This window comes from Gossypium arboreum, chromosome 7 (assembly GCF_025698485.1).
Source record: "Gossypium arboreum isolate Shixiya-1 chromosome 7, ASM2569848v2, whole genome shotgun sequence".
NCBI classification, from domain to species: domain Eukaryota; kingdom Viridiplantae; phylum Streptophyta; class Magnoliopsida; order Malvales; family Malvaceae; genus Gossypium; species Gossypium arboreum.
This window is the reverse complement of record NC_069076.1, coordinates 64,291,488-64,435,666: the sequence shown is the minus strand read 5'-3', so window position 1 is coordinate 64,435,666 and position 144,179 is coordinate 64,291,488. Positions and strand designations below refer to the sequence as shown.

At 36.7% G+C, this 144,179-nt stretch overlaps 1 long non-coding RNA gene and 2 other non-coding genes across 4 annotated transcripts; 1 reads left to right on the top strand and 2 right to left on the bottom strand.

Moving 5' to 3' along the window:
- Window positions 1-31,699: 31,699 nt before the first annotated feature.
- LOC128295094 (uncharacterized) lies at window positions 31,700-117,759 on the bottom strand. 2 transcript variants are annotated; one of them, XR_008285405.1, is made up of 3 exons: window positions 117,675-117,759; window positions 33,117-33,160; window positions 31,700-31,851 (listed from the first exon to the last, which is right to left on the bottom strand). It is a non-coding gene; the product is annotated as an uncharacterized LOC128295094 (long non-coding RNA). The 2 variants fall into 2 exon arrangements; XR_008285404.1 differs by lacking the exon at window positions 117,675-117,759 and adding an exon at window positions 112,472-112,527.
- Window positions 66,923-67,029, bottom strand: LOC128296044 (small nucleolar RNA R71). Its single transcript, XR_008286592.1, has one exon. It is a non-coding gene; the product is annotated as a small nucleolar RNA R71 (small nucleolar RNA).
- On the top strand, window positions 76,451-76,556 carry LOC128295968 (small nucleolar RNA R71). Its single transcript, XR_008286515.1, has one exon. It is a non-coding gene; the product is annotated as a small nucleolar RNA R71 (small nucleolar RNA).
- Window positions 117,760-144,179: the final 26,420 nt, after the last annotated feature.

Sequence of the window (144,179 nt, the reverse complement as noted above, 5' to 3'; positions counted from 1 at the left end):
GCAGAGGTATGCATGCGGATGCCCAACTCAGAATACCAGTTCCAGACATTTAATCAGAATAACCATTCACATTCAGTCAGTCAATACAGAATCAAACATGTGCACACACTCATAACTCGAATTAAGTATCTAGCTTGTCACACAACCAATCACATATGACATACATATGAAGTCCAGATCAGAGTCATAATTACCCTCAGTAAAGCTGAGTCGAGGGTTGACACTTACAGAGTCACAATTACACTTAAATCAACATAATACAATAATTCTGCAAGTTAGAACCACATGGCCGTGTGTCTTTACCGTGTGGTATTGCTCAGGCTAAGTGGGGGTTTACACGCCCATGTGGAGGCCTCAACCGCCCATATAAAGGCCCCACACGCCTGTGTGGAGGGGGCACAAGCCCGTGTGGACAACCCGTGTAACTCACTGTCCAAAAATGCTAAAAATTAAGAACAGAAAAGACGCAGCCGTGTGGAGTTCTCACATGCCCGTGTGGGACACAGGCCCGTATGGTCCGGCCGTGTGGCCCCAAAATTCACCCAAAACCCTAATTCCAAAACCCACACACCCGTGTACCCAAGGGACACCGCCATGTAATGGAAATTCGACAAAAATCCCCAAATCGCACCTAAATTTTGCCCGGAACCCTAATTTCCAAATCCACACGACCGTGTGCCAAGGCACACGTCTGTGTGGCCATTAGAGAGGTCACGAAACCAACCCAAAACAGCCCCGAAACCACTATTTTAGCCACCAAACTTGTCCCTAACCTTTTCCCTATCAACAACCACCAAAAAGTGAAGATTTCTCATCACTTCCATCGACTAAAAACCCAAAATCAATAGGTTAGTAGTTAATCAAGAAAAGCCGAAAATAAATGTTCGCAAACAAAATAAACAGAAAAGGAAACTGTAAACAAGGTTCAAATCCCACACCTGATATGTGATCAAAGATGACGACAGAGGAGCGAAATTCCACAATTAGTCAACAACCGATTTCATAGAAAACAAAGAGAGCCAAAAAGAGAAAACCGAAGAAGAAGAACAAAAAAGAAAAGAACGTGAAAAAAATAGAAAAAAACCAAATAAAAATAAAAACATATAATAATAATAAACCCATAACAAAATAATCATTTAACCTAAAAACAAAAGGAAATAAATAAAATGTTTTTCCAAAATGCCCATACAAAGACTCGAACTCAGAACCTTGAGGTATGCTAGCACTCACTCAACCCCAGACCCGCAGGCCTATTCTACCACTTAAATGCGCAGCCAAACTCATACGTGCAGCCTCCTCATTGTCCCTATGCTCAAATCCCAAAACTTTTAGGCCTAAAATTTGGGGCGTTACAATTTCAGAGAGACCACAAGGGAGCTTGCCTAGTAACACCGAAGCCAACCCAAAAGAGCATGTGAAAGCAGTTACACTAAGGAGTGGGGAAGTGTTAACTGAATCTAAAAGGAAGCTGCTACAAGAAGCTGATAGGAAAGAGGATGAGGAGGTAAAACCTAAAAACAATGAAAAATTGGTGTTGAGGGAATATAAACCACCAATCTCGTATCCAGCAAAGTTGAAGAAAGACCGCATAGACACACAATTTGATAAATTTCTTGAACTTTTTAAATAGTTGCATATCAACTTACCCTTTGTTGAAGCTATCTTGCAGATGCCTATATATGTAAAATTTTTGAAGGAGCTTCTAAAAAATAAAAAGAAGTTTGAAGAGTTGTCTACAGTGAGTTCTCAGCCATACTCCAAAATAAACTACCAACCAAACTGAAAGATCCAGGAAGTTTTACTATTTCCTGCTTAATTGGTAGTTTAAATGTTGAAAAGGCACTAGCTGATTTAGGCGCTAGCATAAATTTGATGCCTTACAAAATGTTCAGGGAACTTGGCCTTGGGGAACCAAAACCTACTAGGATAAGTATTCAACTAGCTGACAGATATTAAATATCCTAGGGGTATTATTGAAGATGTATTAGTAAAAGTAGATAAATTTATATTTCCTGTTGATTTTGTTGTGCTTGACATGGATAAGGATGTTGAGGTGCCTTTAATTTTAGGTTGCCCATTTTTAGCCACTGCTAGGGCTATTATTGATGTGGGTGACAGTACTTGTACTTAGGGTAGGTGACAAAAAGATTATTTTCAAAAATTATAATGCCATGAGATTTTCTAGAGAACAAGATGACTCTTGCTATTTTATTGATTCTATTGATCATGCTATTCAAGATTTATTACAGAAAATCGCTCATAAGCACACATAGGAACTATGTCTTGCACAAGGAGAGGAGGTAAATGACGATGATTCTATGTTAGGTAAGACAAAAGCTGAATTAAATTCTAATGAGTCTTCACTGGGACAGAAGAATTATAAGGGTATTGAGGTAAACAATGAATTTAAATTAAAACCCTCTGTTGAAGAACCTCCTAAATTGGAATTAAAGCAACTACCAAATCAGCTAGAATATGTGTCTCTTGGAAATAATTCCACATTACCAGTTATTATTGCTTCAGATTTACAGCCAATCGAAAAGGACGAGTTATTTCAAGTATTGAAGGAGCATAAAAGAGCTATAGCTTGGAAGATTTCTGACATAAGAGGTATCAGTCCTTCTTTTTGCACACATAAAATTTTAATGGAAGATAAATATAAACCTTGTGTGCAAGCTCAAAGATGACTGAATCCTAACATGAAAGAAGTCGTAAAAGCTGAGGTAATTAAACTTTTAGATGCTAAAGTTATTTATCCTATTTCTGACAGTTCTTAGGTGAGTCCTGTGCAGGTTGTCCCTAAGGAAGGAGGCATGACTGTTGTGGCTAATGAGAAGAATGGATTGATCCCAACACGCACAGTCACGGGATGGAGAGTCTGCATTGACTATAGGAAGTTGAACGATGCCATGAGAAAAGATCACTTTCCCTTACCATTCATTGATTAGATGTTGGAAAGATTATCTGGGCATATGTATTATTGTCGTTTACATGTCCATACGGTATGTTTGCTTATCGACGAATGCCTTCTAGATTATGTAATGCCCCTCCTACTTTTCAGCGATGCATGTTGGTTATTTTTGATGAACTCGTGGAAGACATTATAGAGGTATTTATGGATGATTCTCGGTATTCAGTAACTCTTTCCATCTTTGCCTTAAAAATTTAAAACGAGTTCTAATAAGATGTGAGGAAATGAACCTTGTACTGGATTGGGAAAAATTTCACTTCATGGTTCGTGAACCGATTGTGTTAGACCATAAAATTTCTAGCAAGAGGATCGAGGTTGACAAAGTAAAAGTTAAAACTATTGAGAAACTCCTCCCCCTAGTTCAGTTAAGGCTATTCGAAGCTTTTTAGGTCATGCTGGATTTTATAGAAGATTTATCAAGGATTTTTCTAAACTAGCTAAGCCTTTAACGAATTTACTGGAAAAAGATGTTCCTTTCAATTTCAATCATGAATGTTTAGAAGCATTTAATACTCTTAAGGATAAATTAATTAATGCTCCAATTGTAGTTGCTCCTGATTGGTATTTACCCTTTGAACTAATGTGTGATGCGAGTGATTTTGCAGTAGGTGCGATTCTTGGACAGCAAAAAGACAAGCATTTTTAATCGATCTATTATGCTAGCAAGACATTGAAAGCTGCACAAGAAAATTATACAATGACTGAGAAAGAATTGCTAGCTGTGGTTTTTTGCATTTGATAAATTTAGACCATATTTAATATTATCTAAAGTTGTCGTTTACACTGACCATTCAACTCTTCGATACCTCATTACTAAAACAGATGTAAAACCTCGACTAATAAGATGGATATTATTGTTGCAGGAATTCGATTTAGAAATTCAAGATAAGAAGGGAGCAGAAAATCTTGCAGCAGATCATCTATCCATATTAGAAAACCCACATCTTAAGGAGCTTGAGATAAATGACTCGTTCCCCGAAGAACAACTCTTTGCTAAATCTGACTCCAAGGAACCTTGGTTTGCAGACATTGCGAATTATTTAGCTGCTAATGTTACGCCAAAAGGGCTGACACATCAGTAAAAGAAACGATTCTTTACTAATGTAAAAAAAACTATTTTTGGGAAGATCCTTTTCTTTTCCGTATGTGTGCAAATCAAGTCATTAGAATATGCGTTACAAAGTCAAAAGCAATTAAAATCTTAGAAAATTACCACTCAGGACCGACTGGAGGACATTACAGTGGGCCTAAGACCGTACATAAAGCGCTCGAATCAGGTTTTTATTTGCCTACACCATTCAAAGACGCCAACAGGTATGTTCTTGTGATAAATTCCAACGAACAGGTAATATCTCCAAACATGAAATGCCTCAAACGTATATAGTTTCATGTGAAATATTTGATGTATGAGGTATTGATTTTATGGGTCCATTCCCTAGCTCATTTGGGAATAAATACATCTTAGTAGTCATTGATTATATGTCCAAATGGGTGGAAGCCCAAGCTTTACCTACTAATGATGCTAGAGTGGCGGTGAGGTTCCTCAAGAAACTTTTTTCTCGATTTGGAACACCTAGAGCAATTATCAGTGATAAGGGTACTCATTTTTGTAATGCTCAATTTGATAAAACCCTTAAGAAATATGGAGTTTACCACAGAATAGCCACCCCTTTCTATCCTCAGACTAGTGGTCAAGTCGAAGTAACAAACCGAGAGCTTAAACGTATCCTAGAAAAGACTGTAAAGTCAAATAGGAAGGATTGGGTAATGAAAGTAGATGATGCTTTATGGGCCTATAGAACTTCTTTTAAGACCCCCATAGGAACATCTCCTTACAGACTTGTTTATGGGAAAAGTTGTCATTTACCGTTTGAACTAAAACATAAAGCATTCTGGGCTATAAAGTTTCTAAACTTTGATCTCAAACTTGCAAGTAAGAAAAGGTTGATGCAGTTGAACAAGCTAAATGAATGGCGAGCTAATGCATATGAGAATTCATGATTTTACAAGGAAGCAACGAAGCGCCACCATGATGCTCGTTTAAAGCAACACAAGCAATTTGAAGCTAGAGACCTTCTCTTGCTATACAATTCAAAGCTTAAATTATTTCCTGGGAAGTTAAAATCACGATGGTCAGGTCCATTCGTAGTCCAAACCGTTTTTCCATATGGCACAGTAGAGGTAAGTCATCCAACCCACGTCACTTTCAAGGTAAACTGACATCGTCTTAAACTTTATAACGGCGAGGATTTTAAAGATTATAGAGAAGAGCTACGGCTCCAAAAACTTGCCTAAATATACCACAAGGTAAAGTCGAGCTTAGAATTTAAATAAGCACTCCTCGGGAGGCAGCCCAAGCACTAACCCCACTAAATAAGTTTATTTTTCTTTCATTCAATTTTCATAGTTTAAATGCAGGTATTTTTGACACACACAGCTTGACACACGAGCGTGTCCTAGGCCACGTGCTCACCACGGGTTGGAGACACGGGCATGCTTTGACTCGTGTAAACTATTACAACCTTAGTATTGGCATTCGACAGTGGCAAACACCTAGACACACGGGCGTGTCCATGGCCTTGTTAAAACAGGACAAACATTTTCCCAAGACAGGATGACACAATGGCTACGATAACTAGCCACGGCAGTGCGAACCACATTGCTATGGGACACGAGCGTGTCTCAGACTGTGGTGAAATTGCACTTCAATTTCCCAAATATTGGCAGAGGGACGAAATGCTATAAATCAGCACGGCCGTGTGATACGGTTGTGTAACCCACACGGTCATGAAATATGGGTGTGCCTGAGGCCGTGTCGAACCTGAGCACATACTTTGAAATTTTTAAGTTAAAATGGAAAATGGGCATATCCCACGGTCGTGCTCAAAAGCCGTCGACAAGCCTGACTACAGAACACGGGCATGGTGGAAGACACACAAGCGTAGGAGAAGCGAACGAGAGAGCACACAGTCGTGCGATGCGGCCATGTGTGCCACACGGCCTGGACATACGGACGTGTCCACAGGCTATGGATGATACTAACTTAAAATTTCACGAAAAATACAGCTAGGAGCGGGATACACGGGCGTTCCTAGATTTGTTCGAATGAACCCTGATAACCACTTACTCATCATCTGGAAGAAGGCTTGCTTAGCTTCTCCCCCTTGACTACTATTTACAAGTCTAGAATTAGATTGCACTGCCTCCTGAGTGGGAGCGAGTGCGTTACTTTCAACATCTTCAGCTATAGCTCAATCGGGATCCATTTGCTATATAAAAACACATTTTAACTGTTAGGAATCATCACCCTATTGCAATTTACATATATGGTGTGTACAGCTAGACTCTCGCTCACTATGTTAGTCCTAGAATTTACAAAACTGTAGCTCTGATACCAATTAAATGTAACACCCCTAGCCCGTATCCGTCACCGAAATAGGGTTACGAGGTATTACCAGATAACACACCTCATTCACATACATTTATATATTCATACTCAAAACATGCTTAAAAGTGGTTCAGGACTAAACTGATAACATTTTCAAACTTTAGGAAACTTAAAAATTATCAAACATATAAGGGTCACACGCCCATGTGAACAGGCAGTGTACCTCACACGGTCATCAAACATGCCCATGTCATAGGCCGTGTAAAAATAGGGCATACATACTGACTTGTACCATAAGGCCGAGAACACGCTCATGTGCCATGGCCGTGGGAAAATTGGAGAGGTTATTGACTTGGATCACACGGCTGACCACATGACCATGTCCCAGCCCATGTACCACACACGACCAGTAGACACGCCCCTGTGTCTAGGCCGTGCCAAACCTGTGGGGTATACTGACTTTAATTCGAAGGGTTACCCTAGAGGACAAACCACTGTGTAGCATGACCATGTGTCACACACGGCTGAGAGACACGCTCGTATCTCTACCCGTGTGGACAAAAATAAGCCATTTGTAAAGCAAAATTGCTACCCTTCTTTCATGCACACAAAGCAACCCATATGGTACCATTTCAATACATATTTTAGCAACGAAAACATGCTATTCCATTCACATATCATGCTATCTATTCGCAACCATCCTAACTACTCAATTCCTTATTCAAAAACATACCAAATTAATATGCCAAAATCATTAAGACTTACTTAAGTTCTAAATGCATTTCCTCATCAAATTATCATCTATATCATGACACAAATTGCACCATATCATCATCTCAAAATCAAACCACAATATGCCAATCTTCCAAGCATTAATACATCATCTAATAATTAACCAAATGAACAACCATTAAGCTATATCAACAATCATGACAAACATACCAAAACAAGCCAACATATAAGGCATTATATACATCACATATATCGCTTATCAAACGTATAATTCAAGCCAACTTAAATGGCCATACACACCAACATTTACAAGCCAAAACTCATGGCTAATATCATAACTCAAAACATACCAAGATGACACTAGCCTATATATGCCATATACCATATATACAACGCTCTTAGAAGAACCAACGAGATGATCGATAGTGTGATGACGTTTCCCGATGATCCCCAAGTCTGAGTTAGCTTTTATAATCTATAAAATAGTGGAAAATAAACACAATAAGCTTTAAAAGCTTACTAAGCCATATACAAATAAAGTCATCATATGAACATTTGCAAATCAATTCAAATATGCTAAGCATAGCTAACACATACAAATTTACAAACCTTTTCACATTGAACATATATTCAATATCTTAATCGAGTTCATCAAATACTTCCTCTTTTCAATACTCGTATGAATCTCGTACTTACCTGAGTCATTTAGCTCATTCACATATTCTTTATCAACTTAACTTTGCTCGCTGAACCGTTCGAAATCGTTAAGGATACTCGAAAATCATATAAGCTCATACAATGCCATATCCCAGATTTGGTCTTACATGTTATCACATATCGATGCCACTGTCCCAGACAAGGTCTTACACGTAACTGATTAACGATGCCAATGTCCTAGACATGATCTTACATGTAATCACAATACAATGCCAATGTCCCAGACATAGTCTTATATGTAATCTCATCTCGGTAACCTAATGTCATGACATTCGTATCCTATACTATTCCTAAGGTTCGTACAGGACTTTTGGATGTCGTAACTCTGTCAATTCTTGCTTGTAATTGCTCATTAATATTTATAACAATTCAATGCTGAATAAACACATATAATTAAATTTAAAGACATTTATTTGCATATGAACTTACCTCATATTAGGGATTGACGTATCAGGTCGACTATTCGACAACTTTCAATTTCCCCGATCTAAACCTATTTTCTTTAGTTCTTGATCTAAAAACATTCAAAATTAACTCATTTATTCACCAAACTATTCAATTTAGTCCAAAAACACATATTTGGGTTTTTTTGCACTTTAGCCCCTAAAGTTTCACATTTATTCAATTTAGTCCCCATTACACAAATACACAAAATTCAGAAAATTTCATTTCACCCAAGCCTACCCGAATTTCATGTAAGTCCCTAGAGCCCAAAACTTTCATTTATTTCACAATTTAACCCCTCAATTTACACTTTTCACAAATTAATCCTATTTAGCCATTTTCACTCAAAATCATTTTACAAAACTTAGATATCTATCACTAAGCTTTCATAATTCATCATCAAACATCCAAAAACACATGAATTCATTAATGGAAACTTTCAAAATCATCAAGACTTTCAAAAATTACAACATGGACTAGCTAGTACTTAAAGCAACGATCACAAAAATGTAGAAATCATCAAAAATTGAGCTAAAACCGTACCTTAATCAAATTTATCCATGGTCGAATGGATGAAAGCTCAAATCCCTCTTTTCTTTGTCTAATATTCGGCTAAGGATGATGATGATTTAGGCTTAAAATTATTTTTCTTTTATTTATTATAACGTAATACCTATTTTACCATTTTACCCTTGATTATTAAACATTTAAAACATCAAATATAAGGCCATTAATGTCCATCTCCACTATCAATGGTATAATTACAACATAAGGACCTTTCATTTAATAAGCCATAGCAATTAAGCACTTTTAACTTATAGCATGCTACTTTTGCATTTTACGCGATTAAGTCCTTTTCCCAAATTAATCACTTAAATGATAAAATTAGCTCACGAAATTTTCAATAATACATATTCACATGCTATAAACACCAAAAATAATATTAAAATAAATTTTTGACCTCGAATTTTTGGTTCTGAAGCCATTATTTTGATTTAGCTACAATCCGGCTGTTACACAATTAGACAAGTAGTCTGCTGCTACCAATAAGTACTTGTGACCAAAAGACGTAGGGAAAGGACCGAGAAAGTCAATACCCCAAACATCGAATAATTCTACCTTAATGATGTTTTTTCGAGGCATCTCATTTCTATTTGTGACATTTCCAACCCTTTGACATCAATCACAGCTCCTTCGTAAGCATACGCATCTTTAAATAGTGTTGGCCAAAAGAATCCAGCTTACAAACTTTGGCCACAATATGTGTACCTCCGAAGTGTCCCCCATTTGGAGTTGAGTGGAAATGATATAGAATCTTATGTATTTTATCTTTTACCACACATCTCCTAATCATTTGATCTGCACACTTTTTAAACAAGTATGATTCTTCCTAGAAATAGTACTTCACATCATGAAGAAACTTTTTCTTTTGATGATACGTCTTATCATTCGACATCAAACCACAAGCAATATCAGCAAACCAAGGGGTATTATGGACATGATTTACCTTCAGTATGAGTTCATCTGAAAATGTCTTTTGAATGGGTATAAGTAGAGAATTCCCTTCTTGCGGCTCCAATTTGGACAAGTGGTCTGCTACTTAGTTTTCTACTCCCTTTCAATCTTGAATTTCTAGATCAAACTCTTGAAATAGAAGTACCCATCAGATCAGTCTCGGCTTAGTGTCTTTTATGGCAAGTAAATACTTAATTGCCAAGTGGTTTGTATAGACAGTCACTTTGGTACCTACAAGATAAGATTGAAACTTGTCAAAAGCAAACACAATAGCGAGTAACTCTTTTTCTGATACCGTATAATTTAGTTGAGCTGCTGTCAGAGTCTGACTTGCGTAGTAGATGGAATGAAAAACTTTGTTCCTTTGCTTGCCCATGACAACTCCTATCTCGAAGTCACTTGCATCACACATCAATTCAAATGGAAAATCCCAGTCTGGTGTGACGATTATGGGTCCCGAAACTAACTGACTCTTAAAATCTTTGAAAGCTCTTAAGCACTTATCATCAAATTTGAACATCATGTCCTTCTTCAATAATTTGCATAAGGGTTTAGCAATTTTGGAAAAGTCCTTGATAAATTTTCGATAGAAATCGGCGTGGCCCAAAAGGCTCCTAACACTCTTTACAGATGTTAGAGGTAAGAGTTTCTAAATAATGTCTACCTTTGCTTTATCTACCTTGATTCCATGTCTCAATATCCGATACCCTAGAATAATACCTTCTCTTACCATGAAATGGCACTTTTCTTAGTTGAGTACGAGGTTTGTTTCTTCGCATCACCTTAGTACCTTGGCTAGATTGGCTAGACAATCATCATATGTATCTTTGAATACTGAAAAATCATCCATAAAGACTTCCAAGTATTTCTCAACCATATCAGTAAAAATAGATATCATACATCTTTGAAATGTAGCAGGTGCATTACATAAACCAAATGGCATACATCTAAATGCGAATGTACCGAATGGACAGGTGAATGTTGTCTTGTTTTGATCTTCTGGTGATACTGTAATCTGATTATACCCTGAGTATCCATCAAGAAAATAGTAATAGTCTCACCCAGCGAGTCTATCCAGATCTGGTCCAAAACAACAAAGGAAAGTGAGCTTTCCTAGTCGCCTTGTTCAGCTTCTGGTAATCGATGCAAATTCTCCATCTCGTAACCGTTCTAGTCGATATCAACTAATTATTCTCATTTTAGTTACCATAATACCTCTTTTTTACCTATGAACTATCTAAGATGGGGTAAATTATACCTGAATATAACCACTTGATGATTTCTTTCTTTACTATGCCCTTCATGATGGGGTTCAGTCTTCGTTGTCCATCAATCATCCCTTTCTCACCACCTTCTAGGATGATCTTGTGCATGCATACAAACGGACTATGCCGCGAATATCAGCTATGGTCCATCCAATAGCCTTCTTGAACTATTTCAATTCTAAGATGAGTTTCTCTTCTTGCTCAACGGTTAATTACGCTGAAACAATGACAGGCAAAGTAGAAGAGTTACCTAAATAAACATATTTTAAATGTGAGGGAAGTACCTCAGTTCTAATTTAGGTGGCTCCTCGATTGACACTTTTGGTTGGATAATCCATATTCTCTAACTCCAAAGATTCAAAACAGGATTGTGGATTAAATGCCCTTTAATTAGCTTCTAGCAAAGCTAAGTATTCTTCATCCTCTTAATCATTTGGAGGGTCTGATGTCAAAATTTGTTTCAATGTGTCCTCAACATAGTTGAGCTCCTTTTCCAGGATTAATTCCTCTAAATCAGACACTACATAACAATCACCAATTGTTTCAGTAAATTGCATAGACTTAAAAACATTAAATGTTACCTGATCGTCCTAAACACGCATAGTAAGCTGGCCTTTCTGCACATCAATAAGGGTCCTTCTAGTTGCTAGGAAAGGCCTTCCTAGGATGATTGGCACTTCTTTGTCTGCTTCAAAGTCTAGAATTAAAAAGTCAGAGGAAAAATAAATTTGTCTACATGTACCAATACATCTTCGATTTTTCCTTCTAGATGTGCTAAAGATCGATCTATTAATTGAAGTGTAACCGTAGTAGGTCTAACTTCACCTATCCCCAACTTCCTAAATATTGACATAGGTATCAGGTTCATACTTGCACCTAGATCACTTGGTGCCTTACCAAAATATGTTTCTCCAATGTTGCAAGGTATGGTAAAACATCTAGGAACCTTCAACTTTGGGGGTAGTTTGTCTTGAAGATTTCAAACATGCTATTTTAAGGTAGGGGCATGTAACACCCCCGTACCCGAGACCATCGCCGGAGTCAAGCACGAAATGTTACAAAACTTAATTCATCAATTAAACAACTTAAACAACTTATTACCAACCATGCATGACAACCAAGCATATGCACATCACCATTATCAAACATAACATAAATAGCTAGATTTATAAGTCAGAATCATTAGCTCACTAAAGACCAATATATTTGGCCAAATAATAATAACACATGTTATAAAATTAGGTTCCTATACATGCCACTCACTTGATAAATCTAGCATATGTGTTTATATTGTCAAGGTGTTGGCTTGATAGTGTGATGCTGCCTCTGACGGTCTCCAACCCTGAGCTAACCTGACAACACTAAAAGAAATGGAAAGGAGGGGGGTAAGTTTTAGGCTTAGTAAGCTCACATGAAATAATAATAAGCAATTTACTAACATGCTTCCCACAATAAAACTAACTCATTTGTACATTTACACGTGTTCCAGTTAAGCTGTTTTCTTGAGTAATAGTTACTAAATCATTTATATTTAGAGTTACGGAACTCCAAATTAAGATCCATAAATTTTTACAAAAACTAGACTCATATATCTTTCCACCATAAAATTTTCAGAATTTTTAGTCCAACCAATAAGTACATTTTATTATTCAAAATCTCCCCTGTTTTGCTATTTAACAGCTTTGACCTTTCTTCACTAAAATTTATTTATCTCATAGTACAAAACTCGGATGATGTTCTCGTTTGTTTTTATTAAAAGTAGACTCATCCAATATTCTAGAAATATAAATTATACCAAAAAATTATTTTTCTATAATTTTTAAAATTTTTCCAAGTCAAAACAGAGGATCTCGAATTCATTCAGACACTGTCTCACAAGAATTCAAATATCACATAATATGGAATTCTTTTGCTTCCCCTGTTTCTTTTATGTGAAAATAGACTCAATAAAATTTAATTACAAATTTTATTTGAAATTTAATTCAACTTACACAATTTTTGGTAAATTTTCAAATTCATGCACTGTTGCTGTCCAACACTGTTTTACTACTAAAGTTCACTTTTGCACAATTTCACTTAATCCCTTCCATTTTACCGAGGTTCCCTCAAATATCGAGCATATTGCTCATAAATTCAAATAAACATATACTTGCACTTGTTCATCACATAATCACTTTCATATTTATTTTCACTTAATCGATTTCCCGTTGAACTCATCGAATAATAATGAGATACACAATTGCTCGCACATTTTCTCATTTCCACACTTGTAACCGAAGCTATCTGGTACGCATAGTAGCATGCACTTAGTACTACACATGCGACCAATTATCCGGTACACGTAGTAGCCTGCACTTAGTACTACACACATGACCTAACCATCTGATACACGTAGTAGCCTGCACTTAGTACTACACACGTGATCGAAGTTATCAGGTACACATAGTAGCTTGCACTTAGTACTACACATGCAACCAATTATTTGATACACGTAGTAGCCTACACTTAGTACTACACACGTGACCTCACAATAGCTCATTGGTATCGTTTCTATTCCGAAGGTTCAACCAGGAATGTAACGCTCCGTACCCGAGACTGTCGCCTGAGTCGAACACGAGGTGTTAACAGACTTAATTCATTACTTAAACAGCTCAAACAATTTATTTTTTTTAAATTTCCAGTCAAGCTAGCAATCTGCGTCATAGTCGCTTAAAAATTCATATCTTGAGTTTCAAAACTCAAAATCCAATTCCTTAAAATTTTCCTGAAACTAGACTCATATATCTATTTAATAATTTTTTTCTAGAATTTTTGGTGAAGCACATTAGTACAGTTTATTAGTTAAATTCTCCCCTATTTCAGGGTTCGACTACTCTGACCTCTGTATATTACGAATCAGATATCTCTCTGTATAGAATTTCAATGACTATGACGTTTGTTTCTATTAAAACTAAACTCAATAAGGAATCTGTACATATAAATCATGACTTCTAATTATTTTTTTATAATTTATGATGAATTTTTAAAGTCAGAACAAGAGGATCCAGAAATCACTCTGACCCTATTTCACAAAAATTCAAATATCTCATAAAATATAATTTATATACCTGTTTTGTTCAATCCATATAAAAATAGACTAATTAAGCTTCAATTTCATAACTTACTCATCATTTAATTCTATTTCTACTATTTTTAGTGATTTTTCAAATTTACATCACTGCTGCTGTCAAATTCTGTTTTATGGCAAATTTCACTTTACTAAGGATTTTCATGGACTAAATAGCATTTTAAACATACATAACATCAAATATGACTTAGATTGGCCATTCCAATGGCTAATCATTTACAAACCCTTTTCTTACCAAACCATAGCCATATCATAAGATCAATTACACAAAGTGAGTGTTTTGCCATACATGCCACATTCAAAATACACAAGCTATTTTACCAATTTAAGCCTTCGGATAGTGTGAACGAGTCTTCGACCTATCCCGATTCTCAAGCCGGCTTGTCAAAACTACAATGAAAGAAAATGAGGGAGTAAGCACAAATGCTTAGTAAGTTCACATGCAAATAGCAAGTAACATAATCACACAATCTCACATAAAACATCATTTGCATAAACAACACCAAGACATTCATGTTTCATTTACATTTAATATCTTTTTACGATTTCATCATACCAAGTTTTCAACCTGAGGGTTTAAGCACATACCTGTCAAATTTTCTCGTTTACCACACTTACCAACATGTTCCCTTCGTTTTAGGCCTTCTTCTTATTCACTTAAGATTCACCCGTTGAACATATCGGAATATAATTCGAATACACGGATTTCATGAACGTAAGTGTCATACCCGCAACTAGACAAACTCAATAGCCTACGGAACTTATGTAGCCAAGCTACCATGTAATCCGCCCATAAGTGAACTCGGACTCAACTCAACGAGCTCGGATGCCTAGTTACATCTCACGAACTCGGACTCAACTCAACGAGTTCGGAACTCAAATATCCTAATGACATGTCACTTGTATTCTAATCTATTCCTAAGGTTCAAACGGGCGTTTTCCTCGATCACACATCTTTGCCGTCTTCCACGGAATATTGAAATCGATACTTCGGTGATAGTTCATACTCATCAAGTAATTCACATAATTACATATTATTCAACAATAACCACAAAGCATAATATTTCATGATAATAATCAGCATCATATCATATAAACAACATTAAATTGCTTAAAATGACAATTATGTTACTACATTTACACATGAACTTACCTCGGTATAAAATTATTAGCAACCGAGCCTATTCTTCGTAAACTTTGTTTTTCCCTTGATCGCAACTTGAATCTCGTTTCTCTTGATCTATAATGCCAAATTAATCTTATTTAATACATACATTCATCAAAACAGCATTTAATACAAACTTTGGAAAAATTACATTTTTGCCCCTAAACTTTTGCATAATTACATTTTTGCCCCTAGGCTCGAGAATTACACTTCATCCCTTATTCTTAGGTTTTATGACATGCTGATCATTTTTCCCTTCTATGGCAACATCAAATTCACACTCTAACATGTACTTATGACTATTAGGTATTTTTACTGATTAAGCCCTTTTACTCGTTTTCGCTTAAAATCGAGTAGTACAAGTTGTCTAACATAATTTAAAACCTCATATTCTATAATAAAACACCAAAATACATAAATTTCACCTATGGGTATTTTTCCAAATATGAACCCTAGGTTGAATTATTGTTAGCATAAGCTTAATCGAGCTACCGGGATTTCAAAAACGTGAAGAACATTAAAAACGGGGCTTGGAATCACTTACTATGGAGCTTGAAAGGTTTAAACAAACCCTAACCATGGAGAACCCTTGAAATTTCAGCGTAATGAAGAAGATGGACAAAAATTGGCTTTTAATTTTGTTTTTAATTCATTTTAATAACTAAATGACCAAAATACCCTTACTATTAAACTTTCCAAAAATTCCATCCATGTCCAATTTTTGTCCATAGACTTAGAAATTGGTCAAATTTCTATTTAAGACCTCCTCATTAATATTCCAAAACAATTTCATACTAAAAACTCCTAGAATGGAAGTTTTGCAAATTATTCGATTTAGTCCCGAATTTCAATTTAAGCACTTTAGGCATAGGATTTCATCACGAAATTTTCACACAATCATGAAATCATATCATAAACATCAAAATAATTATAAAATAATTATTTCTATCTTAGATTTGTGGTCACGAAACCACTATTCCGATTAGGCCCTAATTCGGGATATTACAGGGAAATTCCTCACTTTTCAACATTTTACTAAATTGTCCGTAATCAATTTAAATTCATAATTTACATCAAATAATCATTTGATAGGAAGCCACATTTCATATGATATCAAAATATATTAACATAAAAAGAACCGATAGATTATTTATATACGAACTTACTCGAAGTGTTGATCTCACTATACATAGTACCAATTGTCCATTCATAGTATAATAAGACACAACTCAAATAGAAAATCAGCTTTTAAGAATTTACGTAACATAAATCACATATTTCATATATCACTTGTCATGTATCATCATTTTCTTGCACTTCATGTAACATTCTTTCATGTCATATTTTCACATCATAAACACCATTCCATCAACTTTTCCAATATATTAAATCATACAATATATGCAATAATAGTAAGAAATATAATTCAAACATAGCATTGCATTATTATTATCATACGAACTTACCTCGATACAAAATATTAGCAATCGGGCCTACCTTGTAAACTTTGTTTTTCCCTCGATCACGACTTGAATCTCGTTTCTCTTGATCTATAATACCAAATTAATTTATTTAATATATAAATTCATCAAAACAGCCTTTAATACGAACTTTGACAAAATTACCATTTTGCCCCTAAACTTTTGCATAATTACACTTTTCCCCTAGGCTCGGGAATTAAACTTCATCCCTTATTCTTATGTTTTATGACATGTTGATAATTTTTTCCTTCTATGACAACATCAAATTCTCACTCTAACATGCACTTATGACTATTAGGTATTTTTACCGATTAAGCCCTTTTACTCGTTTTCACTTAAAACCGAGTAGCACAAGTTGTCTAACATAATTTAAAACCTCACATTCTATCATAAAACACCAAAATACACAAATTTCACCAATGGGTATTTTTCCAAATACGAACCCTAGGTTGAATTATTGCTAGCATAAGCTTAATCAAGTTACCGGGATTCTAAAAACATAAAGAACTTGAAAAACGGGGCTAGAACGGACTTACTATTGAGCTTGGAAAGCTTGAAAACCCTAGCCATGGCTTCCCCCATGCTAATTTCGGCCTCCATATGGAGAAGATGACCAATTTGTGTTATTTTCCCATTTTATTTCATTTAATATACAAATGACCAAAATGCCCTTACTACTAAACTTTCAAAAAAATTCCATCCATGTCCAATTTTTGTCCACAAACTTCAAAATGGTCTAATTACCATTTAAGGACCTTTTATTTAAAAACTCATAACAATTAAACACTTCTAACATGTAAAACTCAACTTTTGCACTTTTTACAATTTAGTCCTTTTGACCAAATTGAGTGCCCAAACGTCGAAATTTTTTAACGCAATTTTCACGGAATCATTCCGTGAAATCGTAGACCATAAAAATATAATAAAAATAAAATTTTCCTCGTCAAATTTGTGGTCCTGAAACCACTGTTCCGACTAAGCCTAAAATTAGGATGTTACACGGCAACTCTAGAAAGGCATAAATAGTGGAGGGGTTTGAATGCAATTTGAAGGATTCTTCAAGGGTCATTTTTCATTCCAAATAATCAGCCAAGAAAGTTGATTGGGTCAGCATGTGGGACGGTTTTGGGCTGCCCAGTGCTCGGTTGCATCGATTTTCTTAGTTTAGCTCAACTGGACCCCTTTTCATAATTAATTAACAATAATTTATTTAACCAAAATTAAATTAGATTAAAATTAAAATTAATTATATTATGAATTAATACACATAATTTGGACCATATTAGGATAAAAAATTAAGTCGCCTTGATGCTTCAAAATTGCTTATTGATTTTGCGCTTCTAGCAGTGTCTGTCGAGCCATTTTTCGGCCTTTGCGTAAACCTGTCAAAAATAAACAAAATTAATAAAATTTTGATATAAAATTAATTAAAATTAAATGTTTTCATTATTTTAGTGTAATTTAATTATTTTATAATAATTTTATATTTTTCGACAAGAATTTTATCAAACCTGCATGAATTTGAGTTAAAAAGGGCATGAAAAAGTGTGTATATTTTCGTGTTTCCACACGGCCTGGCCACACGGCCATGCGACCCCCATTTCTAGATTTTTGTGAACTTTTCTTAGACTATCCAAATGTTCTCAATTCAGTTTCGAGTTGTTTCTAAGTTATTTCTAGGGCCTCAAAGGCTCGATTTAGGGATGATATGTATGTGTATGATTGGTTTGTAATATGTTTATGTTATTAATTGAAATTGAGTTTAAATGGTCTGATTGCACAATAATGCTCCATAACCCTAATTCAACGACAAATACAGGTTAGGGGTGTTACACTTAGTGGTATCAAAGCTACGATTTAGTTAGCTCTTTAGTCAGTTCTTGGACTGAACGTAGCATGTATGGAGTCTAGAAATACATGCTATAATATAACCTGTGATAGTGTGATAACTCTTGACTCAAATTGAACTATATTTTCATATAGATAAGATGTCATCCAACTGAGCCAATTCTGATTAAGTAGAAAGTAATGCGCAAGCCTCCATTCACGGGGCAGCTTTTAGTGGTAGTAAGCTTGTATCTGAGGGTCGAGGATGAAGGGCTAAAGAAGCCTTCTTCCAAATGATGTCTGAATTGTTTTCAGAGTTCGTGCGAATGAACCCAATGGCTCAATAACCTCCACCCCATATGTACCTCATTCAGTCCCCATAATTCCTCATGGTTTGGAACCACTATGAATAAACAAGCCTCTAGTTTATAAAATCCAAAAGTATGGGGCTAAGGAGCTTCGTGGTATAGCTGAAGACAATCCAGAGAGAGTTGAGTTCTGGTTAGAGAATATGGTGAGAGTTTTTGATGAATTATCGTGTACACCAGTTGAATGTTTGAAATGTGATGTGTTTTGTTGAAAAAACTCGGCTTATTAGTGGTGGAATACATTGATTTTGATCGTACTGAGGGATCAAGTAAATTGGGAGTTCATCCAGATAGAATTTAGAAAAGAAATATGTTAGTCAGCGATTTCTCGATAAGAAGCACAAGGAATTTTTGGAATTGAACAGGGCCATATGACAGTAGCCAAGAATGAAAGAGAATTTGTACGACTTAGTAAGTATGCCTGAGAATATGTACCAACTGAAGTTGCTATGTGCACTCGATTTGAAGACAGTTTAAACGAATATATTAAGTTGCTAGTTAGGGTTCTTGACCTGAAAGAATTTGTAATTTTGGTTGATAGAGCACACAAGGCCGAGGAACTTAGCAAAGCAAAAAGGACAGCTGAATCTGAAGCTCATGATTCAGGAAAATGACCTATGGGAAAATCATTCTCATCTCCATTGAAGAAGTCAAAAGAATTTTATAGTCGTTCATTAGCTTTGGTGGGTTATTCTAGGAGAGATAAATGAAAACAACATTTAAGCTCGAAACCTCTGGCTACATCTATAGTGAGTGTGGGCAGTATCATGAACAATAAGCCTAAATGTCAGTAATATAATAAACACTTTGGTGAATGCAGATTGAAAGGTGGATCGTGTTTTAAATGTGGTTCTTACAATCATTATCTTAGAGACTGTCCTAAAAGGTTTGATAAATAAAACGCTTAGACTAGAAATGCGGGTAATAGTCAAAGTGGAATGAAAGATCCTGTTGTTAGATCTGAGACATGGGCACCAGCCAGGGCTTACACGATCCATACTCGAGAGGAATCTTCAGAACCTGATCTGACCACCGGTACATTTTCTATCTTTGATACTAATGTTAATGCTTTGATCGACCCAGGGTCAATGCACTCATATGTATGCACAACTTTACTGTCAGATAAGAAAATACCTTTTGAGTCTACAGTATTTATGGTTAAAGTAACAAGCCCTTTAGATCGGTATGTATTAGTTGATAAAGTCTGTAAAAACTATCCTTTAATGATTCAGGGTTGCAACTTTATAGTTGACTTGATGTTATTACCCTTTGATGAATTTGATGTGAATCCAGGTATTGACTGGTTAACTCTGCATGATGCTATTGTAAACTATAGACAAAAGCATATCGTGTTAAAATGTTAGAATAATGAAAGGATCCTAATTGAATCAGATAGACTAGATGGTACATCTAATGTTATTACAGCTATGACGGCACATAAATATGTTAGAAAGTGCTGTGAAGCATATATTGCTTATATATTTGATTCTAGAGTTTCAAAATTAAAGTTAGAATTGGTTTTGATTGTGTGTGAGTTCACAAATGTATTTCCAGAAGAATTGCTAGGGTTACTGCTAATCAGAGAGGTTAAGTTTGCTATTGAATTAATGTCAGGAACATCTCCGATATTAATAGCTCCATCTAAAATGACACCTACAGAATTAAAAGAGTTTAAAGCACAGTTGCAAGAGTTGAAAAATAGGGCTTTGTTTGGCCCTGCTTTTCTCCTTGGGGTGCTCTTGTGTTATTTGTGAAGAAAAAGGATGGGTCAATGCGATTGTGTATTGACTATTGACAACTCAACAAAGTTACGATAAAAAAAAACCTTTCCTATGTATAGATAATTTGTTTGATTAGTTGAAAGGCGTGATAGTATTATCACAGATTGATCTTCGTTCTAGTTATTATAAGTTACTAGTTAAATACTCAGATGTGTAATAAAAATGGTTTCAAAACTAGGTACAAACATTATTAGTTTCTTGTTATGCCATTTGGTTTGACTATTGCACCTTTTGTGTTTATAGACTTGAGGAATTAAATATTTAGATCGTGTTTAGATAGATTTGTTGTTGTATTCATTAATGACATCCTGATCTATTAATGAGATGAGACAGAGCATGCCCAGCATTTGAGAATTGTTTTGCAAACTTTACATGAAAAAAATTGTTCACTAAGTTTAGCAAATGTGAGTTCTAACTCCAAGAAGTTGGATTTCTAGGACATGTAGTGTCTGCAGATGGTATTTGAGTTGATCCGTCTAAAATCTCAACTGTGGTAGACTGGAAACCTTCGAGAAATGTGTAGGAAGTCAGAAGTTTTCTAGGATTAGCCGGATATTATAGAAGATTTTTCAAAGGATTTTTGATGATTGCTACACCGTTGATGAAACTACTTTAGAAAGATTTCATGTGACAGCCCTAAATTGACCCTAGTCGGAAAGTGGTTTCGGGACCACGAAACCAAGTCTTATAAATAATTAAAAGTTATATTCTGTGTTTATGATGTGAGTAAATGCATGTGTGAAAGTTTCATGCATTAATTTGATCATTTTTATGTGAATTTATTAAAATGGACTTATATGAAACATTGTTGGAAAGTGAAAGGTTAATCTTACAATGGTCTAATAGTACATGCATTGAAAAGAGTGGTTTTGCATGTCAATTAGACCATTTTTGAATGTAAATGGCCGGCCAACACATGCATGTAACAATGTGTTCTCTTGTCTCCATTTTTAATTGGTGGGAATTATGTATAATAATAAATTTATAGTAGTGGTGGTGATAAAACAAAGTCCCATCATCTTTTTTTTCATCTTTTGAAACCATAAGGAAAGGAAAAGAAAAATGGAAGGAAGAACACCTAAGGCATTCGGCCATCTTGTATTGGGAATTAAGGTATGATTTCATATGTTTTTCTTTGGATTTTGAGAAATTTAAATTGGTTTTAAAGCTCCTAAAATGACCCATGTATGTGATTTTGTGTTTGGGATGCATGAAGCATTCGATCATGAGCTCAATGGGTTACATTGTGTATGTTTTGATAATTTGTGAGGAGAAATGTTTCTAATTGAGTATAAACAAACTAAATTACTATATGTGGCTCAAATGAGCTTGAGTAGTCGGCTAATGAAGTTAGTTGAGTTATAATACTTGCTTAATAATGAAAAGAACATGAGCTTAATGCTCAAATAGCATTCGGCTTTGGACTAAGTTAAATTAGTTAAGAAATGAGTTCCAAGATAGTGAATTATGTGTTAAAAGAGGGGTTTAGGTTGTATATACGTGTTTAGATTGAAAACAAGAGGCTATGTTAGCTAATTGAGGGATTCGGCCATGGTATTATAGTGAATAATAATTTGAACAAGGGTTTTAATTGTATGATAGGTTTTCAGATATGGTTGATTGGATAATAAATTGGTGTGGGTGTTTTGAATGAGATATGTACAATTATAAGTTAAATTTAAGGTTTGTTAAATTTATCCTTATCATTGCCGAATGAGTTCAATGGCTAAAGAAAATTGTTAAGTGCTTAGTTAATGTGCATTCGGTCATTTAGGATGAGTATACATTTGATAATGTTTTGATACTTTGAAATGGAATTTAATTATTAATGAGTTATAAGCTTGTTGAATTTTGAGATGTAATTGGGAGTAAATTTGATATGAGCATATTTTGTTAATGACATATTGATAAATGTTGAGTTACGATACGATGATATTAAGCTTAAAGGCATTCGATCATGAGATGGATTAAGGTGAACTAAATGATATTCGGCAATGGTACTTTTTACATGAGAAATTTGGTGTTAATTGTATTAAATGAGGTTGAGGTAGTTGCTGAATGTGTTTATAATTAAGTAAGGTTAATAATAGAGCAATGAGTGGCTAGTAGAATCTAGTTAGTCCTCTTGTTGTATTCGGCCATGAGTTTGTATAATTGGTTTGTAATAGATTAAATTTGTTTATTCAAGCTCAAGAGCTGAGGGAGTCTAATTCGGATAAGAGAGAAAGCCACCTAACCGAATAGTCGATCTGTAATCGTTCGACAACTTCCGAGGTAAGTTCTTAAGTAATTGAGTTTGACTCCTTTGTAAGTTTAAGTTTTAAACAGGATGAATATGAATTATGTATATACGTTAAGGTCAATGACCTTTCTAAATGACGACATATATGATATTATGTTTTAAATATGTGAATGAGAACTTTACGGGGTAAATCGTATAAATCTGCTAGGGACAGCAGCAGTAGCGTGTTTTGGAAAAATTACCATAAATTGTGGGAGTTGAGTTAAAAGCTGGATAAATTATGTAATTAAAGCTTGACACGTCTAGTTTCGTATAAAAGAAATCGTGTAAGTAAAGGGGTTGCCGATAATGAGATTTTCAAAGTTGGGTGAGACAGAGTCAGAATGGCTCCGAAATCCTCTGTTCAGTATTTGGAAAATCATTATAAATATTACAAAAATGATTATAAGATAAAATTTTATGCTTAGACTCCTTAATGAGTCTAGTTTCAAACAAAATAAACGAAAACATATTTTGAATTCTGTACAATGAGAAATTAAATTCTTAGTGAAGAGTAGTCAGAGTAGTCAAGCAGTAAAATAGGGGAAATTTTAAGAAAAATCTGGTATTGATTGGCCAAACCAAAAATTCTGAAAATTTTTTGGATAGAGGATATACGAGTCTATTTTCAGGGAAAATTAACGGCACATAATTTGGAATTTCGTAGCCCTAGTTACAAATAATTTGACGACTGTTACTCAGGAAAACAGCTTGTCGAGAAATTGTGGTCATGTTGTAAACATGGATAAAACTTGTTTTAGTTGCTCATAAGCTATTGATTAAACTCATACGTGAATTCTAAATTGTGATGTTATAAAATGATATATGAGTGTTAGATGGATCTTTGATATTAAAATTTGTGAAATTGTAAGTTTATAAGTATTCGAATATGAAATGATAGTATGGCTTGAAATTGAATTACTCATCTGAAAATGATAGATGTAGATTCAGCCAAGACAAAGTGTATACATGAAAGTATATGTGGTATGTGAAGTATATTTGGATAATTGTGATGTGAATACATGAAAATTTATATTTTGATTTAGGATTTTAATGTGATGAATGTGAATGTGCATATATGAGATAAGGCCGAATGGCAAATGTGATGAATGTGAACCTGTATATATATGCGTGATAAGGCTGAATGGCCAATTTGATGAATGTGAACACGCGTATGTGTGATAAGGCCGAATGGCCAATGTGATGAATGTGAACATGCGTATGTGTGATAAGGCCGAATGGCCAATGTGATGAATGTGAACATGCGTATGTGTGATAAGGCCGAATGGCTAATGCGAAATGTGTATGAGATAGATATGAGGTAAAGCCGAATGGCTAATGCGAAACGTGTATGAGATGGATATGTGGTAAAGCCAAATGGCTAATGTGAGATATGTATGAGATGTGTATATATATATATATATATATTGTGGCCAAATGACAAACGGTGGAGGGTGTGTTTTATTAGATATTTGATAAGGTAAATGAATTACAAATATGATAGTCAATGTGAATGTTGTAACATGTGAATAAATATGCATGAAACTCTATAATGTAAACCTGGGATTAAAGACCAGATGACCATATGTGGTGACTATGTCCAGGTAAGACCCGATGACTACGTGTGGAGATTTTGTCCAGGTAAGACCCGATGACTACGTGTGGAGATTTTGTCCGGGTAAGACCCGATAACTTCGTGTGGAAATTTCATCTGAGCTAAAGGTTTCGCCGATAAACCGAGTAGAGGTTAAAGCTATAAGACTTCGTAATAAGAATTGCTTATAAATATATTCAATGCGAAAGGTTAAACAGGTATGTACTCCAAGTTTATATGTGAGCTTTATTTGAACTAAATCATAAGGTAGCCATGTGATGCATACGTGAGCAATCTATGAGACTATTCCTATGTTTATGTGACATCGGATTAGTGTGAGAGGTTATGTGAAATTATACAATATATCTATGTCACATGAGCTCACTTTTATGTGAAAGTTTATCTGCCTATTGTATATGATGAGATGTGCATATTCGGTAAAAGGGATGGTATGCCCGAAGGAAGAGTGAAATAAAAAAAATACGAACAACTATGTTATAATTTGATTGTTATCTGTTGACACTGCTTAAAACTTACTAAGCATTGTAATGCTTACTCCGTTTACTTTGTTTCCTCTGTTTCATAGATCTTATTTCGAAGCTATAGGCTCGGGGATCGTCAGCAACTAGTCACACTATCACTATCCACTGTTTGGTATCGCTATGTTTTGGATTATCTTATGGCATGTATAGAATAGACTAGTAGTGGGAGGATATTTTGGTTAATGTATATAAGCCATGCGAAAATGGCATCTTTTGAATGTGTACTTATAGAAGTTTAAATTGTATCCCTGACTGTCTTTAGTATTTACCCAAAGGAATGCTCCTTATTTAAAAAAAAAAAATTTACTGTTCTAATATGAGTTTCAAGTCTGGTAATGCCCCTTTACCTATTCCGGCGACGGATACGGGATTGGGGTGTTACATTTCAAGTTTGGATGGTTTGAGAAATGTCAGCAAAGTTTTAGCTAGTTAAAAGTGATGTTAACCGAGGCCCCTATGTTGAATCGAATAAAGTCTGGTAAAGAATTTGTGATTTATAGTGATACTTCATTGAATGGTTTAGGTTGCGTTTTGATGCAAGAAGCCAAAGTGATAATGCTTCTCGATAGTTGAAATAGCACAAAAAGAATTATGTGACTCACAATTTAGAGCTTGCAGCTATTGTATTTGCTTTAAAGATTTGGCGACACTATTTGTACGAGGAAAAATGTCATATCTTCACGGATCATAAAAGCCTAAAGTACTTGATGTCACAGAAAGATTTAAACTTGAGATAGCATAGATGGCTTGAATTGTTGAAAGACTATGGTTTGATCATCGACTATCATCTGAGAAAGGCTAATGTTATTGTTGGTGCACTGAGTAGAAAATCTCTATTATCTTTGCTAGCTTTGAACACACAGCTAGCATTGATTGATGATAGTTCAATTTTAGCTAAATTAAAAGCTAGATCGATGTTTTTGCAACTGATTAGTAAAGCTTAGGAAAGTGATGATGATTTGATTGCTAAACGAAAACAGATTGAGTTGACATCTGATACAGATTTTCATATTGGTTCAGACGACATGTAACACCCCAAACCCGGCCCAGACGTTATGGCCGAATCTGACGTGCCACATTGGAGTTGAAAACCCACGTTCCATTTTTAGTGTTTTAAAACTATATATTTTGTTGAGTTAACAAAGTGTATGGAAGCTGGGCACCAGGTAGGTATCCGAGATAGAAGAGGTGAGCCATGAAGGCTGCTTAAGTACCAAGTTCTTTAATTGGATCCAATCCTAGACATGCCTACAACCATAGCCACACTTTGTCATATTGAGTTTAAATTTGTTTAAGTGGACATCTTTGATAAATCGATTAATCGTGGTGTTGAGATATTTTGAAAACAAGTATCATTTTGAAAACACGTCCTAAGTCTAGCCCATTTGAATAATTATCAACCAGGTTTAAAGTTATTAAAATTAAAGTAATCCCAAAAGAAATAAAAGGAATGTTAAAATGGCCTTATTACAACCCAAAAATAAATAATATTTAAAGGAAATTTAAAGAAAACCTACGCTATTTAAAAGTCCAAAGACAATCACCGTGGCCACTCTGAATCCCTCCGCCCAAGTCCCCACATCAAGGCTCACTGCAAGGTTAAGGAAAGGGGTGAGTTTGGAAACTCAGTGTGCAACAAGCCCTTTCGAGCCCAAAACAATAACAACTGTTGGGTCTAAGCCCAAATCCAATCTCAAACATGTCTTGGGCCATAGCCCTTTTCATATTTCATATTTCATAACATTGGGTCAAGCCTTTTCAAATTTCATATTCTTGGGCGAAGCCTTTACTGAAACAGTATGGCCCATAGGCCCATTTCAATATCACATATAATGTCAATGAAAGAATGCAAACCCATCTGGGAGACTACTCAACCCACCATCCGCTACTCTCCACCCCGTACCAACCAACACACCATGTGGGATTAACTCGACCCACCCCGCCATAACTCTCCTTTGGCGGCTTTAGCTTTATCATATAACCGAGGCCTAGCCTCTTTTAATAAATGGGGCAAAAGCCCTTTTTATAATCGGGGCATAAGCCCTTTGATAACTGGGGCGTAAGCCCTTTTGATAACTGGGGCATAAGCCCTTTTGATAACTGGGGCATAAGCCCTTTTGATAACTGGGGCATAAGCCCTTTTGATAACTTCCTCCATTCATATAAAAAACCCAACCCAATGCATTTATGAACATCTCGTGTGCATATCATACATATCATGTGCATATCATACATGTCATGTGCATATCATACATATCATGTTTATCAAAATCCCATGCATTAAGTTCATATATAAACCCTAGGGGTATAATGGTTATTTTACCTAGGGGCAAAATGGTCATTTTCATATTATAAGGGTAATCTTGTAATTTTACCAAAAATTAGGGTTTCCATGTTCATTAATGTTACAAACAATTCATGGGTGCATACGGTGATTCGGCCCACATTTAGCTTAAAACGAGTTATTGGGCCAAAAACCCTTGATGGGCCCTACTCATTTGATTTTGTCATCTAGGCCCATTTAGCCTATATCCATAATAGTATTAATGGTCTTAACATGCAATTTAACATATTTTCGTTTTCTACCAATTTTACCCAAATGGGCCCGAAAGCCCAATGGGCCCCACTTCGACCCCTCGAGGTCCAACTTACCAAGAACGCCAAAAATCACATTCTTACCGTTTCCATCGTTCTCGATCATCGCCTCATCGATTCTAACTAACTAGTGAGTGTTCGCTGCTCACAAGTCCTCGAAATGCCGAATTTGACATTTCGACTTTTCGCATTTTATCGCTTTAAGCTATGAAAAAGGGTTCGTTACACACCTGATTTGCGATATTCCTTGATGAGATCTCCTATGCGATTTCTCCTATAATCAACCACTTATAAATTAGACCATGTTAATATTAAACCAAATCGAAAACTACCTATTATCATCACTTACACATTCGCCACCATCCACAATGGCCCTTGGGTTCATACCTTTGCCAAGTTGATGACTAGATTTAGTCACTCCGATGATCCAAGCTTTTCACACACTTCTCGATCGGTAGCCTTTAATCCTCACTAGCACCAACAAACCAAATAACACCAAAAACCCTTTTAGCCTTAGTCGTGAGAGGGTTTTCACTTTTCTTAAACCACAAGATACAAATGGAAAGAAGGTTGAATACTTACCAAGAGATCTACTCGTTGAAGAACGTTCCAAATACCTTCCTACCCCATATCCGCTGTGAATCCAACTTAAACGTGCGTAGAAAATAGATCTAAATATTAATTCCCGAATCACTAAAATATGAAGCTTTCGGCTTTTCATCAAATATTAATCTAAGCTATTACGAGGGTTAGTACACACCTGTTACGGGTTGAAGTTGAAACGTTTCCAAAATCAATCGCCTACGATAACCACCACTTGTCACTCAAACTTAACTAATCCAATATCAATATATGTAAATCCTAAGTACATCAGTCATACGAAACATAAGGCATATTTGTCATTTTACCATACAGGGGCATTACGGTCACTTTACCCAACAGGGGCTTTACGGTCTTTTTACCTAATAGGGGTATTTTAGTCATTTCATCCTACAAGGGTGTTTTGGTAAATCTACAAACCAAGGGTATTTCAGTAATTTTGTAAATCGAGGGTAAAACAGTAATTCTGTAAATCAAGGGTGAAACAGTAATTCTATAAATCGAGGGTAAAATGGCAATTCAGTAAATTGAGGTAAAGCAGTAATTTCAGAATCGAGGGTAAAACGATAATTATGTAAATCGGGGGTAAAACGATAATTATGTAAATTAGGGGTAAAACGGTAATTCTGTAAATCGAGGGTAAAATAGTAATTCTATAAACTGAGGGTAAAACGGTAATTCTGTAAATCGAGGGTAAAACGGTAATTTTACAAATCGAGGGTAAAACGGTAATTCTATAACCTGAGGGTAAAACGGTAATTCTGTAAATCGGGAGTACTTTGGTAATTTTACAAGTCGAGGGCATTTCAGTAATTGGTAAACTAAAGTATTCTAAACATGGATAACAATACGAATGGGCCTAAAGCCTATTCTCGGCCCAAATAGGCCCACACGCTCGTGTGGCCCTTTTAGCCCAAACCTAGCCACAGATATGCGATTCACCTAGCCTAGTCCAATATTTACTACACAATCAAACAACTTATCCAATTGGGCCCGTAGGCCCATTGGGCCCACATGGCCCCTTTCGGCCCGAAGTAGCCATCCAACAACAAGAGTAGTGATAAATACACACCTGATAGGAGACTGGAGTTAATCCACGCTCCGAGCACTCTTAGCCGACGCCCAACCCAAACGAGCACGCCATACAATGAAAGGGATCGACCAAGAAAGGTACATTTACTCTCTTCATGGTTCCTCTATTTAAAGCCGACTTCACAACCACTCTTATATTAGCTTCGATGTGGGATCCTCCAACATTAGAGTTTAAATTCAACACCAACTCTTTCCCCCTGTTAGCAAAATAAATACTCCTTGCTTGCCATGGGATTCGAACACATGCCTCCCCTTAAATGCTCCACAAGCTACTTGCCACTAAGCCACAAGGCTTTTTGTGTCATATTTTATCCCCAATTAATTATAAGGTCTAAAGGCCAAAGTCCAGGTTCCCTTTAAAAAACCCAAAATAAATTGCAAGAGCCAAGGCTTGAACCCAGGCTCCCATACAACCTTAATGACACCACAACCACTAGACTACAAGCTTCCTTGTGTCATTTATTTAACACAATAATTTAAAAACCCTCATCCAAGCATCCAGGTTTTTTTTTCACTTAATACCAAAATTTTTGCTAAAGCCCAAGTTTGAACCCAAGATTTCTCCAACACTTCTCAAAGCCATTAACCACTAATAGCAAACATTTAATTGTTTCATTTCATTGCACAATTAAATACCTATATACAACCTCCTTACGGACCCCCACTCAAGGCTCAATACTTCTAGGCCCAAATTTGGGGTGTTACAATTCTACTCCCCTTAAAGAAATTTCGTCCTCGAAATTTCCAACTATCAACTAACCGTATTACTCAAGTCAAACCTCTATGCTTCCGCTTACGCACTCTAATTAAAAATAATTCTTAGTACGACCCAGAACATCTTATTACCAAAGTAAAGAAACATTTATCAAGCACGCATACAATTCATAACACATATTTAAATAAAATAAACTTGGCGATCCCGAGCTCGATGCTCCTTGGACCCACATCTAAGACATGCTCCTGTCTTCCTATGGCATTCACCCGGATGACGTCCGTTGTAGTCTTTGCAGATTGGACAGTTTGTTCGTGCCTTAACATGTTTCACAGAACGAGGCTTGGTTTTCTAAGAACTAGAATCCTTCCTTTTCTTACACTCCAAGCACCCTACTTGAAGCGTTTCCCTAATTTCCTTAATTTTGGTATCCAATACTTCCTCTACCACTTTCCTTACTAACTCGGCTAGTGCCTCAGCACCAAGTTCCAAGTTACCGCAACCTGAAGTTGGTAGACTTTTCTTACCCTCAGAATCCATATCAATACTCTACATTACCAGTACACATATCAATTAACTACAAAGATCTCAAAAATTTTACTATTTATTCATATGTCTTATGCAGAGATAGTATTTTAAAGTTTCTATTTTCACAGAATCATAGCCTAGCTACAGTCTCGGATTCTAGAGTTTTTAGGGTTGCCCTAGTCATAATGTCATGATATGGTCTCAGTTCTATCTACAGTAATATCTTAATATAGTGTAATATGAGGAACAGAAATACTTACAGACTTGGTGCCGGGGATTCAGTGCGCCACTTCTTTCTCAATCCATTTAAAACTCGAAAACCATGTTTTTGACCACCGAAAAAAAAAATTTGATTTGAAAACACCCTTTATTTTGAAACTCTTGATTTAAAACAGAAAAACTTGGACCATTTTAACATATATACTCCGCAAAACATCTTTAAAATGAACTTTTCAAAAACCATTTCCAAAAATACCCTTCTTAGGCCTAAATTTTCGAAAAATTTATGGACCCGATCCACAGCCGAGTTGTTGCAACTTAGCTCTGATACCACTAAATGTAACACCCCAAACCCGGCCCAGACGTTATGGCCGAATCTGACGTGCCACATTGGAGTTGAAAACCCACGTTCCATTTTTAGTGTTTTAAAACCATATATTTTGTTGAGTTAACAAAGTGTATGGAAGCTGGGCACCAGGTAGATATCCGAGATAGAGGAGGTGAGCCATGAAGGCTACTTAAGTACCAAGCTCTTTAATTGGATCCAATCCTAGACATGCCCACAACCATAGCCACACTTTGTCATATCGAGTTTAAATTTGTTTAAGTGGACGTTTTTGATAAATCGATTAATCGTGGTGTTGAGATATTTTGAAAACAAGTATCATTTTGAAAACACATCCTAAGTCTAGCCCATTTGAATAATTATCAACCGGGTTTAAAGTTATTAAAATTAAAGTAATCCGAAAAGAAATAAAAGGAAAGTTAAAATGGCCTTATTACAACCCAAAAATAAATAATATTTAAAGGAAATTTAAAGAAAACCTACGCTTATTTAAAAGTCCAAAGACAATCACCGTGGCCACTCTGAATCCCCTCCGGCCCAAGTCCCCACATCAAGGCTCACCTGCAAGGTTAAGGAAAGGGGGTGAGTTTGGAAACTCAGTGTGCAACAAGCCCTTTCAGAGCCCAAAACAATAACTGCCTGTTGGGTCTAAGCCCAAATCCAATCTCAAACATGTACTGGGCCATAGCCCTTTTCATATTCCATATTTCATAACACTTTGGTCAAGCCTTTTCAAATTTCATATTCTTGGTCAAGCCTTTACGGTGGCGGTATGGCCCATAGGCCCATTTCAATATCACATATAATGTCAATGAAAGAATGCAAACCCATCTGGGAGACTACTAACCCACCATCCGCTACTCTCCACCGTACCAACCAACACACCATGTGGGATTAACTCACCCACCCCGCCATAACTCTCCTTTGGCGACTTAGTGCTTTATCATATAACCTGAGGCCTAGCCTCTTTTAATAATCGGGCAAAAGCCCTTTTTATAAGCGGGGCATAAGCCCTTTGATAACTTGGGCGTAAGCCCTTTTGATAACTGGGGCATAAGCCCTTTTGATAACTGGGGCATAAGCCCTTTTGATAACTGGGGCATAAGCCCTTTTAATAACTGGGGCATAAGCCCTTTTGATAACTTCCTCCATTCATATAAAAAACCCAACCCAATGCATTTATGAACATCTCGTGTGCATATCATACATATCATGTGCATATCATACATGTCATGTGCATATCATACATATCATGTTTATAAAAATCCCATGCATTAAGTTCATATATAAACCCTAGGGGTATAATGGTTATTTTTACCTAGGGGCAAAACGGTCATTTTCATATTATAATGGTAATCTTGTAATTTTACCAAAATTAGGGTTTCCATGTTCATTAATGATTACAAACAATTCATGGGTGCATACTGGTGATTACGCCTACTTTTAGCTTAAAACGAGTTATTGGGCCAAAAACCCTTGATGGGCCTTATTCAATTTGATTTTGTCATCTAGGCCCATTTAGCCTATATCCGTAATAGTATTAACAGTCTTAACATGCAATTTAACATATTTCTGTTTTCTACCAATTTTACCCAAATGGGCCCGAAAGCCCAATGGGCCCCACTTCGGCCCCTCGAGGCCCAACTTACCAAGAACGCCAAAAATCACATTCTTACCGTTTCCATCGTTCTCGATCATCGCCTCATCGATTCTAACTAACTAGTGAGCGTTCGCTTGCTCACAAGTCCTTGAAATGCTAGAATTTCGGCATTTTGGCTTTTCGGCATTTTATCGCTTTAAGCTATGAAAAAGGGTTCGTTACACACCTGATTTGCGATATTCCTTGACGAGATCTCCTATGCGATTTCTCCTATAATCAACCACTTATAGATTAGACCATGTTAATATTAAACCAAATCGAAAACTACCTATTATCATCACTTACACATTCGGCCACCATCCACAATGGCCCTTGGGTTCATACCTTTGCCGAAGTTGATGACTAGATTTGTCACTCCGATGATCCAAGCTTTTCACACACTTCTCGATCGGTAGCCTTTAATCCTCACTAGCACCAACAAACCAAATAACACCAAAAACCCTTTTAGCCTTAGTCGACGGAGGGTTTTCGACTTTTCTTAAACCACAAGATACAAATGGAAAGAAGGTTCGAATACTTACCAAGAGATCTACTCGTTGAAGAACGTTCCAAATACCTTCCTACCCCATATCCATTGTGAATCCAACTTAAACGTGCGTAGAAAATAGATCTAAATATTAATTCCCGAATCACTAAAATATGAACCTTTCGGCTTTTCATCAAATATTAATCTAAGCTATTACGAGGGTTAGTACACACCTGTTACGGGTTGAAGTTGAAACGTTTCCAAAATCAATCGCCTACGATAACCACCACTTGTCACTCAAACTTAACTAATCCAATATCAATATATGTAAATCCTAAGCACATCAGTCATACGGAACATAAGGCATATTCGTCATTTTACCATACAGGGGTATCACGGTCACTTTACCCAACAGGGGCTTTACGGTCTTTTTACCTAATAGGGGTATTTTAGTCATTTCATCCTACAAGGGTGTTTTGGTAAATCTACAAACCAAGGGTATTTCAGTAATTTTGTAAATCGAGGGTAAAACAGTAATTCTGTAAATCAAGGGTGAAACAGTAATTCTATAAATCGAGGGTAAAATGGCAATTCTGTAAATTAAGGGTAAAATGGTAATTTTGTAAATCGAGGGTAAAACGATAATTATGTAAATCGGGGGTAAAACGGTAATTATGTAAATTGGGGGTAAAGCGGTAATTACAGTAAATCGAGGGTAAAATAGTAATTCTATAAACCGAGGTAAAAGCAGTAATTACAGAATCGAGGGTAAAAGCGGTAATTTTACAAATTGAGGGTAAAGCAGTAATTCTATAACCCGAGGGTAAAAGCGGTAATTCGTAAATCGGGAGTACTTTGGCAATTTTACAAGTCGAGGCATTTCAAGAATTGGTAAACTAAAGTATTCTAAACATGGATAACAATACGAATGGGCCTAAAGCCTATTCTCAGCCCAAATGGGCCCCACGCTCGTGTGGCCCTTTTAGCCCAAACCTAGCCACAGATATGCGATTCACCTAGCCTAGTCCAATATTTACTACACAATCAAACAACTTATCCAATTGGGCAGTAGGCCCATTGGGCCCACATGGCCCCTTTCTACCAAGTAGCCATCCAACAACAAGAGTAGTGATAAATACACACGATAGGAGACTGGAGTTAATCCACGCCCGAGCACTCTTAGCCGACGCCCAACCCAAACGAGCACGCCATACAAATGAAAGGGATCACCAAGAAAGGTACATTTACTCTCTTCATGGTTCCTCTATTTAAAGCCGACTTCACAACCACTCTTATATTAGCTTCCTGATGTGGGATCCCTCCAACATTAGAGTTTAAATTCAACACCAACTCTTGCCGCCCCCTGTTAGCAAAATAAATGCTCCTTGCTTGCCATGGGATTCAAACACATGCCTCCCCTTAAATGCTCCACAAGCTACTTGCCACTAAGCCACAAGGCTTTTTGTGTCATATTTTATCCCCAATTAATTATAAGGTCTAAAGGCCAAAGTCCAGGTTCCCTTTAAAAAACCCAAAATAAATTGCAAGAGCCAAGGCTTGAACCCAGGCTCCCATACAACCTTAATGACACCACAACCACTAGACTACAAGCTTCCTTGTGTCATTTATTTAACACAATAATTTAAAAACCCTCATCCAAGCATCCAGGTTTTTTTCACTTAATACCAAAATTTTTGCTAAAGCCCAAGTTTGAACCCAAGATTTCTCCAACACTTCTCAAAGCCATTAACCACTAATAGCAAACATTTAATTGTTTCATTTCATTGCACAATTAAATACCTATATACAACCTCCTTACGGACCCCCACTCAAGGCCCAATACTTCTAGGCCCAAATTCGGGGTGTTACACGACAGTTTATATTTCAGAAATCACATATATGTTCCAAAGAATTCTAATCTCATTCGGAAAATTTTACGGGAAGCTCATAATAGTGCCTTATTGATACATCTTGGTAGCAATAAAATGTACAGTGATTTGTAACTGAGGTACTGGTGGCCTAGAATGAAATGAGAAATTTCAGAATTTATATCAAAATGCTTAATCTATCAATAAGTTAAAGCCGAACCTTAGGTACCTTCTAGTTTATTACAACCTGGGATGATTCTAAAGTGGAAATGAGAACGTGTCATGATAGATTTTGTATTGGGATTGCCTCTATCCCTAAGAAAGAAAGTGTAACACCCTTAACCCGTATTTGTCGCCAGAATAGGGTTACAGAGCATCAACAGAGTTAAAATTTCAAAACTATCAAAAATTTAAATCATTTACTTCACAAAATCAATCATATCAAATTCCATCAATAGCATACATATTTTCCCTTATAAGAGCCCTCGAGGCCCTAAAAACACATTAGAAACAAATCGAGATTAAATTGGAAACATATAATTTTTTAGGAAAAATATGAAAAATTTCAAACTGCAAAGGTCACATGGCCAAGTGCCCAGCCGTCTGACTCACACAGTTGAGACACATGCTAGTGTTTCAGGCCATGTGGGCACTTAAAGTAGGGACACACAGTCGTGTCCCAGCTCGTGTCTGTGCTCGTGTAACTCTCTGACTTGGGTCACAAGGCCAGGCCACAAGCCCGTGTGCCAGGCCGTGTAACTCTCGAACTGCAACCTTTAAAAACCTACAGGGGACACATAGCCGTGTCTTAGGCCGTGTGGACAAGAAATAGGCCATTTTCAAGCCATTTATTTCACCTAAAATACGATCATACATACAAACCTTTGCACCTATTTCAAGCATTCAAAAATATACCTAAACCATGCATAATAAAGCTACATCAATATGATATTTATCCATACCACCAATACGCCCAAAAGGCACCTCAAAGCATGCACACATCTTAACACATATATACATAATTGATCACCTTACTATCCTTTTAGAACATGCCATACTTAATTTATACCTTGTCATTAGATCTTATCATTTGAACTATAGTTTTCATGCATCCAAATATACATATATCTAACTTATACATATTTGACCATAACTCATCCATATATATAGTCTAAATCCATACCAAGTTATACCATAATTAACCACATGCCAAAATCACATTCAAACATACCAATTTGGTTATTCAAAACACAACTTCAAATGGCCATTTCAACTCCAACAATCAAAGCCATCTAAATGACACAAATCTAACCATATCCAGACGGTTCCCATAATCAACATGTATACAAGCTATATTTCAACCATGCACATATTTCAAAACCTTTCCAAAGCATACCGTATCTTGACCATGTTGAGGTCAATTCATCACATATCACTTTGGCCATTCAAACATGCTTTAACACATTATCAAATTAACACATATCAGCAACGCACCAAATGTACCAAGGCTACATCACCCAAAATGACATACACATGCCAAACTCATCAACTAACATTCAACTAATCATCAACCATAAGTCCACCTATACATGTCATTATAACCTTAACCAAAACATCAAAATGTGACAGCCTTAAAACGACCCTAGTCGAAATGTGGTTTCGGGACCACAAAACCAAGGCATAAAAATAATTTAATATTTATTTTATTGCCTATAATGCGTGTTAACTCATGTGTGATATTTTTTATGCTTTGATTTAGAATTATAGATGTGAATTTCACTAGAAAGGACCTAGTAATAAACTTTGAAAGTATGAGGGGAAATGTGTGATGACTAATTAAAGGATGCATGCAAAACAATGGACTTGCATGTCAAATTCCCCCCCCCATAGCTAGTGGCCGGCCATGACAAGGATTTATGGGCAAAAATCATGTCATGAAACATGTTTGGTAAATGGGTTATGATGGAAAGAATAAAATAAGGGTATGGAATAAACAATTAATGTTAGTAGATGAGAAACAAAAAAAAAAAGTGTCCATCTTCCTCCATAGCTTGGCCGAATGTCCTAAAGAAAGAAAGAAAAAATGTTGTTCATCTCTTTTCACTCTCTTGTTGGCCGAAAATACTAAGGATAAGGAAGGAGTTTTGCTTCATACTTGGTTTGGAAGAGGATTAGGAAGAGGTTGGCTAAACTTGCATCAAGATTAAGGTATGTTTGAGGTTCATGCATGTTTTTAGTTGCTAGCTTAATGTTCTTGTTAGCCCATGGTTCAAATCCTTGTTATGTCATGGGAATGAAATTGACCAAAGTGAATGTGGTGTTAATGCCATTGCATGTTAAATAACAAGCTTGAAAGTGATACATGTGATGGAGGATTGAAGATTCTTAGATTTTCTTTTAGCATTTTTTTTGTTTTTTTGAATGAGATACTAAGTTCTTTGTTTCACCATGACCAAATTGAAATGGTGTGGTGTTGTGGTATTCGCCATGATATATCCATAAGTATAATTCATGCATGTTGCATGGTAAGTAAGATTTAAGCTTTGGAAATGTGTATATATTTGGATATAAGCCACTTGAGAATTCGCCCTTGCACCTACATGAATATATGTTTGCACATGATGGATTGGTATGACATATATACTAATTCAAAGTGTATATTTGCTTGTGATGATGTGTTGATTATGAAGTAAATAAGAGATGTGCAATGAATTACGATATGTAATGTGTTAGTAGTAAAATGTATGCTGTTTTTTTGTGTGGTATTAAGTGTATATTCGCCACATGAGGGGTAATTAGTGTGCATGCATTCGGTTTGAGGCAAGCATATTGATGCCTATTCTTGGCTTAGAAAATTCGCTAAGAGGAATATTAACTAATGTGTTGAGTTCGATTTATGATTTCGTACATATGCAACTTTGATGCCTAATGTATATAAGGGCCAAGTACTTTGAACTTCACGTTGATGTTTGAATGTATTGAATTGCTTGTTGTGATGTAAAATGTGCATGACCATTGTGTATTTGAGCTAAAGGATGGCCATATGACCATTTACACTCCTTGTCATATTCGCCATAAGCTATCATGATGAGATTTTAATAAGTTAAATTTGTGTGAATTAGCTCAAGAGCAAAGGGAGCTAAATCCGATAAAGGGAAGGAAAAAGTAGTTGAATAGCCGTCGAAATCGCTCGACAACATCCGAGGTAAGTCTTGAGTGATGACCCTACTTGAATTATATCAAAATTATGCTCCTTGTTTGTGTGGCCATTGAGCCGAAATAGTAAAGGTTGATAAATATTTTGTGTTAGAGCTTTAGTGTGAAAATGAACTATGGACGTGTCTTGAATATTGATATATGTGTAAGTGAACATTGGAAATATATCCGGGCTAAGACCGAAGGCATTCGTGCGAGTTGATATATCGGGCTAAGACCGAAGGCATTCGTGCGAAGTTGATATATCCGGGCTAAGACCAAGGCATTCGTATGAGTTGATATATCCGGGCTAAGACCGAAGGCATTCATGCGAGTTGATATATCCGGCTAAGACCGAAGGCCTTTGTGCAAGTCACCAAATCCGGGTTATGACCGAAGGCAATCGTCTTGAGTCGCTATATCCGGTTAAATCCGAAAGTATGTGATTCGAAGTGAGCAATCTTGCTGTGAAAATTTCAGCTTATACACTTGTGAAAATTCCAGCAATGAGGTATGTTTGTATGTGCTTGTACTAATTGAATTCTTACAAGTAAGTATGCGCTAAGTTGATAACGAGCTACCGGCCTTGGGCTAAGTTGTTCTTTTGTGTATGAACATAAGGGTCGGTGATGTGAAATAAGTATGAGTATGGGAATGTGAATTAGTAAAGTGGTTTAATTAGCCATGTGAATAAAATACCTTAGTCAAAGCTGATTTCATTGCTTGAGACTTACTAAGCATTAAAATGCTTACCCGTTGCTTTGGCTCTCTGTTTTATAGGTTTATTTCGTTAGCTATCGGATTCGGGATCAAAGAAGTCGAAGTCATCCACACTATCGAAGCCCCATTTTGGTACAAATTTTGGTTGAACTTTGAAATGGCATGTATAGGACCATCCTTTGTTGAAGGTCATGTACCTTCGGTTTGTGTAAACTTGGATAGCCATGCGAAAATGGCTTATATATCGTTTTAGCATAGAACTATAATCGTTTGTATGTTGACCCTTATGAGGTATGGAATTATTTTGAAACGATTAGCCATTGGAATGGTTAATCATGATCACGCTTTGTGCTATGTATGTAAAAAGGGCCAATTGAATCATGGAAAGTATGAAATAGGTAAAGCCTACTAAAGGCAGATGCTGACAGCAGCAGTGACGTGGATGTGAAAAATCACTAAAAATAGTAGGAATGGTATTAAATAGCAAATAAATTATGTAAGTGTACCTTGATGAATCTACTTTCATATGGAAGAAACGAAATGGTCATATAAATTATAAGTTAACAGATTTTAAAGTTCTTGTGAAATAGGGCCAGAACGGTTTCTGGATCCCCTGTTCCAACTTTGGAAAATCATTGTAAATTAACCAGAGATAATTAGGAGTCATTCCATATATGTGTAGATTCCTCTCTGAGTCTAGTTTCTATAGAAACAAACGGCATCAGTATTGAAGCCCTGTACAGGAGATATCCAATTCGTAACGCACAAAGGTCAGTGTAGTCGATCCCTACAACAGGCGAGAATTTAACTAATAAACTGTACTAATTGGCTCGACCAAAATTCTAGAAAAAATATGTAGATGGACATATGAGTCTAGTTTCAGGAAAAATTTACGGAACTGATTTTCGAGTTGTAAAACTCAAGTTATGAATTTTGGAGCGACTAGTACTCAGATTGGCAGCTTGTCTGAAAATTGTCAATAAGTGGGTTGAAGTCTGTTAACACCTTGCGTTCGACTCGTGACGGTCTCGGGTTCGGGTGTTACAATTTTATTGGTATCAGAGCTACGGTTTAGTCGATTCTAGGACTACCGTAATGCGTTTGGGTCTAGCTATACATGCCATTTTATGTGATTATATGATAGTGTGGTGATTTCTGACGTTTGAACTTGTGTTTATTTATAGTAATGGATCCCGATCCCAACCGAGCGATAGCGATGATGTGGAGAGTGTGGCGCTGCTCTCGACAAGGGACAGCGCGGCGGACTCTCAACCTGTTGCTAGCAATCCGAATGACGAGGCTAGACAAGCCTTTTATAGCGTGATGAATGATTGGTTCAACCAATACATTCGAACTAATACTACTGTTCCACAACCTCCATTCCCAACAAACACATTTCAAGCACCTACAATGCCTCCGGTAATTGACCAAATAAGGTCGAATAAGCCCCGATTGATAGAATCCGAAAACATGGGGCTACTGAATTTAAAGCTACGGATAGTGATGATGCCGAGCAAGCGAATTTTGGTTGGACAACACGATCCGCATTTTCGATGAGCTATCTTGTACACCGATGAATGCCTAAAGTGTACCATCTCCTTGCTACGTGATTACGCCTACTATTGGTGGAGTACTCGACTTCTGTTGTGCCCTTGAACAAGTAACTTGGGAGTTCTTCCAAACCGAGTTTGGAAAAAGTATATCGATCGAGATTTATGGACCAAAACGAAAGGAATTTCTCGAACTTAAACAAGGTTCCATGTCGGTTCTCGACTATGAACAAAAATTCGTGAGGCTTAGCCGATGCAGCGAGAATGCATTTCTTGAAGGTGTGATGTGTAAACGCTCAAGATGGACTGAATGATGAGATAAAGCTGTATGTTGGCATTTTGGAAATCGAGAGTTTGTGACTCTCGTCGAGCGAGCGATGCAAAGCCGAGGAGTTTAGTATGGAGAAAAGGAAAGTGAAGCGGGAGCAAGGGAGTTTCAGAAGAGGTATTCGGGAAGCCCTTCCAACATCATCAAAGAAACTTAGAGATGGCTTAGGCCGATCTAGAGACACTTCGGGCTTTTCTAGACGAGATCGCGATCGACCCCTGTGACCACACGAATCACTTGATCGCCGATGAGTGGGAATGATCGACGAGAGAGGACGGAGTGCCGATATTGTGGCAAATGGCATTTTGGAAGTCTGTAGATTCCGTGACCGCTCTGTTACAAGTGTGGATCAGTTGACCACTTCATTAAAGATTGCCCGAGGTTGTGCGAGCAGAATGTAGATCGGAGTGGGAAACCGGTACTACCACCGCCGAGGTAGACCATCTGGAAATACGGGCAAGGCTAGTGGTGGTCGAGAGGATCTAGAGATCTTTGCGACCAGATCCGAGGCTCGCGCTCCAGCTAGGACTTATGCTATCTGGCGACGCGAGGATGCCTCCTCGCCGGATGTTATTACGGGTACTTTCACTCTCTTTGATACTAATGTGATTGCTTTGATTGACCTGGTTCTACTCATTCTTATATATGCGAAACCTTAGCATCCAAGAAGACTTTACCTATTGAGTCTCTTGAGTTCGTAATTCGGTGTCAAATCCTTTGGGTCGTTATGTGCTGGTCGACAAAGTGTGTAAGAAATGCCCCTAGTAATTCGAGGTACTTTTTTCCGGCGGACTTGATGCTTTTGCCATTCGATGAATTTGATGTTATTCTTGGGTTGGATTGGTTGACCGTGCATGATGCGGTTGTGAATTGCAAAAGCAAGACTATTGATTTGAGATCGCATAAACAACGAGATGATCCGAGTTGAGTCTACGAACTTGAAGGGTTGCCGGTGTAATATCATCAATGTTGGCCCGAAATATGTAAGAAAAGGGTGTGAAGCATACCTTGCGTATGTACTTGATGATAAGGAGTTAGGAATAGAACCCAAATCATGCGGTGGTTTGTGAATACCGGACGTTTTCAGAAGAATTGCGGGTTTGCCACTGTTCGGGAGATAGAGTTTGGCATTGAGCTTGTACAGGACCACACCGATTTCGATAGCTCCATATCGTATGGCACCAACGAATTAAAGGAGTTGAAAGCTCGGTTGCAAGAGTTGATGGATAGAGGTTTTGCTGCTTGAGTTTTTCACCTTGGGGTGCACCGGTGTTGTTTGTGAAAAGAAGGACGGAACCATGAGGTTGTGCATCGACTATCGTCGACAATAAAGTGACAATAAAGAACAAGTATCCGTTACCACGTATCGATGATTTGTTCGATCAACTGAAGGAGCCTCGGTGTTCTCAAAAATAGATTTGAGATCGGGCTATTATCGATTCTTGAATCCGAGATTCGGACATACCCAAAACCGCCTTGAGCGAGATATGGTCACTACGAGTTCTTAGTGATGCCGTTTGGGCTCACTAATGCCCTCGCGGTATTTATGGATTTGATGAATCGGATCTTGAGATCATATTTGGATCGGTTCGTAGTTGTGTTCATCGACGACATCTTGGTCTATTCAAGAGATGAGACCGAACATGCGGAGCACACGAGATTAGTGTTGCAAATTTTACGGGATAGCGGTTATATGCTAAGTTTAGCAAGTGTGAGTTACGGTTAGAGAGGTTAGCTTCTTGGGTCACGTGGTATCGCAGACGGTATTCGAGTCGACCCAAGCAAAATTTCAGCCATACTTAGCGGAAACCTCCAAGAAATATTACCGAGGTTCGGAGCTTTTGGGACTTGCGGTTACTACCGACGGTTTGTAAAAGGATTCTCGATGATAGCCACACCCATGTGGCGCTTGTAAAGATGTCAAGTTTGAATGGACGGAAAAGTGTCGAAAAGTTTTGACCAATTGAAAACTCATTTGACGGAAGCTCGGTACTAGTACTGACCGAATCGGCAAAGAGTTTGTCATCTATAGTGACGCCTCCCTACTTGGGTTAGGTTGCGTATTGATGCAAGAAGGTCGAGTTGTGGCCTATCGCGCCGAGACAATTAAAGCCACATGAGAAAAATTATCCGACCCATGATCTCGAATTGGTCGCCATCGTATTCGCCTTAAAGATATGGCGACATTACTTATTTGGTGAGAAGTGCCATGTGTATTCGGATCACAAAAGTCTCAAATATTTGATGACTCAAAGAGACTTAAATCTGCGACAAAGGCGTTGGCTCGAGCTGTTAAAGGATTATGAGCTGGTCATTGACTATCACCCGGAAAGGCTAATGTGGTTGCGGATGCCTTAAGCCGAAATCACTTTGTTTGTTTTCTGACGATGAATGTACACTTGTCTATCCTACCCGACAATGTGTTAGTAGCGAATTAAAGGCCAAACCATTGTTGACTCATCAAATTCGTGAAGCTCGAAAGTTGATGAGGAGTTGCGTGCAAAAGCGAAGTGAGTGTGTTACGAACAAGGAATCGGAGTTTCAAATTGATGATGACGATTGTTTGAGGTTGAAGTCGTTTGTGTGTTCCAAAGAATTGAACTTATTTCGATAATTCGAACGAAGCTCATTGTAGCCGAATGGCAATCCACCCGGAGTCGAAGATGTACAATGAGTTGAAACGTCGGTTTTGGTGGCATGGTATGAAGCGAGACATCTCCGACTTTGTTGCAAGATGTTTAATATGTCAACAAGTGAAAGCGGAGCATCAAGTGCCTTCGAGGTTACTTCACCGATCACGATACCCGAGTGGAAATGGGATCGAGTCACAATGGACTTTGTGTCCGGATTGCCGTTGTCGACAAGTAAGAAGGATGCAATTTGGGTTATTATTGATAGACCGACTAAGTCGGCTCACTTTATCCCGTGCGTATGGATTTTCATTGGATAAACTAGCTGAATTGTACGTTTCTCAGTTGTGAGGTTACACGGGTACCGATTTACATTGTGTCGGATAGAGATCCGAGGTTCACCTCGCGATTTTGGAAGAAATTACAAGAAGCATTGGGCACCAAGTTGCATTTCAGACCGCCTTTCACCCCAAACCGATGGTCAATCCGGCGTATAATTCAGATACTTGAGGATATGTTGAGATGTTGCATCCTCGAGTTCAGTGGTTCATGGGAACGGTACCTACCTTTGATTGAATTCGCTTACAACAATAGTTTTCAATCAAGTATTAAGATGGCGCCTTACGAGGCTTTGTGCGGGCGTAAATGCCGTACACCATTGTTTTGGACCGAGCTCGGTGAGAACAAAATTTTGGGAGTGGATTTGATTAAAGATGCTGAACAGAAAGTAAAAGTAATCCGTGAAAATCTGAAGATAGCCTCCGATCGTCAGAAATCGTATGCGGATTTGAAACGAAAGGACATTGAGTATCAGGTGGGAGATAAAGTGTTTCTTAAAGTTTCGCCGTGGAAAAGATACTCGATTCGGCCGTAAGGGCAAGTTGAGCCGAGATTCATTGGGCGTCTGAAATCTCCGAACGAGTTGGCCCGATTGCGTATCGTTTGATCTTGCCCCCGAACTTGAAAAGATTCAGCGTCTTCCATGTTTCAATGCTTCGACGCTATAGATCGATCCGTCGCACGTAATTAGTCCATCGAGGTTGAAATTCAAGCCGATATGAGTTATGAAGAAGAACCGATTCGTATCCTAGCTCGTGAAATGAAAGAGTTGCGAAACAAAAGGGTTCCGCTAGTGAAAGTGTTATGGCTCAAACACGGGATAGAAGAAGCTACTTGGGAACCCGAGAACTCTATGAAAGAGCAATATCCAAACCTATTTACGGTAAGATTTTGGGACGAAAATTTCTAAAGTGGGGAGAATTGTGACACCTTAAAACGACCCTAGTCGAAATGTGGTTTCGGGACCACAAAACCAAGGCATAAAAATAATTTAATATTTATTTTATTGCCTATAATGTGTGTTAACTCATGTGTGATATTTTTATGCTTTGATTTAGAATTATAGATGTGAATTTCACTAGAAAGGACCTAGTAATAAACTTTGAAAGTATGAGGGAAATGTGTGATGACTAATTAAAGGATGCATGCAAAACAATGGACTTGCATGTCAAATTCCCCCCCCCATAGCTAGTGGCCGGCCATGACAAGGATTTATGGGCAAAAATCATGTCATGAAACATGTTTGGTAAATGGGTTATGATGGAAAGAATAAAATAAGGGTATGGAATAAACAATTAATGTTAGTAGATGAGAAACAAAAAAAAAAAGTGTCCATCTTCCTCCATAGCTTGGCCGAATGTCCTAAAGAAAGAAAGAAAAAAATTTTGTTCATCTCTTTTCACTCTCTTGTTGGCCGAAAATACTAAGGATAAGGAAGGAGTTTTGCTTCATACTTGGTTTGGAAGAGGATTAGGAAGAGGTTGGCTAAACTTGCATCAAGATTAAGGTATGTTTGAGGTTCATGCATGTTTTTAGTTGCTAGCTTAATGTTCTTGTTAGCCCATGGTTCAAATCCTTGTTATGTCATGGGAATGAAATTCGGCCAAAGTGAATGTGGTGTTAATGCCATTGCATGTTAAATAACAAGCTTGAAAGTGATACATGTGATGGAGGATTGAAGATTCTTAGATTTTCTTTTAGCATTTTTTTTTTGTTTTTTTTTGAATGAGATAATAAGTTCTTTGTTTCACCATGACCAAATTGAAATGGTGTGGTGTTGTGGTATTCGGCCATGATATATCCATAAGTATAATTCATGCATGTTGCATGGTAAGTAAGATTTAAGCTTTGGAAATGTGTATATATTTGGATATAAGCCACTTGAGAATTCGGCCCTTGCACCTACATGAATATATGTTTGCACATGATGGATTGGTATGACATATATACTAATTCAAAGTGTATATTTGCTTGTGATGATGTGTTGATTATGAAGTAAATAAGAGATGTGCAATGAATTACGATATGTAATGTGTTAGTAGTAAAATGTATGCTGTTTTTTTGTGTGGTATTAAGTGTATATTCGCCACATGAGGGTAATTAGTGTGCATGCATTCGGTTTGAGGCAAGCATATTGATGCCTATTCTTGGCTTAGAAAATTCGCTAAGAGGAATATTAACTAATGTGTTGAGTTCGATTTACGATTTCGTACATATGCAACTTTGATGCCTAATGTATATAAGGGCCAAGTACTTTGAACTTCACGTTGATGTTTGAATGTATTGAATTGCTTGTTGTGATGTAAAATGTGCATGACCATTGTGTATTTGAGCTAAAGGATGGCCATATGACCATTTACACTCCTTGTCATATTCGCCATAAGCTATCATGATGAGATTTTAATAAGTTAAATTTGTGTGAATTAGCTCAAGAGCAAAGGGAGCTAAATCCGATAAAGGGAAGGAAAAAGTAGTTGAATAGCCGTCGAAATCGCTCGACAACATCCGAGGTAAGTCTTGAGTGATGACCCTACTTGAATTATATCAAAATTATGCTCCTTGTTTGTGTGGCCATTGAGCCGAAATAGTAAAGGTTGATAAATATTTTGTGTTAGAGCTTTAGTGTGAAAATGAACTATGGACGTGTCTTGAATATTGATATATGTGTAAGTGAACATTGGAAATATATCCGGGCTAAGACCGAAGGCATTAAATGCGAGTTGATATATCGGGCTAAGACCGAAGGCATTCGTATGCGAGTTGATATATCCGGCTAAGACCCAAGGCCTTTGTGCAAGTCACCAAATCCGGGTTATGACCGAAGGCAATCGTCTTGAGTCGCTATATCCGGTTAAATCCGAAAGTATGTGATTCGGAAGTGAGCAATCTTGCTGTGAAAATTTCAGCTTATACACTTGTGAAAATTCCAGCAATGAGGTATGTTTGTATGTGCTTGTACTAATTGAATTCTTACAAGTAAGTATCGCTAAGTTGATAACGAGCTACCGGCCTTGGGCTAAGTTGTTCTTTTGTGTATGAACATAAGGGTCGGTGATGTGAAATAAGTATGAGTATGGGAATGTGAATTAGTAAAGTGGTTTAATTAGCCATGTGAATAAAATACCTTAGTCAAAGCTGATTTCATTGCTTGAGACTTACTAAGCATTAAAATGCTTACCCGTTGCTTTGGCTCTCTGTTTTATAGGTTTATTTCGTTAGCTATCGGATTCGGGATCAAAGAAGTCGAAGTCATCCACACTATCGAAGCCCCATTTTGGTACAAATTTTGGTTGAACTTTGAAATGGCATGTATAGGACCATCCTTTGTTGAAGGTCATGTACCTTCGGTTTGTGTAAACTTGGATAGCCATGCGAAAATGGCTTATATCGTTTTAGCATAGAACTATAATCGTTTGTATGTTGACCCTTATGAGGTATGGAATTATTTTGAAACGATTAGCCATTGGAATGGTTAATCATGATCACGCTTTGTGCTATGTATGTAAAAGGGCCAATTGAATCATGGAAAGTATGAAATAGGTAAAGCCTACTAAAGGCAGATGCTGACAGCAGCAGTGACGTGGATGTGAAAAATCACTAAAAATAGTAGGAATGGTATTAAATAGCAAATAAATTATGTAAGTGTACCTTGATGAATCTACTTTCATATGGAAGAAACGAAATGGTCATATGAGTTATAAGTTAACAGATTTTAAAGTTCTTGTGAAATAGGGCCAGAACGGTTTCTGGATCCCCTGTTCCAACTTTGGAAAATCATTGTAAATTAACCAGAGATAATTAGGAGTCATTCCATATATGTGTAGATTCCTCTCTGAGTCTAGTTTCTATAGAAACAAACGGCATCAGTATTGAAGCCCTGTACAGGAGATATCCAATTCGTAACGCACAAAGGTCAGTGTAGTCGATCCCTACAACAGGCGAGACTTTAACTAATAAACTGTACTAATTGGCTCGACCAAAATTCTAGAAAAAATATGTAGATGGACATATGAGTCTAGTTTCAGGAAAAATTTACGGAACTGATTTTTGAGTTGTAAAACTCAAGTTATGAATTTTGGAGCGACTAGTACTCAGATTGGCAGCTTGTCTGAAAATTGTCAATAAGTGGGTTGAAGTCTGTTAACACCTTGCGTTCGACTCCGGCGACGGTCTCGGGTTCGGGGTGTTACACAAAATCTACCAATATAATCATTGGATAGTGTGATAGATCTACTGTAACACCTCTAACCCGTATCCGTCGTCGGACGAGGGTTAAAGGTGTTACTAGATAAATCGAAACATTTCAAAAATAATTCACAAACATCATTCACACATAATCATACATCATTACTAAGTCCTTATATAGGTCAACAAGACCTTCAAAATGCTTTAGAAAGGGGTTAGGACTAAACCGAGCTCATTCAAAGTTCTTCAAAACTTAAACATTTTTTAAAGTTGTACAGGTCACACGCCTGTGTGAACAGAACGTGTGCCTTACATTTAGACACGCCTGTATGTCTAGGCTGTATCAAAACAGGGCATACATACTGACTTGTCCACATGACCATAAGACACGCCCGTGTGCCAAGCCATGTGAAAACTAGGAAGGGTACTGACTTGGGTCACACAGCCACTCACACACCCGTGTGTCTAGCCCGTGCTTGAAACTGACTTGGCCACACGGCTAGCACAGGCCTGTGTGTGCGACGATGTGGTCTATTCAGGCTCATTTCGAAATGGCCCTCGAGTAACACGGATGAGACACACGCCTATGTCCCTACCTGTGTGGGCAAAAATAGGCCATTTATAAGGCCAAAATGCCACCCATTAAGGGTCCTCCCTACAAGCAACAAATAAACATCAATTGCATACCAAATGCTTAACTATTTCACAACCAATACATACACCAATCATGTCATATCATTATCAATCAATCTCATGTTCATAACACATACCAATTCATGTCATTACATAAGCTAAAACTTACCGAAACACATGGTTTATAACCTTGATACATTCCATTCATTCTCATACCAAATTCTTACCCAATTCTAAAATATGCACATATCAAAACTTACCAAATTGATCATTTCTTTTGGCGAACCAAATGCACATCATAATGGCACATTTGCATCACATATCATATATCAAAATCAAACCATAAGTTCAAACACAAACTAGCCATATCACATGGCTTGATATATACATTACAAAACATATCCAAATACTTCTAGCCTATACATGCCATACTTTTATATTCACAATGTCAAAAGGTACCAAAATAAGGTTCGATAGTGTGGTGACGATCCTTGACGATCCCAAGCTTCCGGTAGCTTTGATATCTTTAAAACAATTGAAAAACACATAAAGTAAGCTTTCAAGAGCTTAGTAAGCTATATAGAAATAAACTTAACATTCAAAACATGAAAGCATCATCAAATTACTTATACTCCATGGCCAAATACTATCTCAAACCACATAGTTCATTTACATTTAACATATTCCCAATTCATTTACGCATATAACATATTTTCTCATACTTATAACATATATCATCACTTGTACATATACTTACCTTTTATTCTCAAACATAGTATACATTTCAAACGTACCTGAATCAGATACACATCACATATAATCATTCATTTCTCGGAATACCCGTTGAACCATTCAAAATATTAAGGATACGTGGATAGTTTGGAAAGCTTGTACAATGCCAATGCCCCAGACGTGGTCTTACATGTAATCAAATATCGATGCCACTGTCCCAGATAATGTCTTGCACAAAATCAAATATGATGCCAATGTTCCAGATGTGGTCTTACACGATAACACATATCAGAATCCTATGTCATGACATATGTATCCTAACTATTCCCATGGTTCGTATAGGGCTTTTCTGACATCGAAACTTTATCGATAATTTCTCGGATATCTCATGCTCAACAACCATTCATCAATGTTCAATATCATATAAACAATAATAATTCAATTCAAAACACGTTTATTTGTATATTAACTTACCTCGTACGGAAATGAACAGAAACGAGCGACTATTCAACGACTTTCGTTTTCCCCTGATCTAATTTCGTTTTCTTTTGTTCTTGATCTAAACACATTCAAATTTAACCCTGTTATTCACCAAATCATTCAAATCAATCCATAAACACACATTTAGGGAATTTTACAATTTATCCCTCACATTTTCACATTTTAAAACTTTAGTCCCTATTGCACAAAATCACAAAATACACAAAATTTATTTATACTTATACTTAGCCGAATATTCATAGTATTCATACAAGTCCATATATTTCATTTATTTCACATTTTAGCCCCTCAATTTACAAATTTCACAATTTAGCCCAAATTACTCAAATTTGTCAAAAATTCAAAGACAAAACTTAGTAATCTAACACATATCTTTAATTTACTAACATCAAACTTTATAAAGCTCGTAGTTTCATCAATGGAATAACTCAAAATCATCAAAAAAATAAAAAAATTGAGACATGGGCTTGATAGTATACAAAGCAACTATTACAAAAACATAGAAATTATAAAAAATCGATCAAAAATCATACCTTAATCCTCAAATTTCCTAGCAGAACCCTAACTCAATCTTTTTCTTCTTATGTCTTTGATGAATTCAGAAAATATGGTGATAAATAAGCTAATTTTAGCTTTAGTCTAATTTAATTAACCTTTATAAAATAATTTCCAATTTTGCCCTTAATGAAAACATATAAAAACTTAATAATGGTTGTCCATAAAAGTCCATGCATTAATTCAATGGTCTAATTGCATCTTAAAGATCTCACATTTAACAAGACAAATCAATTAGGCACTTAATAAAATAGAAGGCCACTTTTACATTTTACGCGATTAAGTCCTTTTATCAAATTAAGCACACAAACGATTAGATTTTCATATGAAACTTTCACACATGTCAATTCACATATTATAAGCACAGAAAATAATATTTAAAATATTTTTATGACTCATATTTGTGGTCCCGAAGCCACTAGTCCCACTAGGGTCTAAACCGGACTGTTACATCTTCGACGAGCTTCCAACCCGATTGAGCTTTCGATAATTTGAAAAGTAAAGGAAAAACAACTAGTAAGCAATGAATAATTAGTGAGCTTGTATAAACTTTAGTCATATCAATTCATTTCAAGTATGGAATTTATACATATCAAGAATAATCCTATACCAATATTGCAAGATTCATGAAACCATATTCAACAACTCACAGAGTGAATAAATCCACATTATCACATATACATATCATCCTTAGCATAGTAGGAATTTATAAAACTTTAAACCCTTTCAAATTTTCTTACTTTCATTTTCATTTCATTACTTTCCATTTTATTTACTTTCTTTAGCTTAAATAACAATATCAATTCAACTCATCATTCCTTTTTTCATCATTTTACACTTCAAGTATGAATTTACTATTTCATTACCATTCTACACCCGTTTCATATGCATAACACATAAGACATAAACATATCATCAACTATAGCCACAAGCAAGTGTATTTAAGGATAATTCTTCTGAAATTAACCATATGATAAACATTTCATAAGGAATTACATAATTTAAATCTTACTGCTCTTTCATGAACACAAACATATTTCCATTTGGGCACTTACCATTTCAATGCATAACTTATAAGTAAGCATAATACAATCCATCCAATAGCTTCGCCAAAGCCTAAGCATTCACATCAAACATGTTAGCATGGATGATCACAACATTTAAACATGTAACACATGAATATATCATCCATCTCAACTTACATTTATCCATGTATCACCAATTCAATACAATTATATGTGAAGATGTCTAAGTTTGTATCGAACTCTTACCATTTCCTTTCAAATCATGCCCGTTGAATCGTTTAGAATACCGTTGGATAGCCGTGATAGTTCACACAAAGTATGCTAACTCAATTCGTCAATTCCTATACATATATACTCACATGAGCTGTGAATAAGTATGCTCACATGAGATATGAATTAGAATGCTCATATGAGCAGTGAATCAAAATGCTCACACGAGCTGTGAAAATAGGCCTGCTCATATGATCTGTAGGTCGAAACATAGCTACAGATGCTTCTCATACGAGCTGTGAAGTATCTGTAACACATGTCAAACCTCAGCCATCGGTAAGACGTTCAAGACTACCACTTGAATCATGTAAACCCTAATGAAATGTCATCTATATCCTATGAATTCCTAAGGTTTAAACGGAACTCGGTAGTCGTCGAAACATCATTGGATATCCATCATTTCATTACAAGATAAATTGCATACAAACACCTATATATTGATTTAATCACAATATAATAACATATTAACATTCAATTTAATCAAAATTATACAGAATATGGTTCATATGAACTTACCTAGCTAAATTGCAAAAATGTTAAAGTACTAAGGTATTTTGGTAATTTTCTATTCCCCTCGATTTTCTACCCAATTTTGATTTAAATTAATAATTTCATTCAATCTATTAATTTAGACAGTAAAATAATATATTTTATGCAATTTAGTCATTTTTAGTTTTTTACAAAATTACCCCTGAAGTTTTACTTTTATTCAATTTAGTCCCTAAGCCCAAAACATGCATATTAACCATTTTAAATGCCAATTTATAACTGTAAAATATTCATGGCACCTATATCAGCCCATATTTACAATAATTTCACATCCAATCCTTGAACTTTTATTGTTTTAGCAAATTATTCCTTAATCAATAAATTCATCAAAAATCACTTAACAAAATACTTTAAATTATCAATCAACATTCCAAATTCATCATCTAACATAAAAAATCACAAGATTCATCAATGGAAACATTCAAAATCTTTAACAGTTTCAAAATCGAAGGTACAAGCTAGCTGGACCTAATTGCAACGATTTCAAAAACATAAAAATTACTAAAAATAGGGATAAAATGGACTTAAATGCATCCTATGAAGCTTGGTTGAAGTTTAAAGGTCTATCAATGCCTTTCTTCTTTCTCAAATTCAGCAAAACAATAAAAGGAAAAAGATGATATCTTTAACTTTATTTTATTACATTTTTAATTTGTTTTATTTAATTAATAAAACATACATATTTTCATAATAGGCAAAGTCAATTGCCCACTCATATATAATATGGTATACTTACCATATTAGTCCATATACTTTCATTCATTAAGTCATTTAATCACTCAAATCATATAGTGATCAAATTTTACATATTTTACAATTTAGTCTTTTTTAATTAACTAACTATTGAAACATTGAAATTTTTCAACGAAACTTATAACAATCTGTTTTTGGTTAAATCAGAATAGTGGTTTCAGGACCACAAATCTGAAGTCGAAATAATTATTTTATTTTTATTTTAATGTCTACAGCATGATAGTATGTTTGTGTGAAATTTCCGTTAAGAAATTTTATTGTTTGAATGCTTAATTTGATAAAAAAGGACTAAAACACGTAAAGTGTAAAACTTGAGTTCTATTAGCTAAAGGTATCTAATTGCTATACAAATTTAAGATTGAGGTTCTTATTAGATAGTGGATGTTAATGGCTTGACATTATTGAAATTTTAAATTAGTAATAAGGTTAATTTTGGTATTTAGTAAATAAGGTTAATAAAATAAAATAAAACAAAATTCCCACTCATTGTCATCTTCTTCCACCGAACTTTGGATGAGGAATAGCCATTCTTGGGGCTTAACATTCGGCCATGCTTCACATGCTTATTTAGGTATGGTTTTTGTCCTCTTTTTTAATGATTTATATATTTTTGAGATTGTTGCGGCTTAATCTAGCTAGCCTAGGGACTATTTTGCAAGACTGTTAAAGGTTGAGGATTTTGCCATTGATGAATCTATATGTGTTTTGATGTTTAATGGTAGAAAGATTGTTGCAGCTTAATCTAGCTAGCCCAGGGACTATTTTACAAGACTGTTAAAGGTCGAGGGTTTTGCCATTGATGAATCTATATGTGTTTTGATGTTTAATGGTAGAAAATGCATGCTTGTTGTTAGATAAACAACATTTGCAAAGTGATTTTTAGTAAAATGTTCAATTAGGGATAAAATTGTAAAATGTGTAAATTTTGTGGTTAAATTATGAAAAAAATGAAAAATATGGACTGCTAGGGACCTAATTTAATTCGGCTAGCATGGGTTTTGGTTGAATTGCATGAATTTGTGATTTTATGAAATAAGGCCTAAATTGTAAAAATGTTGAAATGTTAGGGAAAAAGTGTAAATTTGCCTAAATGTGTATTTTAGACTGAATAGAATAGAGAGATTATTAAATAAGCTAAATTTGGTATTATTTAGATCAAGAAAGGCAAAATACAAATTTAGATCAGGGAAAGAACAAGGTTTCAGATTAATCGACTTATTACACCGTTTTTGCATTAGAGGTGAGTTTGTATGTAATAAAATTTGTTATAATTATATTTTAAATGCTTTGATATTGCATAAATTGTGAGTATGACTCTACGGACATGTTCGAAAATGATTCGACAAGTGAGAAATCCTGGTTGAAGCTTAGTAATAGATTAGGATACGAATGACATATTATTAGGGATTATGTGATTTAGGTGTTAGTCCATACGTCCTACTGGTGGCTAAGTTTGCAATAACCCGATTTTGGGCCTAGTTAGAATAGTGGTCTCAGGACCACAAATTCAAATTCAGAGAAATTATTTTAATATTATTTGATATTATAGCATGTGTTTTAAGAGTGCATGAAAAATTTGGTGAAGTAATTTTAGCGTTTGCGAGCTTAATTGCGTAAAAGGACTAAATCACATAAAGTGCAAAAGTCCTAATTTGATAGCTAAAAGTGTCATATAGCTAGAGAATAAAATTTGGGGGTCTTTAAAGGCTAATTAGACCCTTTTAAAAGAGCTTGGCCGGCCATGAGACAAAAGAAGAGTAAATGGTCAAAATGTTAGGTAATTGATGACATATTAGGTGATAAAATAATACCCTATGTGCCTAGCCTTCATCTTTTTCACCTATTCTTTCTTCTCAACCAAAAATATCACCAAGAGAAGAGTTTTGAAGCTTGAAATTTTCAGCAACTTATCATCTCTAGAAGTAAGTGATTTCCATACCCTTTGTTGATGATTTTTGCATTTTTGAGACCCTTGAAGCATAAGCTTTCAAATGAGGGTATTATTTTGCAAAATGATTAAGAGTTTAAAGTTCTACGATGAAAGGATTTGTAATGTTTGCTGAGTTTTTATGGAAGAGAATGGGTCTTGGGTGTCTTATAAACAACTTTTGTGAAAGGAGTTAGCATGAAAACACCTAAAAGAACTATTTTGCATAAGTTGTAAAATAGATTATAAGTGTGTGAAATAGTGGGAATTTGGAGTTGCTGTAAGAGTAAAAAGGGTTTGGCTAAGCTTAATATCCGAAGAAATTCGATAAAAATCAATTTTCAAACCTAAGGGTAAATGGTCATTTTGTCAAAGTCTAGGGGCAAAATGGTTATTTCATCGAAGATGTAAAAATTTGATTGCCTAATTTTATTTAGTGTCTAAATAAGTGCATTTTTCTATTATAGATTAGGAAATACTGAATTCGAACCTAAACTGGGGGAAAGCCAAGCAAATCGACTAAATCAACTAATCGCCACATTTTGTAATCCGAGGTAAGTTGTATGTAAATAGTACAACTACATTAATAATATATGTATTTGAATTGTATTGAAATTATTATAGCATAAATTGCTTGATTGTGGAAATGAGAAAATGTGATGAGAATAGAAATAGTAGAATTCCCGATTGAACCTTAGGAAATAAATCGGATATTCATGCCGTAACGTTTGGGTCATTTGTGTGAGCTAGTGTAAGACATGTCTGGGACATGCATGGGCCACATTATGAGAGCCAGTGTAAGACCATGTCTGGGACATGGTATCGGCATTGAGACGAGCGCTAGTGTAAGACATGTCTGAGACATGCATCAGCCTCAAGATGTAAGCCAGTGTAAGACATGTCTGGGACATGCATCGGCCATGAAATGTGTCAGTGTAAAACCATGTCTGGGAGATGGCATCGGCACCTTACCCCATGTTTGAGGCTTATATAATATCCGATAGTGTTCCAAATGGTTCAACGGTGAAAGTTATGATTTCTAGTTAATGAGGAAGGTATACTCGTGTTGTGAGTGATACAGGTGCCTATTTGGTATGTATGAAATGTGAACCCAATATGTACTATATGATGGGTATTGGATATTGATGAGTAAGTTTTGCTTATACCCACTTGTAAGTTATGAGCTTGTTGATAAATGGTAAAGTTGTGTTGTATATTTATTTATGTGTAACTAACTAATCTTTATGTTTACTCCCACTCTTTTTTCATTTTCTTATAGTACCGCCTATCTAGCTCAAGGATCAACGGAAGTCAGAGATATCGATCACACTATCAATTAAAGCTTTCGATATAATTTAATCTATATTTTTTAGTATGACATGTATAGGGAATTAGAATTGTGTTTTGTGTTATTATTAATTTGGCCAAATGTGTTGGCTTGGGATAAATCCCTCATTTTGTATTAAGCCTTGAAAGATGGTTAATATTTATTTTGATTTATATGCAAAGATGTGATTTTCATGGACGAGTAAAATTCTCAAATGGAATGTTGTTTATTGTGGCTAAATTGGTTGCATGAGATAGCCTTATATTGATTTTGGTTGCCATTGAGCAAGTTGTGTAAATAAGGCGGCTAAAAGGCTTGGTAAATAGCCTTATATTGTCCACACGGGTAGACACACGGGCGTGTGTCTAAGCCGTGTGTGACACAGGGTCTGCCCTATGGGCGTGTGGTCCAACCGTGTGTCCCCTGCACGTAAAAATTTCAAGTCAGTATGCATGATAGTAAACACAGGGCAGAGACATGACCGTGTCTCTCAGCCGTGTAATGAAACAGCTTAGAACACAAGCATGTGCCATGGCCATGTGACATTTTGGGGTTGCTAATGTCAGAAACAGAATGTCCAGGTCTTTGCACAAAGGCTAGGACAAGGATGTGTCATGGCCGTGTAAAGGACACAAGCCAGGGACATGGGTGTGCGCTAGGCTGTGTGAAAACCCCTGTAGGTGTGCATTTAGAATTAATTCCACACAGGTGGAGGAAACGGGCATGTACCTGTATTGCTTAGGCCATTGAGCCATACGGGCCATCAACACGACCATGTTGAAATGGCCACACGGGGGTGTTTACCTTCTACACGGGTATGTGCCTTGTTTCAAAGTCAAATTTTCTATAGATGGTTTAAGGACCTGGGTTAATCCCAAATTGTTTTCAATGGTCGATTTGGCGCTCGTAGGCCCATAATAAGAAGTTTAAAGTAGAAATTGAAAAAGTTTTAAATTGGACCAAGTCTTGGTGACTTAAGGAACGTTTGTGTGCATGAGATCGAATTAGGTAATACCTCGTATTCTGCTCCAGTGTGGGTTAACGTATAGGGTATGGGGTGTTACATTTGATGGTATCCGAGCTATGGTTTAATTGGTACTTGGACTAACCTAGCAATAGTACAAGTCTATCTATACATGCCATAACTATATATTGATAGTGTGACAACTTCTAACGATTATAAACTATATTTTTTATATAGTAAATGGATCCTGATAGAGCCACGATGGATGACATGGAGAGTAACATGCCAGCTTCAGCTGAAGGGACCGCGCCAGTTGAGAGTGAGCCAATGACTATCGGCCAAGGCGGAGGGGCTAGAGAAGCCTATCTCTGAATGATGGATGCTTGGTATACAGAGTTCGTTCATGTGAATCCGAACACTCCACCTCCCCCACCTCATTCGATCCCTCAGTATGCCCCGGTAGCTCCGCAAGGCACGGACATGATTAGGAGGGAGAAACTTCCAGTGGATAAGATTCGGAAACAAGAGGCCGAACAATTTTGGGCTAGTATAGATGATGACCCAGAAAGGGCAGAGTTTTGGTTGGAGAATACCATTAGGGTATTCAATGAACTATCGTTCACGCCTGAAAAGTGCGTGAAGTGTGCAGTGTCACTCCTAGGAGATTCGGCTTATCAGTGGTGGAATACTCTCGTGTCCATTGTACCGAGAGAGGATACTTGGGAATTCTTCCAGGAAGAATTTCGGAAAAGGTATTAGTCAAAGATTCATAGATCAAAAGAGGAAGGAATTTCTAGAGCTAAAGCAAGGCCGAATGTCGGTGACTGAATATGAATGTGAATTTGGGAGGCTCAGTAAGTATGCATGGGGGTGCATGTCTACAGAAGCCACTATGTGTAAGAGGTTCAAATATGATTTTCATGAAGATATCCGAGTATTTGTTAGCATCCTAGAACTAAGAGAATTTGTAGTGCTTGTTGAGAGAGCATGCAATGCAGAGGAGCTGGTAAAAGAGAGGAGGAAAGAGGCTTTTGAGTCGCGAGATTCAAAGAGGAGACAGATGGGGAAGTCACATCAATTCTCATTTAAGAGATCGAAGGAATTCACTACTTGATCGAATGCTTCAGTGGGGTTTTCGAATAGAAACAAGAATCGGTAGAACACAACTTTTAGAGCCCAAACCACTTCTATCGCGAGCGTCGGTAGTGCTCGGTCAATTAGGCCAGAATGTTTGCAATATGGTAGATGCTATTTCAGTGAGTGCCGAGGTAAAGAAAGAGGGTACTTCAAATGTGGGTCACTAGACCACTTCATCCGAGACTGTCCCAAAATGGAAGAGAGAGAAAACACAAGAAGTGAAGGCAAATAGTGCTCCTTTGAGGGTAGGCCACAAAAGAACCCTAGAAGTGAGGCTACCAGCAGTGGTGTGCCAAGAGATGTTGTAGTGAGGTTCAACGGCAGAATGCCTGCAAGGACTTACACTATTCATGCCCATGAAGAGGCAGAGTCTCTCGACATGATCACAGGTACATTTTCTATCCACGATATATCTGTTGTTGGTTTAATTGACCCGGGGTCTACCCACTCTTATATATGCATGGAATTAATATCCCGTATGAACATGTTAGTAGAGCCCACAGAATTTGTGATAAAAGTGTCCAACCCCTTAGGTAGATATGTGCTAGTAAACCAAGTGTGTAGAAATTGTCCGTCATTGTTTTTTGGCCAACTTGATGTTGTTGTTTAATGAATTTGATGTAATACTTGGGATGGATTGGTTGACTTCTCATAATGTTGTAGTGTACTGTGGGAGAAAAGTTATTGAACTGAAATGTGAAAACGGAAATATTCTTCAGGTTGGGCTAGATGAATCAAATAATTTGCTCCTAATAATATCACCGTTGATTGCTGAGAAATATTTGAGGAAAGGATATGAGGCCTATCTCGCTTTTGTCCTGAATACTCAAGTGTCTGAATCAAAGGTAGAATTGGTACTAGTGGTTTGTGAGTATATAGATGTGTTTCTGGAAGAATTACCTGGACTACCTCTAGTGAGGGAAGTTGAGTTTGGAATCGAGTTGGTACCGAGCACAGCACCCATTTTTATTGCTCCGTATAGGATGGCTCCAACCGAATTAAAGGAGTTAAAGGCTCAACTTTAGGAATATACGGATAAAGGTTTTGCGAGACCTAGTTATTCACTGTAAGGCGCACCAGTGCCCTTTGTGAAAAAGAAAAATTGTTCAATGAGGTTATGCATCGACTATAGACAGGTCAATAAGGTAGCGGTGAAGAGCAAGTATCCTTTGCCAAGGATCAATGACCTGTTTGATTAGTTAAAGTGGGCCACTGTATTTTCCAAGATTGACCTGAGGTTAGGATACTACCAATTAAGGTAGAAAAAGCAAGATGTTCCGACGACTGTGTTTCGAGCAAGATACAACCATTATGAGTTCCTCGTCATACCCTTTGGTTTGACTAATGCCCCGGCGGTGTTTATGGATTTGATGAACAATATTTTTCGACCGTATTTGGATAGGTTCGTGGTGGTCTTTATCAACGACATACTGATTTAATCACGTGATGAGAGTGAGCATGCAAAACCTTTGAGGACTGTATTACAGACCCTGAGAGATAAACAATTGTAAGCCAAGTTCAGTAAGAGTGAATTCTGGCTTAAGAAGGTTGGATTTCTAGGACACATTGTGTCGGGTGACGGGATTAGAGTTGACCCAAGCAAAATCTTGACTATTATTGAATAGAAACCATCGAAGAATGTGACTAGGGTCCGAAGCTTTTTGGGTTTGGTCGGTTACTATAGACGTTTTGTAAACTAATTCTCCGTGATAGCTAATCCAATGACAAGGCTTCTGCAAAAGGATGTCAAATTCGAATGTACAGAAAAACGCCAACGGAGTTTTGAGAAATTAAAGACTTTGCTGACCGAGGCCCTAGTGTTAGTGCAACCAGACTCGGGCAAAGAGTTTGTGATATATAGCGACGTCTCCTTGAATGGTTTAGGGTGTGTGCAAGAGGGTAAGGTCATAACTTACTCTTCAAGACAACTAAAGCCTCATGAGTAAAACTACCTAACACATGATTTAGAGTTGGCTGCCACCATATTCGCTTAAAAAATTTAGGGACAGCATTTGTATGGAGAGAAATGCCAAATATTCACCGATCATAAGAGTCTTAAGTACTTGATGACTCAAAAGGAGTTAAATTTGCGGCAACGAAGGTGGCTAGAGCTAATAAAGTATTATGAGCTGATAATTAACTATCACCTGGAAAAGGCGAATGTAGTCGCCGATGCCTTGAGTAGAAAGTAATTTTTTGCTTTAAGAGACATGAATACTCAGTTGTCTATGTCTAGCGATGGTTCAGTCTTAACAGAGTTGATAGCTAGATCGACATTTCTACAAGAGATCCGTGAAGCTTAGAAAGATGATAAGGAGTTGCAAGCTAAGATGACTCGGTGTGAGACGGAATGTGAATTCAAGTTTCGTATTGGTGTTGATGGATGTTTAATGTTAAAAAATAGAGTTTGTGTACCCAAGGGCAATGAGCTTATTTAGAAGATTCTGCGAGAGCCACATAGTGGTTGTTTGTCCGTCCACCCGGGTAGTGTAAAAATGTACAACAACCTGAAGATAATGTATTGGTGGTCAGGGATGAAAAGAGATATTTCAGAGTTCATTTCCAAGTGCCTTGTGTGTCAGCAAGAGAAGGCTAAACACCAAGTACCTTCGGGTCTGCTTCAGCCAATAACGGCTCCAGAGTGGAAGTGGGATCGGATTACCATGGATTTTATGATGGGTTTTCTGGTAAACCCAAAGAAAAAGGATGTTGTTTGGGTTGTTGTGGATAGGCTAACAAAGTCAGTACATTTTATACCAGTGCGTACCGAGTACTCCCTTGAGAGACTGGCTGAATTGTACGTTTTTGAGATTGTAAGACTACATGGGGTGTCCTTGTCGATTGTTTCAGATAGGGACCTGAGATTTACCTTGAGGTTTTGGAAAAAGTTACAAGAGGCATTGGGAACAAAGTTGAGTTTCAGCACAGTATTTCACCCGTAAACCGACGGCCAGTTGAAAAGAGTGATTCAGATTTTAGAAGACATGTTGCGGTGTTGTGTTCTTGAGTTTCAAGGTAGTTGGGAAAGGTACTTGCCATTGGTTGAATTCACCTACAACAATAGTTATCATTTAAGTTTGAAGATGGCGCCTTATGAGGCTTTATATGGGCGAAAGTGTCGAACGCCTTTATATTGGACTGAGCTCAAAGAGAGTCAAATTCAAGAGGTCGATTTAATAAAAGAGGCTAAAGAGAAAGTTAAAGTGATTCGTGACTGCTTGAAGGCCGCCTCGGATAGATAAAAATCCCACAAGAATTTGAAATGATAGGAAATTGAGTTTCAAGTCGGCGATAAGGTATTTTTAAAAGTATCCCCGTGGAGGAAAGTTCTAAGATTTGGTAGAAGAGGCAAGCTGAGTCCTCATTTCATAGAACCATATGAGGTTATTGAGAGAGTAGGACCGGTTGCCTATCGATTGGCTTTGCCACCAGTGTTGGAAAAAATTCACAACATGTTTCATGTATCCATGCTACATTGATATAAATCAGACTCTTCACACATGATTGCACTGACAGAGGTTGAGATTCATCCGGACATGACGTATGGTGAAGAGCCGATCAAGATTTTGGCTCAGGAAGTCAAATGGTTGAGGAATAAGTGTATAACACTCATGAAAGTTTTGTGGCATAGACATGGAGTTGAGGAAGCCAAATGGGAACCTGAGGAGACTATGAGAGATCAGTACCCGAACTTATTTATCGGTAAGATTTTCAGGGACGAAAATCCCTAAGGGGGGAGAAATGTAACAGCACAATTTTGGGCCTAATCAGAATAGTGGTCATGGGACCACAAATCTATAAATCATAGAAATTATTTTATTATTATTTTGATATTATATCATGTTTTTAAGAGTGCATGAAGAATTTGATGAAGTAATTTTAGCATTTGTGAGCTTAATTGCATAAAAAGACTAAATCGCATAAAGTGCAAAAGTCCTAATTTGATAGCTAAGAGAGTCATATAGCTAGAGAATAAAATTTGGGGGTCTTTAAAGGGCAATTAGACCCTTTTAAAAGAGCTTGGCCGGCCATGTGACAAAAAAGAGTAAATGGTCAAAATGTTAGGTAAGTGATGACATATTAGGTGATAAAATGATACCCTAAGTGCCTAGCCTTCATCTTTTTCACCTATTCTTTCTTCTCAACCAAAAATATCAGCCAAGAGAAGAGTTTTGAAGCTTGAAATTTTCAGCAACTTATCATCTCTAGAAGTAAGTGATTTCCATACCCTTTGTTGATGGTTTTTGTATTTTTAAGACCCTTGAAGCATAAGCTTTCAAATGAGGGTACTATTTTGCAAAATGATTAAGAGTTTAGGGTTTTTCCATGAAAGAATTTTTAATTTTTGCTGAGTTTTTTTGGAAGAAAATGAGTCTTGGGTGTCTTATAAACAACTTTTGTGAAAGGTGTTAGCATGAAAACACCTAAAAGGACTATTTTGCATAAGTTGTAAAATAGATTACAAGTGTGTGAAATAGTGGGAATTTGGAGTTGCTATAAGAGTAAAAAGGGTTCGGCTAAGATTAAGATGCGAAGAAATTCGATAAAAATTGATTTTCAACCAAGGGGTAAAATGGTTATTTTGTCAAAGTCTAGGGGCAAAATGGTCATTTCACCAAAGAAGGGAAAATTTGATTGCCTAATTTTATTTAGTGTCTAAATAAGTGCATTTTTCTATTATAGATAAAAAAAAAACCAAATCCAAACCTAGACCAGGGGAAAGCCAAGCAAATCGACTAAATCAACTAATCACCACATTTTGTAATCCGAGGTAAGTTGTATATAAATAGTACAACTACATTAATAATATATGTATTTGAATTGTATTGAAATAATTATAGCATAAATTGCTTGATTGTGGAAATGAGAAAATGTGATGAGAATAGAGATAGTAGAATTCCCGGTTGAACCTTAGGAAATAAATCAGATATTCATGCCATGACGTTTGGGTCACTTGTGTGAGCTAGTGTAAGACATGTCTGGGACTTGCATGGGCACATTATGAGAGCTAGCGTAAGACCATGTCTGGGACATGTCATTGGCATTGAGACGAGCGCTAGTGTAAGACATGTCTGGGACATGCATCGGCCATGAAATGTGCCAGTTTAAGACTATGTCTGGGACATGGCATCGGCACCTTACCCCATGTTTGAGGCTTATGGAATATCCAATAGTGTTCCAAATGGTTCAACGGTGAAAGTTATGATTTCTAGTTAATGAGGAAAGTATACCCGTGTTGTGAGTGATATAGGTACCTATTTGGTATGTATGAAATGTGAACCCAATTTGTACTATACGATAGGTATTGGATATTGATGAGTAATTTTTACTTATACCCACTTGTAAGTTATAAGCTTGTTAATGAATGGTAAAGTTGTGTAGTATATTTATTTATGTGTAACTTACTAAGCTTTATGCTTACTCCCTCTCCTTTTTCATTTTCTTATAGTACCGCCTATCTAGCTCAAGATCAACAGAAGTCAGAGATATCGATCATACTATCAATCGAAGATTTCGGTATTATTTAATCTGTAATTTTGAATATGGCATGTATAGGGAATTAGAATTGTGTTTTGTGTTATTATTAATTTGGCCAAATGTGTTGGTTTGGGATAAATCCCTCATTTTGTATTAAGCCTTGAATGATGCTTAATATTCATTTTGATTTACATGCAAAGATGTGATTTTCTTGGATGAGTAAAATGCTCAAATGGAATGTTGTTTATTGTGGCTGAATTGGTTGCATGAGATATCTTTATATTGGTTTCGGTTGCCATTGAGCAGGTTGTGTAAATAAGGGTGGCTAAAAGGCTTGGTAAATAGCCTTATATTGTCCACACAGGCAGATACACGAGCATGTGTCTAAGCCGTTTGTGACGCATGGTCTGCCCTATGGGCTTGTTGTCTAATCGTGTGTCCCCTGCACGTAAAGATTTCAAGTCAGTATGCATTATAGTAAACACACGGGCAGAGGCACGGCCGTATGTCTCTGCCGTGTTATGAACACGGCCTATCACACGGGCGTGTGCCATGGCCATGTGACATTTTGAGGTTGCTGACATCAGAAACAGAATGTCCAGGTCTTTGCACGGACATGTCATGGCCGTGTGAAGGACATGGGCTAGGGACCTGGACGTGTGCCAGGCTGTGTGAAAACCCCTGTAGATGTGCGTTTAGAATTGATTCCACATGTGTGGAGGACACGGGCGTGTTCCAGTATTGCTTAGGTCATGTGAGGCACATGGGCCATCAACACGACCATGTTGAAATGGCCACGGGGGTGTGTTTCTGATAAACCGTAATTTTTACATATTTTTATCCCATGCTTAGCACATTTATGGATGATTTCTCCTTACATTTGGTGAATTTGATGATCCTAATCCTTTAATTTCATGTTTTATACTTAGGTGAGCATAGGAGAGTAAAAAGAGCAAGAAATGGGCCAAAAACGGAGAAAATGGGCCAACATGGGAAATCAACACCGCCTAGACGTCCTCACATAGGTAGACCACATACACGTGCCTTTTTAAAAGCCTTAACCACGGTCTGAAGCAATCGCACATGGCCGTGTCCCTATCGAGCCCAAGTATAGTCCTATTTGGAAAAAGGCACTTTTGAGGGCTTTTAGGCGTTCTAAAGCCTATTTAAACACCTGATGAGTCACTTACAAAGAACACACAGAGTAGGAGGCAAGGAATTACTCAAGAAAACCCGATTGATTCATTTCAAAAGCCGGATTCATCGTCAAGACTGAAGATCTCCCTTCAATTTCCTTCAGTAGTTTTGGGTTTTCTTTATGTTTTGTTATCTTTATTCTTTTAAGATGTTTTCTTTCATAATTATGAACTAAACCCCCTAAATACCTAAGGGGAGTGAAACCTAAGACGGATCTTGTTATTATTATCTGAATTGTATGACAAATATTTGACTTGTTCTTAATTATGTGTTCTTAATTCTTGTTTTAATATTCTAGGATATTGATTCAAGTTAATGCACTTATTCAGAGGAGCAAAAGTCCCTGTCTAAGAGTAAATTTATCATAATTAAGCGGAGTTGATTGCACGCCTAGAGATAGGGTGACAATATTTTGCCGGATTAGGGTGAAACCTAATAAAGGAGTCCATAGATCGAGTTAATGCAACACTAGGGTGTTAATTAGAGCAAGATTTCAATTAATCAACCTAGGGTTAGACGTTATTAGTCTCGAGAGAGATAATACTATAACTTAGGGATTTCTACGGATCAAGTCAAATGAATAAATCGTCTGATTCAGAGTTAAATAACAAGTGAAGTCTAGGTGGATTTTTCCTTGGGTATTGTCTTAATCAATCAAGTTTTCCCAAAAGCTTTTCCCCAATTTTCTCTCTGTGCACCCTTAGTTTAGTTAATTAGTTTAGATAAACAAATCCCTTAATTTTTAGGCTAGATAATAAAAATAAAGTAATTACTAGTACTTTTGGTTCCTTTGGGTTCGACAATCCGGTCTTGCTAAGGCTATACTATTATTCAATAGGTACACTTGCCTTCATCGTGATAATAGTTAGTTTCAAGAACAATGAATTATAAATTTTTAAAACCTATCACGAATATCACGTATCAAGTTTTTCGTACCGTTGCCATATTAGGAACACTCGATTTTTATTACTTTAGCCAGTTTACTTTATTTGCAATTTAAATTTTATTTTATTTTCTAATTTTCTCTTTTATTCGCTTCTGGCAGGTTTTTTTATAGTCTATGACTAGAAGAAACCCATCGGGACTATTACTTTTTGATAGTGAGATCGATTGCACAGCTCGTAGAAATCGAAGAGAAATAAGGCGAAGCTTAAGATACACAGAGGGAGAGCAAGAGGATGATATTCAAACCACAACCGATGAGATGGCTGAAAATCAGGAAAATCCGTTACCTCCTGCGATTGCCGCTGATCCAGTAAATCAGAATCATGCTCCATGCACTATGTATTATTATGCTAAACCGAATTTAACAGGAACTGAGTCAAGTAAAGTTAGGTCTGCTATTGCTGCAAATAATTTTGAACTGAAACCTAACACGATTCAAATGATACAGCAATTTGCTCAGTTTGATAGTTTGCAGGATGAGAATCCAAACAATCACTTGGTGAATTTTCTGGAGTTTTACGACAAATTTAAAATCAATGGCATTTCTGATGATGCCATACACCTTCGGTTATTTCCCTTTTCATTAAGGAATAAGGCTAAATAGTGGTTGAACTCGTTACCACGAGGGTCAATCACTACTTGGGAACAAATGACCGAAATTTTTTTACTAAAATATTTTCCACAAGCAAAAAACGGCTAAATTAAGGAATGATATCTCTTCGTTTGTGCAGATGGATCTAGAAACACTCTACGATGCATGGGAGAGATACAAGCATCTGTTGAGAAGGTGCCCTCACCATGGGTTACCACTCTGGCTACAAGTTTAAACTTTTCACAATGGCCTGAATCCTTCAACTAGACAGATGGTTGACGCAGCCGCTGGTGGGACTATCAATAATAAGACACCTGAGGATGCTTATGAATTTATAGAAGAGATGTCACTGAATAATTATCAGTGGAAAGTCATGAGGACAAAGCCAACGAAAGCATCCGGTGTTTTTAACGTCGATTCAGTCACCATGCTCTCTAATCAAGTAGAACATTTGAATAGAAAAATTGACGATTTCCTTGGTTCTTCACAGGTTCACCCAGTAATGCAATGCAATGCAAGTAAAGGAGGAACGAGCAATTCAGAGTACCCACCTTATGGCCACAACATGGAAAACGAGCAATTAAATTATATGGGTAATAATCCTCGACCTCGAAATAATCCCTATAGGAACACTTATAATGCAGGATGGAGGAACCACCCAAATTTCTCATGGGGGGCCAAGGGAATCAGAAACCACCACCACCTCCAGGCTTCCAACAACCACCCTACCAACAAGAGAAAAAACCGAACCTTGAGGAGATGCTAACAAAATTCATCTCGATGTCAGAAACTGATTTTTAGAATACTGAGACAGCACTTAAGAATCAACAAGAGTCGATCTAAGGGCTCAAAACTCAGATAGGCCAGCTTGCTAAATTGATATCTGAATGACCACAAGGTAGCCTACCAAGTAACACTGAATCTAATCCGAGAGGGTAGCTCAATGCGATTACCATTCAAGATGAGGAAGGGTTAGTTGCACTTGAACCAGAACCGAGGCAAGAAACTGTGAAAAGTAAAGGTAAAGATGAGGTGGACCACAATGACCAAAAATAGGTAAGTAAAGAGTATAAACCATGTGTAGCATACCCCAATACGACAATGAAAGACCACAGAGATGAGCAATTTGGTAAATTCCTTAAACTATTAAAGAAATTACACATTAACTTAGCGTTTATTAAAACTCTTTCGTAGATGCCAAACGCAGTCAAATTCTTAAAGGAGCTTTTAGGAAATAAACGGAAGTTGGATGAAGCGTCGCATGTGAAGTTAAATGTAGTTTGCTCAGCCGTTCTACAGAACAAGCTAGACAACAAATTGAAAGATCTCGGGAGTTTTACGATTCCTTGTTTAATTGGTAGCTTAAATGTTAAAAATGCTTTGGCTGATTTAGGGGCTAGTATCAATGTCATGCCTTACAAAATGTTTAAGCAACTAGGTCTTGGGAAACCCAAACAAACTAAGATGAGCATTCAATTAGCAGTTAAAATAATCAAATTTCCTATGGGTATTATTGAAGATGTACTCGATAAAATTGAAAAAATTATATTCCCAATTGATTTCATTGTTCTAGACATAGAGGAGGATAGTAACGTGCCTTTAATTTTAGGGAGGCCCTTTTTAGCAACTGCTAGAACAATAATTAATGTTGGTACAGCTGAACTCACACTTCATATGGGTGATGAAACAATCACTCTTCAAGCTCGTAATTCGAGTAACATCTCCAAAATCGAGGGTGATTTCATAAATCATACTACTAGTACTGATCATGTGGTGAAACCCTCTATGCAGAAAATAGGTTCGAAGAGCGCACATGAGCCTTGTTCAAGCAACAACAAAGGACCTATCTATTAAGGACGAAGGCTACGAGTTGAGGAACTAGATGAATGGCGGACACATAAACCAAAACCATGCCTTAACGAGCTTAATATTCCACCAAATCAACTTAAGGTTGGAGACAAAGTAATACTCGATGCAGCAGATCCTCGTATTGCTACTTCTGAATCTAATGGACAAATTCCTATCACGATACTCAATATTTTTCCATACAGTACAGTCGAGGTAATTCATCCTAAATTCGGCACTTTTAAGGTAAATAGTACTCGTTTAAAACCTTATTTTGATAAAATTGATAGCATGGAAGAGTGTAAACCCCTCGCACCACCATGACCAGGCAACAGAAAGGTAAGTCGAGATTAGACTATAAATAAGCGCTTCTCGAGAGGCAACCCTAGCACTAACCGTGTTAACTTCTTTAAATTTTAGTTTTTAACATTTAATTCACTAACTTAATCACTGGACACAGGATTTCCAGAACCACACGACCAGGCACACAGGCATGCCTTAGGTCGTGCCCATATACGGGAGACAACACGGCCGTACGATACGGTCGTATGAAAATAGAACAAAAATGTTTCCCCAACACGAGATTCAATAAGTTGCCACAGCCGTGCGACATGGCCGTGGGCAATCCTGCCAAATTAACACGAGCGTGCGACACGCCCGTGCCTACCGATCGTGGTTGGGCCTGTAAAACAACAAGGGCTTGTACCTGCATACATGGGCCTGGGAGAAGCGAACGAGGAATGACATGACCATGCAACATGGCCTTGTGCACCAATGCACCCAATTTCGAAAACCACGAAACACACGGGCTGAAATGAGGGTACACGGGAGTGCCACACGGCCGTGTGCCCCAATTTCTTTATAAACACCTATTATTTTTACGTTTTTTAATTTTATTTTTATCTTTATTTGTTGAAATTACTTTTTATTTCCCTTTAATACTATTTTTATTTTATCTTGAGATTTTATAATTTTTATTCGGCTATTTCTTTACGAGTAAATATGCTTCTTTATATTTCCTAAAAGAAGTTCCTGATTCTATCATAGTTATAAAGAGCTCCAAAGCTGGAACAGGTTCTCTACGACTACCATGTCCTGCCCAACCACCATAATAACCTCCTCGCTGGACACTGTGGTTGTGGAACCTAACCTCTACCACCACCGGAGTATCCTCCTCCAACCTAATCACTGCCTTGGCCGATTATTCTCCATAACTCCAATTCAAGGATTCCATTCATCATTCAGGAAGTCTCACTCCTCTCCCTATCTTATGATCTTATATCTATATAATGCAATAAATCTAATTTTGTACATTAAGGACAATGTACATCTTAAGTGTGGGGGGTCTTTTATATCATTATCAGAAAAAATCCCTGAATTTTGTGTTATTCTCATGTGATCTTCTCATATCATTATTAGAATGAATTTTGATTGATTTATGATTTTCTATAAATATGTCTTGAATCAAAACATAGGCATTTATGCATTGACGGTTTAAACTTTAAGGAATTAGAGAATCAAGCATGATAAGTTGATTTTTGAGTTTTAAAAATTTTTATGTTGTTTCCCCAAGTTCAGGTATCATCTTGAGTCGAAATTCACAAGTTTAACATCAAGAAGCCATAATTTTTGTGAGATCTTGAAACCTTTAAGAGCATCTATTATTTCTTTCATGCTCACTTGTATTGTTGCTTTGAGTGCGTCAATATTGATTTGTTATTCTAGAATTTTCCTGATTATGCATGTCAAGACCACACCTTTGATTTGATACGTTGAGATGATAAAGGCACTTAGGTTTAACCCACTCACTCCATAAAAGGCTACCTTCACAATTAAACCCTAGTGAACCCCCTTGAGCCTAACAACCCATTCATTGATTTACCCTCAACATTAACCCTTAATCCATTATTGTTGAAATCCCCTAAATTAATTAGATCCCTATTTTTGCCGAGATTTGATTTGAATAAATTGCTTAGCTATGTTTTATTTTTGATAGATAGCCTATGTTATTTGGCATGTTCTTAAAAAAAATACAATACATACATATATATTAGTAGTAATTCGACATTTTTCAATAAGTGTTAATTCTATATTCTGAGAAGAAGCTCACTTGTATTCAATTAATGATTAGTTATTTTTCTAGTTAGGTAATTTTTCCATTCAATCTCGATTCTAACCTTTTTTTTCAGCTTATGACCACACCCCCTAACCAAAGCTACGTTACAACCCTCTAAAGACCTTTTGATTGACGTATCATCTCAATATATAGTGGTGGAGATTTGATTTTCATGCAAGCCTATGGTAGTAACTTTTCATATTGACCAATGATTGCTTCATTTATTGTCCTTAAACACCTTGAGTGATTTGAGTGAATCTTTAGTGAGGATGTTAAACTTTGTGATATTTTGAATCAAAGGTAATCACTTAAATGAGGGGAGACACCTATGTTTTCGTGGTAAAATGCTCAACTTGGAATGTTTGAAACTTTGATGTTCTTCTAGTTGAATTCTCAATGTATGATTACTTATGGTTTATTTTGAGATATTATTGATACGGATTATAAGTTGAGAAGAATTTATTTTGATTCTGAGTTAAGGATTTTGCTTGAGGACAAGCAAACGCTTAAATGTGGGGGTAGTTTATAAACCGTAATTTATCCATATTTTTATCCCATGCTTAGCACATTTATGGATGATTGATACATGATATTTGTGATAGGTTTTAAAAATTTATAATTAATCGTTCTTGAAACTAACTATTATCACGATGAAGGCAAGTGTACCTATCAAACAGTAGTATAGCTCTAGCAAGACCGGATTATCGAACCCAAAAGGAACCAAGAATTAACTTGACTAAGAGCATTAACTTGAATCAATATCCTAGAATATTAAAACAAGAATTAAGAACACATAATTAAGAACAAGTCAAATATTTATCATACAATTCAGATAATAATAACAAGATCCATCTTAGGTTTCATTCCCCTTAGGTATTTAGGAGGTTTAGTTCATAATTATAAAAGAAAACATCTTAGAAGAATAATGAATACAAAACATAAAGAAAACCCAAAACCCCTGAATGGAAATTGAAGGGAGATATTCAGTCTTGACGATGAATCTGGCTTTTGAGATGGACCAATCGGCTCCCATTGAGTAATTCTTTGCCTCCTACTCCGTGTGTCTCCTCTAAATTCCTCCTCTGGTGTTTAAATAGGCTTTAGAATGCCTAAGAGCCCTCAAAAATGTCCTTTTCCGAATAGGACTATACTTGGGCTCGGCAGGGACATGCCCGTGTGACACGCCTGTGTGCGATTACTCCAGCCCATGGTCAAGGCTGTTGAATAGGCACGGATGTGTAGTCTACCCGTGTAAGCCGTGCTTCGAACCTTCCAAATGGACACGACCGTGTGCCATTCCCGTGTGAGGAAGTCTAGGCCGTGTTGATTTCCCATGTGGGTCTATTTTCTCCATTTTCGGCCCGTTTCTCACTCTTTTTATTCTCCTATGCTCACCTAAGTATAAAACATGAAATTAAGAATTAGGAGCATCGAATTCACCAAATCTAAGGAGAAATCATCCATAAATGTGCTAAGCATGGGATAAAAATATGTATAAATTACGATTTATTAAATACCCTCACACTTAAGCGTTTGCTTGTTCTCAAGCAAAATCCTTAACTCACAATCAAAATAAATTCTTCTCAATTTATAATCCCTATCAATAATATCTAAAAATAATCCATAAGTATTCATACATTGAAAATTAAACTAAAACGTACTTCAAAGTTTCAAACATTCCAAGTTGAGCATTTTATCATGAAAACATAGGTGTCCCTCTTCATCGAAGTAATCACCTTTGATCAAAATATCACAGAGTTTAACATCCTCACTAAAGATTCACTCAAATCACTCGAGGTGTTTAAGGACATCAAATAAAGCACTCATTACTCAATATGAAAATTTATTACCATAGGCTTACATGAAAATCAAGTCTCTACCACTATATATTGAGATGATACATCAATCAAAAAGGTTTTTAGAAGGTTGTAACGTGGCTTTGATTAGGGGGTGTGGTCACAAGCTGAAAGAAAATGTTAGAATCGAGATTGAATTGAAGAAATCACCTAACTAGAAAAATAACTAATTATCAGTTGAATACAAGTGAGCTTCTTCTCAAAGTATGGAATTAACACTCAAGCTCAAAAAAGACGAATTACAACTAATATGTATGTAAGTAATTTTTTTTCTTCTTCTTCTTTTTTTGAGAATAAGTCAAATAACATAGAACTTAATTATTGCAACGAAGAATAAAACATAGCTTAAGCAATTGGTTCAAATCAAATCTCGACAAAAATAGGGATCAAATTAGGGGATTTCAACAATAATAGGTTATGGGTTAATATTGAGGGTAAATCAATTAATGGCTTGTTAGGCTCAAAGAGGATCGCTAAGGGTTAATTATAAAGGTAGCCTTTTGTGGAGTGAGTGGGTTAAACCTAAGTGCCTTTATCATCTCGACATATCAAATCAAATGGTGTGGTCTTGACATGCATAATCAAGCAAGTTCTAGAATAACAAATCAATACTGAAGCACTCATAATAAAAGTGAGCATGAAAGAAATAAAATATGCTCTAAAGGCTCAAGATCTCACAAAAATTATGGTTTTTTTATGTTTAAACTTGTGAATTTCAATTCAAGATAATACCTAAACTTAGGGAAATAACATAAAAAAATTTAATTCTTCAAAAATCAACTTATCATGCTTGATTCCCTAATGTCTTAAAGTTTAAATAATCAATGCATAAATGCCTATGTTTTAATTCAAGATACATCAATAAAAATCATAAATTAATTAAAATTTATTCTACTAGAGATATGAGTGATTCACGTGAGAATAAGACAAAATTCAGGGATTTCTAATGATTTCTAATAATGATATAAAAGACCCCCCACACTTAAGATGTACATTTCCCTCAATGTTCAAAGATGGATATATTGAAAAATATAGATAAATAATCATAAGATAGAGAGAGAGGTGAAACTTCCTGAATGATGAATGAACTCCTTGAATTGGAGTTATGGAAAATAATCGGCTAAGGCAATGATGAGAGTGGAGGAGGATTCTCCGATGGTGGTTGGGCAGGACTTGGCAGTCGTGGAGAACCTTTTCCAATAGAGTTGCAAGTTCCTAAGTAATAGTAAGCTGGAGCTCCTTATAACTGTGATAGAATCAGGAACCTTTTAGGAAATATAAAGAAGCATAATTACTCGTAAAGAAATATCCGAATAAAATTTATAAAATCTCAAGATAAAATAGTTTAAAAAGGAAATAAAAAGTAATTTCAAAATATAAAGATAAAAATAAAATAAGTAATAGGTGTTTATAAATAAATTGGGGCACGCAGCCGTGGGGCACGGCCGTGTACCCTCATTCCCGCGCGTTTCGTGGTTTTCAAAATTGGGCGCATTGGTGTACACGGCCCTGTTGCACGGCCGTGTCAATCTTCGTTCGCTTCTCCCATGCCCGTGTATGCAGGCGCATGTCCGTGTTATTTTGACAGGCTCGACCACGGTCGGTGGGCACGGTCATGGCCACTTATCGCATCCCGTTTGAAGGAAAATTTTTGCCCTATTTTTGCACGGCCGCGTCACACGACCGTGTGGATTAGAAAACCTGTGTTTCAATGACTCAATTAGTGATTAGATGTTAAAAACTAAAATTTTAAATAGGTCAATACTGTTAGTGCACGAGTTGCCTCCCGAGAAGCGCTTATTTATAGTCTAAGCTTGACTTACCTTTCTGGTATATGGTCATGGTGGTGAGAGGAGTTTACACTCCTCATCCCTGCTATCAATTTTATCAACATAAGGTTTAAGACGAGTATTATTTACCTTAAAAGTTTCGATTTTGGGATAAATTACTTCGACTGTACCATATGGGAAAATACTGAGTACCGTAAGAGAGATTACTTCGTTAGGTTCAGAAGTGGCAATGCGAGGGTCTACTGCATCTAGTAGTACTTTATCTTCAACCTTCAGTTGATTTGGTGTGACATTGAGATCGTCATGGCATGGTTTTGGTTTACCGTGTGTCATTGGTTTATGTGCTTGACATTCATCTAGTTCCTCGATTTGTAGCTTTCGTTCTTCATAAAGAGGTCCTTTGTTGTTGCTTGAACATGGCTCATGTAGGTTCTTTGAACTTATTTCCTGCAAAGTAGGTTGCACCACATGGTCAGCTTTAGTAGAATGATTTATACAACCACCTTCAAGTTTTGATGTGTTACTCGTATTACGAGCTTGAAGGGTGATTATTTCGTCTCCCACACGAAGTGTGAGATCACCTATACCAACATCAATTATTGTTTTAGCGGTTACTAAAAAGGGCCTCCCTAAAATTAAAGGAACGTTACTATCCTCATCTATGTCTAGAACAACGAAATCAACTGGGAATATAAATTTGTAAATTTTAAAATGAGTACATCTTCAATAATCCCTCTAGGAAATCTAATTATTTTATTAGCTAATTGAATACTCATTCTAGTTTGTTTGGGTTTCCCAAGACCTAGTTGCTTAAACATTTTGTAAGGCATAACATTGATACTAGCCCATAAATCAGCCAAAGCATTATTATCATCTAAGCTACCAATTAAACATGGAATCATAAAACTCCCTAGATCTTTTAATTTGTTGGCCAGCTTATTCTGCAGTATGGCTTAGCAAATCGCATTTAACTCCACATGCGACGCTTCATCCAACTTCCGCTTATTTGTTAAAAGCTCCTTTAAGAATTTGACTGCCTTTGGCATCTACGAAAGAGCTTCAATAAACGGTAAGTTAATATGTAACTTCTTTAATAATTTAAGGAATTTACCGAATTGTTCGTCTGTGCGGTCTTTCTTTGTTACGTTGGGATATGGCACACGAGGTTTGTACTCTTTACTTACCAATTTCTGGTCATTGTGGTCCACCTCACCTTTACCTTTACTTACCACAGTTTCTTGCCTCGGTTCTGGTTTAGGTGCAACTAACCCTTCCTCATCTTGAATGGAAATCGCATTGAGTTGCTCTCTTGGGTTAGATTCAGTGTTACTCGGCAGGCTACCTTGTGGTCGTTCAGATATCAATTTAACGAGCTGACTTATCTGAGTTTCGAGCCCTTGGATCGATGCTTGTTGATTCTTAAGTGATGTCTCGGTATTCTAAAACTAATTTCTGACACCGAGATGAATTTTGTTAGCATCTCCTCGAGGTTCAAATTTTTCTCTTAATGGTAGGGTGGTTGTTGGAAGCCTAGAGGTGGTGGTAGTCTCTGATTTCCTTGGCATTCCCATGAAAAATTTGGGTGGTTCCTCCAACCTGCATTGTAAGTGTTACTATAAGGATTATTTTGAGATCGAGAATTATTACCCATGTAATTTAACTGCTCATTCTCTATGTTGTGGCCAGAGTGTGGGTATTCTGAATTGCTTTATCCACATCCACTTGCTTCGCACTGTATTACTGGGTAAACCTGTGAAGAACCAAGAAAACCATCAATTTTTCTATTCAAAAGTTCTACTTGATTAGAGAGCATGGTGACTGAATCGATATTAAAAACGTCGACTGTTTTTGTTGGCTTTGTCCTCATGACTTGCTACTAATAATTAATCAATGGCATCTCTTCTATAAATTCATAAGCATCTTCAGGTGTCTTATTATTGATAGTTCCGTCAGCGGCTGCATCGATCATCTATCGAGTCGAAGAATTTAGGCCATTGTGAAACGTTTGAACCTCTAGCCAGAGTGGTAACCCATGGTGAGGGCACCTTCTCAACAAATCCTTGCATCTCTCCCATGCATCGTAGAGTGTTTTTAAATTCATCTGCACAAAAGAGGAGATATCATTATGTAATTTGGTTGTTTTGGCCGACGGAAAATATTTTAATGAAAACTTTTCGGTCATTTGTTCCCAAGTAGTGATTGACCCTTGTGGTAACGAGTTCAACCATTGTTTAGCCTTATTCCTCAATGAAAAGGGAAACAACTGAAGGTGAATGGCATCGTCAAAAACGCCATTGATTTTAAAAGTTTTGCAAAACTCTAAGAAATTTGCCTAGTGAGCGTTGGGATCCTCGTCCTGCAGACCATCAAACTGAACAAACTGTTGGATCATTTGAATATTGTTAGGTTTCAGTTCAAAATTATTTTCAGCAACAGCAGACCTAACTATGCTCGATTCAGCTCCTGTTAAAGAAGGTTTAGCATAATCATACATAGTACGTGGAGCAGGATTCTGATTAGCAACAATTGCAGGAGGTAGCGGATTTTCTTGGTTTTCAGCCATCTCCTCTGTTGTGGTTGAAGTATCGTTCTCTTGCTTTTTCCTCTGTGTATCGTAAGCTTTGCCTTACTTCTCTTCGGTTTCTGCGAACTGTACGATCGATCTCACTATCAAATAGTAATGGTCCCAACGGGTTTCTTCTAGTCATACACTATAAAAACCTGCCAGGAAAGAATAAAAGAAAAATTGGAAAAGAAAATAAAAATTTAAATTGCAAATAAAGTAGAATGGCTAAAGTAATAAAAATCGAGTGTTCCTAATATCCTAGTTCCCCAGCAACGGCGCCAAAAACTTGATATGTGATATTTGCGACATGTTTTAAAAATTTATAATTAATCATTCTTGAAACTAACTATTATCACGATGAAGGCAAGTGTACTTATCGAATAGTAGTATAGCTCTAGCAAGACCGGATTGTCGAACCCAAAGGAACCAAGAGTACTAGTAATTACTTTCTTTTTATTATCTAGCCTAAAAATTAAGGGATTTGTTTATCTAAACTAATTAACTAAACAAAGGGTGCACGGAGAGTAAATTGGGAAAAAGCTTTTGGGAAAACTCGATTGATTAAGACAATACCGAAGGAAAAATCCACCTAGACTTCACTTGTTATTTGACTCTGAATCAGAGGATTTATTCATTTGACTTGATCTATAGAAATCCCTAAGTTATATTATTATCTCTCTCGAGACTAATAACGTTTAACCCTAGGTTGATTAATTGAAATCTCTTTCTAATTAACACCCTGGTGTTGCATTAACTTGATCTATGGATCCTCTTATTAGGTTTCACCCTAATCTGGCAAAATCTTATCACCCTATCTCTAGGCGTGCAATCGACTCCGCTTAATTACGACAAATTTACTCTTAGACAGGGTCTATTCCTCCTCTGAATAAGAGCATTAACTTGAATCAATATCCTGGAATATTAAAACAAGAATTAAGAACACATAATTAAGAATAAGCAAATATTTATCATACAATTCAAATAATAATAACAAGATCTATCTTAGGTTTCATTCCCCTTAGGTATTTAGGGGGTTTAGTTCATAATTATAAAAGAAAACATCTCAGAAGAATAATGAATACAAAACATAAAGAAAACCAATAACCCTTGAATGGAAATTGAAGGGAGATCTTCAGTCTTGATGATGAATCCGGCTTCTAAGATGGACCAATCGGCTTCCCTTGAGTAATTCCTTGCCTCTTACTCCGTGTGTCTCCTCTAAGTGCCTCCTCAGGTGTTTAAATAGGCTTTAGAATGCCTAAGAGCCCTCAAAAGTGGCCTCTTCCGAATAGGACTATACTTGGGCTTGGCAAGGACACACCCGTCTAACACACCCGTGTGCGATTACTCCAGCCCGTGGTCAAGGCTGTTGAATAGGCATGGGCGTGTAGTCTACCTGTGTAAGTCATGCTTTGATCCTGTCAATTTGACACGGCCGTGTGCTATGCCCAAGTGAGGAAGTCCAGGCTGTGTTGATTTCCTACATGGGTCCATTTTCTCCATTTTCGACCCGTTTCTCGCTCTTTTTATTCTCCTATGCTCACCTAAGTATAAAACATGAAATTAACGAATTAAGAGCATCAAATTCACCAAATCTAAGGAGAAATCATCCATAAATGTGCTAAGCATGGGATAAAAATATGTATAAATTACGGTTTATCAATGATTTCTCTTTAGATTTGATGAATTCGATGCTCCTAATCCTTTAATTTCATGTCTTATACATAGGCGAGCATAGGAGAGTAAAAAGAGAAAGAAATGGGCCAAAAATAGAGAAAATGTGCCAACATGGGAAATCAACACTACCGACGCCTCAACGGAGTCGACCACGCCCGCCTATCTAATGACCTTGGGAGCGATGCAAGCAATCGCACATGGGCGTGTCACACGGGCGTGTCCTTGTCGAGCCCAAGTATAGTCCTATTCAGAAAAGGGCCCTTTTGAGGGCTTTTAGGCATCCTAAAAGCCTATTTAAACACCTGAGGAGGTATTTAGAAAAAACACATAGAGTAGAAGGCAAGGAATTACTCAAGAAAAGTCGATTGATCCATCTCAAAAGTCGGATTCATCATCAAGACTGAAGATCTCCCTCCAATTTCCTTCAGGAGTTTTGGGTTTTCTTTATGTTTTATTATCTTTCTTCTTTTGAGATGTTTTCTTTCATAATTATGAACTAAACCCCCTAAATACCTAAAAGGAATGAAACCTAAAATGGATCTTGTTATTATTATTTGAAATGTATGATAAATAATTGACTTGTTCTTAATTATGTGTTCTTAATTCTTGTTTTTATATTCCAGGATATTGATTCAAGTTAATGCGCTTATTTAGAGGAGCAAAAGTCCCTGTCTAAGAGTAAATTTGTGGTAATTAAGCGGAGTTGATTGCACGCCTAGAGATAGGGTGACAAGATTTTGTCTGATTAGGTGAAACCTAATAAGGGAGTCCATAGATCGAGTTAATGCAACACTAGGGTGTTAATTAGAAAGAGATTTCAATTAATCAACCTAGGGTTAGACGTTATTACTCTCTCGAGAGATAATAGTATAACTTAGGGATTTCTACAGATCAAGTCAAATGAATAAATTGTCTAATTCAGAGTTAAATGACAAGTGAAGTCTAAGTGGATTTTTCCTTGGGTATTGTCTTAATCAATCAAGTTTTCCCAAAAGCTTTCCCCCAACTTTCTCTCTGTGCACCCTTAGTTTAGTTAATTAGTTTAGATAAACAAATCCCTTAATTTTTAGGCTAGATAATAAAAAAAAAGTAATTACTAGTACTCTTGGTTCCTTTGGGTTTGACAATTCGGTCTTGCTAAAGCTATACTATTGTTCGATAGGTACATTTGCCTTCATCGTGATAATAGTTAGTTTCAAGAACGATTAATTTTAAATTTTTAAAACCTGTCGTGAATATCACGTATCAGTTTCTTTTTTACATGGGTGTGTGCCCTATTTCAAAGTCAAATTTTCTATAGATGGTTTAAGGACTCGGGTTGATCCCGAATAGTTTTCAATGGTCGATTTGGGGCTCGTAGGCTCATAATAAGAAGTTTAAAGTAGAAATTGAAAAAGTTCTAAATTAGGCCAAGTCTTGGTGACTTGGGGAACGTTTGTGTGCATGAGATCAAAATAGGTAATGCCTCGTATTCTGCTCTAGCATAGGTTTTTTAGTAGCACCTTGTAGCTTCGTTGTAATAGCCTGGTTTAGAACCTAGTCGGAATAGTGGTGTAACATCCTGAAATAGGGCCTAAACGGAATAATGGTTGCAAAACCACGAATCTTAGGTCAAAAAAATTAAAAAAAAAATTATTTCAAATAATTTTTAAGGTTTATTCATTGATTGAATAATTGTGTGAAAATTTCGTGAAGAAATTTTATGTATAAGTGCCTAATTTGATAATTAGGACTAAATTGTAAAATTAGTAAAATGTGTGTCCTAGATAAAAAGGGGGATTTAATTGAAATGGGTTCTTAAAGTGGAGGTCCTTATTTAGTAATTAAACCATTATATTTAAGTTTGGACAAAAATGGGCAAGAATAGGACAAATTTCAAAGAAAAGCCTTTGAGGGCATTTTGGTCATTTAGTAATTAAAAGAATTAAAAAGGGAAAATAAACCCAAAATTGGTCAATCTTCTTCAAGAAGGCCGAATATAGGATGGGTGAAGCCATGGTTAGGGTTTCCAAGCTTTCCAAGCTCAATAGTAAGTCTGTTCTAGCCTCGTTTTTAATGTTCTTTATGTTTTTAGAGTCTCAGTAACTTGATTTAGCTTATTCTAGCAATAATTCATGCTAGGGTTCATATTTGAAAAAATACCCATAGGTTAAATGTGTTTATTTTGATGTATTATGGTAGCATATGAAACTTGAAATTATGCTAAATAACTTTTACTAAGCGATTTTAAGTGAGAACGAGTAAAACGACATAATCGGTAAAAATACCTAATGTTCATTAGTACATGATAGAATGGGAATTTGATGTTGCCATAGAAGGGAAAAATGTTCACCGTGTCATAAAACATAAGAAAAATGGATAAATTTTAATTTCCGATCTTAGGGGAAAAATCATAATTCTGCAAAGGTTTAAGGGCAAAATTATAATTTTTCCAAAGTTTGAGTTAGGGAATGTTTTGAATAGTACATTAATTAAATAAGTGAAATATGATGTTTTAGATCCCGAAAAGTGAGATTTGGACCTAGAACGGGAGAAAAATTGAAAATTGAGAAAGTTGGTAAAATGGTCGTTTTGGTATCGAGGTAAGTTCATATGTTTAATAAGCATTTAATTATGCATATTTGAATGATAAATTGATATTTTGGCCATAAATACTTTAGTATTGAGTTTCAGATATAATGATTAATGTTCGATAATAATTCGATATTGGAAAAAGAACTTGTATAATTTATATGTAAGACCATAGTTTGTATTATAGCTTTGTATGATAACAAGAAAGTATTGACTAGCATAGTTTGATGAGAATAAGTTAAGTTGATGATATGATGAGATTGAGAATGTAAGTATGTAAGTTGAGTAGCATTTTATTATTAGCAATTATTGTTATCAGTATTGTTATTATTGAGTTATGCGACTAACCTTCAGAATTTGAGCAAGTATGTTTCAGCTATTGTAACACCCCAAACCCGGCCCAGACGTTACGACCGAATCCGGCGTGTCACATTGAAGGGTTACTAAAAAGACATAATATCCTCATTATAGATTAAAGTGAATAGAAGCTGTGCACCAAGCAGGATGCCAGAAAAGAGGAGGTGAGTCAATTAGATTGCTTAAGTACCTAGCTCTCCACGGATCTAATCCTAGACATGCACACAATCGTTGCCACACTTTAACTGAGTGCTTGTTCATGGAAACCTATTCGTTTAAAACCATTTTAAAAGGTTATTAATTTTGAAAACATTTTCATTGCGGAAGCTTTGCCATGTTATCGCGATATTTTGAAATCAAGTAACCTTTTTAAAACGCGCCTTAGAGCTATTCAACTTCAACAATTAAATCAATATCATGCCTAAGCTAACAAAACATACTTAAACAATTAAAAATAATTAAAGCGGCCTTATTACAACTTAAAACTCAAAGCAATTAAAGAAAACAAGTGTTGATCAAAACACATGAAGAAAATCGAGTTTGCAGAAAATGTGGCCACTCCAAATCCCTCACGGCTCCAAGTCTACTATGGTTGGGGATTACCTACATGGATGGAAACAAGGGGTGAGTTTGGAAAACTCATTGAATAAAATAACCCAACCATAGTCCAGATCAATTCAAACCACAGAAACAGATTAAGTTGGGCCTTAGCCCTATACAGAATTTTGCATGAAGCCCATAGGCCCATAACAGAGACAGAACAGATATATCATGTATACAGAAAACCCAACCCATATCCACCTGTATACACCCCCGTACCAACCTTACACCATGTGGGGAGACTACTCGACTCACCCATCCACTACACGCCACAAAATTTGCAGCATGGCTGCCAGAACAGATATTGTGACAGAGTCACCAGATACAGATATTGTGGCAGAGCCACCAGAACAGATAATTGTGGCATAGCCACCAGAAACAGATAATTGTGGCATACCCACCAGAACGCTTCCTCCATCAATATACCCATATCCCATGCAACAGATATACATGCCATAGCATACAACATACAGAATCCGATTATCATGCATTTAAGACAAAATTAACCCTAGGGGTATAATGGTAATTTTGCATACTTAGGGGTATAATGGTAATTGTCATACTTAGGGGTATTTTAGTAAATTTACTATTTTAGGGTTTCCATGTATATTATAGCCATTAAATTATTAACAGAAACACTTACCGAGCATTTTTACCGAATTGGGCTAGTTGGCCCATTAACCCGTTTTCTGCCCATTAAGCCCAAATATACCGTAGTGCACGAAATTGCACACTCTGCAATCTTACCACCTGAGATTATCAGGATTAACAAACCAACCATCTCACGAGCGCTCGCATGCTTGCAAGTCCACAAAATGCCGGTTCTTTGGCATTTCGGCTTTTTGGCTTTTGCTGATCTAGTCTATAAGTGGGTGTCGTTTACACACCTGATCTGTAACGATACGTTGGTGAGATCCACACACGAGTTACCTACAACCAAGTTATTAAAACGTCAGTCTACATATCAAAAACAAACTACGTACTAGTCCCCTTACCATATTCAGCCAACATAGCCTTAGACCTTAAAGTTCTTACCTTTCTGCCGAAATATGGACTAGATCTAGATGTCCAACCGAGTTAGCCTTCTAACCCTTCGCTGTACACCCCCTTGTCCATGCTAGCACATACAAAACCAAAAGAAAGAGGCAAAAATTCCCTTAGTCACAATGTTAGCCACCCTTAAGGGGTTTCGGCTTTTCCTTAAAACATAAGTAACTAGCGAAAGTTGTTCGAATACTTACCAATCATTGTTCAGCCCAAAAGAGTGTTCTTATCTATGATATTAATCCAGATATACCGTAGTTAGAAGAAACAAGTTCAAGTAGCCAAAGATTCAGCTTCCTCCACCACAGGTATGAAGGTTTCGGCTTTTTAAAGAAAAAGGGAAAGGGTTCGGCTATAGCAAGATTCGGCCTCCTAGATGTGAGGGAAATACATGAAGAGAAGAAAAGAAGGAATATGAAAGATTTAGGTTCAGCCAAGGGGTAATCGGTAGCAGGTACTTGGTTTTGAGAGGAAACAGGGATAAAGAAGATGAGAGTCGACAAGAAAAGAAAAGTGAAAAGAAGAAGGGAGGATATGAGAGAATTCGGTTCTTAAAGAAGAGAAGTTGGCACAGGTGTAGGGTGTAGGTTTCGGCTTCTAGCAAAAGAAAGAAAAAGAGAAAACCCAGTCCCGAGAATACAAAAAGAATTCGGTAGCCACAAGTCCAAATGCCGAAATTCCCCACACTAAATGACCTAGCCGAATTTTCCTATACTAAAGACCCTTGGCCGGCCAACTCTTGATCCTCAGGAGTCCAACATTTGGCCAACACCAAGCTCCTTGATCAGCTCCTAAATTTCCTCCCTTATCTCTCCCTTACCCAATCCCCTGAACAGCTCAAACTCTTCCTAGCAGAGTTCCACCTATGTTCCAATACCTACCTTACCTGTTTACAAAAATAAATACCCTATTTAACTTACCTTGTGACTTGAACCTTGGCTCCCCCTAAACCTCTACACGCCACTTCCCAAACACCTATGTGGCGTCACATGCCACTTTACCACAGATCTTTTTGTGTCTTATTTTACCACCTTTAATTTAAAAGCCGACAACGCCAGAACCCTCTCTCTCTAAGATTGAAAATTCAGAAATTGGCTCGAACTAAATTTACTCTTGGGCCTTCTAAAGGCCCACTAACACACTCAGACCTACATCAAACAATCGAAACACAGAAATTCTAAAGTTCATTGAAAAAAATCACAGAAATCCTAGAAATCCCAAAAATTGGGGCGTTACAACTCTACCCTCCTTAAAGAAATTTCGTCCTCGAAATTTACCTGATTCAAACAGATGAGGGTACTATTGTCGCATCGCCTCCTCTGGCTCCCAAGTAGCTTCCTCTCTGCCATGATTACGCCAGAGTACCTTTACCAATGGAACTGACTTCCTTCTTAGAACCTTAACATCACGATCCAGTATCTGCACAGGTGTAACGCCCCAATTTTTGGGATTTTCGGTATTTCTGTGGTTTTCAACGAATTTTAAAATTTCGGTGTTTTGACTGTTAGGCGTAGGTTAAATTATGTTAGTGGGCCTCTAAAAGGCCTAAGCTTAAGCTAAAACCCGATAATTTTAAGTGATTTTAATCCATAAGGAAAAGAGGTTCTGGTTAGCTAGGCTTTTAAGTATTAACTGGGTAAAATAAAACACAAGGAAGCCTGTGGTAAGTTGGCATGTGACACCACTTGGGGGCTTTAGAGGTGGCGTCTGGATGACCAAGGTGAGTTAATGTAACGCCCCGTACCCGAGACCGTCGCCAGAGTCAAACACGAGGTGTTAACAGACTTAATTCATTACTTAAATAGCTCAAACAATTTATTTTTAAAATTTCCTGTCAAGCTAGCAATCTGCGTCACAGTTTCTTAAAAATTCATATCTCGAGTTCGAAACTCGAAATCCAATTCCATAAATTTTACCTGAAACTAGACTCATATATATATATATTTAATAATTGCTTTCTAGAATTTTTGATCAAGCCAATTAGTACAGTTTATTAGTTAAAGTCTCCCCTATTTCAGGGTTTGACTACTCTGACATCTGTATATTACAAATCAGATATCTCTCTGTACAGAATTTCAATGACAATGAAATTTGATTCTCTTAAAACTAGACTCAATAAGAAATCTGTACATATAAAGAATGACTTCTAATTATGTTTTTACAATTTATTATGAATTTGTAAAGTTAGAACAGGGGATCCAGAAATCACTCTGGCCCTGTTTCACAAAAATTCAAATATCTCATAAAATATAATTTATATACCTGTTTTGTTCAATCCATATGAAAATAGACTCATTAAGCTTCAATTTCATAACTTACTCATCATTTAATTCCATTTCTAATATTTTTAGTGATTTTTCAAATTTACATCACTGTTGCTGTCAAATTCTGTTTTATGGCAAATTTCACTTTACTAAGGATTTTCATGGACTAAATAGCATTTTAAACATACATAACATCAAATATGACTTAGATTGGCCATCCCAATGGCTAATCATTTACGAACCCTTTTCTTACCAAACCATAGCCATATCATAAGATCAATTACACAAAGTGAGTGTTTTGCCATACATGCCACATTCAAAATACACAAGCCATTTTACCAATTTAAGCCTTCGGATAGTGTGGACGAGTCTTCAACCTATCCCGATTCTCAAGCCGGCTTGTCAAAACTACAATGAAAGAAAAGGAGGGAGTAAGAACAAATGCTTAGTAAGTTCACATGCAAATAGCAAGTAACATAATCACACAATCTCACATAAAACATCATTTGCATAAACAACACCAAGACATTCATGTTTCATTTACATTTAATAACTTCCTACGATTTCATCATACCATGTTTTCAACCTGAGGGTTTAAGCACATACCTATCAAATTTTCTCATTTACCACACTTACCAACATGTCACCTTCGTTTTAGGCCTTCTCCTTATTCACTTAAGATTCACCCGTTGAACACATCGGAATATAATTCAAATACACGGATTTCATGAACGTAAGTGTCATACCCGCAGCTAGAAAAACTCAATAGCCTGCGTACGTTATGTAGCCAAGCTACTATGTAACCCGCTCATAAGTGAACACAGACTCAACTCAACAAGCTCGGGCGTTAGCATCCATAAGTGAACTCGGACTCAACTCAACGAGTTCGGAACTCAAATATCCTAGTGACATGTCACTTGTATTCTAATCTATTCCAAAGGTTCAAATGGGCATTTTCCTCGATCACACATCTTTGTCGTCTTCCATGGAATATCGAAATCGATACTTCGGTGATAGTTCATACTCATCAAGTAATTCACATAATTACATATTATTCAACAATAACCACAAAGCATAATATTTCATGATAATAATCAGCATCATATCATATAAACAAAATTAAATTGCTTAAAATGACAATTATGTTACTACATTTACACATGAACTTATCTCGGTATAAAATTATTAGCAATCGAGCCTATTCTTCGTAAACTTTGTTTTTCCCTCGATCGCGACTTGAATCTCATTTCTCTTGATCTATAATGCCAAATTAATCTTATTTAATACATACATTCATGAAAACAGCATTTAATATGAACTTTGGCAAAATTACATTTTTGCCCCTAAACTTTTGCATAATTACACTTTTGCCCCTAGGATCGGGAATTAAACTTCATCCCTTATTCTTATGTTTTATGACATGCTGATCATTTTTCCCTTCTATGGCAACATCAAATTCACACTCTAACATGTACTTATGACTATTAGGTATTTTTACCGATTAAGCCCTTTTACTCGTTTTCGCTTAAAACCGAGTAGTACAAGTTGTCTAACATAATTTAAAACCTCATATTCTATCATAAAACACCAAAATACACAAATTTCATCCCTTATTCTTATGTTTTATGACATGCTGATCATTTTTCCCTTCTATGGCAACATCAAATTCACACTCTAACATGTACTTATGACTATTAGGCATTTTTACCGATTGCCCTTTTACTCGTTTTCGCTTAAAACCGAGTAGTACAAGTTGTCTAACATAATTTAAAACCTCATATTCTATCAAAAAACACCAAAATACACCAATTTCACCTATGGGTATTTTTCCAAATATGAACCCTAGGTTGAATTATTGCTAGCATAAGCTTAATCGAGCTACCGGGATTCCAAAAACATAATGAACATTAAAAACGGGGCTTGGAACCACTTACCATGGAGCTTGAGAGGTTGAAACAAACCCTAACTATGGAGAACCCTTGAAATTTCAGCCTAATGAAGAAGATGGACAAAAATTGGCTTTTAATTTTATTTTTAATTCATTTTAATAACTAAATGACCAAAATGCCCTTACTACTAAACTTTCCAAAAATTTCATCCATGTCCAATTTTTGTCCATAGACTTAGAAACTGGTCAAATTGCTATTTAAGACCTCCTCATTAATATTCCAAAACAATTTCATACTACAAACTCCTAGAATGCAAGTTTTGCAAATTATTCGATTTAGTCCCTAATTTCAATTTAAGCACTTTAGGCATAGGATTTCATCACGAAATTTTCACACAATCATGCAATCATATCATAAACATCAAAATAATTATAAAATAATTATTTCTATCTCAGATTTGTGGTCACGAAACCACTATTCCGATTAGGCCCTAATTCGAGATATTACAACTCTCCCCCCTTTAAGGATTTTCGTCCTCGAAAATCTTACCCAGAACAGTGTGGGTATTGGTTTCTCATAGTTTCTTCAGGTTCCCATGTAGTCTCTTCTACCCTGTGCTTTTTCCACAATACTTTCACGAGAGCGACACTTTTATTTCTTAGTTGTTTGACTTCTCGAGCTAAAATCTTAATTGGTTCTTCTTCGTAAGTCATATCCGGTCGTAGTTCAATTTCTATCAGTGAAATTATATGTGAAAGATCCGAACGATACCGACGTAACATAGATACTTGGAACACATCATGAATCTTCTCTAATTCAGGTGGTAATGCTAGCCGATATGCTACCGATCCAACTTTTTCAATTATTTCATATGGTCCAATAAAACGCGACTTAACTTGCCCTTCCGTCCAAATCTAAGGACTTTCTTCCATGGAGACACTTTCAAAAATACCTTATCACCAACTTGAAACTCAATTTCCCTTCGTTTCAAATCTGCATAAGACTTCTGTCTATCTGAAGCAGCTTTCAAACAATCTCGAATCACTTTCACCTTTTCTTCGGTTTCTTTTATTAGATCAACTCCATAAATCTGATTTTCCTTGAGTTCAGTCCAATACAATGGCATCTGACATTTACGACCATACAATGCTTCATAAGGTGCCATCTTCAAACTAGTCTGATAACTATTATTATAAGCAAATTCTACCAACGATACTACCTTGAAATTCCAATACGCAACATCTGAGCATGTCTTCAAGAATCTGAATTACTCTCTCTGATTGTCCATCAGTTTATGGATGAAAGGCAGTGCTAAAATTTAACTTTGTACCTAATGCCTCTTGCAACTTTTGCCAAAACCGTGAAGTAAATCTCGGATCTCTATCTGAAATGATTAACAAAGGTATTCCATGAAGTCTAACAATCTCACGGATATACAATTCAGCCAAAATATTAAGAGAATAATCCGTATGTACGGGAATAAAATGAACCGATTTAGTCAGTCTATCAACTATTACCCAGATGGCATTTTTCGTCCCCGGAGTTAACGGCAACCCTGATATAAAATCCATAGTAATCCGATCCCATTTCCATTCAGGAACCATGATAGGCTGGAGTAATCCCGAAGGTACTTGGCGTTCAGCTTTCACTTGTTGACAAACTAAGCACTTTGATACAAACTCAGAAATATCTCTTTTCATTCCACTCCACCAGTACATTTTCTTCAAGTCATTATACATTTTCGTACTGCCCGGATGAACCGCCAAACAACCATTATGTGCTTCATGCAAAATCTTTTGAATCAACTCATCATTTTTTGGTACACAAATCTGATTTTTAAACATCAAGCAACCATTAGAACCAATTCTGAAATCTGATATCGTATCAGCTTCACATTGCTTTCTCTTGGCTTGCAAATCTTGATCATTTTTCTGAGCTTCAGAAATCTCTTGTAAAAACATCGATCTTGCTATTAACTCTGCTATAATTGAACCATCATTTGATATCTTTAACCGAGTGTTCATAGTTCTCAAAGCAAATAGCAATTTTCTGCTTAAAGCATCGGCAACCACATTCGCTTTTCCCGGATGGTAATCAATAACAAGCTCGTAATCTTTCAATAACTCCAACCATCTTCGTTGTCTCAAATTCAAGTCTTTTTGTGACATCAAGTACTTAAGACTTTTGTGGTCGGTATATACTCGACACTTTTCTCCATACAAATAATGTCGCCAAATCTTCAAAGCAAACACTATAGCAGCCAATTCCAAATCATGAGTCGGATAATTTCTTTCGTGAGCTTTTAACTGCCTCGAAGCATAAGCCACCACTTTTCCTTCTTGCATAAGTACACATCCTAAGCCATTTCGAGAAGCATCACTATACACCACAAATTCTTTATTTGATTCGGGTTGTACCAACACTGGTGCTTCAGTTAATAACTTTTTCAATTCTTCAAAACTCTGTTGACATTCTTCCGTCCATTCAAATTTAACATTCTTTCGGAGTAGTCTAGTCATAGGAGCAGCAATTATAGAAAATCCATTTACAAACCGCCGATAATACCCAGCTAGCCCCAAGAAACTGCTAACCTTGGTTACATTGTAACACCCCGAACCCGAGACCGTTGCCGGTGTCGGACACGAGGGGTTAACAAGCCAAAACCACTTATGGCACCAACCAATTTGACATTCCCAGGCAAGTTGGAAAACTGCGTCGCTGTCGCCTTAAAAATCATATCTCGAGTTTCACAACTCGGAAACTGATTCCGTAAATTTTACCTGAATTTAGACTCATATATCCATCCATGGATTTATTTCTAGAATTTATGGTCAGGCCAATTGGTACATTTTATTAGTTAAAGTCGCCCATGTTACAGGGGTTGACTACACTGACCTTCACAAGTTACAACTTGAATATCTCTCTGTACAGGGTTTCAATACTGATACCATTTGTTTCCAATGAAACTAGACTCAAAAAGGAATCTGCACATATAAGGCATGACTTCTAATTCATTCTGGATAATTTATGGCAAATTTTCAAAGCCGCGACAGGGGACCCAGAAACCGTTCCGGCCCTGTCTCACGAGAACTTTAATATCTCTCGGTATACTGATCATATGGTCGTTTTGTTACTTTCATATGAAAATAGACTCGTCAAGGTTCGATCACATAATTTATTCACTATTTAACACCATTCCTACAAATTTTGGTGATTTTTCACATCCACGTCACTGCAGCTGGCAGCCTCTGTTTTTAAGGTAGGCTTTACCTATATTGTAGTTCCCATGGACCAACTATAGTCTAGTCATACTTAGGTCCACATGTGATCATATTTAGCCATTCCAATGGCTGATCATCTGACCAACTCTCTCATTCCAAACCATAATCACATCATGAAACCAAATATAATTACAAACCACATATGGTCAAATTCCATACTCCACTTTTACGAACCATTTTCGCATGGCCGTACACATATACATCACAAGTACTTAAAAACAACCGAGGGTGGTCCTATACATGCCATATCCGAACTCAACTAAAGGAGTACCATAAAGGGCTTTGATAGTGTGGTTGACTTCAACTTCTATGATCCCGAATCCGATCGCTAACGAGCAAAATCTATAACAGAGAAACAAAGAAACGGAGTAAGCAATTTATGCTTAGTAAGTTTCGAGCCATAATATACACACAACCAAAGCATAGCATTCAAGTAGCTAAACAATAATTCATATGCACAATTTCTCAAAGACATGCTTACTTCACAATCCCAACTCTTATTTTCATACATAAACAACGGCTTAGTTAAGGCCGATAGCTCGTTTATCATTGGAGCGAATATTCAACGCACTTACTCATAGTGTGCAAAGCACACAAAACATACCTTGTTGGGAATTTCACAAGTGCATTAACTGAAAATTTTCCAGCAGCTTATAAATTTCGAATCACATACCTTTGAGTTTATCCGGATATAGCTACTCGTTCAAAACACCTTCGGGACATAGCCGGTTATGGTAACTGCACAAATGCCTTGGGACTTAACCGGATATCACAACTCGCACAATTGCCTTGGGCTTAGCCCGATATCATAGCTTCGCACAATTGCCTTGGGCTTAGCCTTGATATCTGGTCGCACAATTGCCTTGGGCTTAGCCCGGATATCACTCGAACATTCATGCACATCTTTGTTTCATTTTCACAACAAAACTTTTATGCACAATTCACTTAACAAAAATATCATTTCGCTCAATGGCCATATACAAAAGGCGAATTTCGATTGCTTATTACTTCATTCAATCGAATCAAAATCTAAGTTTCGATACTCGAAAACTTACCTCGGATGTTGTCGAGCGATTCGATGGCTATTCGACTACTTTTCCTTCCCTTTATCGGATTTGGTCCCCTTGCTCTTGAGCTTAATTTAACAAATAATTTGATTCAATCATTTGAGTATCGAAAAGAAGAACTCAAGGCACTTAGCCCACATATATTCACTAGACATTAAAGTCACATAAGTACGAATTCATGAATCGACTTAACACATAAAGCCTTCAACATGCTTACTCATGGCGAACAACACAACCTCTTAGGCACTCATTCATGGCTGATTATGCATGTTGATGTTGAGGCCAATTACATGTTTAACACCACACATGAATGGCACACATTTTACTAGCTAATGCTTTACATATTGTAGCTCAATACTTATAATATAGCATCAAGCACTCATATGGCCGATTATACTTAGTCATACTTGCACCAAATCAACGATAAATTCCAAGATTTTCACATCATATGTGTACTAGGCCGAATGTACTTGCAATTTCACAACCATTCTTCAACATTTTCTTCTTTAAGCAAACATATTTATCACTTACTTCATAACCAAAACATCATGTGCAAACATATACACATATAGGTACATGGCCGAATCTCAAGGTGTTCATAACCATCTAAAACACAAATTTTTTTACCATTCAAGTAACAAGCATAAATCATGCTCATGAATGCACCATGGCCGAATACATCACAACCATACCCTTTCAACTTTGGTCATGGTTAAACAAAGATTTCAATGCCCTACTCAAGAATACTAAAAAGAAATTTCAAGAGTAGTCAATCCATCATTACATGCATCATCAACAAGCTTCACATTTAGCATGCAATGGCTTTAACACAATATCAACCTTGGCCAAATACCATTTTCATGGCATAACAAGGATTTGAACCATGGCTAACATGCACATCAAGTTAGCAACCAAAACAAGCATGAACTTCATGACACAACCTCAAACATACCTTAATCTTGATACAAGTATAGCCAAATCTCCTTCTTGTTCTCTTCCAAACCAAGCATGAAGCAAAACTCCTATCTCCTCCCTTAGTATTTTCGGCCAAAAGGAAAGAACAAGGATGAACAATTTTTTCTTATTCTTCTTTCACTTGCACGTCAATGGGGGAAATGCCACACTCACACACATTTTTTATTTCTCATCCAACATCATTAATTTTTTATCATTTAATACATCATGCATTAACAAAACATGTTTCAACATGTTTTCTTTGCCCATAAACCATGTCATGGCCGGCCACTATGCCATCTTTGGGGAATTTGACATGCAAATCCCTTAATTTTGCATGCATTTTCAACTAGTCATCACACATTTCCCCGTCATACTTTCAAAGTTTACTACTAGGTCCTTTCTAGTGAAATTCAACTTTATAACACTAAATCGAACCATCAAAAATGTCACACATGAATACACACATATTATAGGCATCAAAATAAATTTTAAATTATTTTTACGCCTCGATTTTGTGGTCCCGAAACCACATTCTGACTAGGGTCAATTTTGGGCTGTCACATACATTTTTCGGTGGTTTCCAATCAACAATGGCTGAAATCTTACTAGGATCAACCCGTATACCATCACCTGAAACAATATAACCCAAAAATCCAACTTCCCGGAGCCAAAACTCACTTTTACTAAACTTAGCATACAACTGCTTATCTTTCAAAGTTTCCAAAACTATCCTCAAATGCTCAGCATGCTCTGTCTCATCTTTTGAATAAATTAAAATATCATTTATAAACACCACAACAAATTTGTCCGAGTATGGCCGAAATATGCGATTCATTAAATCCATAACTAAAAATTGATCGTACCTTATTCTAAAAGCAGTTTTAGGCACATCCGACTCTTTTACTCGCAGCTGGTAATACCCAGATCTCAAGTCAATCTTTGAAAACCATGTCGCTCCTTTTAGCTGATCAAACAAATCATCAATCCTTGGCAACGGATACTTGTTTTTGATTTTCACCTTGTTTAACTGTCGATAGTCAACACACAATATCATAGAATCATCCTTCTTTTTCACAAATAACACGGGAGCACCCCCAAGGTGAAAAACTCGGTCTCACAAAGCCTTTATCAGTCAAATCTTGTAACTGTGACTTTAATTCTTTCAACTCTGCTGGTGCCATTCTATATGGAGCAATCGAGATCAGAGTTGTTCCCGGTATCAAATCAATACCAAATTCTACTTCCCTGACTGGAGGCAAACCCGACAATTCTTCTGGAAATACGTTCGCAAATTAACACACAACTGGCACTGATTCAACTTTCTTTTCAACTCTTTTGTATTAATTACATACGCCAAATAAGCTTCATAACCCTTTCTCAAATATCTCTGAGCTGACATCGAAGAAATCATACTAGATAATGCCTCTGATTTGTCTGGTTCAACCCGTAGAATTTCACCACTTTCACACTTTAATTCTATAACCTTTTCTTTGCAATTTATTATAGCATCATGTAATGTCAACCAATCCATTCCCAAAATAACATCAAATTTATCAAACAGCAACAACATCAAGTCGGCCAGAAAGTAATGACCCCGAATCATTAAAGGGCATTTCTTGCATACTTTATCAACTATCACACATTTGCCTAACGGATTCGACACTCTAATCATAAATTACGTGTTCTCGTGTGTATATTCATACTAGACACCGTTTCATGCATACATATGAATGAGTAGAACCGGATCAATCAAAGCAATAACATTAACATCATAAAGAGAAAATATACCAAGAATCACATCGGGTGATGAAGCATCTTCACGTGCCTTTATAGCATAAGTTCTAGTTGGAGCCCTTGCTTGATTTAGGCTGTGAATCTCTCGCTACATTTTTTTTGCTTGTTTCATTTCCACTTTTCTTGAATATCTTCCCTCGAGTTTGCACCACTAGCTTTTACATTCGAAATTTTTCTTTCTCACTCTCTCAGGCGTCTCTAATAAAATGATCAGGAGAACCACACCGAAAACATTCATTTGCTCTACATGGGCCAAAATGATTTCTGCCACACTGCTGGCACTCAGGCTTAACAAATCTCATATTTCCCACACTAGCCGCAGAAGTAGTCTGAAATTTAGGACCCACATTTTGCTTCTTAAAATTTCCATATGATTGTCCAGCCAAAACCTGTGAACGAGGATTCATATTTCTAAATTTTTTGGATTGCTGTGAGAATGAACTGCTCGTCGGTCTTTTCTTCTACTTTCTTGTCTTAGCCTCTACCTTTTTCTTCTCTTTAAGTAGTTCTTCAGCCTTGCAAGCTCGATCAACCAGTACTACCATTTCTTTTAATTCAAGAATCCCAACAAATACTTTGATGTCTTCATTGAGTCCGTCTTCAAATCGTCTGCACATTTTAACTTTTGTAGGAATATATTCTCTAGCATACTTACACAACCTGACAAACTCCCTTTCGTATTCAGTAACTGTCATGTTCCCCTGCTTTAATTCAAGAAACTCTTTACGCTTCTGATCAATAAATCTCTCACTGATATATTTCTTCCGAAATTCTTCTTGAAAGAACTCCCAAGTTACTTTCTCTTTTGATACTACTGAAGTCAATGTCTTCCACCAATGATAAGCTGAATCCCTCAACAATGATATAGCACATTTCAAGCATTCCTCAGGTGTACAAGACAATTCATCAAATACTCGAATAGAATTCTCGAGCCAAAACTCTGCTTTCTCGGCATCATCATCAATATTTGCCCTGAATTCTTCAGCCCCTTGTTTACAGATTCTGTCAACTGGAGTTCTGTGAAATTTCATCAGATCTACACTTTGAGGCATCGGAGGTACAGGTTGAGGAATCGGGGGAGGTGGGGGAGGTTGTGCATTCGGGTTCGTACGAACAAACTCAGTATACCAGGCACTCATCATCTGGAGAAAGGCTTCCCGAGACCCTTCTTCTCCTCCTTGACCAACAGTAAGAGGTGGATTTTCAGTTGGCACCGCCCCTTCAGCCAGAGCTGGTGCATTACTCTCTACATCATCAGCCGCAACTGGATCGGGATCCATTTACTATAAAAAAATCATTTAAAAGGTCAGAAGTCGTCACACTATAACAATATATATATATGGCATGTATAGCAAAACCCATACATACAACACATTAGTCCGAGAACCGACTAAACCTGCTCTGATACCACCAAATGTAATGCCACATGCGAGACCATCACGAGTCGAACACGAGGTGTTAACAGACTTAATTCATTACTTAAACAGCTCAAACAATTTATTTTTAAAATTTTCAGTCAAGCTAGCAATTTGCATCACAGTCGCTTAAAAATTCATATCTCGAGTAACAAAACTCGAAATCAAATTCCGTAAATTTTCCCTAAACCTAGACTCATATATCTATTTACTAATTATTTTATAGAATTTTTGGTCAAGCTAATTAGTACAGTTTATTAGTTAAAGTCTCCCATGTTTTAGGGTTCGACTGCTCTGACCTCTGTATATTACGAATCAGATATCTCTCTGTACAGAATCTCAATGACTATGAAGTTTGTTTCTATTACAACTATACTCAATAAGGAATCTTTAAATATAAATCATGACTTATAATTATTTTTTTACAATTTATGATAAATTTTAAAGTCGAACATGGGATCCGAAATCACTCGCCCTGTTTCACAAAAATTAAAATATCTCATAAAATATAATTCATTTACTGTTTTGTTCAATCCATATGAAAATAGACTCATTAAGCTTCAATTTCATAACTTACTCATCATTTCTACTATTTTTAGTTATTTTTCAAATTTACATCACTTCTTTCTTTGTCGATTACATTTTATGGCAAATTTCACTTTACTAAGGATTTTCATGGACTAAATAGCATTTTAAACATACATAACATCAAATATGACTTAGATTGGCCATTCCAATGGTTAATCATTTACAAACACTTTTCTTACCAAACCATAGCCATATCATAAGATCAATTACTCAAAGTGAGTGTTTTGCCATACATGCCACATTCAAAATACACAAGCCATTTTACCAATTTAAGCCTTTGGATAGTGTGAGCGAGTCTTGACCTATCCCGATTCTCAAGCGGCTTGTCAAAACTACAATGAAAGAAAAGGAGGAGTAAGAACAAATGCTTAGTAAGTTCACATGCAAATAGCAAGTAACATAATCACACAATCTCACATAAAACATCATTTGCATAAACAACACCAAGACATTCATGTTTCATTTACATTTAATATCTTCCTACGATTTCATCGTACCAAGTTTTCAACCCAAGGGTTTAAGCACATACCTGTCAAATTTTCTCATTTACCACACTTACCAACATGTCACCTTCGTTTTAGGCCTTCTCCTTATTCACTTATGATTCACCCTTGGAACACATCGGAATATAATTCGAATACACGGATTTCATGAACGTAAGTGTCATACCCGCAGCTAGACAAACTCAATAGCCCGCAGAACTTATGTATCCAAGCTACTATGTAACCCGCCCATAAGTGAACTCGAACTCAACTCAACAAGCTCGGGCGTTCGCATCCATAAGTGAACTCGGACTCAACTCAACGAGCTCGGATGCCTAGTTACTTCTCACAAACTCAGACTTAACTCAACGAGTTCGGAAATCAAATATCCTAGTGACATGTCACTTGTATTCTAATCTATTCCCAAGGTTCAAACGGGCGTTTTCCCCGATCACACATCTTTGCCGTCTTCCATGGAATATCGAAATCGATAGTTCGGTGATAGTTCATACACATCAAGTAATTCACATAATTACATATTATTCAACAAGAACCACAAAGCATAATATTTCATGATAATAATCAACATCATATCATATAATCAACATTAAATTGCTTAAAATGACAATTATGTTACTACATTTACACATGAACTTACCTCGGTATAAAATTATTAGCAATCGAGCCTATTCTTCGTAAACTTTGTTTTTCCCTCGATCGCGACTTGAATCTCGTTTCTCTTGATCTATAATGCCAAATTAATCTTATTTAATACATACATTCATCAAAACAGCATTTAATACAAATTTTGACAAAATTACATTTTTGCCCCTAAACTTTTGCATAATTACACTTTTTCCCCTAGGCTCGGGAATTAAACTTCATCCCTTATTCTTATGTTTAATGACGTGCTTATCATTTTTCCCTTCTATGGCAACATCAAATTCACACTCTAACATGTACTTATGACTATTAGGTATTTTTACCGATTAAGCTCTTTTACTCGTTTTCGCTTAAAACCGAGTAGTACAAGTTGTATAACATAATTTAAAACCTCATATTCTATCATAAAACACCAAAATACACAAATTTCACCTATGGGTATTTTTCCAAATATGTACCCTAGGTTGAATTATTGCTAGCATAAGCTTAATCGAGCTACCGGGATTCCAAAAATGTAAAGAACATTAAAAACAGGGCTTGGAATCACTTACTATGGAGCTTGAAAGGTTGAAACAAACCCTAACTATGGAGAACCCTTGAAATTTCGGCCTCATGAAGAAGATGGACAAAAATTGGCTTTTAATTTTGTTTTTAATTCATTTTAATAACTAAATGACCAAAATGCCCTTACTACTAAACTTTCCAAAAATTCCATCCATGTCCAATTTTTGTCCATAGACTTAGAAACTGGTCAAATTGCTATTTAAGACCTCCTCATTAATATTCCAAAACAATTTCATACTAAAAACTCCTAGAATGCAAGTTTTGTAAATTATTCGATTTAGTCCCTAATTTCAATTTAAGCACTTTAGGCATAGGATTTCATCACGAAATTTTCACACAATCATGCAATCATATCATAAACATCAAAATAATTATAAAATAGTTATTTCTATCTCAGATTTGTGGTCACAAAACCACTATTCTAATTAGGCCCTAATTCGGGATATTACAGCTAAGGTTCGAGTCGCAAGGTAAGCAAATTAGTGATATTAATTTTTATGAACAGAAAAGGTAAGAGTGAAACTGAAGTGAAAGGTTGTCAGGAGAAGATTTAGGAGCTGATAAGGGAGAGGATTTAAGAGCTGATTAGGGAGAACGGTGTTGGCCGAATGGTGGACTCTTGAGGAGCAAGAGTTGGCCGGCCGAGGGGTGCTTTAGGGGGGCAAAATTTGGCTAGGTTAAGTGCCAGTATAAATTCGGCACTAGGGGTAAGTTGTGCCGTTTCCTGACTATTCTCCTCTTCTTTTCTTTTTCTCCTCTCTCCATCAACTTTTAAGTTTTCTTCTTTTCTCTATAGCCGAATCTTTCTATCCTCCTGTTCATCTCCATCTTTTTTCTTCAGACGATCCTAAACCTTCATAGCCATTTGCCATAAGAAAAGCTGAAATTCTGAAAGCCATATTTCTTTCTGTGCCGATTTCTCCTAGCAAAATCTCTCATCTTTTTCATCATTCTTGACTGATTCTTTAGTTCTCTAAACCTCAAGCTTCTATCGACAAGACCACAGCAAAACCCTCCTATTTCATCTTTCGTTACACAGTTGTAAGAGAAAAAAACTGAAAACTCCACACTCCTAGGGATTTAGCCGAATATTGAGATCACTGAAGGCTCGACTTTTACTATCATTTGTGGGCTTAGAACTGCATCAGAATTGAGTAGGGATTAAGAGGTATTGTTGACGGAAGGAATCGGTCGTAAGTCGTTTCAACCTAGTCTTTATTTCGTATTCTTGAAAAAGCTGAAATCCCTAAAGGTTAGGGAGGCTGTCGTTTTGGACTTGTAGCCCTAAGGGGTTGTGATAACTGTTTTATCTTGATGATAGTGTGAGCTAGAGGCTGATGATGAAGGGCTTGGACAAGGGGAACAACGGGATCTAAATCTAGTCGCTAATTCCGGCAAAGGTAGGATTGCTAGTGCCTAAGGTGTTATTGGCCGAATAGGGTAAGGGGTTAATATGTAGTTCATTTCGGTAGTTAGATTAACGTGGTAGTAATATAATTGTAGATAGTTCGTACGTGGATCTCGTCAACGAATCATCGCAAAAAGGTGTGTAACTGACACCCTCTCATAGACTAGATCAGAGAAAGCCGAAAAGCCGAAATGCCGAAAAGTCTATATTTTGGGAACTTGCGAGTGTGCAAATGCTCGTAAGATAAGTGGGTTAATATTTTTGGTAATCTAAAGTGATGAAACTGCAGTACGTGCAATTTCGTACATTAGTGATATTTGGGGCTTAACGAGCCGAAAACGGGTTAATGGGCCAACGGGCCCAATTCGATAAGAAAATGCGGTAAGTGTTCCTGGTCGTATGAAAATGGCTATGCTATGCATGAAAACCCTAAGAATAGTTAAATTACTTGAATACCCCTATGTATGGAAATTATTGATATACCCTTAGGTGTAAAATTACCATTATACCCCTAGGGTTACTTTTGACTGAAAAGCATGATGATTTAATTCTGTATGATGTATGCCATGATTGTATATCTGTTGCATGGGGACATGGGTTATACTATGGAGGAAGTGTCCTGGTGGCTATGCCACAATTATCTGATCTGGTGGCACTGCCACATATATCTGTTCTGGTGGCTCTGCCACAATTATCTGTTCTGGTGACACTGTCACATTATCTGTTATCACAGCCATGCTGAATATTTCTGTGGCGTGTAGCGGTTGGGTGGGTCGAGTAGTCTCCCCACATGGTGAAAGGTTGGTATGGGGGTGCATGTGGTTGGATATGGATTAGGTTTTGCATAGACATGCAATATCTGTTCTGCTATGTTATGGGCCTATGGGCTTTATTCTGACTTCTGTTCTGGGCTAAGGCCAACTTATTCTGTTTCTGTGGTTGAGCTGATATAGGCTATGGCTGGGTTAATTTACACACTGAGTTTCCCCAAACTCACCCCTTTATTCTTCATCCACATAGGTAATCCCCAACCATAGTGGGCTTGGAGCTGTGAGGGATTCGGAGTGGCCACACGTTCTGCAAGTTGATTTTATTCTGGTGAATTGGACATTTTTTTTTATTTACGTTTAAGGTTTTGGGTTTTTAAAATGTAATAAGACCGTTTAATTATTTTCTTTGATGGGTTTTATATGTTTTATTGTGATAGGTATTATTTGTATTTAACCATTGAATTTGGATAGCATTAGGGCGCGTTTTCAAAAACAGTAATTGAGCTCAAAATAACACGACAACAAGCACAGCTTCCACAATGAGAATATTTTCCAAAATTAATCACTTTTCCTAAAAAGGACTTAAACAAATTGGTTTCCTGGAATTATACACGACGTTAAGGTGTGGTAATGGCAGTGTGCATGTCTAGGATTGGATCCGAAGGGAGCTTGGTACTTAAGCAGTCCGAGGGACTCACCTCCTCTTTTCCAGTTTCCTACCTGGTGCTCAGCTTCCATTCACTTTAACTTGCATTGAAATTATCTTTTAAAAACACTAAAAAAGTTTTTCTAGAACAATGACCTGAAATGTTTTTGAACGCTTTGATGTGGCATGTCAGATCCGGCCTGGGGTATTACAACAGGCTCTTCCTCGAAAGTCAAATCAGGCTGCACTTCAATCTCTACAACCGGCACGACATGAGTAGGGTCAGAACGATAACGCCTTAACATGGAGACGTGAAAAACATCGTGAATCCTGTCTAACTCCAGAGGTAATTCCAATTGGCAAGCCACTGGACCTACTCGCTTAAGAACCCGATAAGGCCCAATGAACTGCGGGCTCAACTTACCATTCTTACCAAAACTTAATATCTTTTTCCCAGGTGAAACCATCAAGAAGACCATATCACCCACTAAGTACTCAATCTCCTTACGCTTCATATTTGCATATGACTTGATCTTTAAAAGCTCAGTTGCAAGAGTTAACAGATAGAGGTTTTGCACGACCTAGTTTTTCACCCTAGGGTGCACCAGTGTTGTTCGTAAAGAAGAAAGACGGATCAATGAGACTTTGTATTGATTATCGTCAGCTCAACAAGGTTACGATAAAAAATAAGTATCCTTTGTCGCGAATCGATGATTTGTTCGATCAGTTGAAAGGAGCAATAATGTTTTCAAAGATTAATCTACAGTCTGGTTATTATCAGTTGCAAGTGAAAGATTCAGATGTGCCAAAAATTACGTTCAAAACAAGGTACGGGCATTATGAATTTCTTGTTATGCCTTTCAGATTAACTAATGCTCCTACAGTTTTATGGATTTGATGAATCGAATCTTTAGACCGTATTTAGACAGATTTGTTGTTGTGTTCATTAATGACATTCTGATCTATTCACGAGATGAGTCTGAGCATGTTGAGCATTTAAGGATTGCATTACAAACCTTGAGTGACAAGAAACTGTTTGATAAATTGAGCAAATGTGAGTTTTGGCTCCGAGAGGTTAGATTTTTTGGACATATTGTTTCAGCGAAATGTATTCGTGTTAATCTGAACAAGATTTTTGCAGTTGTTGACTAGAAACCACCAAGAAATCTATCAGAAGTCTGAATTTTTCTAGGATTAGCTAGCTACTATCGACCTTTTATAAAAGGGTTCTCGAGATTGTTACACCGATAACCAGATTGCCACAGAAAGATGTGAAGTTTGAATGGTCCAAAAAATGTCAGCAAAGTTTTGAACTGTTGAAAGCATTGTTAACTGATGCACCAGTTTTGGTTCAACCTGAGTCAGGTAAAGAATTTTTGATTTTCAGCGATGCGTCATTGAATGGTTTGGGTTGTGTTTTAATGCAAGAAGGTAAAGTGATAGCTTATGCTTCTAGATAGTTGAAGCCATATGAAAAGAATTATTTGACGTATGATTTAGAATTGACTGCTATTGTTTTTGCATTGAAAATTTGGCGACATCATTTATACGGTGAAAAGTGTCATATCTTTACCGATCATAAGAGTTTGAAGTATATAATGACTTATAAAGATTGAATTTACGACAACAAACATCGTTCGAGTTGTTGAAAGACTATGAATTGGTGATTAATTATCATCCGGGAGAAGCGAATGTGGTCGTGGATGATTTGAGAAGAAAATCATTATTTGCTTTACGGGCGATGAACACACAGTTAACCTTGTTTAATGATGGTTTGATTTTGGCTGAACTAAAAGCTAAACCGGTATCTCTTCATCAAATTTATGAAGCTCAGGAATGTGACAATGAGTTACAAGCTAAAAGAGTGCAATGCGAATCGACTAGTGATTTAGACTATTAGATCGATTCTGATGATTGTATAATGTTCCAAGGTAGAATTTGCGTACCAAAGAATTTCGAGCTCATTCAAAAAATTTTACATGAAGCACACAATGGTTGTTTATCCGTTCATTTGGGGAGTACAAAAATGTATAATGATCTGAAACAACTGTATTGGTGGTCGAGCATGAAACAAGACATTTCAGAGTTTGTATCGAGATGCTTGGTTTGTCAACAAGTTAATGCTGAACATCAAGTGCCTTCGGGTTTGCTACAACCAGTGATGATACCGGAGTGGAAATGGGATAGAGTTACGATGGATTTCGTACCAGGTTTGCGCCTGTCTCCAAAAAAGAAAGATGCTATTTGGGTTGTCATTGATCGACTGATGAAATCTGTACATTTCATTTCAATACGTAAAGATTATTTGCTTGATAGATTGGTTGATTTGTATGTCTCTGAGATTGTTAAATTGCACGGGGTGTTAGTTTCGATTATTTCGGACTGAGATTCGAGGTTTATGTCACGATTTTGGAAGAAATTGCAAAAAGCTCTAGGTACGAGGTTGAATTTTAGTACCGTATTTCATTCACAAACTGGCGATCAATCTGAGAGAGTAATTCAGATTCTTAAAGATATGCTTCGTTGCTGTGTTTTAGAATTTGAAGGTAACTGGGAGAAATATTTACCATTTGTTGAATTTGCATATAACAATAGTTTTCAACCGAGTGTAAAGATGGCACCGTATAAAGCTTTATATGGTCATAAATGTAGAACTCCTTTGTATTGGACCGAACTTAGTGAGAAAAAGATTCATGGGGTTGATTTAATTAGAGAGACTGAAGATAAAGTGAAAATAATTGGCGACAGTTTAAAACTAGCTTTAAATTGATAGAAATCTTATATTGATTTAAAACATAAAGACATTGAATTTCAGATCAGCAATAGAGTATTTCTGAAAGTATCTCTATGGAAGAAAATACTTCGTTTTGGTCGCAAAGGAAAACTGAGTCCGCGATTCATAGGGACGTATGAGATTATCGAAAGAATAGGGCCAGTGGCATATCAGTTAGCTTTACCATCAGAGTTGGAAAAGATCCACAATGTATTTCATGTATCAATGTTACAACGGTATCGATCAGATCCATCGCATATAATTTCTTCGTTTGAGATAGAAATTCAACCTGATATGTAGTACAATGAAGAACCGATCAGAATTTTAGATGGAGAGGTTAAAGAATTGAGAAACAAATGCATCATTTTTGTGAAAGTGTTATGGCAACGTCACGACGTTGAAGAAGCCACGTGGGACCCAAGGAAGCTACGAGAAAAAAGTACCCTAACCACTTTTCTGGTAAGATTTTCAGGGATAAAAATTTCAAAGGGGTTAGAGTTGTAATAGCCTATTTTTGGTCAAATTGGAACAGTGGTTTCAAGACCAAAAATTTGAAGTCAAAATAATTATTCTATTATAATTTTAATGTTTACAGCATGATAGTATGTTTGTGTGAAATTTTTGTTAAGAAATTTTATCGTTTGAATGCTTAATTTGATAAAAAGGACTAAATCGCATAACGTGTACAACTTGAGTTCTATTAGCAAAAGATGTCTAATAGTTATAGAACTTTAAGATGGAGGTCCTTCTATGGTAAATAGCCCATTAATTATATAATGGATGTTAATGGCTTGTCATTATTGAAATTTTAGATTAGTAATAAGGTTAATTTTGGTATTTAGTAAATATAAAATAAAACAAAACAAAATTCCCACTCATTTTCATCTTCTTCCACCAAATTTTGGATGAAGAATAGCCATTCTTAGGGTTTGACATTCAGCCATGCTTCTCATGCTTATTTAGGTATGATTTTTGTCCCGTTTTTAATGATTTCTATATTTTTGAGATCATTACAGCTTAATCTAGCTAGCCCAGGGACTATTTTGTGAAACTGTTAAAGGTTGAGGGTTTTTCCATTGATGAATCTATATGTGTTTTGATGTTTAATGTAGGAAATGCATGCTTTTTGTTAGATAAACAACATTTGTAAAGTGATTTTTAGTAAAATGTTCAATTAGAGATTAAATTGTGAAATGTGTAAATTTTGTGGTTAAATTGTGAAATAAATAAAAAATATGGACTGCTAGGGACCTAATTTTAAATCGTCTAGGATAGGTTTTGAAATTTTTGATTTTATGACATAAAGGCTAAATTGTAAAAAAATTGAAATGTTAGGGGAAAAGTGTAAATTTGCCTAAATGTGTATTTTGGACTAAATTGAATAGAGAGATTATTAAATAAGCTAAATTTGATATTATTTAGATCAAGAAAGGTGAAATACGGATTTCGATCGGGGAAAGAACAAGGTTTTGGATTAATCGACTTATTATGCCATTTTTGCATTCGAGGTAAATTCGTATGTAATAAGCTTTGTTATAATTGTATTTTAAATGCATTGATATTGCATAAATTGTGAGTACTACTCTACGGGCATGTTCGACAACGATTCGACAAGTGAGAAATCCCGGATGAGCCTTAGGAATAGATTAGGATACGAATGACATGTCATTAGGGGTTATGTGATTTGGGTGCTGGTCCATACATCCTACCGGTGGCTCAGTTATCCAGCATGTGTTGTGGATACTAGTCAGCTTGTGTGAGTAGACCCATGTAGCTTCGTCATTACCGTCAGCTTGTGTGAGCAGACCCATTGATAGCTTGAGAGTGAGCATTATATGTGATACGAGATTGAGATAGCTTTGGCTATATATATGTGGCAGTTAGGGATTCCTGAGTATCTGAGAGTATTCTGAATGGTTCAACGGGTGTATATGTCAGAGATGTGGTTGACTATAAGTTTGATACGAGAACGTACAGGTATGTACACAAACCGTATGAGTTTTGAATCGAAGAAAACTGTGATTTTTACATCAAATGTTATAAAGTGAATATGTGAAAGGTTTATTAGCTAATTTGAGTTGTATGTTGAAATATTTAATTGGTTGAATTGTATATTTGTGGTTAATTGAATTTATTATTATACAAACTTATTAAGCTTTATAGCTTACTTTGTTTATTTTTCGTGTTTTATAGTGAATTCAAACCTAGTTCGGAATCGAGAATCGTCGGAGACTTCATCACAATATCTAACTATCACTTGGTACTTTTGAACGTGTGTATTTTGGGTATATGGCATGTACAGGATTATGGTGATTTTGATATATAAAGTATGGTAATGAATTTAGTCATTTGAAATTACTTGTAAAGTCTAAAGCTTGGTTTTGTATTTAGCCATGAGAGTTGGCTTATTTTTGTAAATTTGATCATATATATTTGTGCATATGGGTTATGTTGTGAGTTTGATGATAGATATGTGATGCTACTTGGTATTTGGTAATTAAGGGTACTAAATGGTTGTGAATTAAATTTGGTATGTTTGTGAGATTAGGCTAAATGTTGCGTTGTTGAAAGTGATTGAATTGTTGAATTGAGATTATGAGTTTGTGGTATGAATTGAATGGCACATTGTGGTATTGATATCATTTGTATTGAAATGGTATGAATTATGCTTGTTTTAGATTGGTTGAATGCTTAGTTATGCCATGTTTTTGTGCCAATTGGGTTGGTTTAGGTTTGTGCAAGTTTGGGTGGCAAAATGGCTTGGTAAATAGCCTATTTTTGTCCACACGGGCAGAGACATGGGCGTGTTCCTCAGCCGTGTGTCTCCTGGTGTTGAATTAAAAATCAAGTCAGTATACTCCACACAACTTAGTACATAGGCGTGTGACTTGGCCGTGTTGCATAAGTCAATATACCCTACAAGTTTGGCTCGACCTAGCACACCGCCTATCACACGAGCGTGTGTGGCCATTTCTAGGGCACACAAAATAGTCACATGGGCGTGTGTGTTGTCCGTGTGACCCATGTTAGAGAGTTACACGGGGTCGAACACGGGCTAAGACACGACCGGGTGCTCCCATTTCAAATGTCCACATGGCCTATGACACAAGCATGTCTTTGGCCATGTGAGACACACGGCCGGGCCACAGGGGCGTGTGTCCCATGTAGTTTGAAAAATTTCTAAATTTCATAAAAATTTCCTAAGTTGTCAGTTTTGTCCCTAACCTTTTCGAAAGCATGCTTGGGGCCTCATAGGCTCGTATTAGGGACGATGTGAATGATATTGAATGTTGATTACTTGAAATTTGAAAATTTTTGTGAAATAAATGTTTAATTATTTTATATGTTCGGTAATGCTTCATAACCCTATCCCAGCGTCGAATACGAGTTAGGGGTGTTACAAAACTTTATTACCACCTTATTGACACTCCGTAAATATTTATAAAAATATTTAAGGCTCGATTTATAGTAACAAGGTCCCAATACCTTATATTCTAAAACCACTTGACCTTAGGGTCTTACCACTTGAACTTAATAAATCTCTTATATAACAAAAATCACTATATTAAAAACCTTTTTAAAACTATGTTTGACTCATAAATATTAAATAATAATATTTACGAACTTACTCGTCGAATTCGGTGGCTCTGAAACCACTTTTTTCGATACCATTAAAAAATAGGTTGTTACGGAAAGACGTTGTATGGGTAATTGTAAATCATTTGATAAAATCGTCGCATTTCATTCCTGTGCATATGGATTTTCACTTGAGAGATTCATAGAGTTATATGTTTTTGAATTTGTTAGACTACATGGTGCGCCAGTTTCTATTATCTCTTACAAGGATCCATGGTTTACGTCTCGATTCTGGAGCAAGTTACATGAAGCTCTAGGTGCTCGACTACATTTTAACACAACATTTCATCTTCAGACCGATGGTCAGTCCTAGCGAGTAATTCATATACTCAAAGATATGCTTCGATGTTGTGTTTTAGAGTTTGAAGGTAACTAGGAGAGATTTTTTCCATTAGTTGACTTTGCATACAATAATAGTTATTAAGCAAGCATTAAAATGGCACCATACGAAGCTTTTTATGGTAAAAAATGTTGAACTCTGTTATATTAGACTGAGCTAAGTGAGAAAAAGTTATTCGGTGTTGATTTGATTCGAGAAACTGAAGAAAAGGTTAAAGTGATACATGATAGTTTGAAAGCGGCTTTTGATCGTCAGAAATCCTACAAAAATTTGAAAAGGAAAGATATAGAGTTTCAAGTCAACGACAAGGTATTTCTAAAAGTATCACCTTGGGAGAAAGTTCTTCGATTTGGCCAGAAAGGAAAGCTTAGTCTGCGATTTATCGGACCGTACAAGATCGTTGAGAGGATTGGGCTAATAACTTACTGATTGGCTTTGCTGTCAGAGTTAGAAAAGATTCATAATGTATTTCATGTATCGATGTTACGATGGTATCGATCAGATACTTCACGTATGATATCCCCAATAGATGTTGAGATTTAGTCAGATATAACGTACAGTGAAGAGCCAATTAGAATTCTAGCTCAGAAAGTTAAAAAATTGAGAAATAAAAGTATAGCTTTAGTTAAAGTTCTCTGGCAATGACACGGAATAGAAGAGGCTACTTGGGAACTGGGAGAAGGTAAGAAAGTGCAATACTCGAACCTATTTTCTGGTAAGATTTTCAGGGATGAAAATTCCTTTATGGGGAGAGTTGTAACAACCTGTTTTCAGTAAAATCAGAATAGTGATTTTGGGACCACAAATCCGATGATTAAATTATTATTTTATTATTATTTTAATGTCTATGGGATGTTGTAAGATTGTACTAAAATTTTGTTAAGAAATTTTGATGTTTGCATGCTTAATTAAGTGAAAAGGAATCGTAAAAGTATAGCTTCATTAGTTAAAAGGGTCAAATGGCTATGAAACCTTAATCTAAAGGACTTATATGCTAAATAGTCCATTTGAGGTGATAGTGGATGTTTATGGACATGGTTTTAATGAAATTATTAAAGTTTTTAAAGGTTAAAATAGTAATTAGGTAAATAAGGTTAAAACAAAAGAAAAGAAAAATGATATCATCCTTATTTCTTTGCCCTAACTGATTTTAAAGAATAAGAAACTCCATGGATGAGAGCTTGTTTTGGTCAAGCTTGTGTTGATTGCATGTAAGTGTTTTCAACCCTATTTTTAACGATTTCTATGTTTTTGAGGTTATTTTAATTTACTTAGCTAGCCCAGGGTTCAATTTGTAACACTGTTGAATGTTGAGGGTTATGCCATGAATGTTCTTGTATAGTTTTTGATGTTTAATGATAGATTATGAATCCTTATTGATAAATAAACAAGTTTTGTAAAGTGATTTTTGAAGAAATTTGCATTTAGGGATTTATTTGTAAAAATGGCAAAAATTCATGTTAAATTTGTGAAATGATGAATTATTTGGGTTGGTTTAAGTCCCTAAAGAATTTGGTTAGCCTATGAGAAGGATTAAAATGCTTAAATTCAAATTAATGAGCTTAAAGACTAAATTGTGAAAAGTAAAAATGTTAAGGGCAAAATAGTAATTTTGTATAAATATGTAATGTGGACTAAATTGAATACTAGAGGTATTAAATGGACTGGAATTTGTCTATTTAGATCAATATAGACCACGTACAGATCTAGATCGAGGCAAAGCAAAAGCTTCGGATTAACTCATTTTAACTTCTACGCCCCCTAGTTGTCGAGGTAAGTTTATAATAGCCTGATTTTGGGGCTAGTCAAAATAGTGGTTTCAGGACCACGAATCCAATGTAGGAAAACTTGTTTTTATTTTATTTTCATGGTCTACAGTTTTATGGAATGATTTCGTGAAAATTCCGTTCAAAATTTCTGATGTTTGGGCACTTAATTTAGTAAAAAGGACTAAATTATAAAAAGTGCAAAGTTGAGTTCTAATTGTTAAAGGTGTCCAATTTCTATGAGATTTTAAATTAGAGGTCCTTAGTCGGTAATTAGACCATTGGATAAGTTAATGGACAAAAATGGACATGAATAGATGAAATTTCAAAGTTATGCATTAGGGCATTTTAGGCATTTGGTAAATAAATTAATAAAAAGGGAAAATAAAACCAAATTTTTTGTCCATCTTCTTCTCCATGTGCCGAAAATTAGAAGGTCACCATAGGTAGGGTTTGTTCAACTTCCAAGCTTGATTGTAAGTACATCCTAGCCTCGTTTTTAATGCTCTTTACATTTTTAAAGTCGTTATCATCCGATCTAGTTATTTCTACCATTAATTTGAGCTTATGATTGAGATCTAGGGTTTGACCCATGTCAGATATTTGTGCATTTTGATGTCTAATGGTAGATTATGCAAGTTTAATGTTAGATAAACAGCTTTTACAAGGTTTTTTGATGAAAATGTCAAAAGGTCCTATTTGTAAAAAGATTTCAAAATGCATGTAAAAGTGTGATTTAATGAAAAATGTAAGCTGTTATAAGCATGTATAGGGAATTGTAACGGAATTGTTAATGTTGCGAAAGACCATGGTCTGTTGCAAGATGGTACAGGTATGTACGTAAAACTTATGCTTAATGAGCTCGATATGTGGTGAATCCCTCCGTAAGGTTATGATTGTGCAAGTTATGATACTAAGGTTATAATAATATCCATGCCAAGTTGGACTATGAGATTCATAATGACATATATGTTAATTCACTTCATGTTAATTGCTTGATAAATGTGTGTTTATGATGCTTATTATGTAACACCCCAAACCCGGCCTAGACGTTATGGCCGGATCTGACGTGCCACATTGGAGTTGAAAACCCACGTTCTATTTTAGTGTTTCAAAAACATATATTTTGTTGAGTTAACCAAGTGTATGGAAGCTGGGCACCAGGTAGGTATCCGAGACAGAGGAGGTGAGCCATGAAGGCTGCTTAAGTACCAAGCTCTTTGATTGGATCCAATCCTAGACATGCCCACAACCATAGCCACAGTTTGTTATATCGAGTTTAAATTTGTTTAAGTGAACGTCTTTGATAAATCAATTAATCGTGGCGTTGAGATATTTTTAAAAACAATTATCGTTTTGAAAACACGTCCTAAGTCTAGCCCAATTGAATAATTATCAACCAATTTTAAAGTTATTAAGAATAAAATAATCTCGAGAAGAAATAAAAGAAAAGTTAAAATGGCCTTATTACAACCCAAAATAAATAATAATTAAAGGAAGTTAAATGAAAACCAACGCTTATTTAAAGGTCCAAAATCGATCACCGTGGCTACTCTGAATCCCCTCCGGCCCAAGTTCCCATATTAAGGCTCACTTGTAAGGTTAAGGAAAGGGGTGAGTTTGGAAACTCATGTGCAACAAGCCCTTTCGAGCCCAAAACAATAGCACTGTTGGGTCTAAGCCCAAATCAATCTCAAACATATCTTGGGCCATAGCCCTTTCCATATTCATATTTCATAACACCGGGCAAGCCTTTTCAAATTTCATATTCTTGGGCGAAGCCTTTACGGAGTGGCAGTATGGCCCATAGGCCCATTTCAATATCACATATAATGTCAATGAAAGAATGCAAACCCATCTAGGAGACTACTCAACCCACCATCCGCTACTCTCCACCGTACCAACCAACACACCATGTGGGATTAACTCGACCCACCCCGCCATAACTCTCCTTTGGCGGCTTATTTGCTTTATCATATAACTTGGAGGCCTAGCCTCTTTTAATAATCAGGGCAAAAGCCCTTTTTATAAGCGGGGCATAAGCCCTTTAATAAGCAGGGCATAAGCCCTTTAATAAGCGGGGCATAAGCCCTTTTCACTTCCTCCATTCATATAAAAACCCAACCCAATGCATTTATGAACATCTCGTGTGCATATCATACATATCATGTGCATATCATACATGTCATGTGCATATCATACATATCATGTTTATCAAAATCCCATGCATTAAGTTCATATATAAACCCTAGGGGTATAATGGTCATTTTTACCTAGGGGCAAAATGGTCATTTTTATATTATAAGGGTAATATCGTAATTTTACCAAAAATTAGGGATTGTTCCATGTTCATCATCAGTTACTAACTATTCATTTGTGTAACCGCGTTTCTAGCCCACTTTTAATGAAACCGAGTTATTGGGCCTAAAACCCCTAATGGGCCCTACTTAGCCGATTTTGTCATCTAGGCCCATTTAGCCTATATCCATAATAGTGTTAATAGTCTTAATGACCAATTTAATGATTTCGTTTTCTACCAATTTTACCCAAATGGGCGAAAGCCTATTGGGCCCTATTGCGACCCTCGAGGCCCAACTTACCGTGAATGCCAAAAATCACGTTCTTACTGCTTCCAATGTTCCCGATCATAATCTCATCGATTCTAACTAACTAGTGAGTGTTCGCTTGCTCACAAGTCCTCGAAATGCCAGAATTTTGGCATTTCGCTTTTCAACATTCATCGCTTTAAACTATGAAAAGGGTTAGTTACACACGATTTGCGATATTCCTTCACGAGATCTCCTATGTGATTTCTCCTATAATCAACCACTTATAGATTAGACCATGTTATTATTAAACCAAATCGAAAACAACCTATTATCATCACTTACACATTCGGCCACCATCCATAATGGCCCTTGGGTTCATACCTTTGCCGAAGTTGATGACTAGATTTAGTCACTCCGATGATCCAAGCTTTTCACACTCCTCGATCGGTAGCCTTTAATCCTCACTAGCACCAACAAACCAAATAACACCAAAAACCCTTTTAGCCTTAGTCGACGAGAGGGTTTTCGACTTTTCTTAAACCACAAGATACAAATGGAAAGAAGGTTCGAATACTTACCAAGAGATCTACTCATTGAAGAACGTTCCAAATACCTTCCTACCCCATATCCGTTGTGAATCCAACTTAAGCGTGCGTGAGAAAATAGATCTAAATATTAATTCCGAATCACTAAAATATGAAGCTTTGACTTTTCAAGCAAATATTAATCTAAGCTATTACGAGGTTAGTACACACACATTACGGGTTGAAGTCAAACGTTTCCAAAGTCAATCGCATACGATAACCACCACCATCACTCAAACTTAACTAATCCAATATCAATATATGTAAATCCTAAGCACATCGGTCATACGGAACATAAGGGCATATTCGTCATTTTACCATACAGGGTATTACGGTCACTTTACCCTACAGGGCTTTACGGTCTTTTTACCTTTTAGGGGTATTTTAGTCATTTCATCCTACAAGGGTGTTTTGGTAAATCAACAAACCAAAGGTATTTCGGTAATTTTGTAAACCAATGGTATTTCTATAATTTTAGAAAGTCAAGGGTATTTCTATAACTCAGTAAATCGTGGGTATTTTGGTAATTTTACAAATTGAGGTATTTTGGTAATTTCACAAACCAATAGTATTTTGGTAATTTTACAAACTAGGGTATTTTGGTAATTTTACAAACTAAGGGTATTTTAGTAATTTTGTAAATCGAGGATAAAAGCAAGAATTCACGTAAATCAAGGGTAAAATAGTAATTCTATAAATCAAGGGTAAAGCAGTAATTCAAGAATCGAGGGTAAAAGCAGTAATTACGTAAGTCGAGGTAAAACGATAATTATGTAAATCGGGGGTAAAACGGTAATTATGTTAATTAGGGGTAAAACGGTAATTTTGTGAGTTGAGGGAAAAACGATAATTATGTAAATCAGGGGTAAAACGGTAATTATGTAAATTAAGGGTAAAACGGTAATTTTGTAAATCGGGGGTACTTTGGTAATTTTACAAGTCGAAGGTATTTCGGTAAATTTACAAATCGAGGGTATTTCAGTATTTTTACAAACTAAGGGTATTTCGGTAATTTTAGTAAACTAAAGTATTCTAAACAGGGATAACAATACGAATGGGCCTAAAGCCTATTCTCGGCCCAAATGGGCCCACACGCTCGTGTGGCCCTTTTAGCCCAAATCTAGCCACAAATATGAGATTCACCTAGCCTAGCCCAATATTTACTACACAATCAAATAACTTATCCAATTGGGCCTGTAGGCCCATTAGGCCCACATGACCCCTTTCGGCCCATCGCGGCCCGAAGTAGCCATCCTACAGCTAGAGTAGTAAGAAATACACACCTGATAGGAGACTGGAGTTAATCCACACTCCGAGCACCCTTAGCCGACGCCCAACCCAAACGAGCACGCCATACAGCGAAAGGGATCAGCCAAGAAAGGTACATTTACTCTCTTCATGGTTCTCTCTATTTAAAGCCAGCTTTGCATCCACTCTTATATTAGCTTCCTGATGTGGGATCCCTCCAACATTAGAGTTTAAATTCAACACCAACTCTTGCCGCCCCCTGTTAGCAAAATAAATGCTCTTTGCTTGCCATGGGATTCGAACCTATGCCTCCCCTTAAATGCTCCACACGCTACTTGCCACTAAGCCACAAGGCTTTTTGTGTTATATTTTATCCCCAATTAATTATAAGGTCTAAAGGCCAAAGTCCAGGTTCCCTTTAAAAAACCCAAAATAAATTGCAAGAGCCTAGGCTTGAACCCAGGCTCCCATACAACCTTAATGACGCCACAACCACTAGACTACAAGCTTCTTTGTGTCATTTATTTAACACAATAATTTAAAAACCCTCATCCAAGCATCCAGGTTTTTTTTCTCACTTAATACAAAATTTTTGCTAAAGCCCAAGTTTGAACCCAAGATTTCTCTAACACTTCTCAGAGCCATTAACCACTAAAGCAAACATTTAATTGTGTCCTTTCATTGCACAATTAAATACCTATATAAAACCTCCTTACAAACCCACACTCAAGGCCCAATACTTCTAGGCCCAAATTCAGGGTGTTACAATTCTACTCCCCTTAAAGAAATTTCGTCCTCGAAATTTCCAACTATCAACTAACCGTATTACTCAAGTCAAACCTCTATGCTTCCGCTACGCACTCTAATTAAAAATAATTCTTAGTACGACCCAGAACATCTAATTACTAAAGTAAAGAAACATTTATCAAACGCATACAATTAAGTAACACATATTTAAATAAAATAAACTTGGCGATCCCGAGCTCGATGCTCCTTGGACCCACATCTAAGACATGCTCCTGTCTTCCTATGGCATTCACCGGATGGCGTCCGTCTGCGATCTTTTGATTGGATAGTTTGGTCGTGCCTTAACATGTTTCACGAGCGAGGCTTGGTTTTTCGAGAACTAGAATCCTTCCTTTTCTTACACTCCAAGCACCCTTGAAGCGTTTCCCTAATTTCCTTAATTTTGGTATCCAATACTTCCTCTACCACTTTCCTTACTAACTCGGCGATTGCCTCGAGACGAAGCTACGAGTTACCACTACCGAAAGTTGGAAGACTTTGCTTACCCTCGAATCCATATCAATACTCTACATTACCGGTACACATATCAAATAACTACCAAGATCTCAAAAATTTTACTATTTATTCATATGTCTTATGCAGAGATAGTATTTTAAAGTTTCTATTTTATAGAATCAAAGCCTAGCTATAGTCTCGATATTCTAGGGTTTCTGACTCTACCCTATCTAGAGTATCATAGTAGGGTCTCGGTTCTATTCATAGCATCATATACATAACGTAAAAGATAGTATACTTACGGACTTGGTGCAGGGGATTCGATGCGCCACTTCTTTCTCCAATCCATTTAAAACTCGAAAACCATGTTTTTGATCACGGAAAAAAAACTTTGATTTGAAAACACCCTTTATTTTGAAACTCTTGATTGAAAAGCAGAAAAACTTGGACCATTTTAACATATATACTCATAAAACATCTTTAAAATGAACTTTTCAAAACCATTTCCAAAATACCCTTCTTAGGCCTAAATTTTGAAAAATTTCAGACCGATCCACGACCAAGTTGTTGCAACTTAGCTCGATACCACTAAATGTAACACCCCAAACCCGGCCTAGAGCGTTATGGTAGGATCGGACGTACACATTGGAGTTGAAAACCCACGCCCGTTTTAGTGTTTCAAAAATATATATTTTGTTGAGTTAACCAAGTGTATGGAATTTGGGTACCGGTAGGTATCCGAGAGAGAGGAGGTGAGCCATGAAGGTCGCTTAAGTACCAAGCTCTTTGATTGGATCCAATCCTAGACATGCCCACAACCATAGCCACAGTTTGTTATATCGAGTTTAAATTTGTTTAAGTGAACGTCTTTGATAAATCAATTAATCGTGGCGTTGAGATATTTTTAAAAACAATTATCGTTTTGAAAACACGTCCTAAGTCTAGCCCAATTGAATAATTATCAACCAATTTTAAAGTTATTAAGAATAAAATAATCTAGAGAAGAAATAAAAGAAAAGTTAAAAATGGCCTTATTACAACCCAAAATAAATAATAATTAAAGGAAGTTAAATGAAAACCAACGCTTATTTAAAGGTCCAAAACCGATCACCGTGGCTACTCTGAATCCTCCTACCAAGTCCCCATATTAAGGCTCACACAGTAAGGTTAAGGAAAGGGGTGAGTTTGGAAACTTCGATGTGCAACAAGCCCTTTGAGCCCAAAACAATAAGCACTGTTGGGTCTAAGCCCAAATCCAATCTCAAACATATCTTGGGCCATAGCCCTTTTCATATTCATATTTCATAACACTTTGGGCGAAGCCTTTTCAAATTTCATATTCTTGGGCGAAGCCTTTACGTGTAGAAACGGTATGGCCCATAGGCCCATTTCAATATCACATATAATGTCAATGAAAGAATGCAAACCCATCTGGGAGACTACTCAACCCACCATCCGCTACTCTCCACCGTACCAACCAACACACCATGTGGGGATTAACTCGACCCACCCCGCCATAACTCTCCTTTGGCGACTTATTTGCTTTATCATATCTTGGAGGCCTAGCCTCTTTTAATAAGCAGGGCAAAAGCCCTTTTTATAACTGGGGCATAAGCCCTTTAATAACTGGGGCATAAGCCCTTTAATAACTGGGGCATAAGCCCTTTTTCACTTCCTCCATTCATATAAAAAACCCAACCCAATGCATTTATGAACATCTCGTGTGCATATCATACATATCATGTGCATATCATACATGTCATGTGCATATCATACATATCATGTTTATCAAAATCCCATGCATTAAGTTCATATATAAACCCTAGGGGTATAATGGTCATTTTTACCTAGGGACAAAATGGTCATTTTCATATTATAAGGGTAATATCGTAATTTTACCAAAAATTAGGGATTGTTCCATGTTCATCATCAGTTACTAACTATTCATTTGTGTAAACCACGTTTCTAGCCCACTTTTAATGAAACCGAGTTATTGGGCCTAAAACCCCTAATGGGCCCTACTTAGCCGATTTTGTCATCTAGGCCCATTTAGCCTATATCCATAATAGTGTTAATAGTCTTAATGACCAATTTAATGATTTCCGCTTTCTACCAATTTTACCCAAATGGGCGAAAGCCTATTGGGCCCTATTGCGACCCTCGAGGCCCAACTTACCGTGAATGCCAAAAATCACGTTCTTACTGCTTTCAATGTTCCCGATCATAATCTCATCGATTCTAACTAACTAGTGAGCGTTAAGCTTGCTCACAAGTCCTCGAAATGCCAGAATTTCGGCATTTCGGCTTTTCGGCATTCATCGCTTTAAACTATGAAAAGGGTTCGTTACACACCTGATTTGCGATATTCCTTCACGAGATCTCCTATGCGATTTCTTCTATAATCAACCACTTATAGATTAGACCATGTTATTATTAAACCAAATCGAAAACAACCTATTATCATCACTTACACATTCGGCCACCATCCATAATGGCCCTTGGGTTCATACCTTTGCCGAAGTTGATGACTAGATTTAGTCACTCCGATGATCCAAGCTTTTCACACACTCCTCGATCGGTAGCCTTTAATCCTCACTAGCACCAACAAACCAAATAACACCAAAAACCCTTTTAGCCTTAGTCGACAGAGGGGTTTTCAGCTTTTCTTAAACCACAAGATACAAATGGAAAGAAGGTTCGAATACTTACCAAGAGATCTACTCATTGAAGAACGTTCCAAATACCTTCCTACCCCATATCCGTTGTGAATCCAACTTAAACGTGCGTAGAAAATAGATCTAAATATTAATTCCCGAATCACTAAAATATGAAGTTTTTGGCTTTTCAGCAAATATTAATCTAAGCTATTACGAGGGTTAGTACACACCTGTTACGGGTTGAAGTTGAAACGTTTCTAAAGTCAATCGCATACGATAACCACCACCTGTCACTCAAACTTAACTAATCCAATATCAATATATGTAAATCCTAAGCACATCAGTCATATGGAACATAAGGGCATATTCGTCATTTTACCATACGAGGGTATTACGATCACTTTACCCTCTGAGGGCTTTACGGTCTTTTTACCTTTTAGGGGTATTTTAGTCATTTCATCCTACAAGGGTGTTTTGGTAAATCAACAAACCAAAGGTATTTGGTAATTTTGTAAACCAATGGTATTTCTATAATTTTAGAAAGTCAATGGTATTTCTATAACTCAGTAAATCGTGGGTATTTTGGTAATTTTACAAATTGAGGGTATTTCGGTAATTTCACAAACCAATAGTATTTTGGTAATTTTACAAACTAGGGGTATTTTGGTAATTTTACAAACTAAGGGTATTTTGGTAATTTTACAAACTAAGGGTATTTTAGTAATTTTGTAAATCGAGGGTAAAACAGTAATTCTGTAAATCAAGGGTAAAATAGTAATTCTATAAATCAAGGGTAAAAGCAGTAATTCAAGAAATCGAGGGTAAAAGCAGTAATTACGTAAGTCGAGGTAAAAGCGATAATTATATAAATCGGGGTAAAAGCGGTAATTATGTAAATTAGGGGTAAAACGGTAATTTTGTGAGTCGAGGGTAAAACGATAATTATGTAAATCAGGGGTAAAACGGTAATTATGTAAATTAGGGGTAAAACGGTAATTTTGTAAATCGGGGGTACTTTGGTAATTTTACAAGTCGAAGGTATTTGGTAAATTTACAAATCGAGGTATTTCAATATTTTTACAAACTAAGGGTATTTCGGTAATTTTAGTAAACTAAAGTATTCTAAGCAGGGGATAACAATACGAATGGGCCTAAAGCCTATTCTCGGCCTAAATGGGCCCTGCGCTCGTGTGGCCCTTTTAGCCCAAATCTAGCCACAAATATGAGATTCACCTAGCCTAGCCCAATATTTACTACACAATCAAATAACTTATCCAATTGGGCTGTGGGCCCATTAGGCCCACATGACCCCTTTCACCCCATGTGTTCAAGTAGCCATCCTACTGACTAGAGTAGTAAGAAATACACACCTGATAGGAGACTGGAGTTAATCCACACTCCGAGCACCCTTAGCCGATGCCCAACCCAAACGAGCACGCCATACAGCGAAAGGGATCAACCAAGAAAGGTACATTTACTCTCTTCATGGTTCTCTCTATTTAAAGCCAGCTTCGCATCCACTCTTATATTAGCTTCCTGATGTGGGATCCCTCCAACATTAGAGTTTAAATTCAACACCAACTCTTGCCGCCCCCTGTTAGCAAAATAAATGCTCTTTGCTTGCCATGGGATTCGAACCTATGCCTCCCCTTAAATGCTCCACACGCTACTTGCCACTAAGCCACAAGGCTTTTTGTGTTATATTTTATCCCCAATTAATTATAAGGTCTAAAGGCCAAAGTCCAGGTTCCCTTTAAAAAACCCAAAATAAATTGCAAGAGCCTAGGCTTGAACCCAGGCTCCCATACAACCTTAATGACGCTACAACCACTAGACTACAAGCTTCTTTGTGTCATTTATTTAACACAATAATTTAAAAACCCTCATCCAAGCATCCAGGTTTTTTTTCTCACTTAATACAAAATTTTTGCTAAAGCCCAAGTTTGAACCCAAGATTTCTCTAACACTTCTCAGAGCCATTAACCACTAAAGCAAACATTTAATTGTGTCCTTTCATTGCACAATTAAATACCTATATAAAACCTCCTTACAAACCCACACTCAAGGCCCAATACTTCTAGGCCCAAATTCAGGGTGTTACATATTATTTTCATAGGAACTTACTAAGCTTTAAAGCTTACTCCCTTTCTTTTCCCTTGTTTTATAGTGTCGCCAAGCCAACTTGGGGATTGAATACTGTCAGAGATCCATTCACAGTATCAACTCAACATTTTAGGTACCAATAATTTTAATGTATGGCATGTTTAGGAACTTGGTCTTTTGTTATGTAACACCCCGAATTTGGGCCTAGAAGTATTGGGCCTTGAGTGTGGGTCCGTAAGGAGGTTGTATATAGGTATTTAATTGTGCAATAAAATGACACAATTAAATGTCTGCTTTGGTGGTTAATGGCCCTGAGAAGTGTTAGAGAAATCTTGGGTTCAAACTTGGGCTTTAGCAAAAATTTTGGTATTAAGAGAAAAAAACCTGGATGCTTGGATGACGGCTTTTAAATTATTGTGTTAAATAAATGACACAATGAAGCTTGTAGTCTAGTGGTTGTGGCGTCATTAAGGTTGTATGGGAGCCTGGGTTCAAGCCTTGGCTCTTGCAATTTATTTTGGTTTTTTAAGGAACACGGACTTTGGCCTTTAGACCTTATAATTAATTGGGGATAAAATATGACACAAAAAACCTTGTGGCTTAGTGGCAAGTAGCGTGTGGAGCATCTGAGGGGAGGCATGGGTTCGAATCCCATGACAAGCAAGGAGCATTTATTTTGCTAACAGGGGGTGCCAAGAGTTGGTGTTGAATTTAAACTCTGATGTTGGAGGGATCCCACATCGGGAAGCTAACATAAGAATGGTTGTGAAGCTGCCTTTAAATAGAGGGAACCATGAGGAGAGTAAAGGTACCTTTCTTGGCTGATCCCTTTCATTGTATGGCGTGCTCGTTTGTGTTGGGCGTTGACTAAGAGTGCTCGGAGCGTGGATTAACTCCAGTCTCCTATCAGGTGTGTATTTCTCACTACTCTAGCTGTAGGATGGCTACTTTGGGCTGCGATGGGCCGAAAGGGGCTATGTGGGCCTAATGGGCCTACGAGCCCAATTGGATAAGTTGTTTGATTGTGTAATAAATATTGGACTAGGCTAGGTGAATCTCATATTCGTGGCTAGATTTGGGCTAAAAGGGCCACACGAGCATGTAGGCCCATTTGGGCTGAGAATGGGCTTTAGGGCCATTTGTATTGTTATCCTTGTTTAGAATACTTTAGTTTACCAATTATTGAAATGCCCTCGACTTGTAAAATTACCAAAGTACCCTCGATTTATAGAATTACCGTTTTACCCTCAATTTATAGAATTACCGTTTTACCCTCGGTTTACAGAATTACAGTTTTACCCTCGATTTATAGAATTACCATTTTACCCTTGATTGTGAAATTACTGAAATACCCCTGTAGGATAGAATTACCAAAATACCCCTAGTTTGTAAAATTACCAAAATACCACTAGTTTGTGAAATTACCGAAATACCCTCAATTTGTAAAATTATCAAAATGCCCCTAATTTACAAAATTACAGAAATACCCTTAACTTTCTAAAAATTATAGAAATACCATTGGTTTACAAAATTACTGAAATACCCTTGTTTTGTAGATTTACCAAAACACCCTTGTAGGATGAAATGGCTAAAATACCCCTAATAGGTAAAAAGACCGTAAAGCCCCTGTAGGGTAAAGTGACCGTAATACCCCTGTATGGTAAAATGATGAATATGCCCTTATGTTCCGTATGACTGATGTGCTTAGGATTTACATATATTGATATTGGATTAGTTAAGTTTGAGTGATAGGTGGTGGTTATCGTAGGTGATTGATTTTGGAAACGTTTCAACTTCAACCCATAACAGGTGTGTAATAACCCTCGCAGTAGCTTAGATTAATATTCGCTGAAAAGCCGAAATGCTAAAATTTCAGCATTTCGGGAACTTGTGATTTTTCCTTTGCTTAAAGATGCAATAGATACGATATGATTGGTGTTTGGATCGATGGAGCAGGTAAGAGCGCAATTTTGTGCACGATGGTAAGTTGGGCCTCAATGGGTTGGAATCGGGCCCAATGGGCTTTCGGGCCCATTTGGGTAAAACTGATAGAAAATGGAATCTGGAAAATTTGCATGTTAACAGGGTTAGTACTGTTGTAAAATTTGGATTAAGCAGGCTTAGTGGGCTAAATCAGCATTCGTAGGGCCCATTAAGGGTTTTGGGCCCAAAAGCCCGAATTTGATAAAGTGGGTTAAAGATCATTGTTTAAACACTCAAAAATATTGATAATTGTTAATGAACATGGAAAACCCTGATATTTGGTAAAATTACGAAATTACCCTTATAATATGAAAAATGACTGTTTTGCCCTTGTGGGCAAGTGACTGACTTGGACTGTGTGGTTGATGGATTTGATTGTGAATATATGTTAGTGATATGAATGACTTGACTATGATTGTTTGATTCAAATATGGGCATGACATCCTGCATACATGACATGTTGCATGGGTTGGGTTTTATAAATGGAGGAAGTGCTAAAAGGGCTATGCCCTAGTTTACCGAAAATGGTTTTGCCCCAGTTTATCAAAAAGGGCTTTGCCCTAGTTATTAAAAGAGTCTAGGCCTCCAGTTATATGATAAAGCAACTATGCTACCAGTGGAGAGTTTGGTTGGGTGGGTTGAGTTATTTCCCACATGGTGTGTTGGTTGGTACAGGTGGAAGTAGCGGATGGTGGGTTGAGTAGTCTCCCCAAATAGGCTTGCATACATTCATTGATATTACATGTGATATCGAAATGGGCCTATGGGCCATACCGCTTACAGTAAAGGCTTTGGCCAGTGATATGATTTATGAAAAGGTTTTGGCCCAGTGATATGATTTATGAAAAGGCTTTGGCCCAGTATATGTCGAGACTGAATTAGGGCTTAGGCCCATATTGCTACTGTTTAAGGGCTAAGGCCCAGACTTTACTGTTACTGAATAGGGCTTTGTCCCAAATTGTACTGACACTGTGTTATTCACTGTTTGTTTTTTTATTGGGGATTACACTGAGTTTTCATAACTCACCCCGTTTCTAACTGTGCAGGTAATCCCTAAGCTTAGATGGTTTGGAGCTACGAGGGACTCGGAGATGGCCACACTACTGTTTCTGTTTCTTTTAATTGCAATAAATAGCCGATTTATTTCTTTATAAGTTTTATCTTATTAATATTATTATTTGGCTTTGGGTTGTAATAAGGCCATTTTAATTATTTTTCTGGGATTATTTTATTTTATACCCTATATTTTTCTAATAACAATAGGAGTTAGACCTAGGGCGCGTTTCCAAAATGATAATTGTTTTCAAAATAACGCAACGATACAATTAATCGATTTATCAAAAATATCTACTTAAATGAATTCCAACTCGTTTTTCTCAAAACCTAACCTAGCACCAAAGTGTGGCAATGGTTGTGGGCATGTCAAGATTGGATCCAATCAAGAGCTTGGTACTTAAGTAGCCTTCATGGCTCACCTACTGCTTTGGATACCTACGGTGCATGACTTCCATTCACTTTATTAACTTAGCAAAGACTATCTTTTAAAACACTAAGAAGGACGTTGAAAGCGGCATGGGTTTTCTTAAAAACTTCAATGTGACACGTCGGATCTGGCCATAACGTCTGGGCCGGGTTTGGGGTGTTACATGTTATGTGTCATAATTGATTTGGCCAAATGTGTTGGCTTATGTTGGTTGATAATTCATTTTGTAAATGGCCATTGAAATTGGCTAATATTGGTTTAAGTATATGCATATGATGATGCCTTTCATGGATGTGGAAATTGTATGGTTTGAGTTGAAGAGCATGTGATGGTTGTATGTGATAGATGATAGTATGTGAATGATGTATGGATGCCTTGTTTATGGCTGATTGGATTGAATGTATATGCTTGGATTGGTATTATATGTTGTTGTGTAGGTTGTGCATGGAAGGGTGGCAAAAAAACTTGGTAAAAAACCTTGTTTTTGTCCCCACAGGTAGACACACGAGCATGTGTCTAGGTCGTGTGTGACACACGGTTTGCCCCATGGGCGTGTGATCCGGCCGTCCCTTGCACCTTAGTTGTTGCAAAATAGAAAGCTCAGTATCCAGCACATGGGCAGAGACACAAGCATGTGTCTCAAAAGTGTGGACGACACACCCTCAAACACGAGCATGTGCCCTAGCCGTGTGAAGTCTACACTTATTTTATGAAAAAATTAGAAAATTTAAATCGACCATACAGTCTAAGTACAGAGGCGTGTGCCTTGGCCGGTGACTTCTTTTTGTTCATGGATGACAAACAGAGAGTTACACGGGGTCTGAACACAGCCGTGTGTGAACACACGGCCTGGCCACACGGGCATGTCCCAAGCCACAGGGGCGTGTGATCCCTGTTTGATGAAAAATTTTCTAAGTGTTGCGAAATTTTCTAAAGTTCTCGGTTTAGTCCTGAACCACTTCCAAAGCATGTTTGACAAATGTATGTGAAAAGTTTTAAATTTGAATGGAAATTTATGTCTCGATTTGTATGTTTGCTTACGTTCAAGTTCGGTAATGCCTCGTACCCTATTCCGGCGTCGCATATGGTAAGGGGTGTTACAAAGTTCGTATGAATGGTTATTATGTTCATGTTATCCAAATGTATGTTATTAAGTATTCATATTGTAATTGAATGATATATAACCAAATAAATGTTATGACGGTTATTGAGTACCATTTGATCCGTAGGAATTCGTAGGATACAAATGACATGTCATTAGGGTTTTCATATTTCAGGTGTTGGTCTTAAATGTCCTACCGATGGCTGAGGTCCTACATTTGCTTCAGATACTCCATAGCTCGTGTGAGCAGCATCGTGTAGCTTACATTCTGACCCACAACTCCAGTGAGCAGGCCCATTTCACAGCTCATGTGAGCAATGATGTACAGGAAAGGTTACGGTTATGTAACACCTTATTTTCAGTGAAATAAGAATAGTGGTTTTGGGACCACAAATCCGATGCGAAAATATTCATTTTATTATTATTTTAATGTCTACGGTGTGTTAGTATTGTTGTATAAAAATTTCATGAAGAAATTTTGATGTTTGCATGTTTAATTAAGTAAAAAAGTACTAATTCGTAAAAGGTGTAAAAGTGGAGTTCTTGTAGCTAAAGGTATCAAATAGCTATGAAACTTTAAAATAAGAGGACTTAGATGGAAAATAGACCATTTATATAGTTAGTGGATATTCATGGGTTGGTTTTGTTGAAAATATGTATATTTTTAAAAGATAATATTGTAAATTAGTAATTAAAGGCTAAACTAATTAAAACAAAATTAATCATCTTCTTCACATTTCATCAAAGCCAACCAAAAATCACCATTAGAGGAGGGGTTGATATTTGGCCAAGCTATCATATTGCATGTAAGTGGTTTTTGTTTCGGTTTTAATGATTTTTATGTTTTTAGGATCGTTATAGCTTAATCTAACCAGCCCAGGGACTAATTTGCAAAATTGTTAAAGGATTAGTGTGTTTTCATGAACATGTTTGCATGATACTGGAATTTTAATGAAAGATTATGAGTTATTGTTGATAAATAAACATTTTTTGTAAAGTGATATTTGGTGAAAATGTTATTTAGGGACTTATTTGTAAAAGCAGTAAAAATCACGGTTAAATTGTAAAATGATGAATTGTATGAGTTGATATTGGTTCATAATACATTTGGCTAGCATGAGTTAAGGATGAAAACTCTTAGATTTCAATTTACAAGTTTATGAACTAAATTGTAAAAAGGTTAAAATATTAGGGGTAAAATTGTAATTATGTATAAATTTGGATTATGGATTGAATTGAATGCTTGAGATTAATTGAATACTTAATTGAATATAATTATTTATTTAGATCAAGATAAATCTCAATCGGATCTAAACCGAGGAAAGGTGAAAATCACGGATTAGCTCGATCATACATTTACGCCCTAGTTGTCAAAGTAAGTTCATAGTATTTCTATACATAATTGAATTTTTACTTGTATTCTGCAATATAGTTATGTAATTAATTTCTTATGCTTAGTTATTCCTTGAATTGCACGTACGTGCCCCTATTTATACTTCAGTATCCTTGAATTGCACATACGTGCCCATGTTTGTACTTCGGTACCCTTAATTGCACATACGTGCCCCTTTTTGTACTTCGGCACCCCTGAATTGTGTATTTGTGCCCCTTTTTGTACTTCAGTACTACAGAATTGCATATACGTGCCCTTGTTTGTACTTCGGTACCCTTGAATTGCACATGCATGCCTTTGTTTGTACTTTGGTACCCCTGAATATCACTTACGTGACCCTGTTTACACTTTGGTAACCTTGAATCAAGTAAAATATAAGTTGTATTCAATTTTTGTTAGGTTTAATGATATACTATGCCTTTACTATGCCCTATAAGCTGATTCATTTTTGTGAATTGTTTGTATATAGTTGTTGCTGACGTTTGGATGGATCGAATCCACAGTTCACACTATCCTTCGATGTTGGTAGTTTTTGTGTTCCTTAGGGTAGTGGCATGTATATGTGCCTATATAGGTTTTTTGGGTACAATATGTCAATATACTAACCAAGTTGATAGGTATCATTTTGAATGGTTAGAATGATATGAAATTGCACACTTGTGAATTGTTTTAGTTTGTGAGTGAATTAAATGTTATGATAGAAATGGATGGAAGTTTATACGTTTTAGATGTTAATGTTGAACTTAATTGTGATGTCTATGAAGGCACATTGGTTGGTTTTTTTTTAAAGTCAATAAAATGGTATGTTATGTTATGTTCCTTGTGATCTCAATTGAGGTATGTTTTGAGATGATATTGAACTATTAGTTTATGTTTTTAGTGTAGTAATGCATATGTTTAGGTAAGGTTGTTTGATTGTGATTGAGGTGCCTTATATGACATATTGGTTAAATGGATTTTGGTCATTTTATGTATGTTTTGGCGTGTTTTAATGCCTTGGTTAAGGATACAAATGGCTTGTAGGTACATGCTTGAAGTGGGTGAAGGAAATGGCTTGATTTTGGCCAATTTCTTGTCCACATGGCCTAAGACACGAACGAGTGTCTTAGCCGTGTTTGACACACAACCATGCGACACGACCATGTGTCCCTTATAGGTTTCAAAGACTACAGGTCAGGCAATTACACGACCTAGCACATGGCCTGGCACACAAGCGTGTGAGGCCATTTTGAGTGTTACACAACTTGGTACATGTGCATGTGGCTTGGCCGTGTGACCCAACTCAAAGAGTTACACGGGCACAGACACAGGTTCGGACACAGCCGTATGTCCCTATTTTGATTGTTATATGGCCTGAAACAAGGGTGTGTGTCTCAGCCGTGTGACCCTTGCAGTCTAAAATTTCTAACTTTTTCCTCAATGTTCCAAATGTTTCTGATTTAGTCCTGAATCGTTTCTAAAGTGTTTCTAAGGCCTCAGGGCTCGATTAAGGGACGATATTTATGTATAAGATTGGATTATATTATGTTTTTATTAATGTTTGTAAATATATGCTTTTATGTTACATTTTCACGGTAATGCTCCATAACTCTATTCCAGTGACAGATAGGAGTTAATGGTGTTACATGTTATATGTTTAAGCACACTTTGTTTGAGCTTTCCCGAGTATCTAATGAAATTGTAAATGGTTCAATGGGCAAGAAAAGGGATTGAAATGGTAAGTTTTCAAATGGAATTATGCATATGCTCATGGAAAGGATGTATGAACCAAATGATGTATTTTCATATGGAAAATGACTTATCAGATGGTTAATTCGAATGAGTTATGTTTAAATGCACTAACTTGTGTATTTGATGATGTTGTATAGGCATTATGTCAAGCTTATGGTTTAGTTGGTGTTATAATAATGCTATTTACATTATACAAATGAAATGGTAAGTTGTGTTTTTGTTATACGAGCTTCTAAGCATTAATTGCTTACGTAGTTTCTTTCCTACATTTTATAGATTATCGAAAGCTCGATTGGTTTGGAAGCTCGTCGGAGATCTATTGTAACACCCCTCACCCGTATTCGACACCTGAATAGGGTTATGAGGCATTACTGGGCTTACATCGCAACCAATCATACAATTTCGAGTCATAAATTTCAACCAAATTAAAACCATTTGTATTCAATCATAAAATTCCTAATACTAACCTACGAGGCCCAAAACATGCTTCAAAAGTCGTTCGGGACTAAACCAATAACTCAAAGAATTTTTGCAAAACTTAGAAATTTTTTGCTATAAACAGGGGTTACACGCCCGTGTGGTTTAGGACACGCCCTTATAGGTAGGCTGTGTGGTCACACACGCCCGTGTCCTTAACCCGTGTAACTCTCTGTTTTGCATGGCATGAACAAATTGAAGTCACATAGCCAAGTCACACACCCGTGTGCTAGGCCGTGTGGTTAATTAATTTTCATAAAATAGGTGCAGACTTCACACAGCTAGGACACATGCCCATAGCCGGGACCGTGTCCCTCACATGGCTGAGACACACACTCATGTCTCTACCCGTGTGCTCAATTCTGAGCATTCTATTTCTAAAAATTAAGGTACAGGGGACACACGGCCGAAACACATGCCTATGGATAGGCCGTGTGTGACACACGGCCTGGACACACGCCCGTGTGTCTACTCGTGTGGACAAAATAAAGGCAATTTACCAAGCCATTTGCCACCCTCTTTTACACATACACATACACAAATTCAATGGCATGATCATGGTGCATTTAGGAAACCAAAACATCCACAATCATGGCCAACACATGTCAATGTAATACCATCATCTATCATGCTTAAGACATTTCAATAAGCTAAATCAAACATACCAATTTCACATTCAAAACACCACAAAGACTACTTCCAATTTGCATTAACTTATCAAGATAATCCATCATACCAATAAACCAAACTCATCCATTTCACAACAAGTCATTAAGCCACAATCAACATATAGAAAATCAATATAAACCACATCATCAAAGGGACATTAGCACAAACATGCATATATATATATATAAACTTACAATCAATTTAACCAAAATGAGCCAATTTACATGGCCAAATACCAAGTCAAGCCTTTGACTATTACAAACCAATACATTTGGCCAAAATCATGATGACACATATAACAAAATGAACAAGTCGCTATACATGCCATATACTCAAAATGTTTAAGATCATTGATTCCCAAAATGACTGTTTGATAGAGTGGTGCGATCTCTTACTATCTCCAATCTGAGCTAGCTTGGTGGCACTATAAAACATCAAAAGTAAAACGAAGTAAGCTATATAGCTTAATAAGCTCGTATGAAAGAAACATGCAAATCTTACCATACATTTAACATTCAAGTAATAAATATAAGACGATGTAATTTACCATAATCTCATAACCATAGTTCATTCCATCACAACTTACCTTGAGTTTATCATTTCGCGAATTTAATAATCATAAGTTTTATGCACATACCTGTACCAACTGTAATGGTTTCATACTTATTCTCATCTTTGACATACCCAATGAACCACTCGGAATAATAATATCAGATTCTCGGGAAAACCTTGTACACAAGGTGTCACATATGTAGCCATTGCTACCTCTATCTCATGACACATATATGCTCGCTCTCGAGCCATCAATGGGCCTGCTCACACAAGCTATCAGTCAAGACGTAGCTACACGGTGCTGGTCACAAAAGCTATCAAGTAACCGCAACATATGCCAGTATACTCAGCCACCGGTAGGACGTACAGGACCAGCACCCAGATCACATAACATAATACCCTAGTGACATGTCACTTGTATCCTAATCTATTCCTAAGGTTTGATTGGGATTTCTCGCTTGCAAAAACATCGTCGAATGTGTCTGTAAAGTCGTTTACACAATTCATACAAAATTAAAGCATTTAAAATACTATTATAATAAAGTTTATTTACCTACGAACTTACCTTGAATGCAAAAAGGGCAAAAGAGATCTATTCGTCAATTTATTTTGTTTTTCCCCCGACCTACACCCGAACTTTGTTTTTCTTGATCTATGATACCACATTTAACTTATTTAATCATCAAGCTATTCAATTCAGTCCAAAATCACATTATGGAAAAATTACATTTTTGCCCCTAACATTTTAACATCTTACAATTTAGGCCCTAGGCTCGTAAAATGAATTTCTTTCAATTTCATCCCAACCCAAGCCTAGCCGAATATTGCTTGTACTCATAATAGCCCACATTTTTCATTTATTCACACTTTTCTACACATTTTATGGCCTTTTTTACAAATATGTCTCTATTTGATGTTTTCATCGAAAATCACTTTACAAATGTTGTTTAACTAACAACAAACATGCATTTTCTACCGTCAAACATCAAAATACAAACATATTCAACATGGGTAAAATTTTAGACTTTAACTTTCTTTCAAATTAGTCCTTGAAATAGATAGATCAAGTTACAATGATCTTAAAAATATAAAAATCACTAAAAACGAGACAAGAACAGACTTACAATCGAGCTTGAAAGCTTGGCCAAAACCCTACCTATGGCTTCTTGTAAAATTCGGCTATGGGAGGACTAAATTGAGAAGATGGACACTTTTATTTAGTTAATTTTGTCTTTATTTAGCAATTTACTAAAATGCCCTTAATGCATAATTTTGAAATTTCACCTAACCATTTCCATTTTTGTCCATCCTAAATACTGGTTTAATTACCATTTAAGGACCTCCAATTTAAAATTTCATAGCAATTAGACATCTTTAACTTATAGAACTCAAATTTTGCACATATTGTAATTTAGTCCTTTTTGTAAAATTGAGCACTCAATCGATAAATTTTCTTAGCGAAATTTTCACACAATTATTCTATCATGTTGTAGAACTTAAAGAAATAATAAATTAAATATTTCTACTTCATATTTGTGGTTCCAAAACCACTATTCTGATTTGACCCAAAAATAGGTTGTTACATCTATCACACTATCCAGCATAAATTTTAGTAGTTTTTGAATGTTTTGGCAAAGGTTATAATGGCATGTATAGGTTGAATTTTAATTTCATTGTGATGAATGTTTAGTTGGTGAATTGGCTTGTATAATTTATGGATGTTATCTTGCTTTGATATAATGTGATTGTAACAGCCAGATTTTGGGCCTAGTCAGAATAGTGGTTTTGAGACCACAAATCCAAGGTCAAGAAATTATTTTAATGTTATTTTGTGTTATAGAATGATTATATGGATGTTTGAAAATTTTGGTGAATTAATTTAAGCAATTGCATGCTTAATTTTGAAAAACGGACTAAATCGCATAAAGTATTTAAGTTTTGTTCTATTAGCTAAAGGTGTTAATTAGCTATGGAACATTAAAATAGAGGTCCTTATTAAGGAAATAGACAAATATTAATGTGGTGGCTGGATATGGAGACAAAAATCATGAAAAGTCAATGGTTAGTTGGCATTAGGTGACAAAATTTTACTAATAAATAAAATAATAATAAAAAGCCTAATTATCATCTTCTTTTTTTCCATCTTCTTCTCTTCATCTATTTTGTATAAGAAAAATGGCTATCGAAGCTTGAAATTTTCAGCAACTTTAGACCCTTGCAAGTATGTGATTTTGATGGTCATTTTTGTTTGATTTTTATGTTTTTGGAACCCTTATAACTTAATCTAGCTAATGAGGAGACTATTTTGCAAAATGGTTGAAACTCTAAGGTCTTTCCATGAGAATATTCATGTTGTTTGCTACATTTTTATGGAAGAAAATGAATATTGGTTGTTAAATAAACAACTTTTGTTAAATGATTTTCATTAAAACACCTAAAATGGGTGGGCCATTTTGTAAAATTTGTAAAATAGGTAAAATAGGTTGTAAATGTGTGAAATAATGGAAAATGTAGGCTACTCTAAGCATAAAAATGGTTCGGCTATACATGGGTAGTAAAGAAATTGAACACATTTCATTTTACGAGCCTAGGGGAAAAAGTGTAAATATGACAAAGTATAGGGGTAAAAATGTAATTTTACCAAAAATGTGAAATTGGGGTAATTTGAGTAGCATGATGAATAAATAAATTAAATGTGTTGTTATAGATAAAGGAAGATGAAATTCGGAATTAGATCGGGGGAAAAGCAAGATAATCGAGTAATTGATTTATTTCGTCGTTTCATACCGAGGTAAGTTCGTATGTTAATAAACATTAAATTTGATATGTTTAACTGCTTAATCGATATCATGTATTATTCCGTATGTTATTGTTGGATCATGAATAATATAAAAATACGAGATCGTATAGAAAGATCAAATTAAGAGAAATGCAGGGTTGAGTATGATCGAATTACGACATGTTATGAATTGACGGCAAAGACCATGGTTGGACCATGGCAATATGTGTAACCGTGCAAGACCATGTCTGGGACATGGCATCGACATTGCTACATGAGCCAGTGTAAGACCCTATCTGGGACATGGCATTTGCATTGTTATGTGAGCCAGTATAAGTCCATGTCTGGGATATGGCATTGGCATTGTTACGTGAGCCAGTGTAAGACCATGTCTGGGACATGGCATCGGCATCGTTATGTGAGACAGTGTAAGACCATGTATGGGACATGGCATCGGCATGAGGCATCGTGTAAGACCATAGCTGGGCTATTGGCATCGATATGAGATTTCCATGTAAGACCATGTCTGGGACCATGTACGGGTAAATCCAAAGATTATGTCAAAGAAATGACAAGGTATGATCATGTTGAAAGGGTACAGGTATGTACGTAAAATTCATGAGTAATGAATTCGATGTATATAGGACATTTGGTAAGAATGTAAATGAGTAAGTCCTACCCATTAAAATGATCTTGTGATGACTTTATGATTATAAGTCTATACTTATGATGTACAAATAGGTGGTAAATTTGATTGACCATATGTAAGGATTTTAGGCCAAATTAAATTGAGACATGATAAGTTTAAGTTTCGTTGTTGATGTATAGGTTAAATTGGCCAATGAATGCCATGTAAATATTTGATTGTAACATCCTGATTTTCGGGTTTTTCGCGATTCTTGATATTTTAAGTAAATTTCTAAAATTTGGTAGGTGATGATGGAATTCATAATTTGGGTATGTAAATGGGCTTATGGAAGGCCCATGAGTTGGCCAAAACCGGTGGAATTTTTAAATTTTGGACTTAGGAGTTAGGGGTTCTGGCTAGGTGCCCTTATATTAAGTTGTGGGTAAAGTGTATCACAAAAGATCCTCCGGCAAAGTGGCTAAGTGACGCCACTAGGGAGCTTTAAAGGTGGCGTGTAAGTGTTGGGGAAGACACAGGATCGATTCCTGTGTTGGCAAATAGGAGTATTTATTTTTGTGCGGGAAGGGTAAGTGTTGGAACCCGAGTGGATTCTGTAAGAGGAGAGAGTTGGATCAAGTCAAATGCATAAATTAAGGAGGGATAAGGGAGAGATTTTAGGGATGTGATATGGAGATAGAGTTGGCGAATAAGGGAGTTTGGAGAGGGATTTTCGGCAGAGGGTATTAGGTTAGTAATTTGGCATTAGGGTCTTAGTTGTGCCGATTTTGTTCTTTGGTGTGTAGCTTTTCTCTCTTTCTTTTCCAGCCGAATCTACCTCCCTTCTACTCAATTTTCTTCCTTTTCTTTCTTTCAAATCAGCCCACTATTTCCTTTCATTCACCATTGTTTTCCTTATCTCTATTTTTTTGAAGTGCATAAAAAGCCGAATCATGAAGATAGGGGTGCCGATTCTTTGTGACCAGCAACCTTTTCTTCCTTCTCAATAGTTGGCGTTCGATTCCCTTACCTTTTAGATATCCGGATTCAAGAGGAGAAAGACTGTGGTAAGTGTTCAAACTTTAAACAATTCTTAGTGTAGCTTTGGCCAAAAGCCGAAACTCCAAGTTTAGGGAGATGGCCGAATATGGGCATAGAATCTATGGGGTCTTCTTTTAATATTTTTGGTTTATTTATTGAAGGAGCAGCAAGGTGTAGTGTCGATTTGGAGTACTTGGATCGCCGGAGTAGCTAGGCCTAGCCATCAATCGCGACAAAGGTAAGGTGCCTAAGGCCATTATGGATGGTGGCCGAATGTGTAGGTGTTAATATTGGAAAGTTCTTAATTTGGTTCAATTATTTCGAGCTGATCTATTTAACAATTGATTATAGGAGAAATCGTGTAGGAGATCTCGTCAAGGAATATCACAAATCAGGTGTGTAACGAACCCTTTCATAGCTTAAAGCGATAAGATGCCGAAAAGCCGAAATGCCGAAATTCTGGCATTTCGAGGCCTTGTGAGCAATTAACGCTCACTAGTTAGTTAGAATCGATGAGACGGTGAGCGAGAACGATGGAAACAGTAAGAATGTGATTTTGGCGTTCTTGGTAAGTTGGGCCTCGAGGGGTCAAGTGGGGCCCATTGGGCTTTCGGGCCCATTTGGGTAAAATTGGTAGAAAACGAAATCTGTTAAATTGCATGATAAGACCGTTAAAACCGTTATGGAATATAGGCTAAGTGGGCCTAGACGACGAATTGGCTAAGTACTGCCCATTAGGGTTTTAGGCCCAATAACTCGATTTCGCTAAAATGGGCCGAATCACGGTTTGCACCCATGGATTGTTAGTAATCGTTAATGAACATGGAAACCCTAATTTTTGGTAAAATTACGAGATTACCCTTATAATATGAAAATGATCGTTTTGCCCCTAGGTAAAATGACCATTATACCCCTAGGGTTTATGTATGATTTTAATACATAGGATTTTGATAAATATGGTATGTATGATATGCACATGAAATGTATGATATGCACATGATATGTATGATATGCACATGAAGTAATCATAAATGCATTGGGTTGGGTTTTTATATGGATGGAGGAAGTGAAAAAGGGCTTATGCCCCGATTATCAAAAGGGCTTATGCCCCTGCTTATCAAAAGGGCTTATGCCCCGCTTATTGAAAGGGCTTTTGCCCGATTATTAAAAGAGGCTAGGCCTCCGGTTATATGATAAAGACTATCTTTGCCAATGGAGAGTTTGGCGGGGTGGGTCGAGTTAATCCCCACATGGTGTGTTGGTTGGTACGGGTGGAGAGTAGCGGATGGTGGGTTGAGTAGTCTCCCAAATGGGTTGCATTCTTTCATTGAAATTATATGTGACATTGAAATGGGCCTAAGGGCCATACCGTTTCTGATAAAGGCTTCGCCCAAGAATATGAAATATGAAAAGGCTTCGGCCCAGTATTATGAAATATGAAATATGAAAAGGGCTATGGCCCAGTGCATGATTGAGATTGGATTTGGGCTTAGACCCAACAGGCCGTTATTGTTTTGGGCTCTGAAAGTGGCTTGTTGCACACTGAGTTTCCAAACTCACCCCCCTTTCCTTAACCTTGCAGGTGAGCCTTGATGTGGGGACTTGGGCCGGAGGGGATTCAGAGTGGCCACGGTGATCGTCTTGGGCTTTAAATAAAGTGTTGGTTTCCGTTTAATTTCCTTTAACTATTATTTATTTTTGGGTTGTAATAAGGCCAATTTTAACTTTTCTTTTATTTCTTTTTGGGATTATTTTAATTTTAATAACTTTAAAATTGGTTAATTATTATTCAAATGGGCTAGACTTAGGACGTGTTTTCAAAATGATACTTGTTTTCAAATTATCTCAACACCACGATTCATCGGTTAATCAAAGACGTCCACTTAAACGAATTTAAACTCGAAATGACAAAGTGTGGCTATGGTTGTGGGCATGTCTAGGATTGGATCCAATTAAAGAGCTTGGTACTTAGCGACCTTCATGGCTCACCTCCTCGCCTCGGATACCTACCGGTGCTTAGCTTCCATACACTTTGTTAACTCAAAGAAACATATGGCTTTTAAAAACTCTAAAACGAAACTCAGATTTTTAACTCCGATGTGGCACGTCAAAAATTTGGCCATAACGTCTGGGCCGGGTTTGGGGTGTTACATTGATAATGACTAGCTATTGGAATGTCTAGTTAAGGATATGCTTTGGTGTTATGTATGATTAAATGGATGTTAATACAAAGAAATCATGAAAGAGTAAAGTTAGCAGTAAAACAGTTCTAGACATGAGCAATTGTATAACTTTGAAAAATCACCAAAAAATTGTGGAAATTGAATTAGATGTTGAATAAGATATGAAATTAAATCTTATTGAGTCTAGTTTCACATTGAAGAAACAATGTAAGCAAAAGAATTTCATATTATGAGACGTTTGAATTTTTGTGGGACAGGGTCAGGATGAATTCAAAATCCCCTATTCTGACTTTGGAAAATCATTAAAAATAGTATAAAAATAATTACAAGTTATAATTTATATATTTTTAATTCTTTCAAGAGAATCAAACGAGAACATCATCTGAGTCCCGTACGAGGAGATAATTAATTTTTAGTGAAGAAAGGTCAAAACTATCAGACAGCAGAATAGGGATGACTTTAAAGATTAAACTGTACTTATTGGCTAAACCAAAAATTTTGGAAATTTTATGGTAAGGAGATATGTGAGTCTAGTTTCATGTAAAATTAGCGAAACTTAATTTGGAGTTTTGTAGCTCAAGATATGAATAATTTAGTGGCTATAACTCACGTAGACAGCTTGATATGAACATAAGTGAATAGTGGAACTTTGTGCAATTATGATTGCATTATCTTGAGAACATATTATGAGGATTGTTAAAAGCATGTTAATAAATTGTTTATTATTTACATACCTACTTACTAAGCTATATGCTTACTCTCTCTTCCTTTCCTTTTTCCTATAGTGTCATAGATGTTAGCTCGAGTTGGAGGTTCTCGGAGATCCTATCACACTAACAAGCTATTGATGGGTATCAATGATTTTCTAGCATTTTAAGTGTATGACATGTATAAGGATTTGGTTGTTGTGTACATGATGTTATGAGTTGGCCTAGAATATTGGCCTATGCTAATTGAAGGTCATTTTTGTATAAGGCCATTTAGTGTGGCCAATATTTGCTATGTTATAAATCTATGATGAAGCATTACATGGATGTGCATGCTTGTTTGGGTTGGATGAGTGAATGTGTGATAATTATGTGTGGAAAATACTAAATGTGAATGGTTGAGTATGTTACATGTTATAATTAGTTAAGTGTGTGAGTGGTTGTGCATGATGAATGTGATTTATAAATAGTGTGTGAATGCCATGGTGTGGTTATTGGGATGCCTAAAAATGCCATGTTGTGTGTTGATAAACTTAGTATGGGTGTGCAAGTGCTTTTTGGATGGAAAAAGGCTTGGAAAATAGCCTAACTATCATCCACACGGATGGCCACACGGCCTAGTACACGGGCGTGTGACATGGCCGTGTGACCCTAAATGGGTGATGACATCGTAAACAGAGAGTTACACGGGTGGGGGACACGGGCGTGTCCTAAGCCACATGGGCGTGTGTGACCACAAGGCTTGCCCACACGAGTGCGTGACTCTCCAAAATATGAAAATTTTCTTAGTGTCTCAAAAGTTTCAAAAGTTCTCGGTTTAGTCCCTAACCACCTCCAATGTATGTTTTGGGCCTCGTAGGCCCATATAAGGGACCTTAAGATAGAAATTGAAAGGTTTTAAATTTGAACAAAATTTTATGACCTGGAAATGTTTGTATGCATGGATTTGAGTCTGGTAACTCCTTGTACCCTATTCCAGCGACGGACGTGGGTAAGGGGTGTTACAGTGATACTTTGTCAAATTATGTGAACTTGGTTATGCTACTATGCATGTTTGAATGGTTCAAATGGTATGTTTGAAATGATGTGTTAATGGATATGTTTGTGGCATGTTTTGGTAAATGTTAAACTAGTAATTGATGATTGAATTATGGTATAAATGACATGATTAGATAGGTAAGATTTGGTTGTTGATTGAAGTGCCATTGTATGACATATTGGTTAGTTGAGTTAGAACTTTGAAATGGTACTTTGAGGTATGTTCAAGTGATGTTCAAGTCCCTTTTATGCATGCATGATTAATTTGAGAAGTTATGCATGATATCGTAGTGAATTGGTTTGATTCTAGATGAATTTTAGGTCCACACGGTTTGAGACATGGCCGTGTATGGCACACGGCTTGGCGACACGGCCCTGTATCATCTAAGAGTCCCTTTGTATACAATTCAGTGAGTTACACGGCCTAGGATAGGACCTTGCAAACGAGTGTGTAGGAAAACTTAGAGAGTTGCACGGCCTTACACACGGCCGTGTGACTCTACTTAGAGAGTTACACAGGTGAGAATATGGGGCGAGACACGACCATGTCTCCCTAGTTTGAAGATTAAATAGCCTGAGACACAGATGTGTGTCTTAGCAGTGTGAGGCACACGGCCTGGCCTCATGGCCCCGTGACCCCTGTTTCCATATTTTTGTAAACGTTTTTTAGACTTTCCAAATGTTTTCAATTTAGTCCCGAGTTGTTTCAAGTTATTTCTAGGCCCTTGAGGGCTCGATTCAACGATGATATGTATGTGTATGATTGGTTTATAATATGTTTATGTTATTAATTGAAATTGAGTTTAAATGTTTTGATTGTATGGTAATACTCTGTAACCCTAATTCGAAGATGCATACGGGTTAGAGGTGTTACACAATCTCTCCCACAAAAACACAGAACTCCTTTAGAGTTAAACCCTCCTTTAGAGTTAAACCCCAAATCTGTAGTCTTACCCTCCTTTATATGTCTAAATCAAGGTACAAGAGATGCATCAACAGACTGCTTCAATTGAATCGTAGGTTTCACTTGCAACTCTGCAAGCAAACCTCCATCATTAGTCAAGCTGAACTGAGTGAACCTGACATCAATCATCGACTTCTCTTTAGTGTATCAGCCACAACATTCACCTTTTCCAAATGCTACTCAAGGGTACAATCATAATCTTTGAGAAACTCTATCCATCTCATCTCCTTCAATTTTAACTTATTTTCAGTGAAGAGGTACTTAAGGCTCTTGTGATCTATGTAGATAATATAAATCACACCATACAAATAGTGCCTCCAAATCTTGAGGGCAAAGACAACAACTACAAGCTCAAGGTCATAGGTTAGATAACTACACTCGTGAGGCTTAAGTTGTCTCAAGGTATAGGCTACAACCTTACTATCTTCCATCAAAACACAACCAAGACCAGTATGAGATGCATCAGTGTATAACACATAATCTTTCCCAGACTTAGGCTGGATCAAAACAGGTGCTTGAGTCAACACTGACCTAAGCTTCTCAAAACTTTCCTATTTCTCTTTAGTCCACTTGAAAGCTTTACTTTTCCTCAATAGCTTAGTCATAGGAGTTGGAATCAAGGAAACCCATTCCATAAACCTCCTATAAAAATATGCCAATCCAAGGAAACTCCAAATTTCACTAACACTCTTAGGTTGTTTCCAGTCCAAAATAGCCTCAATTTTCTTTGGGTTGACACGGATACCCTTAGTTGATACCACATGTCCTAAAAACATCACCTCGTAGAGTCAGAACTCACATTTACTCAATTTAGCATAAAGCTGTTTTTCACAAATTATCTGAAGGACAACCTTCAAGTGCTCATCATATTCTATTTCATACTTAGAGTAGATCAAAATTTCATCAATGAAAACTACAACAATTTGATCAAGATAGGGCTGAAAAATCTGATTAATTATATCAATTAAAGCTGTCAGAGCATTCATGGGATCGAAGAGCATCATTAGGAACTTATAGTGAACATACCAAGTCCTAAATGTGATCTTAGGAATGTTTGTCTGCTTCACTTTCAACTAGTAGAATCTGGACTTTAGATCGATCTTGGAGAACACTTTCACACCCTTGAATTGATCAAATAAATCATCAGTCCTCGGTAACGGATGTTAGTTCTCAACGATCAACTTATTCAATTGCCAATAATCGATGCAAACTCTCATGGATCCATCCTTCTTTTTTATAAATAGAATAGGTGCTCCCAGTGGTGACACACTCGGTCTAATGAATACATGATCCTGAAGTTCTTACAACTGTGCCTTTAGTTCGATCAGCTCTTTAAGTGTCATGCGATAGGAAGCAATGTAAACTGGAGTAGTTCTAAACAATATATCAATCCCAAATTCAACCTTGTACTCCAGAGGTAATCTAGAAAACTCCTTTGGAAAGATATGAAGAAAATCTACCATTGTATCAATGTTCTACATAGTTGACTCACTGATATTTGTGTCCAAAATATAAGCCAAATAGGCTCACATCCCTTACACACCAACCTTTCTGTAACACCCCGTACCCGGAACTGCTGCCGGGGTCGGACACGAGGGGTTAACGGCTTAAACCATTCATTTTCACAGTCCATTTTAAAAATTTTCCAGGCAGTTGGCTAACTGCGTCACTGTCACTTTAAAAAATCATATCCTGAGTTCCAAAACTCTAAAATCAGTTTTGTAATTTTTCCCTCAAACTAGACTCATATGTCCATCTACAGAATTTTTTATAGAATTTTTGGTCAGCCCAATTAGTACAGTTTATTAGTTAAATTCTCCCCTGTTACAGGGTACGACTACACTGACCTTCATGCATTACGACCTGGATATCTCCATGTACAGGGCTTCAATACTGATGATGTTTGTTTCTATAGAAACTAGACTCAAATAGAAATCTATACATATATGGCATGACTTCTAATTATCTCTGGTTAATTTATAATGAATTTCCAAAGTCGGAACATGGAATCTAGAAACCGTTCTGGCCCTGTTTCACGAAAACCTAAATATCTCTTAACATACAACTCATATGACCGTTTCGTTTCTTCCATATGAAAGTAGATTCATCAAGGTTCATTTACATAATTTATTCACTATTTAATTCCATTCCTACTATTTTTAGTGATTTTTCACATCCACATCGCTGCTGCTGTCAGCATCTGCCTTTAAGGTAGACTTTACCTATTACATAGTTTCCATGATTCAATTAGCCCTTTTTGCATAAATAGCACAAAGTATAATCATGATTAACCATTCCAATGGCTAATCGTTTCCAAACATTTCCATACCTCTTAGTGATCAAATACAAAACGATTATAGTACTATGCTAAAAACGTATATAAGCCATTTTCGCATGGCTATCCAAATTTACACAAAATCCATGGGTACATGACCAACAACAAAAAGGGTAGTCCTATACATGCCATTTCAAAGTTCAACCAAAATTGTACCAAAAGGGGGCTTTGATAGTGTGGGAGACTTCGACTTCCAAATATCCCGAGTCCGATAGCTGACGAGCCAAAATCTATAAAACAGAGAAACAAAGAAATGGAGTAAGCAATTTACGCTTAGTAAGTTTTGAGCAAGGGATTCCAGCACAACAAAAGCATAGCATTCGTATAGCTAAATGGATAATTTCATATGCACAAATTCTCAATATCATACTTACTTCACATTACCAACCCTTATGTTCATACACAAAAGATCAACTTAGCCAAAGGCCGGTAGCTCATTTATCAACTGAGCGAATACTTATTTGTAAGGGCTCGACTAATTCAAAGCACATACGAAACATACCTCATTGTCGGGATTTCACAAGCGTATTAACTGAAATTTTTACAGCAAGTTCATTCATTCCCGAATCACGTACCTTCGAGTTTAACCGGATATAGCCACTCGTTCAAATACCTTGGGACATGGCCCGGTTATAGTAGCTTCGCACAAATGCCTTGGGACTTATCCGGATTTAGTAACTCGCACAAATGCCTTGGATCTTAGTCGGATTTAGTAACTCGCACAAATGCCTTCGGATCTTAGTCCGGATTTAGTCACTTAGCACAAAGCCTTGGGACTTAGCCGGACATCATTCAAGAACCATGCACACATATATCAATAAATCATGACACATCCATATTTCATTTTCATTACCAAAGCTCAACACAAGACACTTATCATATTTACAATTTCGCTCAATAGCCACATACAAAGGGCATGATTTTGATTTACTTAAGACATAATCTAATCGAATCATAATTTAAGTTCCATTACTCGAAAACTTACCTCGGATGTTGTCGAACGGCTTCAACGGCTATTCGATCACTTTTTCCTTTCCTTATCCAACTGTGGTCTCTTGAGCTAATTCAAACAAATTTAACTTATCAAAGTCTCATTTTGCTAGCTTATGGCGAATATGACAAGGAGTTTGATAGGTCATATGGCCACCCTTTAGCTCAAATACACAATGATCATACGCATTTTTAATCACATCAACACTTTAATACAATTCATTCGAACATCAAAAGAGAAGCTCAAGGTACTTAGCCCATATATATACATTAGACATTAGAGTCACATATGTACGAAATCACGAATCGAATTCAACAGACTAGCTAATATTTCCCCTTAGCCGAATTTTCTAAATCAAGCTAAAGCCATCAATAGGCTACCAATGGCCGAACATACACATCTATGCTAAGGCCGATTGCAACACTTAATACATTCTACAAGTATGGTCACTTGTGTTGACTAAACACCATTTGTTTCAAGTTCAAAACTTGGCTAATACACATATATACACTATTAAAGCATCCTCTCCCTTTACACTAATTCAACACATGCATTACCCATAATATACCAAATTACATTCGGCCTTAGCACACAACTTGCTAGCCGATTCTTCTCCATCTAGCAACCAATGCACATACGAGCTCATTTGTTAGACTCTACTTCATCTAACAACAACCGTATTTCTCTTCTATATCCTACCATGGCCGAATGCATCACAACACCTTACCGTTTCAATTTTTTGTCATGGTTGAACAATGAACTTAATGTCTCACTCAAGGATGCTAAAAAGGAGATTCAAGAGTTATCAATCCACCATCACATGCATCATTAACAAGCTTCACATTTAGCATGCAATGATATCAACACAAAATCCACCTTGGCCGAATACCATCCCCATGACATAGCAAAGATTTGAACCATGGGCTAATAAGAACATCAAGCTAGCAACTAAAAACATGCATGAATCTCATGGCACAACATCAAACATACCTTAATCTTGATACAAGTATGGCCGAACCTCCTCCTAATCCTCTTCTAAACCAAACATGGAGCAAGAATTCCTTCCTTCTTCCTTAGAATTTTCGGCCAAAAGAAAATGAAAAGGATGAACAAAATTTTATTTTTTTTCTCTTTTCTTCAACTCACGGCAAAGGGGGGGGAATCACACACCTTCTTTCCTTTTTTTCCTTTCTTTAGTACCCATACTCCTTATTTTATTTATTCCAACATAAACCACTTACACAACATGTTTTATGACATGTTTTGCCCATCCCCCTTTGTCATGGTCGGCCACTAGGCTTTAATCTAGGGAAATTTGACATGCAAGCCCATCATTTTCACATCATGCATTAATAGGCCACTTTACATTTGCCTAGCACATTTCTAAATTTTCTCACATAAGTCCTATTTGATAAAATTCACTTACAATTAACAAAATTCAAACATAAATTTTTCACACATGCATATGTACATATAATGAGCATCAACTATGACGGCTAATTATTTTTATGACTCGGTTTAGTGGTCCCGAGACCACTTTCCGACTAGGGTCAATTTAGGGCTGTCACAACTCTCCCCCACTTAAGAAATTTTCGTCCCCGAAAATCTTACCAGTAAATAGGTTTGGGTATCGCTCTTTCATAGAGTTCTCGGGTTCCCAAGTACCTTCTTCTATCCCGTGTTTGAGCCATAACACTTTCACTAGCGGAACCCTTTTGTTTCGCAAGTCTTTCACTTCACGTGCTAGGATACGAATCGGTTCTTCTTCATAACTCATATTGGCTTGAATTTCAACCTCTGATGGACTAATTACGTGCGATGGATCAGATCTATAATGTCGAAGCATCGAAACATGAAAGTCGTTGTGAATCTTTTTAAGTTCAGGGGGCAAAATCAAACGATACGCAACTAGACCGACTCGTTCGGATATCTCATATGGCCCGATGAATCTCGGACTCAGTTTGCCCTTACGGCCAAATCGAAGTATCTTTCTCCAAGGTGAAACTTTAAGCAACACTTTATCTCTCACCTGATATTCAATGTCTTTTCGTTTCAAATCCGCGTATGATTTCTGACGATCTGCGGCTGCCTTTAGACTTTCACGGATTACTTTTACTTTCTGTTCAGCATCTTTAATCAAGTCCACTCGAAAATTTTACTTTCATCGAGTTCGGTCCAAAACAATGGCGTCGGCATTTTCGA